The sequence below is a fragment of the Triturus cristatus genome, chromosome 3_2 (genome assembly GCF_964204655.1).
Source record: "Triturus cristatus chromosome 3_2, aTriCri1.1, whole genome shotgun sequence".
Lineage (NCBI taxonomy): Eukaryota > Metazoa > Chordata > Amphibia > Caudata > Salamandridae > Triturus > Triturus cristatus.
The window spans coordinates 1,234,041,899-1,234,186,077 of record NC_140584.1 but is presented as its reverse complement, the minus strand read 5'-3'; positions in this window follow the sequence as shown (position 1 = coordinate 1,234,186,077).

The following is a 144,179-nucleotide window of genomic DNA, read 5'->3' as shown; positions in this document are numbered from 1 at the left end:
GGGGGTTGCAGGGTGGGTCCTGGGGGGGTGGTGGACCTGTGGGGGTGGCGGTGGGTGTTTAGGCCCTGTTGGGTGTCCGAGCTGTATGATCAGTGGCTCCATGGCATCTGTTGTTCTTCAGGTGTGGCTGTGGGCTGGGCTCACTTTTGTGGTGTAGGTTGTCGTCCGACTTTACACCACATAAGAGCAGGTGTTAACTTCATGGCGCTAACACGCCTTTTTGCCTGTTTTGTGATCTTATCGCCGATCTTGCTAGTTTTTGAGAATGTTGCGGAGTGGTGTGTTTGCTGCTTTTTGCACGGGAATGCCTACTCTGCATCTCATTAGCATTAGTTACCGGTGTCATCTGTGGCGATGTTTTTTGCGGTTGCTATCGCAGGTAAAATGGTGATATGGGCTGTTAGCACCAGCTTCTGAATGGGGTGATACATTTATCACCACTTTGGCTGCGATAAAGTGCCGTTAACTCGGCGATATGTCCTTGAGAATATACCCCTTTGATTCTTACCAACTTGTTCACTCGTGTGAAATCCAACATTCGCACTGTGTCTCTGTACCTGAGCATTTATATTATTTGGAATAGGTGCTTGAGGCACTTGTACCTGTTGTACCTGTGGTGTAACTAATTGTTGCTGTTGCTGTTGCTGCAATTGTTGTTGATTCACAACCACCTCATTTTGCATCTTTGGGTTGAAGTTTTGAATCATCCCATTATTTTCTAGCAACATCTTACACTCGTTCTTCCAGTGTCTCAACTGACCGCATCCATGACACGGAAATTTATTTTTCATCTCTTCTTTGTTACTTTTACCTCTACCTTTTCCTTGTAAATGCACTTGAACAACTTCCTTGGGTACAACATTCATAGCTACCTGACTATTTTGGAAATACTGATTCTGTCTTTTCACTTGGAAACCTGCTTCTGAACCATCAACACAATTCCCATTTTTCTGATTTGCTGCTTTCACCTGTGCCCACATCACTTTTTCTTTCAACTTCTTATGTCTAGATTAGATATTGTCACTACAATACTTTGCATATCTCAGAATCTCATCTATTGTCTTATTTTCCCAGCCAATCAAATATTGCTGAATCAAATTACTAATCTCTGGTTTCAATCCAAACACAAACTTATAGACAAAATGTCCCATGTCCTTATCAGTAATACTTTCAAAAGCACTATACTGTTTGAACACTTGTAAAAGCATCTCATAATAAGCATGTACTGATTCTTTTGAATCCTTTGTCATTCTATCAATCTTAACCCAATCAGTTTCTTTTGGGAACATTTTACCTTTCAGATAAGTAATCACTTGATTATATTTCTTCATCAGATCTTCTGAAGGTGCTCCAGTTTTAATATCTCTGGGATATTCATCTTTCGGCCAATCAACTGCAATCTTACATTCAGCCCATAAATCACCTGGAACCACAATATCAAATAGACCATCCAAATCCTTTAACAAAACTTTTGATACTTTTCAATCTCTGTACTTGTTTGTACCACTCATCCGGTTTCTCTCTCAATCTGGGAAAATTGTTTATAAAAGACAATATATCTAGTCTTGTCCAAGGGATATGAACATATCTACCACTCATCGGATATATCATTTCAGCGGGCTCTGTCTCATTCAATGGAAGAAAAGAAGACGCAACCACACTTATTTGCAAAAGCATCTTCTTTTTTCCTCGTCCATCTACCTTGCCATCACTCTACCTCGCCCCATCTTTTCAGAGTATTTATCAACTCCTTTATTTGCAAATGCTTTCAAGAAAAAATTCAAAATTTTTAAGTTCTTGTCACTGAAATCCAATCTATATGTCTTTTATAAAGCTTTTGATTTCTCAATATCAATTCCATATTCTTGTGCAGCTTCTGCTAATTTCTCATGCAAATATTTTGCTCTCCATGTAAAATTCTTGCACAAAAATAACAACTCTTCATCTTGATAAGATTTCAATCTCTCAGGACTATCGGACCAATAATCATTTTATCCAGATCAACTCTCAATTTACTTAAATCTATTCTTGGTTTAGTTTATTAGATGACATTGCCCTTATCTGTTCATCGAATTCCTCTGGAAAAGGTCCCACTGAACCAGTACCCCCTGACATTGGAGTTGTTTCTCTCACATCCGGCAATATTTTCCTAGGATCTATCTGAACACTCCTTTTAGGCATATCAGTCACATTTTCATTTACTGGAAGATCAATCAATGATGTACTTGTCCCACTCAACTCTGATACACTAACATTCTTAACACCATTTACCGGAACTGTCAACGCATGTACTCTAGATATTCTCTGTCCCTCACTATACAATGAAACTATAGGACCGATTGTAACTGGAACAGACAACACTTCTGCATTCAAACTCATCTAAATTATTTTCTAAGTCAATTCTTCTTTTGCTCTATTAAGCATTTCAATCTCTTTTTCCTGTGAAATTCAAGTTACTTGTGTAACCTGTGAATATTGGGGAACTTCAATCTCAATTAAAGGTGCACTTGGAGTAACCCTTTCCGGATTTTCCTGATACGGTGGAGGTCTTTTCAAGAACATCTCTTCTAATAACTCATCATCAATCTCATTCGGATCCATATCTTATTCTGAAGTCTCTCCATTATTTGTTTTTTTCCTTACACTTTTCACCAGCCTTATTATCAGCAATCATTACTGGATATAATCCATTTAGGATCACATCTCTCCTCCATCTCTTCATTTGAGCATCCCACTTAGCCTCTGAAATCCATCTCATCGTATTCCTATATTTTACTCCATTCCTGTCTCTCTCTCCTGTAACCTTCATGCTCCGACTCTTCCAGCGCCTCATACTGCGTAGGTCTAGTATTGGGTCTCAAGGAATTAATTTGCCTTCTCAGATTCTCTAAAATCTTTACATTGAAAGTACCATGTTCTGGGAAAGCTAACACTCCATCATCCTCAATATAACTCACCCAATTCTAAAACCATGTACACGTATGATACCCAGGCTCTAACATCATAAACGAAGCAGGCGATCTTGGTGGAGGCACAGAAATTCTCTCTCTAATAACAATCGGCTTCTCCTTTTTAAAGAAATCCTGATTCACTTTTAACAACTTGATTTCTCAACACACACTTTTCTCCGAAATAAGGAAAAATCCTTCCGTAATTCCATTCACTCCATTGGTTCGCGCTTGTCCAATACCAGTGCGACTAACAACAACCAACCAATCACAACACAATACATACCCGCCACCCTGACCAATATCAGTGCGGCATTTTGTGACGTCAGTATGACTCGTTCTACTGACCCTCCCTTCACAATAATAATACGGCAATGTAAAACAAAATATTTCTAACTAAATTCTTATTAGAGATGACACAAAACAGCGCCTTTGTCGGCTCCACTAGTAAAAGAAAGTTCCATTACTCAAGGATTTCTTTTGTTTCTAGCAGAATAACAACTAATGCTACTCGCAAGAGGACTTTTTATCTAAAAGAGGTCTTGGTACTCCCCTGGGGATAAGGCCAGATTTTCGGAAGCGGACTTTCCGCTATTTAATACGTTCTCCTTACAACTGAAAAAAGTCCCTAAAATAAAATCAACAGCCTTTCCCCGCTTGATTTTACAACAGCAGACAAAGAACTTCCAGGGTAGTATTTCTCTACACTATAAGAGAGATAATCTCAAGAACGTGCGACAATCATCGCCAAAATAGGTTAACACAATTTTTCATATCGCCGTCCATCGTGGGAAAATAATGCCGTGTTAACGTTGTATTCTCAACACGGTGTTAACATGCGATAGTTTCCCCGATAACGCGTCAAATGTCAACGATAAAATTACCGGGATGGTGATAAAAATCTAAAGCAAAACATGAAAAAAGTGGTGATGGGCCCGACCGCGAAAAAAAAATCTGTGATAAGCTGCACCAGGCCTGCAATTCACACACATGATGAGGGAAAAATCACTATAAAAGCAGAAAAAAAAAACACAAACAAAACCTAAACAGCTGCGAAACATAATGGAGGTAGCCGGAGCAAGTACAGAGGACAACCAGAACCCCACAAGCCCCACGGAGGACCAGCCTGGGACCTATGATCAATCAAGTATGAAAGTATGGATGAATGTAGCGGCAGTGATTCCCTCATGTCCATGTTGCTAATGTGTGGGACTTGAGTCCCAGGGTGCAACTCTCTGCGTCATGGTGGTACATATTTGGCCCCAAAAGATGCCCTGTTGTCTTTCCTTGGTCACAAATGACAGCCTTCATGTCATGAATTTGGACACATGTGATACGCTGATGAGTGGGATTACCTACTATCTTTGACACCCTGAAATGGCATTTTGAATACGTGACACCCTAAACAGCCTCTCTGTACAGAGGTGACACACTCACCATCTAATTGCCATTTGTGGGAATGGTAGCACTAAATGTTGCAATTACACTTGTCAGAGTGATGTGCTTATGCAGAGGGGTGACATGCACACAGGGAATGTGTGTTGGAATAAATTTATGTGCACATGCTGTGCATATGGTAATTTTGTCCTGTCCCATGATTGCTGAGGACAGACACAATGTGACGTGCTCATGTGAAGAAATTGTCAACGATTGTGTTCCTTCGGGCTATTCCTGTTGCAGCTGCACTGGGGTTTGGTCCACCTGCCTCATCTTCAATATCATTGTCCGGTGCATCTGGCACTTGGATCCATGGGGCATTGGTGCGCACACATATGCTGTGCAACACACAACGTGCAATGATCATCTTGCACATTATTTCCGGGCTGTAAAGAAGTCTTCCACCTGTGATATCTAGGCACCTGAAACGTGACTTGAAAACGCCAAATGTGTGCTCCATGATATCTGTCCAGCACATCACCACCACACTTGGCATTGTGTATATTCTTATTCATGGGTCACTTGCCTCCTTCGCAGAGACTTGGTTCCCACTTCTCCCCACATTCTGCAATTGTGTGGCAAAGGTGCCATGATGTGGATGGTTTGTCTACATGGCTGGCCACCATTAACACAGTTACTTGTGTTGTCGTGTCTGGTAGTTGGCATGTTGCTTGGCATATTATGTGTGATTTTGTAAAGTGTGCATTCCCACAGTTTTGAGTTGCATGACTGTGGAGTTGAGGTGGGTGATATGTCCATGTGTTATTTACCAACGAGCAGTGCATTTCTATAGGTGCCAGCCTGGAAGCACTGGTTGGAATCATGCACACTGCCTGGATAGTTGGTGAAGAGTCCCCAGTGGTCCACTATTGCCTGCACATTGATGGAATGCTTGTGCTTTCTGTTGCGAAATTGTGTGCAGTTTTGGCAGGCGGCACAAGTAGAACATTTGGGCAGTAATTTGCCCCCAACACGTGCAGGAAGCCAGCTATAGAGTAGAAGCCTTGCTTGGTCTCCAGCTGTTCCTGCGCAGTGTGGGGGAAGTGAAGGTGCTGGGGTACCAAGCTAATGATAGCATCCAAGACAGGTGTGAGGAACCTTGATAGGGCTGGCTGTGAGACTCTGGCAGTGGTTGGTTGGAAGGTACCAGAAGCCAACAGGTGCAGCACAGCCAGCAGCTTTGTCTGCAGTGGTGTGTTGTCATGGTTAAGTTTCCTTCCTCAGTGCCTGACGTGAAGATACAATGACCCACCTCTCGATACCTTCAACTCTGATTAAGATTTAACAGAGGATTGAAGTGATCAAGCGGGGGAAGGGAAAGTAGGATGGGAACAGCAGGGAAGGAGATCTGTAAAGCAAAGGGTTAATAGACAACAAAACAATTGTAACTGTAAATGATAAGTTTCACAACTATCCAAGTTCTATTTCACAATCAGCTCTTAAGCAGTACATTAGGTCAATAAGTTTCTGCACTTCGTAAACTGCGCAATGCTAGAGCTGCAATCACTCTTTATCTAAAGAATGACTTGTTCACATCAAATGCTAATGTTGAATAGAGAATTTCTGAAGTTTCACCTTTTTATTTGGCAAACTATGAACTTATGCACGTACAACAAAAGATTTAAGTAATCACACCAAATGCTTGTCCCAAATTTCTGAGTGTTAAATGACTAGAACGATTTTTAGACGTTTGCTCAGTAAATATGCAAATGAGTTTGAGATTATGAGACGTGATCGTAATACAAAGTTTTATGAAGATTAATATCTTCTCACCTGCAGAGCATGACCTACTCTGCTAATTTTGTGAGGAGTTATCAGGTCCAGAAAGGGGAGCTCTGCGGGAGTCGGCGCGGACATGCAAGGAACAGCGGGAAGCCAGCGAGTGCTGCGGGAGCCGACACTAATCTCAACAAGGCTCCGGGTAGAGGCGCAGGAAACCCGACGGAACAGGGTCCCAAGCCTCGAAGGGAACGACATAAGACCACCAACCTGCACAAATAAGCTCCAGGACCAAAGACTACTGGAACTCAAGCAGAAAGCGCCTCACCCGATGATTCCAGCAAAATAGTGAGCACGGGCGGAAGGGCGTGGCCGCTGACGTTAACGTTGCCACGCTCTTCGTGCAGTTCACTCAAAGGATTCTGGGAAATGTGGTTAACAGGGGAAGACTCTCCTGGAAAGCAATGCAGAGCTCTAAGAATGGCTTTTAAGAAAACAGCAGTAGTTCAATAACCATCAGCGCTCACAGCAGAGTAAAGGCAGCAGTCCAAATTATATATAAAGCTTGCACATGATGTCAGTTTGAATCAAAACATTACCACATATGATGCATAACACACAGGTAAAAACACCTCACCTCAAAAGAGCGCAGAATAGCCACCAACGACTCAAAGAAGCAGACTCATGTGCTTTTCCACAAAAGACTTTGGTGCACAATGGCATACATACATGAGTAGTGAGTGGGGCGGGCCCTAGACCGCGTGCCGCCCTAATCCTGACAGTACTTCCCCCTCCCCAGCGCGGTCTAGGGCCCGGCTTCTGACGATTTTGGAGATGGAAGCATTGTACCAAACGTGGAGCATGAACGTTTCTAGTAGGTTCCCATGAGTCATTTTCGGGTCCATACCTTTTCCAGGATATCAAATACCACAGTTCAGAACCTCTGAATTTGGAATCCAAAATGTCCCATACCTCATATTCCCAGTGCCTGTGGACCAGAAGAGGTGCTGGACATTTTGAAGTTGTATTTCCTGCAGGTTTTAAAAGAGAAGTGTGAAACACCAGGTGAATTCGCAAAGAACCAGGCAAAAGTAATTTGAAAGTAACTGGATTGACTTGACGTACAACTTTGTATGGCCCAATAAACTTTGGATGAAACATGCTTCTTTGTTTTAAGACGAAGTTTTTTGTGGACAGCCACACTTTGTCCCCTGGGCTATAGAGTGGACCAGGTCTATGATGTTTATCATACTGTTATTTGTATTTTTTTTTGGCTTGAATAAGATGTTTGTGAATCTGATGATGAATAAATTACATACAACAAACTGTATCCTGTACTGCCGTTGTATCTGAACTTCTCTTAGGTAAGGCCAATGGAATAGTGTTGGGAACATATCCGTACAATCCTTCAAAAGGGGACGTACCAATGGGCGAATGAGGTGATGAGTTGTAAGCTACCTCTGCCATCCACAAAAAGTCCAACCAAGAGTTTTTTGCTTCAGAGGCATAACACCGTAAATATTGTTTTAAAGTCTGATTGAGACGCTCGGTCTGACCGTCAGTTTGTGGGTGATAACTTGTTGACATGTTTGATGTAATTTGTAAACTGCAACATCATTGTTGCCAAAACTTAGAAGAAAATTGAGACTCACGATCTGACAAAAGAACAGAAGGCAATCCGTGTAATCGTACAAATTGTTGCAAAAATATCTGTGTCAATTGACTGGATGTTGGTAAGGTCTTACATGCGATAAAATGAGTATATTTTGTTAAACTGTCTATGACCACTAAAATAACCGAATGTTGGTGTACTGAAGGTAACTCTTTGATAAAATCTATGGAGACATGTTCCCACGGTGTGGAAGGCGTAGGAAGAACTTGTAACAATCCTCTTGGTTTGCTATGATCAGTTTTATTTCGTGCGCAAACTTCACATTCTTGCACCATTCTTGTAATGTCTTTATTCATGGTGGGCCACCAAAAGGTTTTCTGTATCTTCTCCACCGTTTTTTTAGATCCTGGCTGACCTGCCAACGGGCGAGAGTGGAGCCAATCAAACACTGTTTCTTGTAACTCTTTAGTGGGTAGGTATTCTTGTTTTCCATGGAAAGGTATCCTTTCTCTGACAGATTGACTGTTGCTTTGTTTGATCCACTGTGACCAAGAAGAAGGGAGAAAACTCACATGAATATTGTCCAAAAACTGTTCTGCTGTTAATACACTTACCACCTTGGTAGGGGTGATGATAGATTGAAGTGAACCTTCTAGTCTATTTAAAGAAGAATCTTTTCTAGATAAAGCATCAGCTTTTTTATTGTCAAGTCCAGGTCGATAGGTTACGATAAAATCGTATTCCGCAAAAAATATCATCCAACGTAATTGACATGGTGTCAAAACCCTAGCTGAGCTCATAAACTGTAAATTCCTGTGATCTGTATATACATAACAGTGAAATGTGCACCCAATAGATAATGCCGCCATTCTTTGAAAGCATCATGAATGGCAAGCAATTCTTTTTCAGCTATCGTGTAATTCTGTTCCGCCGGATTAAATTTCCTTGAAATATATGCCACGGGATGTAATTGGCCTGTGTTTGGATTTCTTTGGGACAAAATAGCGCCTATGGCTACATCTGCTTCTATGATAAATTGTTCTTGAACATCTGGGTGCATCAAGATTGGAGCTGCGGTGAATGCTTCCTTAAGAGCTCGAACAGCTGAATCAGCTGTAGTCCAGTCAAACTTCACCTTTTTTCTCAACAACCGTGTGATAGGAGCTACTACCGATGAAAAGTGATCAATAAAGCGACAATAGAAATTTGCAAAACCTAAAAAGCATTGCACATCTCTGACGGTTTTAGGAATTGGCCAATCTGCAACAGCTCGTATTTTTCTATCGGTCAGTTTCATCCCAGATGGTGTGAGAATTACTCCTAAGAATTCAACTTGAGTAACATGAAAGTCACACTTTGATAGCTTACAGTATAAATGATGCTTTTGAAGAGTGGTCAAAACCTTCTTAACATGACTTTCATGAATGTCAACGGTGTCAGAACAAATCAAAATGTCGTCAATATATACTATGACAAACAGGTCCAAAAATTCTCGTAAGACATCATTTAAGAAAAATTGGAACGCAGTAGGGGCGTTACAAAGCCCAAAAGGCATGACCAAGTACTCAAAGAGTCCATATCGTGTTTTAAAGGCGGTTTTCCACTCATCTCCTTGTCGAATACGCACTAAATGGTATGCACCCCGAAGATCTAATTTGGTATAAATCACAGCTGTTTTCACCTGATCCAGAAGGATGGGTATCAACGGAAGAGGATATTTATTTTTAACCGTGATTTTGTTCAAGGCCCTATTGGCAATACACGTTCTTAATTCTCCATTGGCCTTCGGAATAAAAAATAGAGGAGACGCTGCTGGAGATCGAGATGGAAGTATAAAACCATTCTTTAAGTATTGATCGAGATATTGTCGCAAATGTTGATTCTCATTTTCGGATAGAGCGTAAATGCGGCAATTTAGTATGCAGGAACCAGGTACAAAATCTATCTGACAATCATATGTCCGATGTGGTGGAAGAATGGCAGCTTTGGCTTCACTGAATACGTCTTGAAATAGTTCATAAGGGGTTAGAAGAATGGTTTATTTTTCTTCTGCTGTAGCGATTTGTCCTTGTGCTTGTTGTTTAGACGACAAACAGTGAGAGTGCCAATGACTGGAAAGGAAAATGAGTTCTCTTTTTTGCCAATCGATCATAGAATTATGTAAACATAGCCAAGGCATCCCTAAAATGAAGCCACCAACGACCCAAAGAAGCAGACTCATGTGCTTTTCCACAAAAGACTTTGGTGCACAATGGCATACATACATGAGTAGTGAGTGGGGCGGGCCCTAGACCGCGTGCCGCCCTAATCCTGACAGGTGTTGGTTATCCACTGTGTTGGTACCGTCAGCCTGTGGGTAATGTGGGTTAGGATGCGGAAGATGTTTGTCCGTTTGAGCCTGTAGCGTGCAGACATCCTCTGGCGTTAAGTTTGTGAGGCTGGTGCGTTTTCGGGAGGTCCGCTGTCTTGTTCTGCGCTACCTCTGTGGTAGTGAAGAAGGGGTCCGGAGGCGTGCCTGGAGGAGGTGGCGGTGGGTGTTGTGGCCCTCTTGGGTCTCCGAGCTGCATGATCAGTAGCTCCATGACATGTGTTGGTCTTCAGATGTGGCTCTGGGCTGGGCTCCATTTCATACTGCAGGTTGTCGTCCTGCTTAACACCAATTAAAGGCAGGTGTTAAATCCCTGCTGCTAACGCGCCTTAGCACCTGTTTTTGGATCGCATTGCCGATCTGGCTGGTCGTTGAGAATATCACAAAGTGGTATTTTTGTGTGTTTTTGCACAGGAACTCCTACTCTGCATAACATTAGCGTTAGTTGTCGCTCTCATTCGTGGAAATGTTTTTTGCGGCAGCTATCGCTGGAAAACTGGCGATATCAGCAGTTTGCGCCAGCCTGAGAATTGGGCGTTAAATCTATCACCACTTTTGTGGCGCTAAAGTGCCAATAAATTGGTGATAAGTCCTTGAGAATATGCCCCTATGACTTTCAGAGTGGTATTTCTCCACACTATGACTATGCCACAACGGGTTAAATTAGCATCCCGGGATCTTAGGCAACTTTGTACCCGTACTTCCAGACTACATAAAAACAAAACACTAACTCTTCATATTTGTAAGCAAAATCATTAAATCGATTATTAATTTGCCAAAACAACCAATTAAACCATTTCTGCTACCAACAATGATCCTGCGCCCAGTAACTTATAATTTTCCAAAGACAGGGCTCAATTTCCATTACCCAACAAGCTCCCTTGCGCTGGGTTTTTCAGTGTGATTCTAATGAATTTACCAATTTACCAATCTCCATTATAATGACCAAAACTGGCGATGTAATCTTTGTTAAGTTGATTAGAAATAGGCAAATTAATACTCTAAAAATAAAGACGCTCCTAATAAACACAAACTCATTTGTAAATCTTATAATGTTTATCTAAATAATAATGTGAAATAATGCTCACCAAATACAGATATTTCAGCACAAATCATGGATCGTCATAAAACAATCAGAAGAGAAAATGACAAATTCATGATCTAAGACAATGCATAAGGAGTGGATAAGAGAAGAGACAAAAGACTCAAAAGCAAAATACATTTGCAAATGATTATGCAAATTTAAGATATCAGGCTAGACTAACCCAAGTAGGAAACACTATCCCCTGGCCATGAGAACACAGGGGCGCCCTCCAGAAGATTTAAAGAGGCAAAGACTAAATCAGGATACACAGGAGGAAACTGCAAACCGACGACATACGCAAACCGACGACGATCTCACTCCAACAGTAAGAAAGAATGTCTGTGCAGACCCCTCCCACTAGGCACCTCAATTAGACCCTAAAACCCAAAAGACCAACCCACAAAAGTATCTGACAGGTTTTTCACACATTTGATTGGTTAGGGAAGGGGGTGTTCTGTCTCACCACTCATTACATGTCCATCAACTTTAAAGACTTGATTGTTTTATTCATTCAGATGACATCAGTATCCATCCCAGGAAATACAAACCCACGCTACTGTCATCTCTTTCCTCTTCTCCGGCCTCTTTAATAGACTTTGTATATTGTTCCGCTGCGCTCCTCTCTGCAGAGGAAGCATCCTTCCATGTTTGCCGCTTTGCTCTGTCATAAAAGTTCTTGGCAAGCATTCAGAATTCAAAGGACAAGGTTAAGTTCCATTCTCCTCTTGCGCTCTTTCTCCCTTATTTCTACCTTTTATTTTACAGAGAACTTTTGCTTTAACCCATTATTTGTCATGCAGAATAGAAAGCCACTCTTCTACAAGAAACAAACACAACATCTATTATTCATTTGTAAATGATTTTCTTTATGCACAAACCCAATGCTGCGTTTTATCCCTGTGCAACCCACGATAATATTAATATTCCCTGCTTGTCATTAATACCGTGCACTAAAGCAGCATTAGTAGTTTTACTTTACATTAGCCAAAAAGCATGTTGCGGCCTACTTCAGTAATTTAGTACGCTCTTGCGCAGTAACATTTTTACTCATGTTAGTCCTTTTTGGTTAATTTTTCACTGCACAGGGTTAGTAAATGTTACTGAGGGTTCAAATCAGAGCAGGTTTTATTTACACAAAAACCCTGCCCCTTCAGGGTGGAAAAGAGGAGTAAACCTCTTCCTGACCTCCTATCCTCCATGGAATATAATTGGTCAGTGGAGGGTGTTAACCTTTCCCAAGTCTGACTCCAGATGAGCGGAGAGACTGTCACCAATTATTATCCCAGTTCGCCTCTCTTTTTTGCCTCACCTCTGGGCTTACGCATTTGTATACCCATGACATTGATACTTGGGACAGTGTGCCTGTGAGGAATACAATTTACAGGCTGTTAGACAAGGTGAGAGCTAGCATAAAGGAGGAAGTTTCCAAAATGCTGGCATTAAGGTTCATAGAGCCCTCCAAGAGTTCCTGGTCCAGCCCAGTAGTGCTGGTACCCAAGGCCGTCACACCAAGTGCTGCCCCAGAATTTAGGTGCTCTGTACACTACAAGGGATGCAGTTCTATCACAAAGAATGATGCTCAACCCCCTAGCTGATGAGCTCATTGGCAGGCTGGGTGCTGCTAAGTGCCTCAGCACCTTTGATGTCACATCAGGGTACTGGCAGATTGTTCGGACTGAAGCAGCAAAAGAGATTCTTGACCACAGAGGGCCACTTCCACTTCAGGGTGATTGCTTTTGGACTAAAGAATGCCGCTGAAACCTACCAGAGGCTGGGAAACAGGGTCCTGGCTGGGAAGGAGGAATGTTGTGCCATCTGCCTATCTTCAGCTCCAGCTGTGAGGAAAACCTATACCACCTCTAGGAGGTGCGTCAGGTCCTTCAGGAGGCAAGCTTGACTATCAAGTCTGGTAAGTTCCAGATAGGCCAATGAACTGTGGTATATCTGAGACCCTTGGTAGGTGCAGCCCGTCTGGGCCAACACTGAAACCACCCTGGCCTTGGAACCGCCTAAAACTCAGACCAAAGTGAGGGCTTTCCTGGGCCTTGCTGGCTACTATAGGAGGTTTATTAGGGGCTATGGCAGCATTGTTGCGCCCTTAGCTGAACTGACTTCTAAGAAGCAGACCAAAAAGGTGATCTAGAAGGAGGCCTGTCAGAAAGCGTTTGGCAACCACAAGGGGTGCAAGACCCCTGAGTTTTCTCAGGAATCCAATATGCAGACAGATGCTTCAGAGCATGACGAAAGGGTTGTTCTAGTACAATTACATGAGGAGTGCCTAGACCAACCAGCAGCCTTCATCAGTAGGAGGTGCATCCCTGGGAACAGAAGTCGAGGGTTTTTAAGAAGGAAGCATTTGCTGTGGTCTGGGCACTGAAGAAGTTGAAAGCATACCTGTTTGGGACATACTTACAGGTGTATGCAGACCGCAGGACCCTCAGAAGGATAATGCAGTCGAGGGTGGTCCATCTCCCTAGAGGGTATAGACTTTTTGGTGCAACTCCTCACTGGGTAAGACCACGATAATGCTATTGGTCTACCCAGATTCTTCCGCCTTAGTGATGAGAATTCCTAGAAGATTGGGTAGTTCTCCCCACTTTCAGCTGGGGGACATGTGTTAGACCTGTCAGCATTAGGGTATTCTTTCCTCAAATGTTTTGTTGAATCTGTTTTTGCTGGCCTTTGGGCTCTACACACTTTGTCACTGATAACCAGTGCTAATGTGTTTGTGATCTATCCTTTACATGGAATTGGCTAACATTCATTTGACACATTACATGTAGCTGCAAACCCTTACTAAAATGGTACAACATATACCCAACTACTAGTAGGCCTGCAGCACGTATTGCTCCACCCACTCAAGTAGCCCCTTTAAGCTAGTCATTGCAACCTTTTTATGCAATTTTGAACTGTCATTTCAACTTGACAATATAAACCTTTTGGCAGGCTCAAATCTTCCCTTTTAATATGTATAAGTTACCCATAGATTAGGCCCTAAACAGACCACCTGGAAAGATGAAGGATATTTTTTTAAAAGGTGTGTAGGAGAGTAGGATCTGCTTCACATGGTTACCCCCCCTTTCTGCTGGTGTTTCACTGTTTTCCGACTTTAGTTTGGCTAGGACCCTGCTATTCAGGGCCCCAGCCTAGCTGCTTCCTCTCTAAATTGATTGCAAGTACTTTAGGTGCACCATAGATTGGATCCTGAGGTACCCTTGTGAGTCCCTAGTATATGGTATACTATGTACCAATGGCATAGGTACCCCAGAGGCCTACCAGGGGCTGAAGCATGTATTATGCCACCCCTGGAAAGCCACCCAAAATGACACCACAGGTCTGCTCCTGCAGCCTGGGTAAGGTGGTGCATGAACCCCTTACTGAGGTATAGTTCACTATACCTCACCTATCACTGCACATAGAAACCTATCAGTGACCCCTAGGGCAGGCCTTATCAATCCCGAAGGCAGGATGCTTGGTTATATGTGAGAGGGTGCCCAGGCATGAGCTGAGCCTCTCTGCAGTCTTCGGAATCTCTTCTCTGGGGTTGTCAGTGGTGCAGCCTGAGCATATACTTTTAAGTGCATTATATCTTAAACGGTTAATGCTAACTTTGGACTGGCTGCACGGAAACATGTCATGTTTGGTGTCAAACACCTTGGAATCATACCCCCACATCAGTTCTTGATGTGAGGATATGATCCCACCCTTCTAGGGGGAGAGACATGGCAGTACTGGTATACCCGGTAGAAACTTAACAGAGCCTTAGCATCACAAAATGGATGCTGCAGCCACAGACACAAGTCTGGCCTCCTGCTGCTGACCGAAACTCCGGCAGGAGAGGCCTGGACAATAGGTTTCCTGTCACAGGGAGGTGTAAACACCTCCCAGACAGGCTGATGTGTATTTGGGCTGGGTGGGAGCACTCTCAGAGTGCTTTGAAGCCCTGCACTGGGGGCACATTTGGTGTCCCTGTGCATAGTCCAGCGCAAACTGATTCTGAGGCTTCAAGCCCCTGCTCTAGCGTGAAATTGGACAAAGGAAATGGGTGTTGCCACCCCTCTCTCCAAACCCTCCAATAGTTGGGCCCCTAGAGTTGTCCAACCTCTTCCTTAGGGATAATTAAGGAACCTCTGTAACCAGCACTTTAGATATCCCTGGGCGAAACTCTGAAGCTGAATCCTAGAACTTCGACGCTCTACTAAAGACTAGAGGACTGAACAAATCTCCCTTGGAGTCAAGGAGTGACTCCCCTGCTTGGCAGGCACCAACGTAGCATTTTGTCGGTCTGCATTTCCGAAGCTCCCCACCAGACTCTGAAGTACTTGCAGCCCAGGAAGAGAATTTCCAGACATTTCAGAGGCTGACCCAAGTCCCCAGCAAAGCTGAGAACCGCAGCCCTCGTGAGTAGCGTGGAACCAGAACACCTGGTCACCGTGCACTTTTGCAAGTGCATTGACTTCTCAACATCTCTTGAAGTCGTGCTTGGGGTTACTTGTAGCCCCCACCTCGAGCAGAGTATCCACCGAAGATTGTCGGCCTAGTCACCCCGATTGACCCGTGGGCCGCCATTTTGGGTTTCCTTTCAAGGCTCCTTTGTGATCCCTGGCCCATTGTTACTTGTAGCCCAAGCCCCGAACACCATCTGCACAGAAGATTGTGGGCCTACACTCCACGAGTTTTCCGTGAGCCCACTTCTTGCATTTTCACTCGAGGCTCCTTCGTGATTCCTGGTCCGTCGACTTATGGGTCCCTGTGAATCACCTCTGATTTTCTTTGGGCCTCCCTGGGTCCTCCAGACGTGCCATGACTACCCACTGTGTGGTGAGTCCTTCAGACCTTGCTGGTCTGCACCGAAGCATCTTTCTCCTTTCTGCATGGGTTGCTGTTGCCAAGACTTGTTGTGTCCAATCCGGGCACCAACACTGCAGCACTCGACATCCTTCGTGGGACAGCTCGAATCCAGCTCCTGGTTGTCCTTGACGCCTCCTGGTCATCGTGACTGAAGAGTCAAGCTTCACCTTCTTCACCTGAAACATCCAACATCGGTGGGCATTTGCTTCTTGTGCCCCTGGTCACTGGCAAGTGACCCAGACTCTGTCCCCTCTGCTTTCAGGTTCTTCACATCTTCGATCCAGGCTTGGATCTCTTCGGACACTTCGCATCTTCCTGGCAGCAGCACTTCTTCGCCAGCTCCCATTGAAATCAATGACAGAACCGAACACCATTTGACACCGATGCACCCGGCTTCCCTGGGTGAGGTAACACGAGTACTCCGGTGCTCCCATGGATGTTGACCCTAAAAATTCCTAAGTTCCAAAGGGTGGGGTCCTGACTCCTTTCTAAGTGTCCCTAATCTTTAAAAATCTAACCTTGACTTTCCCCATAGAAGTTAACGGGAGCTCGCGGCTGTGTTCTCACACTGCACATGGCCCCCGTGGGTCCTCTGTGTCATTACCTTGGGTGGTTCCTTGGGGTCCCAGTGATTCTACAGGCTCTAGGCCTTGTGTCTAGTTAAGTCATGGTTCTTATACCACTATTTTAGTATATGGTTTAGCTCGCCCTTAGGGCCTGACGTGTATTTGTGGTATTTTACTGTGATTATTGAAGTGTAACTTATGTGTTTAGACCTCTAGCCTCATAACGAGGCTAGTAGGGTGTGTTTAGAAATAAATACATATATAAGAGATTATAGACTTGTAAAACAAGCTGCTTTACATTCCTTCAAGACTTAGCCTGAAGGCTGCTCTCCATAGCTACTACTAGGATAGCTTTCAATAAAAGTTGTCTTTAACCTATCATCAATAAGGTTTTTTTTGGACTGGTACAAGGTGCCCAGTATAACTAGTGGACAGCATATACCAGGCCAACTTCTCACAAGTTGGACATGTACTTTTAAGTTGTACGCGTCTTGGTAGTTTAAAACTCTTTAATAAATTATACATTTTGACTGAGAACAGGAAGGTTTGTTGAGTTTGATCTCTACAGAGCTATAATTTAACACGCCTCTTAATGGTAATGATGAATTTTGAGTCACAATTTTGAAAGATGCCACTTTAAGAAAGTTGCTATTTTCTTGCCCTACCTATTTAGTGTCTGCTGCCTGTTTCCTAGGTCACATGATTAGTTGTAGTTGGCAAGCAGCCTTTTTGTATTCTCCCCAGACATAATCTCAAAGGAGGACTATATGAGGGCTTGATGGGCCATCTCTTGCAGGGTGCAGGGCATAGCTTTCACATTCCACATTTGCTTATCAAAGGGACTTCATCAGCACATTCACAAAGAATTTCACACTAGCCTATTGTGACACCAGATAATCAAGGTTAAGGGCAGGGAGGAAGAGAATTCTAGACACATCTGTAGGGGGGAAACTTTAGAAGCTTCACCCACTTTAAAGGCTGGCACAGGCATAAATATTGGACACTGCATAAGTACTTTACACATTACCTGTAAGTTGAGCCTGACTTGTTTCATGCCAAACTACCAGACGATTAAGCATAGTGTTAGACCTGGCATCTAACATGTCTGACCTCTTGTTTTTGACTGCTTACTGACTTTATTTTTGCTGGTTTAGGACTCTGAGCACTTTACCATTTCTGACCAGTGCTTAAGAAGCAGGGGCTCTTTATCCAAAACTTGGTAACATTGGGTTATCCACAATTGGTATATTTAATTTTCTTGTAAGTCTCAGGTACAGTGCACTATATGTGCCCGGGGCCTGTAAATTAACTGCTACTAGTGGGCATGCAGCACTGATTGTGCCACCCTCTTAAGGAGCCCTTCAAACATGTCTCAGGCCTGCCACTGTTTTAAACTACCATGTCGACCTAGCAAGTTAATCTGCTTGCCAAGACTGAACGTTCCTTTTTTATTATATATAGGTCACCCCTATGGTAGGCTCTGGACAGCCCATGGACAAGGTGCAGTGTATTTAAAAAGAGGCAAATGTACTTTTATGTTTTACATATCCTGGTAGTGAAATACACAAATTAGTTTTTCACTACTGCAAGGTCTATCACTCCCATAGGACAACTTTGGTTAGTAATATCTTATAAGTACAGTTTCCAAATGGGAAAAGATAGAAAACAAACTTTAGTGTCTTTGGAATCACAATCTAAACATACATCTTATGTTGAAGTTTTTTAAATTGTAGTTGTGAAAATGCCACTTTTAGAAAAGGACATTTTCTTACTTGAAAGATTTGATGCTTTCTGTCTGAACTCTGGAAAGCATGTCTGGGTTGGGTGGCAGCTGGTTTTCTGCATTCCCTCTAGACAGCCACACACAAACAAAGGAAGGTTAGGTGTGACTGGCTAGTCATCTGCATGATGATGGGTCTGCCTTGAAAGGACTGTGTACTGTCCCAACACAAATGTGTGCATACCCTCCTGGGGTAAGTCAGGAGCCAGGGCAGGATCCAATGCACTACAAAGACCTTTCTTTGAAGTCTTCCTACTTCATAGGCTAAAATGGATATACATACTGGGCCTCTGACCTCACCAACTCAGAACACTCCTGGAACTAAGGACACTCAGCCAGAAAAAAGAACTACTGTGCTGTAGGAGGGGCTGCCACTTTGCTTACTGCTTTGTGTTGGCCAGCTACCGGCTGCTTCTTGCCTGAAAGTAAGAAGGACTGAACCTGTGCTCTATACCCTAAGAATTGAAGTTTCTCCAAGGGCTTGTTGGCTTGCCTCCTGTAACTGAAGTCTCAGGGAAATCAAAGACTTCACATTTCATCAGCATCCCAGCACGTGGGCTTTACTTGCTGTAAGTCTTGCTCTGCTAAGTGGTGCCTATCCAGTCGAGGGCCCTTGGAAGTAAGCTTAAACTGCTGTGTCTTCCAAGAACCAATACTTTGACATCCATGCACCAATTGAGAACTGATTCATCTCCTGCTGTGATAAAGGAATCTATGAAGTCTGGAATGGGTGCATCGTACTCGGCACCGCTACAGCGCCTCCAGGAGCAAAGCTTCGAGCATCAAGGCATCGCTGCCAGCAAGTGGAGAAGGTTTTCGCATCGTATCCTTCATGGAATAACCTGGCACATCACCTTCGCAGTCCTGAATCGACGCATCACCACTACTGTGTGGAGAAATCCAGTACAATCTCAACTGCATGGGGAACATTGATGTATCCACCCCAGCATTTTGTTTCACGACAAGGATGAAGGCCCTGTGTGGGGCCTGTAGTCCGGGCCACGGTTCAATTGCATGTGGCCTGAACTCTTGACTTTGTGCATGTCCAGCATGACCTAAAGTAACCCCAATGAGCTACTTGTTTTTAAGTAGGCCTGGGCGAAAATTTAGTTCCGTTCGTGGAATTTGCGATAATTTGACATTTTCGCGTTCCGCGGAGAGCGCGAAAATGTCAAAATTTCCGGTTTCCGCAGCTTGGCGATAATTTGTTTCTTGCTCGCGCTGTCAAATAATACATTCTCGCGCGCGCGCGATCGCCTTACCTGAATCCCTGCGTTCGCCGATAGGTTTTCTTGATCCAGTCGCGTTCTCCATGAGATGTTGTATTGTTTTTAGCCATTTGCGCTGTCTCGCGACAGTTCGCGCCCGCAGTGACGTCATGCGTCGCGCGATCACGTCTTTCTTCTCGCGATCATGCACCGCGAGAGAACTCAAAACAAGATGGCCGCGCCCGCAAGCAACCACATGGGTAAGTTGGCGAGCCGCAACCATGCAGAAAATCTCGCGAACATGCGGGAAAAAAACTTCTGCATCTTCGCGATATTTCCGCTTGTTTGCGATAATTTTAAACATTTTCGCGATAATTTGCGAAAGTTAATTTCGCAAATCCCGCCCACCCCTACTTTTAAGCACAGTTTATGACTTATTCTTTAGAATTCATATCTCAACTTGTACTTATTGGATTTTTGTCATTTTCGTCTTGTTTTGTTCAGCTCAAGAAAGTCCTGAACACCTCCATCACCAAACCTCCATTGCTGAGGACTGGAAAAACTGAAGTGAGGCCTTGCCTGAAAAAAACGTCTGCTGACCCATCAAAACCGAAGCACTACCGGCCCTTCTGCCTGCTCCCCTTTTCAGTGAAGGTTCTAGAGAAGTCAATCAACTAGCAACTCACCAAACACCTGGATCACAACAAGATCCTGGACCACTCTCAGTCCGGATTCCAAGCCAACCACAGCACTGAGACAGCCCTGACTGAAACAATTCAGGGCACGCATGGACCATGGCGAAAAGGCAGGCCTCATCCTCCTGGACTTATCAGCCTCCTTCATTACCGTCTCCCATCACATTTTGATCAACAGACTCCACCATTTTGGAATCCAGGGAGACGTCCTCCAGTGACTTGCCTCATACCTCACGGAAGAAACCAGAGAATCTGTCTCCCACCGTTCCCCTCGGAACCCAAGAAGAGCATCTGCAGAATCCCTCAAGGATAGTCCCTCAGCCCCACCCTCTTTAGCACATACATGTCCACTCTGACCAACATCATCAGATCACACAGACCCAACATAGTTTCCTACACTGACAACACCCAGCTCATCTTCTCGCTGTCAGAAGACTCCTCCATCACCAGAGTTAACTTCCACAGATGTATGATGAACGTCACCAACTTGATGAAGTATAACTGCCTGCAACTGAACATGGACAAAAAAGAAGCCCTCATCTTTGGAAACAACACCTTGCCATGGAACTACACATGGTGACCTGCGGACCTCGGCACCCCCCCTGACCCCGATAGACCATGCCCGCAACCCCGGCATCATCTTGAACAACAAGCTATCTATGACACAACAGGCAAACACAGTCTCATCGGTCTGCTTCCACACCCTTATCATGCTCTGCAAGATCTTCAGGTGGCTCCCTGTCGACACCAGAAGGAGCGTAATGCAGGCCCTCATCACCAGCATGCTGGACTACGGGAACACACCCTATGTATGAATGACTGCATGCACCTGAAGAGACTACAGACAATACAAAACTCAGCAACAAGACTCATTCTTGACCTCCCCAGACAGACCCACATCACACCTTAAAAAGCTACACTGGCTCCTGATGCAGAAGAGATACCAGTTCAAGATGTTGACTCACTCATACAAAGCCCTGCGCAAAGAAGGACATACATCAACAAACACATGACCTTCTATTGACCGACCAGACACCCACGATCCACATCCCTCTTCCTCGCAGACACCTACCGGCTCCAGCAAGTCAAGTCATTTCTGATGGGCAAAGCTTGGAATGACTTTTTCCTTTACCTCAGGACCTCCTCATCGCTCCAGCAATTTAGGAAAGGACTCAAGGCCAAGTTGTTTGAACAATCAGCTCGCCACACAGCAGCTAGCAACGTCAGCGCCTCACAGGTGATGTGCCATGCTTTATATAAAAAAATTGATGATGATGATGAGAATATAACAATCTATTTTTCTAAACCAGTGTGGAGTCTTTGAGTGTGATTTCACTGTGTTAGAGAGAGTGTGTGTGTGTGTGTTTGTGTGTAGAAATACTTTACAGATCACCTCTTTAGATCAGCCTTATTGCTTTGTGCCAATATACTAGAGGATGAACACAGGTAATCTTTTAGTGTGGACCTCACCGTACCCTGACTAGGATCATGGTTCTGACTTGGACAAGGTGCATACCTCTGCCAACCAGAAACCCAATTTCTAAAACATAGGTTAATTTTGTGACTTGGGTGGTTCTCTGTGACAAGGATTATGGTGGCTATTGAAAAAGGGCGCACACAACCCCTCCAACAACCCAAAGTCTCACAATTTGAACTTGGGCCAACTTTATCATAGTGTTGCGTCGCCCTTGCATCACGTAATGGGGGCACAAGTACAAAGCAACACTAAAGTCAGATTTATCAAGCCACGCAAGAGCACCCTTTGTGGCTCTGCATGACTTGATAAATCTGGAGTAACGCAAGAGCACCTTACATGGCCCTGCATGGCTTGATAAATCTGGAGTAATGCAAGAGCACCCTGCGTGGCCCTGCATGACTTGAGAAATCTGGAATAATGCAAGAACACGCTGCATGGCTTGATAAATCTGGAGTAATGCATGTGCACCCTGCATGGACCTGCATGGCTTGATTAATCTGGATGAACGCAAGAGCACCCTGCGTGGCCCTGCATGGCTTGATAAATCTGGAGTAACGCAAGAGCACCTTGCATGGCCCTGCATGGCTTGATAAATCTGGAGTAATGCAAGAGCACCTTGCATGTCCCTGCATGGCTTGATAAATCTGGAGTAATGCAAGAGTACCCTGCATGGCCCTGCATGGTTTGATAAATCTGGAGTAATGCAAGAGTACCCTGCATGGCCCTGAATGGCTTGATACATCTGGAGTAATGCAAGAGTACCCTGCATGGCTTGATAAATCTGGAGTAATGCAAGAGCACCCTGCATGGCCCTGCAGGGCTTGATAAATCTGGAGTAATGCAAGAGCACCCTGCGTGGCCCTGCATGACTTGAGAAATCTGGAATAATGCAAGAGCACGCTGCATGGCTTGATAAATCTGGAGTAATGCATGTGCACCCTGCATGGACCTGCATGGCTTGATTAATCTGGATGAACGCAAGAGCACCCTGCGTGGCCCTGCATGGCTTGATAAATCTGGAGTAACGCAAGAGCACCTTGCATGGCCCTGCATGGCTTGATAAATCTGGAGTAATGCAAGAGCACCTTGCATGTCCCTGCATGGCTTGATAAATCTGGAGTAATGCAAGAGTACCCTGCATGGCCCTGCATGGTTTGATAAATCTGGAGTAATGCAAGAGTACCCTGCATGGCCCTGAATGGCTTGATACATCTGGAGTAATGCAAGAGTACCCTGCATGGCCCTGAATGGCTTGATAAATCTGGAGTAATGCAAGAGTATCCTGCATGGCCCTGCAGGGCTTGATAAATCTGGAGTAATGCAAGAGTATCCTGCATGGCCCTGCATGGCTTGATAAATCTGGAGTAGCACAAGAGCTTTGTGCCAATATACTAGAGGATGAGCACAGGTAATCTTTTAGTGTGGACCTCACCGTACCCTGACTAGGATCATGGTTCTGACTTGGACAAGGTGCATACCTCTGCCAACCAGAAACCCAATTTCTAAAACATAGGTTAATTTTGTGACTTGGGTGGTTCTCTGTGACAAGGATTATGGTGGCTATTTAAGAAGGGCGCACACAACCCCTCAACCAACAACCCAAAGTCTCACAATTTGAACTCGGGCCAAATTTATCATAGTGTTGCGTCGCCCTTGCATCACGTAATGGGGGCACAAGTACAAAGCAACACTAAAGTCAGATTTATCAAGCCACGCAAGGGCACCCTTTGTGGCTCTGCATGACTTGATAAATCTGGAGTAACGCAAGAGCACCTTGCATGGCCCTGCATGGCTTGATAAATCTGGAGTAATGCAAGAGCACCCTGCGTGGCCCTGCATGACTTGAGAAATCTGGAGTAATGCAAGAGCACCCTGCATGGCTTGATAAATCTGGAGTAATGCATGTGCACCCTGCATGGACCTGCATGGCTTGATTCATCTGGATGAACGCAAGAGCACCCTGCGTGGCCCTGCATGGCTTGATAAATCTGGGGTAACGCAAGAGCACCCTTTGTGGCTCTGCATGACTTGATAAATCTGGAGTAACGCAAGAGCACCCTGCGTGGCTTGATAAATCTGGAGTAACGCAAGAGCACCTTACATGGCCCTGCATGGCTTGATAAATCTGGAGTAATGCAAGAGCACCTTGCATGTCCCTGCATGGCTTGATAAATCTGGAGTAATGCAAGAGTACCCTGCATGGCCCTGCATGGTTTGATAAATCTGGAGTAATGCAAGAGTACCCTGCATGGCTTGATAAATCTGGAGTAATGCAATAGCACCCTGCATGGCCCTGCATGGCTTGATAAATCTGGAGTAATGCAAGAGCACCGTTCATGGCCCTGCATGGCTTGATAAATCTGGAGTAATGCAAGAGCAACCTGCATGGCCCTGCATGGTTTGATAAATCTGGAGTAACACAAGAGCAACTTGCATGTCCCTGCATGGCTTGATAAATCTGGAGTAATGCAAGACTACATCAGTTTTCATTAATTCTTCACATGCATTAATTATTTAATAAAATCTCCATAACACGTGAGTCATCACTTGTATATTAAAAGAATACACCAATGTAAGTTTGTGAAATTGAACCTATGTTAATCTAATGCACATTTTCCTCTTGTCTACACTCTTCTGCATGCTTTTATGATGCAGTAACTAATATGGCCTCAAAGGTGTTGAACCCAGAGGCTAAGAAGCCCAGAGTCGGACAGAATGATTCTGAGTTGAAAAGGAAGGCACAACTATTGGAATAGTGTGAGGATTCCAGAGGTTTACTCACAAATTTGAAGTATCGCGTGATTAAGAGCTTGGTATTTGGTCTAGTACTACTTGAATTTAGAATCTGAATTTTGAATTTGAATTCATAAAATGCAAAAAACCAGAGGGAGGGAGATAGTCTTAGCAAAGAGAATGCATAAAAACATCAGAAGGTCGCCAGGACAATGAAGTTATACAAATAACCGGGTTTGCACCTGCCTACAAAAATAGAGTATGATTCCAGACTCCCAGGGATGATTGGTGGCCCGTCCAACTAGGCTCTGCTCCCACTCCCAAACGCTCAGTAAAGAACTTGGGCATAAAAGTAGACCGGACGTTGTCCATGAAGGACCATATTGCGGCCACGACCAGCTCATGCTACGATAGCCTTCGACTTCTGCGGAAAATACTCCCATATATGCCTACCCGTCATCGTAGGACATTAGTGCAGGCTATGGTAACTAGCCGCTTGGACTACGGCAACGCTCTGCTGGCAGAAGTAGGGGAGACCCATCTGGCCAAACTGCAAGTGGTTCAGAATACAGCAGCGAGAATGATCCTGAACCGCCCGACAGGCTCCGCTTCGATTCCGCTGCTCAGAGAACTACACTGGCTATCTCTGAGAAAGAGATCCTTTTTCAAAATCTGTTGCCTAACCTATAGCGCCTTGAGCAACAGCGGTCCTCTCTACCTACAAAAAAAACTTCTCAAATACTGTCCCTCTAGGAGACTCAGATCTAGCTCGCTGGGTCTCCTTCAGGTTCCTCGATTTCGTCTCACCCGGACGGGCGGCAGAGCCTTTTCATATCTTGCTCCAAGATACTGGAACCAGCTCCCCCAGGCTCTGCGATCAATCACTAGCTACGGCATCTTTAGAAAAAAGCTGAAAGCCTTTTTGTTTTAAATCCACTCTCTTCAATGCTCCCCTCGCAGGACCCTATTCTTCTAGGCAGCGCCGAGAAGCCACAGGGTGAGTTGAGCGCTTTATAAACTAACTAACATAACAACATAACATAACGTAGCTGTATTATAGAAGCGCCCTGGAGGTGCAATGGGTGTTTGCACCTGCGTTGCGCGCCCAGGGGCACTTTGGTATTACAGAAGGGGCCGCAGACGCCTGTGCTTCCCCTTCTGCAAAACTGAAATAACGAGCACACATTCAAATGCCTCTGCACCCGTGCCTTATTACAGATGCAGGCACAGATGCAAAGAAGCTCTTAGGGGGCACATTGTCAGTGCGCCCTCTGATGGCAGTCATCTGGAGGGGTCCCCCCAGACATCCCATTGCAGGCGGGTGCAGTCACTCACTGTGTCCATCTGCAAGGGGATCTCTAATCCCCTTTAAAAGGGCAGGCTGGTGCCGCCTGCACTGTGAAAACACAGAGCTGCTTCAAAGTAGCTGCTCCGCTTTTCACATGCATGCACTGTTACCAGGGCAGCTCAAGTTAGTGGCTGCCCTGGGGCAGTGCCTTCACCCTAATACAATGCTTGGCGCAATCAAGGAACTTGTGCTGTATGTATAATACGACCTCTAATATTTCCACAAATATTGATGTTGATGGCGAGGCTTATGCACAAGGCACAGGAGTTTAAAAGTCACCTGCTTCCAGACTGGCTGCCAATGAAGAGTCCTCAAGCCCTCCCTGACTGAGATTTGTTAGGGAGATCCAAGATCAACCGACTGGCGTCTGCGTTTTGGATGACCTGAAGCTTATTTAACGAATACTGATTGGCATTTGAATAAAGTGCATTATAGTAATTAAGGTGAGATGTAATATTCACAACGACTACTGACTCCCTTAACCACCCAGGATGAAAGGAAAGAATTTTCTTCAAGGTTTTAATGATCCAAAAACAAGAACTCACTGTTCTATTGTCCTGGGTGTCAAATGCCAAAGTATTGTCAAAGATCATCCCCAGATTTCTTGCGGCGCTCACCGGAACAGATAGAGTGTTGCAGGTTTCTGGTCACCAATTGTCGGTACAGATCAAATTTTCTTCTGCAAAAACTACACTCTCAGGGGCAGATTTATGTTTGACTTGCGCCTCATTTACGCCGCCGTTGCGTCACTTTTTCGTGATGCAGCAGCGGCGCAAATCCTGCGCCATGGTGCGGGGTATTTACAACGTGACGCATCTGGGAGATGCGTCACGTTGTAAAGCCCTGCGCCACATGTAGGCGTTCCAGGGCAGGTGGGGGCGTTCCGGCGCAGGAACGCCTCCTAAAAGTGGCTGAGTGAAATCTACAAGATTTCACTCAGTCACTTTTGAGCCCATGCTGCGTCAAAACCCTGTGCCCTCTTGAAGTAGGCGTAAGGATTGACGAAGCATTGTGCAGATAGGGCCCCCCAGAGCATTGCTGGAGCTGCGTCGCGCTTGCGACGCAACTCCAGCAATTCGCCACTTTTACGGCACAGATGCGTGACGCATCTGTGCCGTTTTTGCCCCATGGTGCGCCGCATTATAAATGCGGCGCATCCATGATGGCGGAGCTGGGGCGCAAAATAACTGGCGCATCCCTGCTGATATGCAGGGATTCTTCAGTTATTATAAATATGCCCCTTAGGGCCACATGCATCAACGAGAAACCTGGTCGCAAACGGGCAGATTAGCAGAATCTGCCCCTTTGCGACCGGTATTTTTGCATTTGGGATGCATCATCCCAAATGCAAAAATCGCAATTTAAGGAATCTCTAAATAGCGATTCCTTAAATTGCTATTGCATTTAAGGAATCCCAAATTGAGATTCCTTAAATGCAATGCATTAAAGTTAAAAAATTAGCGATTTCGCTAATAGGGGGAGCAAATTACCATGAAGTTGAACTGCATGGTAATTTGCAAAAACTTTGAAAAATGCACTTTTGTGCATTTTTCAAAGTTTCATGTTGCGCACACACATGCCCTTGGAGCATGTGTGTGTGCAACATATGTGCACAGATCAATTTCAAACCTACTGGTACTCGCAATTTGCTCATGCAATCTCCAATTCATTCCTATGGGCCTGGAGGCCCATAGGAATGATTGGGACGGCATTCCTTAATTGCGACTCGCAATTTGCGACTCGCAATTAAGGAATTTGTAGGAATCGCTATTTTTATAGCGATTCCTACATGCATAGGCTTTTGCAATTCCTTAATTGCGATTCCTTAAAAATTGCAATTAAGGAATCGCAAAAGTCTTTGTTGATGCATGTGCCAGTTAGTCTTCTCCCCGTTCATCTTAAGCCAGTTCTCCTCATCCAAATACTGACTTTAGCCATACTTGGCCTACACCTGTCCACCACTCCTTCCCAGTCGTTGGAGATAGGGCCGATGATTTGGGTGTTATCCACATGGGACAACACCTGGTAACCGAAGGAGCTTTGCCTGAGGGGCGACATATAGCTTAAACAGGGTGAAGGGAATAATCATGGGGGACTCCACAGGGAAGTTGGAAAGGCTCAGCAGCTGACTGGGAGAGTCCTGTTCACTAAAAAGGACTCCAGCAGGCTTAAGGCACCATCCCTCAGCCCAGCCTGTTGCAGCCTTTGCACAAACAGCGATAGAGAGATGGTGTCAAGGGTTGCGGACAGATGGATCATAACCAAACTACTACTACTGATGAAATCAGAAGGGCATGTTATTTCTTAACTAAATCGAAGTTTCTTCTTGCACAAAACGTGAAAGACACTGTGGCTTGCAGGTTGCAAGGTGATTTCTGAAGCAGGTACTTGACCCAAAGAGCTCTTTTCTAAATAAAGTCTCAATGTCCAGCAGAAAGAAGTGATCCATGGGCTGAGTGCTTAGGTGTTAGCAATGACAACAGACTTGCAAGACCTGTAAACTGGCACATTATTTATTTTAAGCCTTGAATTGGCAGAAACAAATGTCTGTTAGTTTTGTAGACGTGTTGTACCACTTTTCAGCATGAACCAAAACACATGATAAATTCAAATACAAAATCTTGCATGTTTCTAAATGGAAATGACTGCCTTGAAATAGATGAATCAGTTGTGAACATGATTTACAGCAGCTCTTCCTCTAAGGAAGGGAATTCAAGAAATGATCAAAGACACATCTACAGGCCTGCTCCTCCACTGTTTAACTCCGCTCTATGGCTGAAGGCATATCGTTACAAACCACAGGAAAGACCTTCTCAGTGAAGGTATCTGTGTAGGTGAAGAGGTGCTCCTGGGTCTCAGCATTGAAGAATGACACCAGCCCCCCCCTCGTAGTCCAGGTAAACTCCAATGTGCCTTATTAAAGGTAGCAGTCTCGAAAGGTTAGCAGGCATGGGTTGAATATTAGGAAGATGTGTGTAGCGCACCAAAACCCAGAAGCCACTCTCAGGCTGAACTGTCTGTGCATAGGTATTCCTAGTAACAGACTGCCTGGCCACCCCTACATACCACATTATAACAGAAAAAGATTTGAATCTGAGTGCGGGCACCATCAGCTCCCAGTAATGCTTCCCAGAGGTAAAGCGTACAGTTCCAAGCACACAAGAAGGTTGCCAAAATCTCTGTGCATTCTTTGCAACATTTTGTTTGACAGGAAGCCCTGTGACTCACTTTCCATCTGCAGAGATGTTGAGTGCAGGATCAGCTGTGTTCGGATTCAGGAAGATGGATTCTGTGGAGAAAAAGACAAGGTCACTCTGTTGAGCTGTCAGGACCTCCTTTTTTATCTGTCTTCACCCTTCTAAGCCCAGCAGCTTCCTTCTGTCGTCCATGCTTCCATCTGTCCATCACCCCTTCCATTGTCCATCTCTGCATCCTCCTGTCTGTCCAGCTCTCAGGTCCTTCTTATCTATCTCCACCCTTGTGTTCCCAGCAGCTTCCTTCTGTCGTCCATCCTTTCATCTGTCCATCATACCTTCCATCCTTCCATCTCTCCATAAACCCCCATTGCCCATCTGGGGAGCCTCCTGTCTGTCTAGGTCTCAGGACTTTCTTTCTGATCTATCTCTACCCTTCTAAGCCCAGCCACTTCCTTCGGTCAACCCTTTTTCCTTGTATCCACCCACTCCCCCATTGTCCATCTGTGCATCCTCCTGTCTGTCCACCTCTCTTCAATCCTTGAGACAGTATAAATAACTCAAGGAATTAGAAACCTCTGAATCAAGAAATACTACCTTTAAGATGACAAAGAAACCTGGAAATGCCCTCAGACATGTTCTATAAATAATATCTCCAGTTCACTGGGATCACGTTTGCTGAAGTGCTTTTATTTTTGTTCAGAAGCAAACTCCCCCTCCAATGTAATCACAAGATCTCTAGGCAGGTCTAGTTCAGACCTGCGGTAGCTCCTTATTATCTACACTGGACAAAGATTGAGAGGAGGAGAAAAAACTGCAGAAGCAGCGTTGAGACTATGTCTGAACTTAACAGAAACCCACATAAGACATATGTACTCATAAACACAGATGCACTCTCCTGCTATGTCATGGTGCTAGTGCCTGACCAGAGAGAATAACAAGGGTGTGAGACGTTGGCCTGGTATATGCTGTCCACTAATTAAAGTGGGCACCTTGCACCAGTCCAAACGACCCTTATGATGTATGAGGTCAAAGATAACCTTTAGAAAGCTATCCTAGTGGTAGCTATGGAGAGCAGCCTTCAGGCTTAATCTTGAAGGAATGTAAAGCAGCTTGTTTTACCAGAATATCACCTCCTGTATTGACTAAATGAAAGGAGAACCACACAGTAGTTATATAAAAATATGTATTTATTAATATAACACTCTCTACTATCCTCAACATGAGGATAGAACACAAAGCACACAATACGAGAACAATAGAACAGTTGTAAGTAGCACAATACACAGTGGGCTCCAGGGGGAGACCAAACCATATACTAAAATAGTGGTATAACAATTGAGACTTGAGTCAAGACACTAGAATCACTGGAACCCCAAGGAACCACCCAAGGTGAGTGGATAGAGACCCCACCGAGGACGGATGCAGTGTGCTAAGATGACCGTGGACTCCGTATAATTCTATGGGGATGTCGTGGTTACAGTTTTAAAGTTTAATGACCCTTCTAGGAGGACTTCGAGCAAACCCTTTGGAACTGAAGAGATTGGAGAGCCACCCGACCTGTGGATACCATAGTACCCGAGTTACCTATACCAGAGGAGCCGGGTGCATAGGTCTGGAGTGGTGTCGGAAACCGCTGTCGTTCTCAATGGAGGGCTGTGAAGAAGTACTGCTGCCGTGAAGGTGAAAAGGGTCCAGAGGAATCCAAGCCTGGATTCTAGAAAGAAGGAACCTGAATGCAGAGGGGACAGAGTCTGGGTCACTTCAGAGTGACCAGGGGCTCGGTAGACGAATGCCCACCGATTGTGGTGCTTCAGGTGTGAAGAAGGGATGCTTGACTCTGCGGCCACGAGGACCAGGAAATGTCGAGGACAACCAGGAGCTGGAGGTGAGCTGTCCCACAAAGGACATCGAGTGTTGAAGGGTCGGTGTCCAGCTGGAGCACCAACAAGCCTTGGCAAAATCAACCCATGCAGGAAGGTCAAGCCGGTTACAATGTGGACCAGCAAGGTCCAGGAGACTCACCAAGTAATGGGGAGTCAGGGCACATCTGGAGCAACTAGGAAAACCCCACATAAATCAAGGTGGCCCTCATAGGGATCCACAGGCCAAAGGACCAGGAGTCGTGAGGGGACCATGAGCAAGAGTGCAAAGCACCAGCCCGCGGAGCACTTGGTTCAAGAAGGCTGGAGTTCTTTGGTACAAATACTGCACTCGGTCAGGACTACACGGAGTCCAATGCACAAGCTCGGAAATTACCAACAAGCATATGCAACTGCAAATGGACATGGTGCACAGGGGTTCGGGTTATGCAGTGCCTACAAAGGATACTGGCCTCAAACTTGCTGAGAAGGCAGGTCGACCTCAAGGACCTTGGAAAACCTACCTCCTGTGTCACTGAAATCTCTGGAGTCCGCAGGAGCTCAAGAGCAGCAGACCAGTCAGTTGCATTAAGGTGCCTGCAGTTGCTGGGGAGTGACTCCTTCACTCCAAGAGAGATTCTTCAGTTGTCCTTAGTGCACCATAGGTTCTGCACAGAGCCTGTATGGAGCAACGACACAGACAAAGCTTTGGATTGAGAGGGAGATGAAGTTGGGCCCAGTCGAAATCCAGCGAAGTCCACAGTGTCCAGATGGTCGAAGGTCAGTGGTTTCTTCTTGTAGAATCTTGTCCACGTAAATTCTAAAGTCTTACAGCCAGGTAAGCCCTTTTGTACCCACGAGAGAGGGTTGGACAGATTCGGGGACCCTCCTAGGGGAGGGTCAGGGCAGAGGGGAGGTTACTCCCACGTCTTTGTCCAGTTTTGTGCCAGAGCAGGAGTCAATGCCTCCCTGAACTGGTTTGAGCTGGACTATGCACAGGGACACCAAATAAGCCCCAGTGCAGACTTTCAGGCTCTCTCAAAGGGCACCCACCCAGCCCCAATACACTAAATCCTGTCTGGAAGGTGGTCACTCCTCCCTGTGACAGGATGCCTATTGTGCTGCCTTCCTCTGCTCGAGCTTGGCTCTGTAGTAGGAGGGCAGAAATGTGTCTCTGGTTGGCAGCATCCATTTTGTGCTGTCCGGGTCGAGAAGGCTGGCACCGGATAGACCAGTGACCCCACAAAGATTGCTTCTGATGGGTGGAATCATACCTCCCACACCAGTTACCGGTGTGGAGGTATGATTCCAAGGTATTTGATACCAAACATGATATGTTTCTATGCAGCCGTTTTCGAGATACCATTTACCGCGAGGTTATAATGCACTACTACCTATATGTTCGGCTGATTCACAGACAACCTGGGAGAATGGTCTCCGAATGCTGCAGAGGGGCTCTGCTCATGCAGGGGCACCCTCTCACTAAAATCTCAGCACCCTGCCTTCAGGATTGATAAGGCCTGCTATAGGGGTGACTTATAAGTTTCAAGTGTAGTGACCTATAGATATAGTGAACCTATATCTAACGTAAGTGGTGCAAGCACCATCTTACACAGGTTGCAGTAGAAGACCTGTAGTTCCATTTTGGATGGCCTCTCATGGGTTTCATAATACATGCTTCAGCTCTTGGGAGGCCTCTGGGGTACCCATGCCCTGGGTACATGGGTACCATATACTAGGGACTTATAAGGATACCCCAGTATTCAATCTGGAGTGTACCAAAGTACATGTTTAACAATTTAAAGGAGAAATCAGATACACTGGGGTTCTGATTAGCAGGATCCGAGTCAGACTAGTCAAAAAAGTGGGGGTAACCATAGGAAGCAGATCCTACTTTTCCTACAAAGGGACATTGTTGCTTGACCTTGTCTAGGATGTTCAGACTAAATACCATGAAAAGAACAGAACGTAAATACATAAGCAGTTTCTGTGTGAAAGTACAGTGTGCCACAAAGCAAGTGTTTTTACATAGTAACGTGCAAATAAAAATGCGGCCTACGACAAGTACATTTAGGCTAACATAGGGAATACTACAATGAGCCACGCAGGAAACACATGACACCTCTGTCCCAGCTGGGCCTTTGTTTCTGACTCCAGGGAGCATTCACCCTATCGGGCAGGATCTCAGATTCCTGACTGGATGATGGCAACTGCAGGCTGCCATCCAGAGCACAGGAAAGGCTGGGGCGAATAGGTGGGCAACCTCTAAAGTAGCCACCTGGGTGCATGCTACATCAGTCCTGACAGTAAAATCATGTCAAGTGAGGCAAACATTTTTATACCAAACATGACCATATTTGACTGTACCATAATGGAGCTGGCGACCTCGAGTGGGCTCGGGAGAATATAGCATGTTACATTGCATGCTATTACATCGTGTTCCTTTACAACGCAGTCGTTACAACGACCGCGTTGTTAGAACACAATACCTTTACAACGCACGTCATTAGATCGACTTGCTGTAGGGGGCGCGCTGGATTTAGGAATAGTATAATTTACTAATCCAACTCCAGCCTGCGCAACAGTAGGGAAGGTGGTGGAATAGTAAATTATGCTATTCCTTAGGTTAGCGTGCTCCCTACAGCAAGTCGATCTAATGACTTGCGTTATAATTCTAACAATGTGGGCGTTGTAACAACCGAGTTGTAAAGGAACTGCGATATAATAACTGTGTTGTAAATGCTGTCTCCCGGCTCGGGCACCTGACTGCTGATCACTTATAGTAGTCTTTAGTGGAAAGAACTACTACAGGGATATAATAACTTGCATTTATATGTCCACACCTTTAATATACTGCACCCTGCCGCCTGGGCTTTTGAGGCCTACCCTAGGGGTGACTGACATACATTAAAGACAGTGCTTTGACCTTGCCACTCATGTTGAGAGCAAATTTGAGTTGGAGCAGTTTTCACTGTTACTGAAGTCTACAATTACAGGCTTACTGTTATCTGTAATGTGGGTCACTCAGGGTGGCACAAATAGTGCTTCAGGCCCTGGTGACCCCTTTAACACCTATGCCCTGGGTATCCTTGATAGCACTTTTCTAGGGACTTATAAGGGGATTAATTTCCTTGCCAGTAGTGAGTACCAACTTGCTACATCGTGTTTTAGGGAGAAGGCCCTTGCACTGGGGCTTGGGCAACAGGCTCCAGCGCACTTTCAGAGTCATAACTATCAGCATTGAAACAAAAAGTATGGGAGTTACGACACAAAAGGAAACTTTCCTACATAACCTCCCCAGACGAAAGTTAATGAGTAGCTAACCTATACCCTGGTAGCTCTCATCGTCTAAGTAGAAAAATCTGGAAAGTCCATCTTCATTGGCATAGTCAATCCCTGGTCTGTGTTGCACTTTAAAGTCCATATCGTGTAGGGAAATGGGCCACCTCAACAATTTTGAGTTCTCTCTTCTCATCTGCAAGAGGCATGTGGGTAGTTTGAACCTTGAAGTAAGTCCCAAACAGGTAGGGTCTCAGCTTCTCCAGGGACAAAACAGCAGCAAAGGCTTCCCTCTCAATGGCGCTCTAAAGCTACTCTTTAGGAAGGAGCTAACTACTTATATTGGCAACTGGTTGATCCTGGCCCTCATCATTTGTCTGTGACTACACTGCCCCAATCCCATGCTCAGAAGTTTCTGTTTGGACAATGAACTCCTTTCTATGTTTGGGTGCCTTCAGGACAGGCGCTGACCACATAGCCTCTTTCAGAGTCTCAAAGGCCTTTTGGCATTCTGATGCACTTCCTAGGCTGCTTTTTGGAGGTAGGTGGAGTGAATGGTACCATACCCCTCCACAAACCTCCTGTAGTATCCAGTCAAGCCAAGGAAATCCCTGACTTGGGTCTTTGTCTTGAAAGCCTCCCACTCCAGAATGGTATGAATCTTGGATTGGAGACGTTGCATTTGGCCTCTACCTACAATATGGCCAAAGTAGACAACTGAATTCTGCCTCATCTGGAACTTACTGGCCTTGATAGTTAGGCCTGTCTGCTGCCAGGCCTGTAAAATGTCCCTCAAGGGGACCAGGTGATCCTCCTATATGGAACTAAATACTGTAATATCCAGATATGTTGCACTAAAGTTGTCTAGTCTTGAGAGAACTCTGTTCACCAGCCTTTGGAAAGTGGCAGGTGTATTTTTCAAACTAAACGGCATCACTTTAAACAGAAAGTGGCCCTCAGGGATCAAAAATGCTGAGCTTGCTTTTGCACCTCGGATAAGTCCAATCTACAAATACCCTGATTTTATTTCAAAAGTACTTAGAAAGTTGGTTGCATCCAGTTGGTCAATGAGCTCATCAGTTCCCTGGGATGGGTTGTGCCTCAGTTTGAGTCACTCCATTCAACCCCCTGTAATCCATCTCTGGTTTTCCACCCTTTGAGTGATGTTTGTGGAACAGAGCTACTGGGCTAGCCCAGGGTATGTAAGAAGGTTCTATCATCCCTAGCTCTGCGATCTTGCTTAGTTCAGCTCCGATGCAACTCTTGACATGGTCAGACAGTCTGTATGTCTAATTTTTGACAGAGAGGCAGGCATCAGTCTCCATATCATATACACACCATGTTGGCTGACCAGGGGTCAAGGAGAAGAGCTCTGGAAACTGATTTATTTCTTGCTTTTAGTCAATCTACGGTTGGTTAGTAAGGGAATCTGACAAGACAACACCTCCCACTGTTCCATCTTGATTTTCCCCTCCTGACCACCTTTAATTACCATCAGCTCGGTCATGTCAACTCTGTCTTGGTGTGGTTTTAGGCGATTGACATGGAGTACCCTGTGAGGTGTCCTAGGGGTGCCTAAGTATACCAAGTAGGTGACTTCCCCTTTCTTCTCCAAAACAGAGTAGGGCCTAGTACACTTATCCTGGAGGGCCGTGGGAGCCACAGGCTTTAACACCCACATCAACTTACCTGCTTCATACTCAACCAGTGCTGATGTTTGGTTATACTTGAGCTTTAAAAGCCCCTGGCAGGCTTTCAGATGTTTGCGTGCCCTCTTCATGTATTCAGCCATAAGTGAATGCAGGCCAAGTATATATGCCACTATGTCTTTGCTTGGGCTCTTTGAGATACTTCTCCCTGCTTTCCCTTACTAGACTCAATGGACCCCTTACAGGACGGCCAAACATAAAGTTGGCCATCCTGGCCAGCTGGAGGAAAATCCTTCTCCTACCTCGCTGCAAAGACGTTAAACTCACTGCCTCTAAATCTCAGACGATCACAGTCGCTGGCTCAATTCAGGAAGGACCTCAAGACCTGGCTCTTCAACTGAGCCGCAGACCCCCTCTCCCCTACATTGCCTTGTGACCCAAATGGGTGAGTAGACATGCTCCATAAGAAGCCTGATTGATTGATTGATATATTGATTAAAGTTCAAAGGGGCTAAAGCCAACTCACTTCTACCTAGACCTTCATTTGGAGAGGCATAAATCAATTTCCTGTTTGGTACATTCAATAACAAATTTCGTGAGCATTCCTAAGCACAGTGTAAAATGCTCATAGTATTGAATACATTGTTCAAAGATTATGGTCATAAGATGGGTCGAAACGCCGACACCCCTTCTTTATGTCACTACTTGAAAGCCTTTCTTCCTCACTCCCTTACACTTGAGCACCCTCCTCTTTTCAACAATTAAGTACAGTTAATTAAGTTTCTCAATTGTACACCGATTGCATAAAAAGAAAATGCATGGTGAATTGGACTATGTTTTGTTGCACTTCTTTGGATTAATCTTTGAATAATGTATTCAATACTATGAGCAATTTACACTGTACTTAGGAATGCTCACGAAATTTGTTACTGGATGTACCAAACAGGAAATTGATTTGTGCCTCTCCAAATGAAGGTCTAGGCCCATTATTTTTTGTATCATACTGTACCCAGGCACATGACCAGTGTTTTGGGTTACCCCATGTTTCTAATAATTCCCTTCTGTGGCATCTCTAAGTAGCCAGACAAGAGACAGGGTAGCACGACATCCTATCTCTTTCTGAGTTTTTCAGGGAGTCCCATTATGTTTTTCATGCTTTTGTAGAACTCTTCAACTAAACCATTTGTCTGGGGGTGACAGAGGTGTTGAACTTACACATCACACTACATTCATTCCACATAGCCTTTGGGTATGCAGACATAAAGGTTCTTCCAGTATCTGAAACCACCTCTTTAGGAAACCACATTGTGGTAAAAATATTAAGTAAGGCCTTTACTGATGCTGAAGTAGTGGCAGTCCTGAAGTAAATTGCCATTGGCTACCTAGTGGCATGGCCCAGTACCACTAGAAAGAATTTGTTCCCAGATGCAGTTGGAGAGTCAAGGGGGCCAGCAATGTCAAATCTTACCCTCTGAAAAGGAACCCCAACCACTAAAAGTGGAATTGAGGGAGCCTTTGGTAGTCCCCCTGTCTTGCCTTTTGCTTGACAGGTGACCTAGGAGCGATAAAGCACCTTCACTTTTTCAGAGATCTAGGGCCAATACAAATAGGCAACCAACCTGTTCCAGGTTTAGGTTTGTCCGAGATGTCTATCTACGGGGATGTCATGTGCTAAGGTCAGAATGAAGTCTCTGTGCACTTGGGGGACCAACATTCTCCTGGCTTCCCCTGTTTTTGGGTCCCTGACATCAGTGTAGAGAAGCTCATATTCCCAGTAGACCCTGTGGGTGCAACTGACATCTCCTTCTTTTTGCCTTGTAGCTTGTTGCCTAAGGCCTTCAAGAGTATGGCTCGACTTTTGCCTTTGGCATAGTTCCTCCCTGGAAGGTCCCTCTGCTCTAAGAAGCTCTCTCAGGTCAGGCCAGGCTCCTTCAGCTGCAGTTCCCACCTCAGGCACCAGGGAATCTCCCGCAGGAGAACTATCCCCCTAGTCCTGTGACCTCTTTGAAGCTGCCTTAGAAAAATCCTTGCATTTCTTTTACTATGTGTCCCTAGGGCCAATGTTGCATAATCCAAAGTCCCATGACATCCGTGACGTACTGCCTGTGGTCTGATAGTAACACAAACATACTCAGGGAGACTCAGCATTTCTGCATGAACCCTTCTTCCCACTTCTGCCCAAGCAGACGTTTCCAGATCATTTCCCAGCAGACACTCCACTGGGATGGCTGAGGGCACAACCACCTTCTTTGAGGCAGTCACCCCTCTCCACGCTAAGCTTACCAAAGTCATTGGATGGAACTTAGTCTCATTGTCAGCACTGATCACCTGGTGAATAACACCAGGCATAATTTGGTCTGGGGAAAACTGTCTTGCTGCCGCCATAGTGACACAGGCACCTGTATCCCTCACAGCCTCTACCTCAGTCCCATTGTTCTTTGGCTTTGTCTATACTTCTCCAGGCTTGGAGGTAAGACAGCCAGGGCTTCAACATCCACTCCACCTAGGAAAACTAAAGTAGCCTCAGTGTATCCTCTTGCCTCTCCAGAGTACACTCACATCCCCACTCCAATGCTAGCCAATCCCATTGATTGTCCACCCTAAGGAGGCTTTTGGAGCATGCTGGATCTCCTCTCCTAATACCTAGCTGGTGAAAGTCAAAGCATGTCCCAGATGCCTTGGTAGTATCCAAATTCTTAACTTGGTAACCTCTAACATTAGACTGGGAAGTGTTTGCGGGACCCCTCCTCAGAAGACCTTTGGGGGCCTTTAGAAAACTCCTTTTCATCCTTGTTGTTGCTCACCTCCTTCCCCTGCTGGTAAGTCTAAGCACCTTTCTTGTGGTTACTCGCATCATGGGCCTTCTCTTCAGTCTTGAACTCTTGTTCTGACCCACTTGTTCTGACCCTCTTGTCAGCTGCCTTCCCCACCTCTCTGGGAGAAGGCAGTCTCACAGAAACAGACAGAGAACTATACTCAGATAGGTTTGTTGCATGGAAAGAGTGAGGGGACCGACCTCCAGATCTATTCCACCACCTGATAAAAAAGCAGCCATCTTGGAATGACTGATACATTAGACTATCTCTCCTGATCATTGATTTCATCCCTAAACACCGTAACCCACTATTTCAGTGATGTTATTTCTTTTTAACAATAGCAACCGCTATGATTTATAACTAAAGGATCTCAAGCCATTATTTAGAAAGAGACAGAGGAAGCCAGTTTAACCCTTCCCCTACAAATAGCAAGGACCACCCACCTCTAGGGAACCCACTATCCTCCCAGCCCCCTCCCTATCAAACCAAACCCACACTTTGGGTCCCATGGACCTGCACACCTACTTCATCAAATACTCCCCTTGCCTCTCGAAAAAGGCGGCCAAAGGCTTAAAATATAGTCTATTAAAATCCCACCCAGAAACCCCAATCTCTGACCCCTACTTCTCAAACAAAACAGGGAATATAACGAACAACATTCTCCTCTACACCAAAAGAAGAGCACCGTGGCGGAAAGCCTTTCTCGCCCTATACACGATTGCATCCACTAAGAAAACTGCACACGGCCTTACATTAGCCATCATTCCCTCCCCGTTCTACAAAGCGACTGCTACAATTACCATCTATCACAATGGGATCATCATGATGCAGGCATCAGACCATAACCTGAATATACTGGACAACATATTCTTGATCATTAAAGTGAAGGTTGCGAGACCTACCTCACCAACAAACCACTCTCCCAGCGCTCTAACTGACTCCTCACCGGAATCTCCTTCTAGACACTCTCCCTCGATATCCCATAGTGCTAATACACCCACCTCAGACCTAACCGACACCCCATTAAATGACTTACATCTCTACAACCCCGACTCCTCCCCAGCACACCATAATTTCTACTATACCCACCTCGCCTCACACTCGCATCACCTCGCCCGCAGCCTTCCCATACGCCCCCTCGCCGTCCACTACCATTCCATATGCCCCCTCGCTCACCACTACCATTCCCCATCTCTACCACCACACCTTCGTCCACCCTTTATATAGCACACCCCTCCTCACCTCCCTCTCCATCCCTCAGACGTGCTCTATTGAAAACCTGATTGATTGATTGATTAAAGTTCAAAGGGGCTACAGCCAACTCCCTTCTGTGGCATCTCTCTGTAGCCAGACAAGAGACAGGGTAACAGGACATCCTATCTCTTTCTGAGTTTTTCAGGGAGTCCCATTATGTTTTTCATGGTTTTGTTGAACTCTTAAACTAAGCCATTTGTCTGGGGGTGACGGGGTGTTGAACTTACACATCACACTACATTCATTCCACATAGCCTTTGGGTATGCAGACATAAAGGTTCTTCCAGTATCTGAAACCACCTCTTTAGGAAACCACATTGTGGTAAAAATATCAAGTAAGGCCTTTGCTGATGCTGAAGTAGTGGCAGTCCTGAAGTAAATTGCCTTTGGCTACCTAGTGGCATGGCCCAGTACCACTAGAAAGAATTTGATTTGTTCACAGATGCAGTTGGACAGTCAAGGGGGCCAGCAATGTCAAATCCTACCCTCTGAAAGGGAGCCGGAACCACTAAAAGTGGAATTGAGGGAGCCTTTGGTAGTCCCCCTGTCTTGCCTTTGGCTTGACAGGTGACCTAGGAGCGATAAAGCGCCTTCACTTTTTCAGACATCTAGGGCCAATACAAATAGGCAACCAACCTGTTCCAGGTTTAGGTTTGTCCGAGATGTCCATCTACGGGGATGTCATGTGCTAAGGTCAGAATGAAGTCTCTGTGCACTTGGGGGACCAACATTCTCCTGGCTTCCCCTGTTTTTGGGTCCCTGACATCAGTGTAGAGAAGCTCATATTTCCAGTAGACCCTGTGGGTGCAACTGACATCTCCTTTTTGCCTTGTAGCTTGTTGCCTAAGGCCTTCAAGAGTATGGCTCGACTTTTGCCTTTGGCATAGGTCCTCCCTGGAAGGTCCCCCTGCACTAAGAAGCTCTCTCAGGTCAGGCCAGGCTCCTTCAGCTGCAGTTCCCACCTCAGGCACCAGGGAATCTCCCGCAGGAGAACTATCCCCCTAGTCCTGTGACCTCTTTGAAGCTGCCTTAGAAAAATCCTTGCATTTCTTTTACTCTGTGTCCCTAGGGCCAATGTTGCATAATCCAAAGTCCCATGACATCCGTGACGTACTGCCTGTGGTCTGATAGTAACACAAACATACTCAGGGAGACTCAGCATTTCTGCATGAACCCTTCTTCCCACTTCTGCCCAAGCAGACGTTTCCAGATCATTTCCCAGCAGACACTCCACTGGGATGGCTGAGGGCACAACCACCTTCTTTGAGGCAGTAACCCCTCTCCACGCTAAGCTTACCAAAGTCATTGGATGGAACTTAGTCTCATTGTCAGCACTGATCACCTGGTGAATAACACCAGGCATCATTTGGTCTGGGGAAAACTGTCTTGCTGCCGCCATAGTGACACAGGCACCTGTATCCCTCACAGCTTCTACCTCAGTCCCATTGTTCTTTGGCTTTGTCTATACTTCTCCAGGCTTGGAGGTAAGACAGCCAGGGCTTCAACATCCACTCCACCTAGGAAAACTAAAGTAGCCTCAGTGTATCCTCTTGCCTCTCCAGAGTACACTCACATCCCCACTCCAATGCTAGCCAATCCCATTGATTGTCCACCCTAAGGAGGCTTTTTGGGGCATGCTGGATCTCCTCTCCTAATCCCTAGCTGGTGACAGTCAAAGCATGTCCCAGATGCCTTGGTAGTATCCAAATTCTTAACTTGGTAACCTCTAACATTAGACTGGGAAGTGTTTGGGGGACCCCTCCTCAGAAGACCTTTGGGGGCCTTTAGAAAACTCCTTCTTTTCATCCTTGTTGTTGCTCACCTCCTTCCCCTGCTGGTCAGTCTAAGCACCTTTCTTGTGGTCACTCCCATCATGGACCTTCTCGTCACTCTTGAACTCTTGTTCTGACCCACTTTTCACCTGCCTTCCCCACCTCTCTGGGAGAAGGCAGTCTCATACAAACAGACAGAGAACTATACTCAGATAAATTTGCTGCATGGAAAGAGTGAGGGTACCGACCTCCAAATCTATTCCACCACCGGATAAATGAGCAGCCATCTTGGAATGACTGATACATTAGGCTATCTCTCCAGATCATTCGTTTCATCCTAACCCACTATTTCAGTGATGTTATTTCTTTTTAACAATAGCAACCGCTGTGATTTATAACTAAAGGGTCCCAGGCCATTATTTAGAAAGAGACAGAGGAAGCCAGTTTAACCCTTCCCCTACAAATAGCAAGGACCACCCACCTCTAGGGAACCCACTATCCTCCCAGCCCCCTCCCTATCAAACCAAACCCACACTTTGGGTCCCATGGACCTGCACACCTACTTCATCAAATACTCCCCTTGCCTCTCGAAAAAGGCGGCCAAAGGCTTAAAATATAGTCTATTAAAATCCCACCCAGAAACCCCAATCTCTGACCCCTACTTCTCAAACAAAACAGGGAATATAACGAACAACATTCTCCTCTACACCAAAAGAAGAGCACCGTGGCGGAAAGCCTTTCTCGCCCTATACACGATTGCATCCACTAAGAAAACTGCACACGGCCTTACATTAGCCATCATTCCCTCCCCGTTCTACAAAGCGACTGCTACAATTACCATCTATCACAATGGGATCATCATGATGCAGGCATCAGACCATAACCTCAATATACTGGACAACATCTTCTTGATCATTAAAGTGAAGGTTGCGAGACCTACCTCACCAACAAACCACTCTCCCAGCGCTCTAACTGACTCCTCACCGGAATCTCCTTCTAGACACTCTCCCTCGATATCCCATAGTGCTAATACACCCACCTCAGACCTAACCGACACCCCATTAAATGACTTACATCTCTACAACCCCGACTCCTCCCCAGCACACCATAATTTCTACTATACCCACCTCGCCTCACACTCGCATCACCTCGCCCGCAGCCTTCCCATACGCCCCCTCGCCGTCCACTACCATTCCATATGCCCCCTCGCTCACCACTACCATTCCCCATCTCTACCACCACACCTTCGTCCACCCTTTATATAGCACACCCCTCCTCACCTCCCTCTCCATCCCTCAGACGTGCTCTATTGAAAACCTGATTGATTGATTGATTAAAGTTCAAAGGGGCTACAGCCAACTGCCTTCTGTGGCATCTCTCTGTAGCCAGACAAGAGACAGGGTAACAGGACATCCTATCTCTTTCTGAGTTTTTCAGGGAGTCCCATTATGTTTTTCATGGTTTTGTTGAACTCTTAAACTAAGCCATTTGTCTGGGGGTGACGGGGTGTTGAACTTACACATCACACTACATTCATTCCACATAGCCTTTGGGTATGCAGACATAAAGGTTCTTCCAGTATCTGAAACCACCTCTTTAGGAAACCACATTGTGGTAAAAATATCAAGTAAGGCCTTTGCTGATGCTGAAGTAGTGGCAGTCCTGAAGTAAATTGCCTTTGGCTACCTAGTGGCATGGCCCAGTACCACTAGAAAGAATTTGATTTGTTCACAGATGCAGTTGGACAGTCAAGGGGGCCAGCAATGTCAAATCCTACCCTCTGAAAGGGAGCCGGAACCACTAAAAGTGGAATTGAGGGAGCCTTTGGTAGTCCCCCTGTCTTGCCTTTGGCTTGACAGGTGACCTAGGAGCGATAAAGCGCCTTCACTTTTTCAGACATCTAGGGACAATACAAATAGGCAACCAACCTGTTCCAGGTTTAGGTTTGTCCGAGATGTCCATCTACGGGGATGTCATGTGCTAAGGTCAGAATGAAGTCTCTGTGCACTTGGGGGACCAACATTCTCCTGGCTTCCCCTGTTTTTGGGTCCCTGACATCAGTGTAGAGAAGCTCATATTTCCAGTAGACCCTGTGGGTGCAACTGACATCTCCTTTTTGCCTTGTAGCTTGTTGCCTAAGGCCTTCAAGAGTATGGCTCGACTTTTGCCTTTGGCATAGGTCCTCCCTGGAAGGTCCCCCTGCACTAAGAAGCTCTCTCAGGTCAGGCCAGGCTCCTTCAGCTGCAGTTCCCACCTCAGGCACCAGGGAATCTCCCGCAGGAGAACTATCCCCCTAGTCCTGTGACCTCTTTGAAGCTGCCTTAGAAAAATCCTTGCATTTCTTTTACTCTGTGTCCCTAGGGCCAATGTTGCATAATCCAAAGTCCCATGACATCCGTGACGTACTGCCTGTGGTCTGATAGTAACACAAACATACTCAGGGAGACTCAGCATTTCTGCATGAACCCTTCTTCCCACTTCTGCCCAAGCAGACGTTTCCAGATCATTTCCCAGCAGACACTCCACTGGGATGGCTGAGGGCACAACCACCTTCTTTGAGGCAGTAACCCCTCTCCACGCTAAGCTTACCAAAGTCATTGGATGGAACTTAGTCTCATTGTCAGCACTGATCACCTGGTGAATAACACCAGGCATCATTTGGTCTGGGGAAAACTGTCTTGCTGCCGCCATAGTGACACAGGCACCTGTATCCCTCACAGCTTCTACCTCAGTCCCATTGTTCTTTGGCTTTGTCTATACTTCTCCAGGCTTGGAGGTAAGACAGCCAGGGCTTCAACATCCACTCCACCTAGGAAAACTAAAGTAGCCTCAGTGTATCCTCTTGCCTCTCCAGAGTACACTCACATCCCCACTCCAATGCTAGCCAATCCCATTGATTGTCCACCCTAAGGAGGCTTTTTGGGGCATGCTGGATCTCCTCTCCTAATCCCTAGCTGGTGACAGTCAAAGCATGTCCCAGATGCCTTGGTAGTATCCAAATTCTTAACTTGGTAACCTCTAACATTAGACTGGGAAGTGTTTGGGGGACCCCTCCTCAGAAGACCTTTGGGGGCCTTTAGAAAACTCCTTCTTTTCATCCTTGTTGTTGCTCACCTCCTTCCCCTGCTGGTCAGACTAAGCACCTTTCTTGTGGTCACTCCCATCATGGACCTTCTCGTCACTCTTGAACTCTTGTTCTGACCCACTTTTCACCTGCCTTCCCCACCTCTCTGGGAGAAGGCAGTCTCATACAAACAGACAGAGAACTATACTCAGATAAATTTGCTGCATGGAAAGAGTGAGGGTACCGACCTCCAAATCTATTCCACCACCGGATAAATGAGCAGCCATCTTGGAATGACTGATACATTAGGCTATCTCTCCAGATCATTCGTTTCATCCTAACCCACTATTTCAGTGATGTTATTTCTTTTTAACAATAGCAACCGCTGTGATTTATAACTAAAGGGTCCCAGGCCATTATTTAGAAAGAGACAGAGGAAGCCAGCTTAACCCTTGCCCTATAAATAGCAAGGACCACCCACCTCTAGGGGACCCACTACCCTCCCACCCACCTCCCTAACAAACCAAACACACACTATGGATCCCATGGGCCTGCACACCCACTCCATCAAATTCCCCCCTTGCCTCTCTAAAAAGGTGGCCAAAGGCTTTAAACATAGTCTATTAAAATCCCACACAGAAACCCCAATCTCTGACCCCTACTTCTCAAACAAAACAGGGCACATAACGAACAACATTCTCCTCTACACCAAAAGAAGAGCACCGTGGCGGAAAGTCTTTCTCGCCCTATACACGATGGCATCCACTAAGAAAACTGCACACGGCCTTACATTAGCCATCATTCCCTCTCCGTTCTACAAATCGACTGCTACAATTACCATCTATCACAATGGGATCATCATGATGCAGGCATCAGACCATAACCTGAATATACTGGACAACATCTTCTTGATCATTAAAGCGAAGGTTGCGAGACCTACCTCACCAACAAACCACTCTCCCAGCGCTCTGACTGACTCCCCACCGGACTCTCCATCTAGAGACTCTCCCTCGATATCCCATAGTGCTAATACACCCACCTCAGACCTAACCAACACCCCATTAAATGACTTAAATGTCTACAACCCCGACTCCTCCCCCAGCACCATCTTCATTTCTACTATACCCACCTCACCTTACACTCGCATCACCTCGCCCGCAGCCTTCCCATACGCCCCCTCGCCCCCCACTAACATTCCATATACCCCCTCGCTCACCACAACCATTCCCCATCTCTATAACCACACCTTCGCCCACCCTTTATATAGCACACCCCTCCTCACCTCCCTCTCCATCCCCAGTAACTCCACTGCAGGTTCTGCTCAATCTTTCCTTACACACCTACTCCTGATCAGTCTGCAGTCCCACATTCTCCAGCTCCCTGCACTAGGAATCCCACTGTCCCAGCTCACCTTAATAACCCCTCCCGTCCCTTCCTTACTCCCCCCTTGTCATTAACTACCACTCTGAAATAATTGCTTACAGCAAATCAGATCCTCCTAAAATACATACTAATACCCCTTCAGTTCCCCTCTCCACCCCTCCCTTCTCCATGGACTATCACAATGAAAAACCACCATACGTCGAACCATCCCAGAACACGCTCCAGGAACCCACACAAGCAATAACCCCTCCTCACCTAACCACAGCCCAAGCTACCAATACAATAGCTCCTATATCCGACCACAGACTCGATGAGATTCTACTATCTCCACAACAAATCAAAGAGGACATCCAACCCCTTCATGACTTGATACTGCAACAACCCAAGCCACAAGCAAAACTCACTCATCGGCCATGCATTAGCACCCCGCTCAGTCGCTCCCCAGATGTAAAACAGTACCTTACCCCAATGCTTCATCTCGCCCGATCAGGAAGAAATTCCCCCATCACCCAAAGATCTTTCTTCCCTACTTCATTCCTACAAGCTCCCTTCCCTTCCCCACCCCCTGAACCTGAACACACAGATAACATGCAGAAACTGTCTTCAATCCAACCCATCCACTCCAATGCCTCTAGAGTTACAAGACACACTACCAGAGGTATTGTTGAAAATAACCTCAAGAGAGTACCCATCTTTCACAACCACAACACTACTACCAGTAAGGCCCAGCTAAAATGTAAACTACTAAATTGTAAATCGGCAGCACGTCATGCCGCTGATATAGCTGACCTCATTATAACCAATGAACCTGACCTTATAATTTTAACAGAAACTTGGCAAAACGAATCATCCACGCCCATCTTAGACATACTAGTTCACCCAAACTATTACATTACAAGACTTGATAGACTTGATAGGCTAGGGGGTGGTATTGCCTGCATCCATAGAAACAACCTCTCTGCGAACCGCTCCAACTCTTCGGCGCTCTCTTCCTGTGAATACCTGTGCCTAGACATCAAAAGCAATAACAAGCCAATGTGCTCACTATATTCATTCTACCATCCTCCCGGAAACAACCCTATCTTTATCAAACACATAATGGATATCCTAGCCACAAATGTCATACAACAGAATACTCAGATCTTCCTGGGAAACTTCAACCTCAATTGGAACAATCCTGACGACCCAGAGGTCAATAGCTTCAAAGCTTTCCTGTCCGACCTTACCTTGTCCCAAATCTGTGACAGCCCTACCCACGAAAAAGGCTCAACCCTCGATCTGGTTATCTCCAAAGCAGACTACCCAGCTGGAATCGATCCTCCCCTGCGACTGGTCTGACCATCACATAATCACCTTCCATGTCAAGGAAGGAGTTAAACCACTCTTTGTTCAACCTACGAGAACGAAAATCTGGAAGAGGAACCTAGAAAACGTCAATCCTGCCTCACTCCCAACCGCTGGTCTCATCCTTACATCCCCCTCGGATGGATTAAAGGATGTACATGTTCTGACCAATCACTGCTTTCACTCTACATTGCTGCTACATGTTCCTTCATAGAGAGTGCCTGGTCAAGTTTAAACCCCAGGTTTTTCACTGCTTGTTTAGGAGACGGTGCAGAGCCCAGTTCTCTCGGCCACCACTCCTCGGACCAAAAAAGAGGAGCCTTCCCAATCAGCAGGCTTTCCGTTTTACTTGGGTTTAGTTGGAGATAATTCTCAGTCATCCAATTGGAGATGGTAGTCATTCCGGCTGCGAAGCGTAGATGTTCTGAAGTTGCTTTTGGGTTAATTTTGAAGATAAGATGGGTGTCGTCCGCGTATGAGATTATCTCAAACCCGCAAGATTCTGCAATTTTAGCTAAAGGGAACATATATAGATTAAACAAGGTGGGGCTGAGACATGAGCTCTGAGGAACGCCTTTGTCCAAACAGCATTTGTCTGAGCGATATGGTCCCAGCATAGTTGTTTGGATTTTTTCAGATAGGAAGTTTTCTAGCCATTTCAGGGCTTGATCTTGAATGCCGCAGGAGCGCAATCTCTCCGACAGCTTAAAGTGGGCAATAGTGTCAAATGCTGCGGAGAGATCCAAGAACCAGAATAGCTGATCCACCGGCGTCCATTCTTGCCTCAGTGAGTCGGTTACTACCAGGATTGCAGTTTCAGTACTGAATCCTGGCCGAAATCCAGATTGCGAAGGATCTAAAAAATGGTTGGATTCCAGGTAGTGACTCAGCTGTTTATTTATGGCTGATTCCAGTAATTTGCCCAACAGGGGCAGAAGCGATATAGGGCGATAGTTACCGAGTACGTGGGGGTCCGCCGTTGGTTTTTTCAGGATGGGGCGGACAAACGCTTCTTTCCAAATGGAAGGAATTATGCCCGAACTAATGGAACTGTTGAAGATTCCTTGAATTTCCGGAGCGCAACATGAGGCTATGAGGGCCATAGTTCTCGGGGGGCACATGTCACTAGGGGAACCAGATTTAGCCGAGGAGAGCAGAGTATTGACTTCTGTTATAGAGAGGAGTTCAAATTGTTTGAGATTACCGAGGATCTTCTGGTTAGTTACCGGGGGACTTGTGATTGGGGTTGTGAGCTGGGCTGATGGGGAGGGGAAACTGGCATGTATCAAATTGATTTTATCCTGAAAATGGGTTGCAAGGAAATTGAAGAGTTCCTGTGACTCCATTTGAGGCAATCTGCAGGCTTGTAGAGAGACAAAGTCTTTGACGATGTTGAATAAAGCTTTCGAAGAGTTGGTGGCTTGATCGATTTGTTTTTCAATAAAAGATTTCCTTGCTATTTTTATGTTTCGATGATATTTGGATAATAATGATTGTTTATAGGAGCGTCTGTCCATAAGGGTTTTACTGGTTCTCCAACATCTCTCCAGGACTTTACACCTGGATTTCTCCGCGCTAAGCTCCCCTGAGAACCTGGGGGCTGATTGTCGTTGTTTGGAGGGGCGGAATTTTTTCGTGGGTATTAGGGAATCAAAAACCGAGGTTAGTCTGGTGGTAAAATTCTTCAGCCGTCCCGAGACATTTAACTCTGTCAGTGTAGCTGCCTGTGGCAGTGAAGTGTAGGCAGCCTCAAAGGCTTCTAAGGATAGGTTGTTCCAAGGTCTGCGTAATTGAAATGAACGTGCTTCGGATCTCGGTAATGCATTGGTATATTGCCGCCAAGTGGAGAAGGGGACCATGAAGTGATCAGACCAGGTTAAGGGGAGGGGGGGGGAAACATGAATAAATACCCAATATTGGTGAAGATTAGGTCTAGAGCGTGGCCTGCCCTATGAGTGGGGGCCGTTGAAAGTAGGGAGAGCCCAATTTGGTTTAGGCTATTTAGGAGGTTGCTCATCTCTGGGTTCCCTAAATCTTCGCCGTGAAAATTGAGGTCCCCAAGCAAAATAAAGTTGCTGGATGCTAGAGCTTGCAGGGCGATCAGCTCAACATGTTCATTTGCGAAGTGGGTCCTGTGCCCAGGGGGTCGATAAATCAGGGCCCCGTTCCAGCTGTCAGATGGGGATCTGGTGAGCTTAAAAAAGCCTAGTTCACAGCTGGCCATGCAATGTGTGGCAGTCCATTGGACGTTTAGGTGGTCTTTGAAGGCTATTGGATACATTTATAGCCATCAGGGATTGCCAGGTTAATCTGGGGGTGATTCGAGGAATTTAGCCAGGTTTCTGTAAAAAAACACAACTCGGGGGAATAAGAGCTGATCATATCCCAGATTTCGATGGGGTGCTTGGCTAGGGATCTGACATTGCAAAGGATAAATTTTGGGCTAAGTTTGCCTACATCCGCCTGAACATTCCCCTTTGGCCCATCTAGGGTGTTTAGCTTGCAGTGGAAGGAACAAGTCTTGCATGCCACAGGTCCATCGAGATTAAGAGGAAAAGTATTAGGACAGTTAGCCATGGTAATGAGCTGTGAGGCATTTCCCGCTCTGAAATCCAGTAACGCCTTGTGGGGGTGGGTTATCCGTGTCGGGGGAAGGGAGGGACATCTGTTTTGGGCAGTATTTATGGGCTTGGGGCTTGTAAGGGCGCGGACGGGCGCAGATGGGCTTGACTTGTGCGCGCCTTTGGCGCGCCCACGGCGCGGCTGCTCCGCACATCCGCTGCGCGTGCGCTCAGGCGTCAGCATTTATGCCTATGGAGTCTTAGCAACTAGCCCGCCGCCCGCTTGTACCACTAAGATGGCGGCCGTCCCAAGCAGGAGGTCGGGTCTCTGCCCCTGGAGAACAATAGCATGGCACCCAGGAGGCAACACAGCCAAGCGAATGCGTGAGTGCAAAATAGCAATATTTAAAATGTTAAAGGAATTGACTCAGCAAACAATTAAAATGCAGTGAAAGATACAGCTCTGGCGCGCGTTTCCCGGCTTCCGCCTCAGGAAATGCTAGGTAATGCACGTGCGCTCAGGCGTCAGCATTTATGCCTCTGGAGTCTTAGCAACTAGCCCGCAACCCGCTTTTACCACCAAGATGGCGGCCGTCCCAAGCAGGAGGTCGGGTCTCTGCCCCTGGCAAACAAGAGCGTGGCACCCGGGAGGCAACACAGCCAAGCGAATGCGTGAGTGCAAAATAGCAATATTTAAAATGTTAAAGGAATTGGCTCAGCAAACAATTAAAATGCAGCGAAAGATACAGCTCTGGCGCGCGTTTCCCGGCTTCCGCCTCAGGAAATGCTAGGTAATGCGCGTGCGATCAGGCGTCAGCATTTATGCCTATGGAGTCTTGGCAACTAGCCCGCCGCCCGCTTGTACCACCAAGATGGCGGCCGTCCCAAGCAGGAGGTCGGGTCTCTGCCCCTGGCGAACAAGAGCGTGGCACCCGGGAGGCAACACAGCCAAGCGAATGCGTGAGTGCAAAATAGCAATATTTAAAATGTTAAAGGAATTGGCTCAGCAAACAATTAAAATGCAGCGAAAGTTACAGCTCTGGCGCGCGTTCCCCGGCTTCCGCCTCAGGAAATGCTAAGTAATGCGCGTGCGATCAGGCGTCAGCATTTATGCCTATGGAGTCTTAGCAACTAGCCCGCCGCCCGCTTGTACCACCAAGATGGCGGCCGTCCCAAGCAGGAGGTCGGGTCTCTACCCCTGGCGAACAAGAGCGTGGCACCCGGGAGGCAACACAGCCAAGCGAATGCGTGAGTGCAAAATAGCAATATTTAAAATGTTAAAGGAATTGGCTCAGCAAAAAATTAAAATGCAGCGAAAGTTACAGCTCTGGCGCGCGTTTCCCGGCTTCCGCCTCAGGAAATGCTAGGTAATGCACGTGCGCTCAGGCGTCAGCATTTATGCCTATGGAGTCTTAGCAACTAGCCCGCAACCCGCTTTTACCACCAAGATGGCGGCCGTCCCAAGCAGGAGGTCGGGTCTCTGCCCCTGGCAAACAAGAGCGTGGCACCCGGGAGGCAACACAGCCAAGCGAATGCGTGAGTGCAAAATAGCAATATTTAAAATGTTAAAGGAATTGGCTCAGCAAACAATTAAAATGCAGCGAAAGTTACAGCTCTGGCGCGCGTTCCCCGGCTTCCGCCTCAGGAAATGCTAAGTAATGCGCGTGCGATCAGGCGTCAGCATTTATGCCTATGGAGTCTTAGCAACTAGCCCGCCGCCCGCTTGTACCACCAAGATGGCGGCCGTCCCAAGCAGGAGGTCGGGTCTCTACCCCTGGCGAACAAGAGCGTGGCACCCGGGAGGCAACACAGCCAAGCGAATGCGTGAGTGCAAAATAGCAATATTTAAAATGTTAAAGGAATTGGCTCAGCAAAAAATTAAAATGCAGCGAAAGTTACAGCTCTGGCGTGCGTTTCCCGGCTTCTGCCTCAGGAAATGCTAGGTAGGTTAATTGAAGACAGAAGATCATTGAGAGCAATTGAAAGACAATGGAGAGCCGTTCCATCCGCTGTCCACCTCAAATTACTTAGAAGCACAAGAAATTCCTATTACAAAAAGATTAGACGATCAAAAGCTGACTTTATATGTAAACAATTAGACCAAGCCAAGAATCGAACCAAAAGACTATTCAAAATTATCAAAACTCAATCTAAGGGTGTCTCCCACTCCCCCCAAGCTAATCCTGAAACACTCTTCAATTGTGAAAAACTTCCCTCTCTTTTCACAACAAAGACAGAAAACCTCAAAACAGACCTACTTAAGGATCTATTATCCCATACTGATCCACACAGGAACTCCTCACTGACCACACCAGGGACCCCGATTAACTGCTCTGCAAAGCTTGACCTCAAGAACAACGCCTCCTGGACTGCCTTCAACCTCTACAGAAAAGAAACTATTCTAAAAACGCTTACAGCGCTGAATTCCTCCAATCACTTCACAGACCCTCTCCCAGCATCCCACTTAAAAACCTTCACTCCACTGCTAGTGCCCTTATGGACTAGGATTATAAATACCTCTCTTCTGCAAGGAACCATCCCTAACATCCTCAAAGCTGGTCGGGTATCCCCCATCTTAAAGAAACCATCGGTGGACCCGTCAGACCTGAATATCTATCGCCCAATTTCCAGCTTCTCGACCCTGGCAAAACTACTAGAAAAATGTGTCCACATGCAGCTTAGTAACCACATAAACCAATTCAACCTGCTCGATCAATTCCGATCAGGCTTTCGATCAGGGCACAGTACCGAATCAGCCATGACACACGTAATAGATGTCGTATTACAAATATTGGAAAAAAACAAAGCCTGTCTGCTAATCCTGCTTGATCTATCCTCAGCCTTCGATACAGTCTAACATGACAACTTACTAGACCTCCTGAAACATAGAATGGGACTATCTGGAACGGTGTTTAACTGGTCACCTCCTTCCACCAAAATAGAACACAAAGATTCAAGATCAACCAATCTCTATCCAAACCCACCCCAGTCACTTTGAGAGTACCCCAGGGGTCCTCCCTCTCCCTGACACTCTTCAATCTGTTTATTGAACCATTCACTGAGCTTCTCAACTCCTCAAATATCCAATATCACATGTACGTCCACGACACACAACTCTACATTAAGGTCCACTCACTTGAAGACATCAAATCCCTGAATTCAATGCTCCAAAATCCACAGACTTGGCTGTCAAAGAACCAACCAAACAACCATCATTCTCTTGTCCAAATCCACCTGAACCTTTTGATACACTCTTGTAAATATTTGCTAGTCTCCAGTTTTACCATGGCTGTATTTGTATAATTCATTGTACTTTTATGTATATGTTGATATATTTGCCCTGTAAATGTCTCTGATACCCGCAATGGTCTTGTTCATGCTGAACTGTCAAAATAAAATAAATAAAGAACTTTGGATCCACCAAACGCTGATGCAATTCCGCTGTGGTACAATTAGACAAAGTGTGCTTGTTAGACCCGGCATCCTTGGCATGGTTTCCCCTAACGGTTTGTCTTCAGGCCTCCTGTGTTGCTGGCCCTAGGACTCTGTGAACCTTACCACTGCTAGCCAGTGCTAAATTGCTTGTGCTTTTTCCCTAAAACATGGTAACATTGGCATATACACAGTTGGCATATTTAATTTACCTATAGGTCCCTAGTCAAAGGCACTATATGTGCCCATGGCCTGCAAATTAAATGCTATATGTTGCCCTGCAGCACTGATTGTACCACCCACTCAAGCAGCCCTTAAACGTGTCTAAGGCCTGCCACTGCAGAACCGGTGTGTGCAGTTTAAACTGCCATGCAAACCTTGCAGGATAACCCCCTCGCCAGGTCCAAACCTTCCTTTTTATTACATATAAGTCACCCATAGGATAGACCTTGGACAGCCGTGTATTTAAAAAGCTGGACAGATACTTTTAAGTTTTACAAGTTCTGGTAGTGAAAAACACTTACATTTGTACATTTGGCCTATCTCTCCCACAGGTTAAAATTAGGATTGCCTTATTACATTTTATAAGTGCAAATTCCAATCGGGAAGTGATAAGACCCCAAAGTTTTTTTCTTTGCAGTTTTACACAGCGCAAACTCAACGTGAAAGTATTGGAGCGCTTTACATGAGCACCAGTTAATGTTTCATAAGGACATATTCATTTTTGGTAGGCTCGGGGACATTAAGTGATTTGCTAAGACTCACGGGATGTTGAGCTGACACTGACAACTTATGGTGAACTCGCATTTTAAATTTCAATTCTAAAAATGACACATTTTTAGTTTAGCCTTCGGTGCAGCACACATATGAAGAGGAAGCAACAAGGAGAAACCAAGATACTTACCCTTGTAGCGCCCCAGCTGGAGAAGTGCAGGTGTTCGATGCATCGCCAGGTTTACCAGTAATGGTAAATCTGAGAATGCACCAAGATTAATGGGTCGATGTGTGGGAACAGCCACGCTCCACCAATGGAAACCTTCCCAGGTCAGAGAAACACAACACAGATTTGTGCTCCATTGCATTACTCTAGATTTATCGAGCCAGGCAAGGCCACCCAAGGTGAGGAATCTATGGAGAATCGTGCCAATGATGGGACAGTCGAACAATGTTTGTGAACACCGATAACCTATTCTTTGAAGAATTGATATACAGACCTTGATTTATCATTATTTCACACAACGCAATCGAGCAAGACACCTTACTGAGCTGCGCTGCATGAAAGGGAGAGGGCACCATGGTGTACGGGTGCCTGCTTTGCAGGTAGGATTGTTTTTGGGCAGGAAGGGACACCTTCATGCACAGAAATCCTCAGGGTTGTTTTCCTCTTTCTATGTGCTGCAGAGGAAACAATGAGGGAAAAATATAAAGATAAATCTGGAAATGCTTCAGAATGCATAGGTGGATTGGTGGCAGCACCCACGCTCCACCCATGGAATGCCTTCTCAGGGCAGAGTAACTCTGGGCTCTGACTTGTCCTATGTTGTGTTATCAGTATGGCCATTAGTACAATCAGAATTGCGCTAAGCTATATATGAAAAAATAAACATTACTCAATATATATCCTATGACAAAACGTGAGTAAATGTTTGCATATATAGTTGAAAATGCATTTACCTTTGTACATCTGTGGTTGAAGTTTCCTCCTCTCTATAAAGAGAAAAAAATGAAGATAAAATCATTAATCCTTGTTTTAAACAGAAACTGATGTCCGACCAATAAATGTGTACAAATGCAGACTATATCAGAAAAAACCTCAAAGTGTGGTAAGTTGTAGAGGAGAAAGGATACAGCCTGTGCTGAGACGTTCCCTGGATCTCATCAACAAACGAGTACATTTGAGTTTCAAAAGGTGCTTGTTTTAGAGTCTCAGGTCCTGATTGATAAATGTTTTCATGCAGAAACAACAAACCAAGATATCTTGCTGGACTGTATGTAAGGGAGAGGCAGGAAGGCACTATATCTATCACCGTGGTGCAAGGGTGCCTGTGTTACAGGCAGGATTGTTTTTGTGTAATGTTTTTGTGTGTAGAGAGAGATTTTTCCTGTTTTTCAGGAGAGGAAACGATGAGGAGATTGTTATGGATCCGGTCGTAGCACATACGTGTCTAATAACACGGCAGAACAGTAATGCATATGGTGCATGTAACATAAATTACTGGTTATAATTGAATGCCTCTTTCAGTACTTTATGAACAATGAATATTATCAGGGATTTTCTGGATTTGTTTTGGAGATATGATTTCGGTTATGCTAACTTAGTGTTGTAAATAGGGCGTGGCTTAATCCATCTCACAGTTTTGGAGATATAACTCTGCATGCTGCAAGCATGACTGCACATACACTTAGCAATGAATCAATCAAAATATGCTTTATTCAAATTCACACATGAATCATAAAACGAATTAAAAACCAGTATAAAAGTTTCATGACGGCCCACAGTAATCGAGACATTACAGCACATATATAGATGTCAGGGAGCACAAAGGCCAGCTACAGTCACAAGGGTTTGACATATATCTTCCTTGTCTCAGAGAAATGTTTATGAAATAAGGCGGTGTGCATAGCTCTGCAGAGAGGTTTCATCACAGGTGCATTTGCCCAGGTCAGGTGACCAGTTGTTGACAGTGTGGAAGCTGATCAAATGATGGACGATATCCAGACGAAATCGAATCAGCACCAACCTGTGGCGCGCAGGCTAAATAGAATTGCATGTTAAAGCTGGTCCGAATCATCTGGTTCCTCAGGACAGAAGGTTTCAATTTTTCGGATGCTAATCTCTTTTCTTCTAACAGTGATAAACAATTCATGCTGAGTACTGTTCTTTGAACGAGAGTCAAGCTCTTGGGAGGGTCCAAGTACTCAGGATGGCCAATGTCTGCTTAGAAGCTGTACAGAACTTTGAGCCAGGGGATTTTAAGGGCTGACGTTGATCTTAGGCAGTCGGTTATAATCGATCGGTTAAGTGTGGTATGTTCTGATGACCACATTTTGTGCCATAATAGCTGTATCCTAATCAGGTCTTCAATGTAAGAGGCTCCTAATTATGTGTGACAGACAAAAGTTGCACTGCTTTTCAGGACTGCAAGAACATTCCTCAGAAAATAATTTTCTTCTAGTTGAAGACTATCAATCTGCCCGTGCCCCCATAGTTCAGAGCAGAACATAGCTGTGAGTCTGAGGGCTCTTGTAGTTTTAGTTTTAACATACTGGAGTTGCCTAGTTTTTATAGCCCGTTGCCACTTTCCAGTGTGAATAAATACTATCCCCAGATAGGAGAAAGTAGTTGTGTGTTGAATTTTTACACCTTCAATAAAAATGTTACGACATTAGGAGGCCGTGCGCCCAATTTTCATGGCAAAGGTCTTGGTGATATTAATTTTCAGGCCTTGGTTCTGCATACAAATAGCGAATTCATCGACTAGACGCTGAAGACCGAGGGGAGGACGAGCCATTGAAATGGCATTGTCAGCATAAAAGAGTGCGGGGATTGGACGATGCCCTACTTGGGGTAAATCAGTACACTTACTTGCCAAGGTATCGCCTGTGCTGTTAAGATAAAGCTTAAACAGTAATCCCACTCAGGCTGAGCCTTTGCCACTCTTGCTTGTCTTCAGTGCTAATACTACTTCATCCAAAGTGAAGTCTGGAGAGATCCTGTGGTTGGGCTGACGTAGTGGCTGACAAGTTTGTAAAGGGTCCAGGAACCGGGGGAGTCGCAATATCATTACCGGGGAATATAAATCGGTAAAGTGGGCTATCCAAGCAGCCTAAGAAATGGCTATCTCAGCTCGGGGGCAGCCCGTAGGGTCACAAGAAGGAGAATTATTAATACGCCAGAACATTATGTTATTATTGGACCAGCTGGCCTCAAGAAGGCAGTTCCAAGTATCCTCCTTTCGAATTTTCTTCCGTTGCTTAATGGCCAATTTGTATGCAGATCTGCATTCCTGAACCTCCAGGGCCTGACGCGGCTTTCTAGCTAGGGCGAGTTTTAAAAGTCTGTGCATTTTAGAACATGCCGAATCAAACCAGCCAGGATGGGATGCCCTAGTTTTGCTCTGGTTAACGTGAAGCCCTTCACTGATGCCCTTTTTTACCTGCTCAAAAGCTTGCATGAGCTCATGTGCCTCCGGGTTCTCATCAAGGCGCAGTTCAAAGGCCTCCCTTTTTTCCCAAATTAATTTAGCTAAGAAATTAGATGGATCCACTAGTGACCATCTTAAGGCGTACTCATTACGTCGGGAGACATACATTTTTTTAAAAGCAGTGGCTCTGTGTGCGTCCCCATCTGGGTCAAAAGATTGATATTCAGTGCGACACTTTTGGGAAAATGATCGCTGACTGCGATGCCATGTATGGAAACCCTTGAACCAGCTTGGAATGGCACTGGGAGAAAAGTAGAAAACCTATCACACTGCTCTTGCCTCTGCCGTTATAGGTATAGCTCATCGGGACCGGAATGCTACTAAGCTCATTACAAAAAGACAAGTTATACTTGAAGAGCAAGTCATTTAGGGAATCCCCGCAAGCTAAATGGGAAAAGTGAGTAATGTCGCTATTTAAGGGAGAACTCATGCCGCAGACCTGAGGTTCTGTAGCGATCCGAACCCGTGTATTCGGTATCGTAGTACTGACACGATTTTGGTACCAATGAACCGTAAATGATCCATTATATGCATGACAGTGTTTTCGCTGCGCAACTAGCATGAATTCACTGAGAAATAGGGCATTCTGTTGTTAAGTCATGGCATCCATTTTAGTTACGGCATCCATTTTGTTTCTTGCCCTCACATAGTCAATGAACGGGCGATGACCCCGGCAGAATCACCTTGTTAAGGATACGTAAGCTCGAGCCCCGAGAAAGGCTGACGCTGCATGACTAAGCAGAATCAAGCTGCCTCCCTTGCCTGAGGCCAGTCCTGCTATACTGGTTCTCGTGTCCGTTGTCCTGACTGAAAGGCCGAAGACGGTAGCCATGCCCGTTTATGATCCATAAACACCTCTTATCCTACTATTCAATCCTTTACACCTGGCTCTGCTCCTCTCCTTCTGGGCTTTTACAATGGGGAGGTTATGATTTTTATGATGGGGAGGATCGGGCAAAGAATGGAAAACTGACAAGGGGACCTGATCGAATACCGAAAACCTACGATTAGTTATTGTTTGATGTCTATTTACTGTTTGTTTGGGATACCGGGTTGGGCATGAGAAATATTCATGTAATGTTGCCTAAAGACATTTTTCTTGTATTTAAGGAACAACCCACTTAATTCAATTTGAACAGTCTCCTAGATTCTGCCTCTGTGTGGTTCCTATGACTTCTGTGTCCCTGCAGTGAATAAATCTTGGTCTCTGACGCCACCATCGAGAAACCCGCGTCTCTGTTTATTTGTGCACCGAGACAGGAAGGAACTCAGGGGTCTTCGGGTGTTGTTTCCCTGACACCTCTGGACTTTTAAAAGTACAGAACCTCAAATTGGCGCCCACGTGGGGCGACGTCATCCGGTACCGGTCCAAAGCCTGAAAAGTTCGAGAAGTTTCGTGTGAAGATTCCGGAGGGAGGTACCCCGCTTCATCGGTCCCTGCATGTCGTAAAAGTGGCCCGACGATCTCTTCCACGAGGGTTCCCGTTCCCAGACGGCTACAGAGGACCGCTGCCTTGACTGTCGCCCTGTCTTGGACACGAGGTGCAGACCTTAGTACGGCGAGATGTAGACGGGTTCTCCTTGGTGACGTCTTCCACATTTCAGTTAAGTATTAAGTGGGTTGCGCTCAGTTTGGTCGTTCTTTGTTGCTCTGGTTTAATTCGTAGATTATCATTGGTTGCTCTTGTTTAGATAATCTTTGTTCTGGTATTGGTTCATTTTGGTAGGCCTAAGTTCCCTGCGCATTTTGGTTGGAATTTGTCTTTGTTTATCATGACTAACAGTAGTAATTGTTTCCTGTCCTCGTTACGTTGCAACGGGGATTCCCGGTTGGAGGATTCGTGTTCGGTTCCTCCGATTGGAACTCCTACATATGAGCTCTATTGTAAACACGGTGTAGGTCCTATTGCGTATAATGAAGTATGGGTCCGTTATACCAGAAAAGATGGTGTCCTTAGTTGGCCACCGCATGGTAGCTTCGAAAGCGAAATTCTAGTCAATCTAGAAATGAAGTTGTTTAAAAGAAAAGCCCGGCCGGCAATGTTTGATTCTTTTCGCGTATGGCGTAAAGAAGCCAAACAGAGAGAAATTAGGAATACGAAGAAAGAACAGAAAGAGAAAGGGTTGACTTTAATGGAATCTGCTAGGCAGCTGCATGTCAACGAGACTGAGAAAGCAATGGAGATGGCGAATAGAAAACATAATTTGGCAATTGATAAATGTTACCCTGTATTGCCATCTTGTCCTACTAAGCCGATAGAGGACCATGAAAAGGATCCTCTGTTGTCTTACCTGTTGAATTCACCTCCACCGTATGCACAGGGTATTACAGTACCACAGTTACTACCTGTTGTACAGCCAGCTGCTGGTCAGCCTGGAATAGTTGCTCCACTTCCTTTGATTCCAGCTCCTGTCCTTCCCGTAGTTAATGTTCCTTCGGCACCCCCTCTTCCTGAGTCGCCTGTTCCGCCTTTGCCTGTCGTTTCGCAAACTGCTTTACCTACTACTCCCACCCTTACTATTTCATCTGCTCCAGCTGCCCTGTCCCCGAACCCTGTGGACATTCTGACTCCGCTTTCCGTTCGTCGGAAAATAACCGACTCTGTAACTAATATCTTAACTCCTCTCTACAGGTCTTTAATTGGGACCCCCGTTTCTGACTCTATACAGAGACGTAGCCAGCTTCCTGGTCCCCAGGAACGAGAAATGTTAGATTCGATAGCTCTTAGGTGGATGTCGAAAGCTGCGAAGTATAATGCACGAAGAGTGTTAGATACCTTTATGCAATGGAATGAACCAACTCAACGTTACGTTTTTGACGTGATGTGTTCTCTTGTGCGTGAGGAATGGGAAGATGATAACTTAGATTCTGTCCCCTCTGATCTGATAAATGTTCAGCAGAAATTTGCCGCAGGAATGGTGATAGGTTCAGAAGTAAGGGAAGCGATAGAACTGATTTTAGCTTATAGGGATGATTTCCCTCTTCGAGCGCCAAGAGACCCTGATGGTTCACCGATTACTAGGAAAAGACGAGGTCAATATCCGATGAGGGAAGTTCCACCGATATGGCGTGATGCAGTTCAAGCTGATGCGGCTCAGGGTATTTTAGCTGCTCCGGCACAATTCCAGAGAGTGTGGATACACATCCCTTGGAAGCGGGCCGAAGTATTAGCAGTAAAACAAGCGCTGCCGGACCCGCGTAAAAACCCTGCTGGTTATTATAAAGAGTTAACACAGACAGTTCAAGCGTGTGTCATGAATTTGGCAGACATTGAAATGCTATTTGGCAATGTAGTGCCACAGCCTATATGGGCCAAGATTCGGCAAGAGAACCACCCGGTCGCCCTAGGAGGTGATTGGCCAGCTATTGTAGCAGCAGATGCGCAACAAGTTGGCGATGCTAAACCTGAACCTCTGATTGCTGCCTTACCTGGCAGAATAATTAATCTGATGAAAACGCTGATGCCAGCGTTACGAGTTAATTGGGATAAACTATCGGCATGCAAGCAAAAGAAGGACGAAAGCGTCTCTGACTTTTTCACTAGATTTGAAGAGACCTTCGTAGACCACAGTGGGCAAGATATGAGTACTGAGGGAGGCCAGAGGTTGTTTGTCGACAAGTTCATGTTTAATTTACTACCTGAGCTTAGTAACAAGTTAAAGGATTCTGAAAGTGCATGGGCAGTGTCGACGACAGCACAGATACTTGCAACTGCTCAGTATTACGAGAATAGAGAGAAAGAAGAGAAGGAAAAGTCAGAAAAGAAGACAAAAGATTTGAAGACTAAAGTACTATTGCAACAGGCGTATCCGCCTCGCTCGAATCAGTCAGATTCACAGCAGCGACCCCAGTTTCAGCAACAGCCACAATTCCAGCAAGGGACGTCCCAAAGATTTAATTATGGTTTTTCCCGACAACAGTTAGCATGGAATCAGTGTGCCTATTGTAAAAAGGAGGGTCATTATAAGAATGAGTGTCCGGTACTGCACGCACAGACTAGTGGTGTCCCAGCTCAGAGAGGTAATGTTGGGTTTATGCAAGCTCCTAGAGGTAGAGGACGTGGTACAATGACACCACAGGCCGATCGCCCATCAAATTATTTCGATCAGCGAAATGTACAACCTGCGCAACTAGGTAGATCTCCACAGTATCATGTTGAAGATTACTATGATCTAGGGGTGGGAGGAATTTGCGTAATTGCGTTACGCAAATCTCCGCGAAACGGTAAAAAATCTCCGCGAACACGCAGAAATTCCGCGAACACGCGGAATTGCTTGTTCGCGATGCTTTTTTCCTGTTCACAATTGCTGTTTGCGTGCTCGGGGAGAAATATCTCGCGAACATGCATTTTGAGAACGCGAACAAGCAAAAATTTCGCGAAATCGCAGGAAAGCAGACTTTAGAGCAATTTCGCGTTCTCCGCGGAACGCGAAATTACGCAAATTCCGCGAGCGGAACGGAATTTACCACCCAGGCCTACTATGATCATAATGAAGAGAATCAGAGAAGCGAGTACTAGGACAGCCACAGGCAAAGAGAGGGAGTAGTATCAGTTCCAGTTGATCAGAATGGACCTTATGTCGCAGTAGTTACATCAGGCGTGGTCGAACCGTTTCTGTTGGATACTGGTGCGGCAAAAAGTTCAATTATGCAAGCGAAACTCCCTGGCGCACCTTTGTCTGGCTTAACGAACACTTCAGTAGGTTTCTCAGGCGCCCCTGTTCACAATCCTGTTTCTAGTCTTTTATCTGTTGGGCCATGCGAACTAGAAGCACCCCTTATCCTAACAACCGGTTGTAATGAGAATCTGCTTGGTTTAGATCTGTTGAAACGCCTGCATGCGACACTGTACTGTTCTCCTTCAGGAGTACAGCTCACATTAGGCAAAAGAGTCATCTCTCCAATGTATATGTCGATGGATACGCTCCCACCGGAGCTGCGTTCTCTCCCTGATACTCTTTGGGTGACTGGTCCTAACGATGTAGGCCTCTTGGAAATTCCCCCTTATGTGGTAAGTCTGAAAGCGAATGTTAGATTCCCATGAATCCCACAGTATCGGATTTCGAATGAAGGTGAACGTGCACTCTTGCTGATTGGGAAAGACTTAATACAGAAAGATGTGATAGAGGAAACTAGAGGAAATGTCTGCAATAGTCCTGTTCTGCCGATTTTAAAACGCACTGACCCGTCTAAACCTCCAATCTACAGATGTGTGATTGACCTCAGAGAAGTTAACAAAATAGTGATTCCGCAGTTTCCTGTGGTACCAGATATCACTGCATTATTGACGTTGATTCCTGCCTCAGCCTCATGGTTTACAGTGATCGACTTGAAGAATGCCTTTTTCAGCATTCCGATAGCCGAGGAAAGTAGAGACATTTTTGGTTTCTCCTTAGGAGGTCGCAGTTTCAGATTCAAACGCGCTCCACAAGGATATTGTGAGAGCCCCTCAATTTACAGCCAAGCATTAAAGAGTCAATTAGATGCTCTTGTACTTCCTCCTGGTGTTGCTCTGATCCAATATGTAGATGATCTTTTACTGGCTGCTGATGACAAGGAAACTTGCAAAATAGCTACAATTTCTTTATTGCGTCATTTGTCAGACTTACATCACAAGGTTTCACCTTCTAAACTGCAATATTGTTGCCAAGAAGAGACCTACTTAGGTCATCTTTTGTCAAAGGAGGGAAGAAGGTTGACCCCAGAGAGAATCAAAGCAATTTCGCAGATGACTATACCAAGCACACAGAGAGAAGTACGTGCGTTTTTGGGTATTACGTCATACTGCAGGCAATGGATCCCAAATTTTTCTCTCATGGCGAAACCATTGGTGGCCCTGACTGGAAAAGGTGTTCCGAGCCCTTTGCCATGGTCTGATGAATGTCAACAGAGCTTCTCCGACTTACGTGATGCGCTGTGTTCAGCTCCTGTGTTGGGTACTCCTAACTACAGTAAGCCGTTTACGTTATATGTCCATGAAAGAGAAGGTTGTGCGTTGAGTGTATTAACGCAACAATTTGGTGACAAACAGCGGCCTTGTGCATATTTCTCATCCACATTAGACCTGGTAGCCAGAGCATTGCCAAGTTGTTTGAGAGCCACAGCAGCAGCTGCAGTGTCTATTCGACAGTCTGCTGGACTAGTCATGAACAACATGTTAGTAGTCATGGTTCCACATGCTGTGGATACACTCATGAATCGAACAAAAACTCAGCACCTCACCAGTGCTAGACTATCAGGCTACGAGCTGACGCTTTTGGCAAGTCACATTCAGATCAAGCGATGCAACATATTGAATCCAGCAACGCTGTTGCCGACTACTCAGGAGTCGAGTGATTCAGAGCCCCATGATTGTTGTTTCAGATCTGAGGAAGAGACAAAAGGTAGAATCGATTTAAAAGATACTCCGTTATCAGACCCAGACGGCACGTTATATGTCGATGGGTCCTGTTTCAAACTCCAGAATGGTGGTATAACGGCCGCGTATGCAGTTACGACTTTGAGTACGATTGTTGAGACCGCAAGAATTCTGCTCAAGCTGCAGAATTAATTGCATTAACAAGAGCGTGTGTTTTAGCTGAGGGAAAGAGAGTGAATGTGTTTACTGATAGCCAATACTCCTTCGGCGTAGCACATAGTTTTGGACGTCTGTGGAAAGAAAGAGGTTTTCTCACGTCCCATGGGACTAAGATCCAACATGGACAGTTAGTCAGCGATCTATTGGAATCTCTGACCCTACCGAATGAAGTTGCGATTGTGAAGTGCAGTGCACATCGAAAGATTACGGATGATGTTGGCCGTGGGAATGCGTTCGCTGATGAGGTCGCCAAAGAAACGGCCAAGAACATGACGAGCCGAATGTACGTTGCAACGTCTGCAAGATGGATTGCTGAATCAGGGATGTGTGAGAATACGATTGAAAGTGTAAAGGCAATCCAGAATGAAGCAACTGAAAATGAGAAGAATGAATGGAAGGAGAAAACGGGTAAAATGGATTCAAGGGGATGTTGGGTAAATTTGTCTGAACAGCAGCGTTGGATGTTACCTGATGCGTATGTGCTCGCAGTAGTCACGATGGCGCATGGTGCGGCGCACATCAGTTCGAAAGGGATCTGTAAAATGTTAGCTCCAGTATGGAAGAATGATGGAATTACTAAGTGTGCGGAAAGAGTGGTGAAAAACTGCATGATATGCCTGATGCATAATCCTGGCAAGGGAACCCCAACCCCAACTGGTCATTTTGCTCCCCCTTCTTGTCCCTTTGAAGTGATTCAGTTGGATTTTATCCACATGGACAGGTGTAACAATCTTAAATATGTCCTAGTGGTAGTCTGTGCCTTTTCAAGATGGATTGAGGCATATCCATTAAAGGATAACACTGCTATGTCCACTGCCAAAATCCTCCTCAAAGAATACTTCCCCAGGTATGGTATGCCACGGATTGTTTGGTCGGACAATGGAAGCGAGTTTGTAGGGAAAGTCATGAAGAGTGTGTGTACGGGTCTGGGTATCACCCAGAAATTCCACAGTGTGAATCACCCACAGTCAGCGGGTTTGGTTGAAGGGTACAATGGTACCCTGAAGCTGGAACTTGCTAAAATTCAAGCTTCTACTGGTCTATCTTGGCCAGATGCACTGCCTTTAGCTCTACTGTCCACTAGAGCGACTGTACACTCTCGAGTAGGGCTTAGCCCATATGAGATTGTGTTTGGTCGTCCTGCTAATGTTTGGGGAGTCCCTAAGCCAAAGGAATTCAAACAGATCGAATAACCAATGTTGATTGATTATCTTTATGACTTGACTGCTAAACTAAGCCTTATTCATCAACAGGTATTCGAATCCTTGCCTAAACTGCCAGAGAGTCCAGGCCACACGCTGAAACCAGGAGACCAAGTGGTGGTGCGGAATTTTGAACGAACCCGGAACCTCCAGCCAAGATTTGTGGGCCCGTTCCAGGTGCTCCTAACAACGAGAACTGCTGTACGCCTAGCTGGAAGGAAGAATTGGGTGCACGCTAGCCATACGAAGCGTGTCCCTCTCCCACTCCCTTATGACAACTGGGTTAGACAGGGATTTGGTGTATCCGAGACAGAACCTGTTCCTAGGCTCATCCCTTTCAGTGATGCAGAGTACATAACGGACCCACGAACTGAAACGCAGAACTTTGACACCTCAGCAGGAACTGCTCCTTTGAACCCTGGACAGAGTGTTGCACAAAGTGAACATTTGTCACCTGTGGAGTCGAACATTTCTGCACCTGTAGACCAGCTATTCCAAGATCAGACAAGACCCGGGAAGTACAGATATAATCTACGTTCTCATGCTATGAACTAATGACATTGCATAATTACCTTTCTGTTTAAAAACTGTTTTGATCTTATTGCATTCCATTCAGTCAGGAAGTTTGCTCTAAATTTTTATCTTTTTGTTTTTTTTTATTGTTTCTCTCACCTTGCCGTCTGGGTTACCGTAGGTTCGTAACGTGTGCCTTGTTTTAATTTGCAGGGAACCAGACACAAGGTCGGTTCCTTCTGTTTACTTTGGGAACTCCCAGGGTAGACAGAGGCAATTTTTTAACAGGTACAAACCATCCGTTGCGAACGGTTGTAGAAGATGGAGCTTCCTGAACTGCGACGGGTTAACGTCATAAATGTGCACAAGACAAAACTATATGACATATTATATAGCAAATGTTTTCTAATGCAATGTGCTCTGACACTTCTGATTGTTTTAATAACTTTGGTAGGCGGAATTATTTTCGGTATTCAGTTGATCTTTACACCTGTTACATCTACGGTATCTCCCCATGTTTCTGTTTCTCCGACTGTTGTTTCTCTTCATTCTTTCCATCCTTTTCCTGCCCACGAGCAAGCTCGACGCTCTGAGTTTATAAATAACACTTTCATTCAACTCTTGCACCAACATCAACTAGTGGTTAACACAACGAACTGCTGGGTGTGTGGCTTGATACCACATACCATGGACAAGGGCATCCCTTATCTGGTTCTGCCCTTTAGTTATAATGGATCATTCTGGGCATTTCAGACCATGTTCGCTTATGCCCTAGAGACCTATCCTCCACGACCTCCGCGTTCCACTAGGTATAACTCCGCTAATAGAGCCTTGGTAAAAGGAATCACTGACATGGTTAGAGACGTCAATAACACTCCGTTCATTCCCAAGGATGAATTGCGAGTTTACATGGGTTGGAATGTTACGGAATATGGCATTACTTTGGGTGAGAACAAACGTAAAAGCTCGACTCCGATCTGGGTCGTACCCCACCAAGGTCAGGTCTGTTTGCAAGGAAATGGGAGGAATCCGAAAGCTCGACTAGGGAAGAGTGACTGTATCGAAACATACGTTTTCCCGTCACAGCCTTCCCCTGCATTTTTAGCTGCTAAGGGCACCTATTTTGTTTGCAAAGACAGAGCATACACATGGCTGCCCGCTGACTTCTCAGGCTCATGTTATATCGCTCAACTGTTACCTTCGACATATACTGCTGCACCGGACTATCACAAAACTAGAGTTGTGAGAGGTGTTTTCAGTAAGGAAGATACTACTGGCCAAGAAGCAGGAGACTTCTTCAAGGGTTTCCTTCCGTTCTGGGGGCCTATGGCCAACAGTAGAAACTTACGTCAACTAACACGGGTAGTTGAATCCACTATCACCGAAACTGCGGGTGCCCTTAGCAACCTGACAGCTGAGCTTCAAGCGGATCGCCTCATGACGCCACCATCGAGAAACCAGCGTCTCTGTTTATTTGTGCATCGAGACAGGAAGGAACTCAGGGGTCTTCGGGTGTTGTTTCCCTGACACCTCTGGACTTTTAAAAGTCCAGAACCTCAGACCTTGTTGGATGATGCGGGCAGGTGCGTATATTAAAATCACCACCTGGCTGCGAAGACTGACCTCTAAATCATGATCCAGACAAGCAAGAGCTTAGTGATGTCCTAACTACAGGCCTTGTTAACAAAGTTACAATAGCAATGGAGGAATATGCAGACATTTGTAAGATAATTTGATAAAAACACTGGTAGCAATTACAGTTGTGTTCAAGGGAGACAACAAATTTGAAACGTAGATGCACAAACCCCCTTTCGGACGTCCACTGTTGAATTGAATCAGTGGACAATGGTATGTTTTAAAGCCATTTAAGTGTATTGGGTCCACTAACCATGTTTCCTGTAAACATTTGGTAATAAAGTCAAACCACTCACTCATAGTACTTTTATTGCCGTATTGGCTAACAATAGAGAGTGATCTCTTTGTTGTAGGACCTTCAGTGATGCAAAATTAAATTAGGTGGCCTAGCAGGATGGGGCATGTGGAACGTACGAGCATCGTCAATGTCCGAACTGGGGGCCCATACGCGTTCTAGAGCTGTAACAGGTCCACACAATTTGCCATTGTTTGAGTGGTTGGAATCTCTCAGTCAATCCACTCCACTAAGAGTGGAAAGGCAATCATACCAATTGGAAATGTCAATCAAAGGAAATTGTGGGGCTGGAAATTGGGCCTGATGTTGTGAGCAGGTGGCTGTTCGGAACGGGGCAGGCGGCTGGTAGAAAAAGCCAAGAGGTAAAACGGCAATCTGCTTTGTCGTGAGGGATGGTAAACTAGCTCTCTCGAGTATTAGCTTCACTAGATTAGGGGATGTAAACGAAAGCACCACACAAACTCCCTCTGACGTTTTACTACCTTAACCCACCCATTTAACTCTCCTGATCATTTTTAAGTCAGCAAAGAGTACCCTACCAAGGCCTACCCTTGCGTTCATCCAATTTAAGATTTTATGCCGAAGGGACTCCGAGGTTTCGGATGTTGAGCCAGAGACTTTGGGAACATTGGCTAAAATGACCACTTAGGGTGTAGCTGCAGGCGGAAGGTCTAGATGGTCCATTTTGGATGCAGGGAAAACACAGGGTGTCTCCAAATTGACATGATTAGGAAGTGTGAAACCTTGAGAATTGATGAGTGATGTAGCAGGGAGACTGCTAAGATCCTATTGGGGTGGCAGAGAGCATGGGACAGAATTAGAACTAGTCCCTAAAGGTTAGTTTATAGCTCCTACCCTCACTGAGGAGATGGAAGGGGGTACTGATAGCCTTGTGTAGTGGGTAAGGAGGCGTTGTTCTTGTCACCAATCCTTGCTAAAACTATAGGAGGAGGGTGATAGCAGTCTTGAATAGCTTGCGCCGATTCTGGCAGAGGAAGATGATGTATCGGGCTGAGGGATCTCTGGGATTAGGGTGGACAAACTGAGAGTGACTGAATTGTACCCAGCATATCTAAACGAGATAGCACAGTCCTCTCAAACCCTTTTAGAGAGAGTTGAGTGCAGTCGTAAGTGTGCTAGAAAGGGTCTGTACCAGTGCGATTAGGGCAACGTGATCTGGATGCTGGTGGTTGACTAGTGTTTGAGCGGTCTTGGTGGCCAGAATTTCCTTTGTGGACTGTATTTTTTTTTAACGTTTACCTCCCCCACCCGCACCCCTAGGTAGAGAAGTCTGACAGGCAGTGGTTGAGGGGTTTTACAGTGTTTTCTTGGCGGTTGGGTGTCTGATGTAACAGTAAGTGGGGATTTAGGGTTACGCTTATCAACTTCCACAGCCTTCAGCTGGCTGTTTATGGGTGGGCTGCCAGGAATATCAGTGGAAGTTGCAAAAGGGGCAGTTGGAATCATACCAAGACTACCAGAGCTACCTTAGCATCTTTTAACCTGGGATATTAAAGTATGCACAAAACAACAGGAGGGGTAATGCCTGTCTCCAATCACGCTCAACATTGAAAGGCAGGGGGAACAGCTGTGTGACCAGAGCCTTCAGATGCCTGTTAACAGAAAGCCAGAGCTCAAAGCACTGAAAAGATAATAAAATGCAAGCAGCTATGATACTGAGCAGCAAACGAAGAAACCAAGAAAAAAGAGTCCCCTCAGAGAACATATATATAACCAAAGCAGAATGATACTGTACTCCCAGGGAGGAATGAAAGAGAATAAGGAGGGACAAAGAGGGAGGACTGACCACTAGCAAGCAAGGATTTTTAAAGGACAATAAAACAAACAGATGAAAAGCAGGGGGATGACTTTAAGCCCACAAGAGAAGTTACAACAGATCTCGAATGCTCAGTCTAAAAAACCATGGGTGGACGTAACTTGCGTAGTTCTGTTTAGCCTACTCATAATCAATTACCTTGGAATTCTGCGAGATTATGCCGAACTCCGCAGGAGGAGCCATTCTGCACTTAGCGCTATTTCTCAGCACAACATGTACCCCCTTGTGTCCATCTTGGATGTGAGGGGGGATTTCTGCATTAAGAAATAGTGCTAAATGCAACCGAACAGCCACCTGCTAAATGTGCTCTTAGAGTCGGATTTTCCTCCAATGTACTCCATATTTTTAGAACTATTTTATTAACCCAAAATGTGCCCCTCATTCAAATGGATGCGAAGAAGCATTTTGTGCTATGAAATTTACTCTATGGAGCAGAGTGTAAGTAGCAAGCGCCAGCTAATACTCAATAAATGTGCTCTCACGGCAGAATTTTATCGTCCAAATTATTTGAGCTGGTGTACAGAAATTTCTCTGGCGTAATTAATGTTCCTCCCTGGGCCTATGAAATCGCTAGAAATGGATGTACGTAGATACAAACAGTAGTCTATAAAGGCTAGCAGCTTCCCCAGCCATTATGTAAACCTTATTTTAAATAAAATAAATCAAAACAATGAAATGAAAAAACACCTAAACCTATTAACCCAGTTAAATAAAATACCTTCCCAACTCTCTCCTTTCTGCTCACTGCTGTCTGTTTGTTCTGTCTTTTATCCTCCTGTTCACCAGCGCCATTCACAAGCAATCCCGAACGCACAGAGCTGAACATTCATGACCCCCAAACCTCCTTTCCAAGACTTGGGGGTTTCTCCAGAAGGAGACAATGTCTGCTTGTTGATTGACTCTTGACGCCCTGCTGCCTCCTCTCATGCATGACCCAGGAGAGGTGCTGACATTTTTACTATACTTTAATTCCTTACCATGATGCTACAGTGTACAAGAGAGACACAGGCACTGTGATTGGCTGGCTCTATCAATGAGTCATCCTGCATCACACTCATAGGGTACCCATATTGTTGTGAATCACCAAGTGATAGACCTGGAGATGAGGTAACACCATATACCCACTGCACCCAAATAGCGCTGTCCAATTCTTCAGCAATCACAACATTACTACATTCTTATCGTTCATTATATTAGTTTTCATAACTGAATATTTCCCTTTGTGCTCCTTTCTCTCACCTGAACATTGCACTCCAGCATCACGTCTGATGTGACAGGCATTATGTCCCCACGCATCATGAGGACAGTCGAAGAAGGACGCCTCTGCTCCTGTGCATCGAATCCGACTCAGCCACACTTGGTGCCATCCTGCTCCAAACACTTCATTGCCACTTAGTGCATATAAAGCTGATCCGCATCCAAGATGTCTACAGACCACCTCAGCGTCCTTCTTATCCCAGTGAATATCGCAGACCGTACCCCATCGCTTCCCATGCCTGACCTCCACTCTCCCATTGCAGGCATCACCAGCATTGACCAAGCGGATCTCATCGGCACCACCTGTGGCCAGTGGGAGACAAGGGAACAGATATTAAGTACAGTGACCACCTCCAGAAGGGAGACATTCAAAGGTGAGTAAAGAGATACAATATCTCATCAGCACCACCAGTGACCAGTGGAAGAGAAGGGAACAGATATTGAGTACATTGACCACCTCCAGAAGGGAGACATTCAAAGGTGAGTAAAGAGATACAATATCTCATCAGCACCACCAGTGACCAGTGGAAGAGAAGGGAACAGATATTGAGTACATTGACCACCTCCAGAAGGGAGACATTCAAAGGTGAGTAAAGAGATACAATATCAACAGTCAGCAGGTTTCACTGCTTCTCCTCCCTGAGATCACAGATGGACAAACAGATCTGAGAAGCTGAGCATTGTCTCTGTAAATCCTGAATGTATATACCTAATAAGATCTGAAAAAGGTCTGTAAAGGAATAATGACATTTAGAGATACTTGTATACTACTACAAGCTCACCATTAAATACATAAGTAAATTAAATGTGCACAAATAAGCTGCTGATAATACGTTTCAACATTAGTTACTTGTCTTACACAATCATGTGCATCTGCAAAAAAAAAAAAAATCAGTTCCCTGGGAGCTTTTTGAAACAATATTAGTCTATCTTAAGATAATATTATTAGACTATAGAAGTCAGCAGTCTATAATTCACACACTGGTGGCTCGGTTTAGAGTCTTGCAGGTGGAGTAAAGGCAGTCAGGGTGGTATGCGCTGGAGTAAAGGCAGCCAGGGTGGTATGCGCTGGAGTAAAGGCAGTCAGGGTGGTATGCGCTGGAGTAAAGGCAGTCAGGGTGGTATGCGCTGGAGTAAAGGCAGTCAGGGTGGTATGCGCTGGAGTAAAGGCAGTCAGGGTGGTATGCGCTGGAGTAAAGGCAGCCAGGGTGGTATGCGCTGGAGTAAAGGCAGTCAGGGTGGTATGCGCTGGAGTAAAGGCAGCCAGGGTGGTATGCGCTGGAGTAAAGGCAGCCAGGGTGGTATGCGCTGGAGTAAAGGCAGCCAGGGTGGTATGCGCTGGAGTAAAGGCAGCCAGGGTGGTATGCGCTGGAGTAAAGGCAGCCAGGGTGGTATGCGCTGGAGTAAAGGCAGCCAGGGTGGTATGCGCTGGAGTAAAGGCAGCCAGGGTGGTATGCGCTGGAGTAAAGGCAGCCAGGGTGGTATGCGCTGGAGTAAAGGCAGCCAGGGTGGTATGCGCTGGAGTAAAGGCAGCCAGGGTGGTATGCGCTGGAGTAAAGGCAGCCAGGGTGGTATGCGCTGGAGTAAAGGCAGCCAGGGTGGTATGCGCTGGAGTAAAGGCAGCCAGGGTGGTATGCGCTGGAGTAAAGGCAGCCAGGGTGGTATGCGCTGGAGTAAAGGCAGTCAGGGTGGTATGCGCTGGAGTAAAGGCAGTCAGGGTGGTATGCGCTGGAGTAAAGGCAGCCAGGGTGGTATGCGCTGGAGTAAAGGCAGTCAGGGTGGTATGCGCTGGAGTAAAGGCAGTCAGGGAGGTATGCGCTGGAGTAAAGGCAGCCAGGGTGGTATGCGCTGGAGTAAAGGCAGCCAGGGTGGTATGCGCTGGAGTAAAGGCAGCCAGGGTGGTATGCGCTGGAGTAAAGGCAGCCAGGGTGGTATGCGCTGGAGTAAAGGCAGCCAGGGTGGTATGCGCTGGAGTAAAGGCAGCCAGGGTGGTATGCGCTGGAGTAAAGGCAGCCAGGGTGGTATGCGCTGGAGTAAAGGCAGCCAGGGTGGTATGCGCTGGAGTAAAGGCAGCCAGGGTGGTATGCGCTGGAGTAAAGGCAGCCAGGGTGGTATGCGCTGGAGTAAAGGCAGTCAGGGTGGTATGCGCTGGAGTAAAGGCAGTCAGGGTGGTATGCGCTGGAGTAAAGGCAGTCAGGGTGGTATGCGCTGGAGTAAATCCCCAGTGGGGCACAGTGCTCCATGTAATATGGTGGGCGGGCGGTGGTGAAGGCAGGAGGAAGAGCTAGGGCATCCCGCAGCAGCATAGGGAAAGTTAACCTATGGGATGGTGGCCTTCCAGTTGAAGGAGGGGGTGCCAGGGCCGGCACACAAGGTGCGGTACACCTGGTGCCAGCCTGGCCACTGGAACATGTACATAGCATAACAGGCACAACATGCGTTAGGAAACAACATCAACGGAGTGGCTGAGGGCACTACCCACAGCAGGACACTAGAGGAGGGGGTTACTGCGGTGCCACAGCGAGACACAAGTCTAACATTGCAGCGTCCCTGCCTAGATCGCACATAGCGTACATAGTTCACAAGAATATAAGTTAAACATTTAACTATTCAAAAAGGCATGCCAATGAGAATACTCAGGCATCCAGAAGGCGCTGGTCCCATCTGCCCTGTTGCAGTACCCCCGCCATGCCCGACACAGCTCGATTGCCCCCGGTGTGGTCACTTCGCAGTGGTCCTGTGTGAGAACAGCCAGGGCCTGTCATGCTGGGAGCTCGCTGCTCTGTTGGGAGGAGGCGGGGAAGGATGTGGTGCTGGATGAGGGACCTCCGGAGCTGTAGGTGAGGCAGTGTCCATGTCCTGCGTGGAGAGTCCGTTCAGGAAGATCGGAGGATTTTATTTCACTTTCATGCACGATTTTGTGCCGAAGTTAGCCCTTTAAATCAGGTTTACAAATTTGCCCTCCTCTATTGGAAATATGTCCTGGGCACTCCCTGTGGAGGACTGGGGCTGGCCAGACTCGTGTGGCGTGGGGCGTGGCTGGTTGAGGACTTCGGTGAAGAGAAGTTGTCGCACAGGTTTTCCTGTGGCCTTGCCGGGAAACATCACCATCTCTCGCCCCAATCCTGCAAGGGGAAGGGGAGCACCACCCCTCATGGCCTGTGACACCACATCCACCAAGGTACGACAGCTGCCCCTGCCTGGTTGTGCCTGGGATCGGATGGTGGTATATTGCGTCAGCGATGGTACTCGGGCTGATGGAGGGGGGACCCTCAGCTAACCTGAAATGTGGGATCCTCAGCTATACTATTGGGGTAGTCGTTGAGCCACAGAGTTGCACCTCTCCGGGTGGGGGCCCATGGGCCGGGAAGTGTGTGGATGGAGATATGTCTTGAGGCTTGTGCAGGCCATCCAGTTTGCTCGTGTGACAACTCCAGCCAAGGCAAGTGACTGAGGGATGATATGGCTCCGGTCCCCCTTCAATATCCTCCACCATCCGTCACAGAATGGTGGGGTGGCCTGGTCTAGGTTGTCAGCCCAGAGCTAGGCTACAGGCTGGGTAATAGGTGCCACAACCGAAGGGCCTCAGTTCCAGTGGTTCAGTTGTCCACTGTTGCTGGTCAACCTGTGTGCTGAGGTGGTCTTTCGAGGGGATCTGGGGTTTGTGGGGAGGCTTAGAAGGCCTGTAGGCAGAGGTGGGGCCATGTGGGGTGCAGACATGGTTCCTGGGTAGTCCTGGGTACATCCAGGGTGGGCCGCCATTGCTCCACAGTGTGTAGGCCATCCCAGATATACGACCAGGGAGACCAGACCCGTGCCCCCTGCTGTGTGGAAGCCAGGCAATGTGTGCACAATGGTGGCTTCAGGCTGGATGGTGACCCCCAAGGTAGCACTGATGCCGTAAAGGATCCAGAAGCACCTTCCCAGGTCCCCCGCAGTCTGTCACTTCAGAGGTGCCCTGCTTGCCAGTGTGGTGGAGCTGCGGGTCCGCTCACCATGCTCAACCCTCAACAGTGTCCCAGTCAGCCCAGTTACCAGAGCGTGGCAGGGTGTCTGCCTGTGAGGCGGCCCCCATCAGAGGTAGTAGGGGCAGCCACGTTGTAGTGCCAAGGGTCGAGGTTACCCCCCAAGTGAAAAACAAGTGTAGACCTGCACCACCACGGAGGTGCTGGCAGCCATTGTGAGGAGATCTCCATGATGTAGTTCATCCCAAGGCCGCACACAGCAGTTAAGGCTGAAAGGCCGGTCAAAGGACCTCGAACAGCCTGAGCCCCAGGGTGGGGCCGAGTACTAGCCGGGAAAGTAGCCCCCGTCAGAGGTGGCACAGGCTGGGCATGGCGCAGCACTGTGGGCTGTGGCTTCCACTATGCCACTAGGCCTGAAGGGATGTCACTTATGCAGGTCGGGTCGAAAAGAGACCAGCACCGCAGTATAGCTGCAGGTGGTGTCTGGGAAGCAGGATGGTGTAGCCACTCACGGCAGGCGTGACGGGGAGGCTGCTCACTTAGCTCCTGCCATGCTGTGGGTACCGCTGCCGCTGTCCAGGGCACATCTCCGTGCAGAGCTCCGAGATCAGGGAGCCATCTTCGCTTGTGGCCAGACCATACCTGGGGGAAATTCTTGATCAATCCCACAGATATGTGCAGCGTCATCACAATGGTCAGGGGAGATTGCCCCCAATAAAGCACACATGGTTCAAGGGGGTACGCATGGCAGCAGACAACATTCCTCACCATATATGGTACGCTGGAAATCTTTATGGTTTCTTGTAGTATTGTATAAAAGATGCACGCAAACCGAATGTAAATTAAGACAGTCCTCAAACTTTGTGCCTGTAACTCTTCTCCTGGCTGAATTGTTTAAATAAACAAACTGTTCCTATTTTGCCAAACACCTCTTGTCTTCTGTTTACACTAAGGAATTTTAACCCCAGGAATTTTAACCCCAGGAATTTTAACCCCAGGAACAACTTGACAAACTGGAGGACTTGTAGAATCATTTGAGGCAAGAGATCCTGATGCTTTAGGGCCTCAGTGACGAGGTCCCAGCAATTGAACAGATTACGTTGTTACGTTGTGGGGCAGGGTCTGGCTGCAAGCAACATGGCCGGCATCTGCTGAGAATCTTGTGAAACCCCAAAGACAAACAACATGAACCAGAACTATCTGGTGACTGGAAATCACTGAAAAGGGCAGCGTGGTCAGTGCAAAGCACAGACAATCCAAGAGCACTAAACCAGCAACTCTCTGGCTCTTCACGACCTTTGCACCCACAATATGTGGAAACCTCAGCCACTGGAGTACTAGGTTCAATCGCAGCTTAACGTATACAGGGGGCAGCCTTAGTCACTCCGGCGACCAGAGTTAGCTCCAGAATGTCTGTCAAACCTACTTTGCCTCAAATGGCGGCGTTTCTTCTACTTTGGGGTGCAGCATCTGGTTGCTAACTGGATACCACATAGCCTGCACAGGCCCGAGGGTCATTGATAACCCAACCCCCGGTTCAGTGACATTGGCCCTGCAAGCAGCATCTAAGAACAGTAGGTGTGGACCATCCCCTCCCGACAGATGGGAAACAAGAGAAATGAGCCATTCGACTGGTTATGTGTGAAGTGCATTGGGGGTTTACACAAATAAACTTGAGTACCTTGGCCTTGACTGACCCCATTGTACTGGGGGATCTGGACACTGCCCAATCTGCTCCTGGCCTTTGCTGGTTTGGACTTTTTCCCACATAAGACCAAGTGAGTTCTTGTTAGGGGATCTCTGGACTTCATTACAGAGGATGCTGTGCACCTCCTCTCTGCAACCAGTTTACCTGAACTCACTGGCATGGGTGAAGCATCATCACAATGGTCTGGGGAGATTGCCCCCAATAAATCACACATGTCCCGAGGGGGCACGTGTGCTTCGAAAAACACTATAGAGTCAGATGCCACATGGTTTTGGAAATCACAGCCAATCAGGGCCTAGCACACGTGGTGATCACACACTGCATTCAGCCTTCCTTAACTCACTGAAATGGCGTTCTTACCTCCCTTGGTATTTCAAAGAGTCCACTGGATCTGCTCCTGTTCAGCTCAGAATGAACGGCCTATCGTAGCCTGTGTACTGCGCGACAACTCATCTTGGCAGCAAAACTGAACAATGGCCCATTTGTGCATAATGACTCATGACTCAAAGATCTACCCTGAAAAATAGGTATACGCTATGGTCTTCTCAAGCTTCTACAATTTTACTCACTGTGAATGAGACCCACAGAAAATTTACAGACTGTGACAAACTCAAGTACTGTTTTGATCAGCTGGGGGTTAGGGGCATGGACGCAACATGCTCTAAAGGCCGGTTCAGAGGGTTTAAGTGGCCCTTGACATGGAGCAACAAAAATTGAAATCCATCCTGAGAATGTCAGACATTCTCCCATCACTGCTGCGAGGGGCATCTGTCCAGGTGCCCCTTTAAGGCTTGAGAGGGCCAAACGACAGTTCAGTGTGAGAGGGCGGTGACCAGTGGGCCAGAAGTGGAGGACCTATGCTGTGGGTAAGATCCACCATGCCCACTCGATGCAAGATGATGAGCAAGGGGTTAGGCCTGGGCCCTCAGTTTGAGGGACATTGGGATTCCAGACCACTCAGCTGTCAATTTATCAGGCCACCAGTTGCCCCATGCCTACAAAACTATGAAAATCTCCTTTCCACTTAAGAGGCTGCCTGTACTCATCACTGAGACATATGTAGGGGGGGTCATTAGAAATAATGGGTAGCAAAGACAGGATAGGTACCCACCTATTCACAGCAGGTTAAGGGGGGGCTCCACATGCAGCTTGTTGAGAGGGCATTGATATTAGTCGAAGTGTTTGCCTTAGCATGGGTTGTAGTTTACCTCACCCTGTTCTCTGTATTTTCTTGATAGGTTCTTGATCATTTTGCTTTTACTTTTCAAGGTCATCCCTGTAGTGTTTCGATTGTGACATTACTTTACTCCACCTGGTTGTGACTTACTACTTATTAGACTTACTTACCATGCTGTCATGACATTTCGACATAACTCTGACTTGGATGCGACACAGCTCCCATCTCACTGCCCAAAACGACTGATCTCAACACTCTCCTGCACCCTACTCAGGCCTGACTTCAAAGCCTATGGGCCATTTCCTCTCCCCCTTCATCAACCCCCTTTCTCCACTTGGAAGTTAGATCCCTCAAACTAGAGATGCTAGATCCCTTGCACTGATTGCAGATAGATCGCAATCATCCCAAGAGAATGCATCTGCTATTGCTCAATGTAAGCGGACTCACACACTTCATCAAACGAGAAAAAGTCCTTGCATACTTGGACTACGGCAACACACTCTACACAAGAATCTCAACCCATTTACTACAAAGACTCAAGACCACTCAGAATGCCACTGCCAGGCGCATCCTCGACCTCCCTCTCCTCACCGACATCTTGCCTAACATCAGGAAACTCCAGTCTCCATCCAGAAATACTGTCTATTCAGACTGCTCACCCACACGTTCAAGGCTCCTCACCACACTGTATCTGTTTGCCTCAACCACTGACTACACTTCTACCAACCTATCAGACAGCTGAGCTCATTGACACTCTCCATCACAGATCCCATGCATCCGCACTACCAGAGCCAGAGGTCACTTCTTTTCCTACATTGCCGCCAAGACCTGGAACATATCAGTACCTCTTCTTTACTACTCGACTTCTGTGAGACCAAGACCTGTCTCTACAACTAATTACCATGGATCCCCTACCGTTGGCACAGGGTACCCTGCTCGTCCTATTTACCTGCTCAAGTGCCTGGATACTCTCATGGGTGATAAGTGCACTCTACAAATCCACATGACGTAATAAGATAACATGGCTACTAAGTCACCTGACATTGCCCTTTTGCAAGTAACCCTCCTCTCCCGACTCGAATTGGACAAATGGAAACAGGATTTGGTGGGGAGAGTCATTAGTTAAAGTGGTGGTTTAGATCTATCCTGAGGAATGCAGAGTTTGCTAAAACATCCTAAAAAATATGGGTTGCTATCCTACTTAGGATGTCGCTCTAGTGTACGATCCCAAAAACTTGGTTGGACGATGAGGGACTTATTTTTGCAAGGATCATTACCATGGGCTCAAAGATCATGATGGGGGCCGTCCAAAGAGCCAACTTCCTTTCTTCTGTCAAGACTCTTTGTTGAATTTGGACACAGCTGGTTTGTGGTGGGAGAGGACTGGAGCTTGTCCCTGAACCTGTACATTGATAGGATGGGGGGTTACGATGATTGGACAAACGTGAAAGACCATGCACTATTGACTGGCATAATATCAGACTTTCAGATCAATGTCGCCTCGACCACTACCAGGATAGGGAAAATACCTACCTCTCTGGGGTCCACAGCACCTGGTGGCACTGCAGGAATGTGGAATACTGGAAGGGGGAATAGCTCATCACGTCCTGATGATATCTGTCCTGGACCTAGGACATGTAGCCCCTGTGGTGAAACACTGGCATCTCAGCACGTTCTATTACAAACAGCACCTGGACAAGCAGAGGCTGGCTGACTATCTGCATTGATACCTGACTGAGAGAGAGGAATCCTTACCGTCTGCCAATATCCTCTGGGCTGAGGAAAAGGCTGTGCTATGAGGCAAGGCGATTCCAGCATTCATAAATAGGAACCCTCTCTCTGACAAGCAGTGATGCTTAGCAAAAAAGGTGCGAGCCCTGACCACAAATATTCCAATCCCCCTTTTCCATTGGTCCTACAACATCAAGAAATAGTTAAACTGGCTCTAAACTCGCTTTTTACATCCAGAGCGGAGTAAGCCCTACAGCATCTAAAGATACGACACTATGAACAGGTCAAGAAGGTGGCACAGATTTGTCAGCGTGAGGCTCACCTAACCATACGTGTCATTCATAATGCAGATGGTCACTTAGTCGTACACAATGGGCTAGAATTGTCAAGAGATTGCATTACCCTTGTGTCATGCAGGATGTCGCAAGAACAATGCAATCCCTAAGTCAGATTTATCAAGCAACGAAACAACACCTTACGTGGCCCTGCATGGCCTGATAGATTTAGAGTAAAGCAAGGGAAGGTGTCCAATGGGTGGAGCAAAGGGATTCCCAGGCACTGTACCGATGGATTTGAACACATTCCCAGATTACCCAACACTGTTAAGCAGAGGAGCCACAACAAGGTGAAATATCTTTATTTCTCCTTGTTTCCTCTTTCTCAGTGGTGCCGCATTCTCTAGCACACTTAGAAAGAGGAAAATGCCTGCTCTGCATTACTCTTGCAACATGAAGTTCCCGTCTTATTTCACCAATTGCTGTGTGGTGGAATTTTTTCGAGCCAAAGGGGAGCTCTCGCACACTGACTGGTGCCATTCTGCTGCTGTTTCAGCACAGAGGACGCTTCCAGCTGCTTCATGCAGTGTGACGTGGGTTTTCTTTGGTCAAACTCCACAGAATCTCTCAGAGGTTTTATGCAACTCAGTGGAATTTCACGGAGTGAAATAACACAAGTTCCGCTCAGGCTAAAACCTGCAAAGATACCTGCAGACACAGGGGCAGGAGGCCTCAGACTGCCCAACATGTTCATGTACTACTTAGCACACCATCTCTATCGATAGAACAGCCTGAATGAGTCCACATAGAAAGATCACTCACTTGGGTGCCAGCTGGAGTAGACATCCTTATATGGAGCAACTACCCACCTCCGATGAGGGCGATGTGGACCATTTGGAGGGATTCACACAGATTGCTAGGTCTCCATGGGCCGTTCCACCCTGAGGCCCCATTGTGGTCTAATGACTGCATCCTGAGGTGGATCAGCAGTTCATTGTCACATAAATGTAGAGAACTGGGTGGCACACACTTAATACATTCATTCTGATGCTACTTTGGTAGCTTTGCAGCTATGGCCCAGGAAGGCATTATCATTCCCATCCATTTCTTTACATCAAGGAGAGTGCAGGAGGGAAAGCACCCAGGCTGGATGGTGACATGGAACTTTGGGCCCCACTTTTGACAAACATTTATAACAGCTTGAACAGGTCACTGATCCCCCACCCCTGGGCTTCCTCACTCATAGTCCCAATCTTCAAAAAGGGCAAAAGAGCGGAGCCTAAATGCTACCAACCGATTTCCCTGTTAGATATACAAGCCAACATTTTAGACAGAGTCCTGTACAATAGAGTAGTAGATTGGATCATCGAAAGACAACACGTTAATTAAATGGCATTGTGGCTTCTGCAGTGGTATAGAGACGATTGATCAACGCCTCAACTTAAACCTGATCATTGGAAAATATACGGTGGCCAAGCAGTCTGCACTATGTCTAACCTTTATGGATATGACAATGGCCTTTGATTGTGTTAATCAGGCTAAACTGTGCTAAACTCTCATTAATCTGCAAATGTATCCATCCCTAATCCACTTGTTGGTCTCCTTGCACTGGGACACTAAGGCCGGAGTCAAGTTTGGGAACAAAGGAAAAGTCACTAATGAATTTAGTTTTGGTTAGGGGGTCTCCAGAAATACATTTTAGGCCCACTTCTTTTAATTTTGTAAATAAATGATCTTAGCAAGTACACCCCAGATGTGCTCATGGTGAATGGTGTTCCCCTACCAGCATTATTGTATGCGGATGACGCAGTGTTAATTGCTCGCACCCTCATAAGCCTTGCGTCATCTAGTGCACTACTTTGTCAATTTTTTGGCCAATCTGGACTTATCAACTCATTTTACTAAGTCTTTTATAATTGCTTGTGGCCCAAAGCGCATGCGACCCTTAACTATCACGGTGGGTGAGTACGTGCTATTGAGCAGCAGTTTCTTCTTTCAGCTGGGGGTCACTTTCAGCTCATCTGGGACATGGTCTGTGCATATTGCACAATGTAGGACCAAGTTGTCTAGGGCTGTTGGCTCACTTCTAAGTCTCCCATCAACTAAGGGAGAGAGTGTTCTCACAGCCCTCTTGCAAATATATTCAGCATAATGTGTTTCCTACAGCAATTTATGGGGCATGCTGACTCCGCTACCCTCCAAAATGAGGAAAATCGATTTTGTCGGAGAGCACTGTCAGCCTCCGTGACAACCACCAGCTTCATTTACCACAATGAACTAGGCTTCGACTTTCTGAGCAACTTTATTCATAGCCGTCTAGTCCTCTTGTGGCTTTCTACCTGGAGATGAGGAGAAGCAAAATTCAGTAGAGAGATAGTTTTAGAATGCTTAGCTCGCCACAGGGGTTTTTCGATCCCCTGGCTAGCGTGCTTCAAAAAATCTCGGGCATCTGTTGGAAAGCAAGTGCAAGTCTTGCTGCTAGAATGAGGCAAAGAAGAGAGGAAGAGGGCCGAAAGACAAAAAGCAAGTGTTAAGCAATATTTATATCTTAATCCCTACCAACTACCTGCAGAACACTAATAAGAGGTGAAATAGTCTTTTGTTGTTCAGCTTCCTTGCTGGTATTATGAAATATTAACTTTGTTTTCCGGCTGGACACCAACCCCAGCTTGGCTCACAAGAATGCCCATGTACTAACTTGCATAAACAAACTATAGTATATTCCTCTTCTTCTATGAATACTATAAATGTATAACAAAAAACTACTCATACCATTTTTGAAGTTTAGGAATCTACGGCTTTTTATGCAAGCATATCATTTTTATTGGCACTAATAGGTGACATGTGGTTACGTGATCCTGAAGCCACAGTCTGCTCCAGGAGGTTAATGATTTTAGATTCATTTCAGGGCATCGATGAATCAGTACTTTTCTCTGTTTTAATTGTGTTTTTATTCATCCCAGCCTGTTTTTATCCTGATTTTTGGTCATAAATATCCCAAACCTGATGGTTTTATGTATTTTATCTGTATGTGTAGGAAGGTGGAAACTGACTAATAGTTGCCCCCAACTTTTTGCCTGGTATTTGAGTGGTTTTTGACTAGTCTGGCTGGGATCCTGCTATCCAGGCCCCCAGCCTATCTGCTTTCTCCCTAAAAACTAATGTGTGTACCCTAGGTACAAACCAATTGGATGCTGAGGATACCCTGGCAGTCCCTTGTAGATGGTACCCTAGGTACCCAGGGCATGGGTCCCTCGGTAGGCCTACCAGGGCTGCAGCACTAATTGTGCCACCCTGGGACAGCCATACAAACTGACACCACCAGACCACTACTGTAGTCTGGGTAAGGTGGTGCTAGCACCCCTTACAGGGATATAGGTACCCTATATCCCACCCCATTACAACACATGTACTCTCATAGGTCACCCCTATGGCAGGCCTTGGTAATCCTACAAGGCAGGGTGCTGAGGTATGTGTGAGGGGGGACCCCTACCTGAGTAGGGCCCCTCTGCAACCTTCGTAAAATCATTGCTGGGTTGTTTGTAGTGTAGCCATACCCTATACTCTTAACCACATTATAAGTATATTGCGATAGCGCGATAACTTGAGAATGGCTACACAGAACCATATCGTGATTGATGTCAAACATGTAGGAATCATACCCCCAGTCCAGCCATGGGCATGAGGGCATGATTGCCCCCTGCCAGAGGGGCGATATGGGAAAAGCATCAGAATTTAGACACCAATTTAAAAGTGCACAAGTATCACAAAATGGATGCTACCAGCAACCCACACGACTCTGGCTGCCTGTTGCTGAGGAAAATCCCAGCTTCGGCAGCTGGACAATAGGGCTCCTGTGGCAGGAAGGTGCCAGCACCTCCCCAGACAGGATATGTAGATTGGAACTGGGTGGGTGCACCTTAGGATGCCTTTCAGAGTTGCACGTAGGCAGCTACAGCGCCTGCATTCTGCATACACGCTTGTGTTAGACCTGGCACCTTGGCGTGAGTTTCCCTTCCACTTTTTGATGGTGTGCCTCGATTGTTTTTCTGGTGTTGTCCGCTCAGGGCGCTGCGCCACGGCTAATCCGTGCCGCAGCGCAAGTGCTCCCTAAGATAAAGTGTTCATAATTGATATACATGATTGGTTTGTTGGATCCACTGTCAGTCCCCAATAAAGTGCACCCGGAGTGCCGGGGCTTGTGAATGCCAATGCCGCTAGTGGGCTGCAGCGCTGGTTGCGCCACCCACAACAGCGGCCATGTAAAATGTGTCCTGGGTCTGCCACTGCAGACCCCGCGTGCAGTCCCGTACTGTCACGCTGGCTGGGCAAGTGCACACACTTGCCAGCCTCCAGAACCTTCCCTTAGCCTCATGTTAGTCAACCCTATGGTAGGCCCGCGGGCAGGGTGCGTTGTAGGTGTAAGGTAGGACAGGCCCTGGTTGTGAGGCCTGTCCTAATAGTGACTCACAGCCATATTCGTGGCTCACTATTGCAAGGCTACCTGTTCCCCTTAGGCCAGATGAGCTGCTGGAATTATTACACCTATAATCCCAGCAGGCTCAGGGAACATGGTAGAGAGATATGTTTAGTATGCCTGAACTCGGGATGATAAAATACTTCTTGTAGTCAAGTTTATTTTACTATCCTGGGTTTGTAAATACGACTTTTAGAAAGTTAGTATTTACTCGCTTAACCATTTCAGCCCGCCTCTGCTGTGTGTGTATCTGACTGTCTGGGCTATGTGAGTGACAGGGCTGGGGGGATGACAGGTAGCGAATGGCAGGAGGACACCTTGGTGGGAGGTGGGAGTGCCCCTTGGACTCTGAATAGGGCAGTGCTCCACGACCACAATGCTGGCTCCGCCCACTGGGGAGCGACTGATGACTCAGCCTGCACCTGGCCCAGGACGGGCGAAGCGCTGTCCACAAGGTGCTCTCGAAAGTACTTGTCTCCTGAATGCCGGTGCCACCTCCTGTGGAGCGGCTGATGTGCCTGCCCCTCACACTGAAAGCAGAAGTCAGAGTACCCCCCAACAAAGTGCTCAGGACTGAGAACGACTATGCGAAGGCCCCCCTGGCCTGAAAGAACAAAAGAAATGCGGTATAAAAGTAGGAGCCCCGCTCCTTGCAAATCAGAATCCTGTTTACCACAAAGAACCTCTGCCCGACTAGAAGGAGAAGAAGACGCTGGAAGGACTGGCCTGCTGCTTGCCTTGCTGAGAAAGGAGAGGAAAAGACTTGCTGAAAAGACTTTGCTACTTTGTGCTTGAACATTCTCCAAGGGCTTGATCTGAGCTTGCCCCCTGAACTGAACCCCAGGACTAGTGGGTTCTCTGTGCTTTTGCTCGTCCTCCAAATCGAGCCGTGTGTGCATCCCGCTGGAAAGAGACTGCACCCCTCATCGCCCCCTCCTAGGGCCGTGACACTCAGGAGCTTGCCTGCCTTTACCCCGTGAGAGCCCCGCTCCGTCCGGAGCCGCTCTCTGTCCCCGGGCTAGGTTGCCGGCACCCCTGCCACTGGAGTGCGCTGAACGCGCTGTCACCCCTCCCGCCGGAATCCGTCCGACGACTGTGATCTACGCCGGGTCACCCAGCTGCACTGACCGTGCCCTGTGACCCCGCTTCGCTATCTCCGGACATCTCAGGCCGCACCGCCCCCGCTGTGGAGATCCCCCTGCACCGCCGTGCTAAGGGTCGCTGGCCGCGCCTGCCTGCTGCCCACACCCGCTGATTGAGGATCCAAGAACACTTCCCCAAAGCCGAGAGTCGCACCGATCTGCGCCGACTCTCTCCTCGCAACAGTGTTACAAGAGTTCCAGTATCGGGCTCGGGGCCCGCACCGCCTTACTTCCCCGTTAACTCCTCTGAAATAAGTCAAGACTGGAATCTCCCAAGTGACATTGAGAAACGACTAAAGAAGTATCCGCTTAAAGAACTGGTTGCCTGCTTTATAATCTGGTGGCATAGAAACAACGTTACTGGTCTTGTGATAAACCTGCATATTGAGATAACTATTTTTATATAAAGAACCGTATTTTCACATACCTAAGCCTGGTGTCCGTTTCTGGGGGGATTAATGTATTTACTGTGTGTGTAATTATAATTGCTTAACCAACAACGCCTGAAGAATCGCCTTGGCTGCTCACGCCACGCACCTAGAGGGTGAGCAAGGGTCATTCCAAAAGGGGTTATCCTTTGCCCTGACGTGGAGGAGAGGGTCACTGCTTGACACAAGGACATCCTTGCGCCAATCAGAGATCCCCGTCTCTAACATTGTTGGCAGCGGGTGGGATTTCGGATTTGCATTTGTAGTTTGCATACAGTGAATTATTAATCACCAGATAGTGAGAGCAGACCAAGTAACGCAGCCACAGGTTTTCATTTGTTTAACTTTGTTGAGACATCTGCCATTACTACAGCCATGCCTGGCTCACTTCCTGCTGGAAGAGCACTCTCTGTGATTTCTGGAATAGATGAGGTGGATTGGGAGAAACTGGAGGGCTACACGATGGAGCAATTGAAAGGCCACAGTGTGAAACTCCGAGTACCCCATACTGGCTTCAAGAGGAAGGCCCAGTACCTCAAGGCGTTGAGAGCCTGGAAAGAGTCAAGAGACCCACAGAATGCGGGGGACATCGTTCCGCCCGACCACCTTGTGGAGCCCACCAGAGGCCTGTCCCCGGAAGAACTGGCCGACAGGGCAGCAGACAGAGCGCATGCAATGGAGATGGCAAGGTTGGCAGGACAAATGGAAATGGAGAAGCAGAAGTTGGCCTTGGAGGCACAACAACGCCAAATGGATCATGATCTGAAAGTGAAGGAGTTGGAGCTGAAGGCGAAACGTTTGGAAACAGCTCCTTCTGGTGGCAGCACTCCGCTGGTGCAGGTAGAGTCCAAGGTGTACATCCCCAAAGATGTAGTTAAGGAGTATTTTAGGAAGGATGACATAGGTCAGTGGTTTAGGGCCTACGAGGTAGCCATGTCTTCACACCGGGTCCCTGAGAAAGACTGGGGAGCGGGGTTGTGGGGAAGGTTCCTTGCTGAAGGGCGTGACACACTTTTAGATTTGCCCCTAGATCTCCAGGCCTCCTATCCCCATATGAAAGAAGCATTAATGACCAGGTATGGGTTAACTCCTGAGCTGTATAGACAGAAGTTCAGGGAGACTAAGAAAATCCCTGAGAGTACGTATGTGGAGTATGTAACCTTTTTCTGCAGAGCACTGGATGGTTGGGTGAAGGGTAGCAAGGTGAATGATTATCAAGGGCTGCTTGATTTAATTGCATGGGAGCACTTGTCCAGTCAATGTTTTCCTGAGCTACGCCAGCACCTGATTGATAGCAAGCTGTCCAACCCGAGGAAGCTTGCTGAGGAAGCGGACCGCTGGCTCAGCACCAGGGTCCACAAGGGTCCAGTGGGAGACTCCGCCAAAGGTGGGCAGGGTCCCCAGCAGAAGAGTGGGGGGGACAGGGGTAAACAGAAAGGGTTCCAAAAAGGCCCCCAAAGTAATCCCCAAGGGAACCAGCAGAAGGGTTCTCAGCCTCCCCCGCCCCCGCAGCAGAACGGGGCCCCGACAGGTAGGCCTGTTCCAAAGGGGCCCTTCAATTGTTTTAGATGTGGTGAACCGGGTCACATTGCCTCTGATCCTAAGTGTCGCCTGTTTGGTAAGACAGCACCCACTGGTGCTCCACCCCGGCAAGTAGCTAGTGTTAATTTTGGGGAGGAGGTAGCAGTTCAGCAGGGTGGGGGTCCTGCGCATATGACCCTAGTCTCGCTAGGAGACAGTGAGATGGTCCCCGAACCCTACTTGCCCTCTAACACTAAGAAATATGGGCAAGTAGTCACCATCAATGGAAAGAAGGTTGACGCTCTTAGAGATACAGGAGCCAGCGTGACCTCGGTGAGGCAACACCTGGTGTCTCAAGAGCAGGTTGTACCCCATGCCTACTGTAGGGTTGTCAATGCTGACAACGTAGAGAGTCGTTGTCCAATGGCTCAAGTTCCCTTTGAGTGGGGGGGGGTCTCTGGTACTCTACAAGTCGCTGTGAGAACTGACATGCCTGTAGACTGTCTGCTAGGGAACGACCTTGAGAGCTCCCCTTGGGAAAAGGTGGAGAAGACCACGCATCTGAGGATGGTAGGTCTACCCGACTGGGCGTGCGTGACCACCCGGTCAATGACAGCCAGTAGGGGTGTCGAAAGGGTCCTGGAGCCTGAGGAAGAGGTCCAGGAACCGGTCTTAGGGAGAAGGCGCAGGAGGCGCGGGAAACCGGCCCCCAAAGTTCCCACGTCCCAGGAGGAAGCAGACCCTGAGGGGGATGCTCTGGAGCCTACCGGGGAGCAGATTGCCGAACTGGGGGACCTGCCTGAGCTGACCCATTGGCAGCAAGAAGGAGGCCCCTCCAGGGAGGAATTCTGCAAGGAGCAGCGGGAATGCCCTTCTCTCGTGGGTATGCGGCGACAGGCTGCAGACCAGGCCAAAGGTGTTCAAGCCAAGACACACTACGTGTACTGGGAGAGTGACCTCCTGTATTGAGAGCCTAAGGCTGCTGAACCTGGGTCAGCCCGTGTGCTGGTGGTACCCCAGAAGTTCAGAACCTTCCTACTGGGGCTGGCTCACGATGTGCCTTTATCAGGACATTTGGGGATGGACAAGACCTATGACAGGCTTGTCACCCACTTTTACTGGCCCCAAATGCACAAGAATTCAGATTCCTACTGCAGAACCTGTCAGACTTGCCAGGCAAGTGGTAAGAGCGGAGGGAAGCACAAGGCTCCTCTGCAACCTTTCCCTGTGGTCGGTACGCCATTCCAACGAGTGGGTATTGATATTGTTGGGCCTCTGGACCCCAAGACAGCCCTGGGCAACAGGTTCATCCTGGTCTTGGTGGACCATGCCACCCGGTACCCTGAGGCCATCCCTCTGAGGACAGTGACGGCCCCCGTGGTGGGACGGGCACTGATGGGAATTTTCTCCAGAGTGGGATTCCCTCTAGAGGTGGTGAGCGACAGGGGGACCAATTTCATATCCACATATATGAAATCCCTGTGGAAGGAGTGTGGGGTAACTTACAAGTTCACCACTCCTTACCATCCCCAAGGAAATGGGTTGGTTGAGAGATTCAACCGAACCCTCAAAGGCATGATCATGGGCCTGGACGGTCCAATGAGGCGTAAGTGGGACGTCCTCTTGCCATGCCTCCTCTTCGCTTACCGAGAGGTGCCACAGAAGTCCTTAGGGTTCAGCCCCTTTGAGCTTCTGTACGGTCACCCGGTAAGAGGACCTCTGAGTTTGGTAAAGGAAGGCTGGGAGCAATCTCCCAGGAAACCTCCCCAGAATGTATATAGTTACATGCTGGCCTTCCGAAACCAGACTAGGCGTTTCAGGCAACTTGCTGAGGCAAATCTTGAAGCCAGCCAGGAAGAGATGAAGCGGTGGTACGACCAGAATGCCACTCTGGTAGAGCTTCAGCCTGGACAAAAGGTGTGGGTCTTGGCCCCAGTGGAGCCTTGTGCACTTCAGGATAAGTGGACAGGTCCATTTGAGGTTGTGGAGCGCAAAAGTCCAATCACCTACCTGGTGAACATGCAGTCTCCCAGGAACCCTTTGAGGGTCCTACATGTTAACCGCCTTAAGCCCCACTTAGAGAGGACCGAAGTGGGCATGTTGCTGGCCACTGATGACGGAATGGAAGAGGAGACTGAGCCTCTTCCTGACCTCTTAGTGGCCTCTGAGAAAGATGGGTCAGTGGATGGAGTTAACCTCTCACCCTCCCTGACGCCCGAACAACAGGAAGATTGCCGCCAGTTGCTGGGGCAGTTTCCTGACCTGTTCTCCCTGGTTCCTGGTGTCACCGATTAGTGCATCCATGAGGTGGACACAGGAGACAGCTTACCTGTGAAGCACAAGGCTTACAGGGTAACTGACAGGGTCAGAGCTTGCATCAAGGAGGAGGTCTCCAAGATGCTGGCTTTAGGGGTGATTGAATCCTCCAGCAGTCCTTGGTCCAGCCCCGTGGTCTTGGTCCCCAAAGCTGCTGCGTCGGGAGCCACACCTGAACTCCGGTTCTGTGTGGACTACAGAGGACTCAATTCAGTGACTAAGACTGACGCGCACCCCATCCCCAGAGCTGATGAGCTCATTGATCGGCTAGGGGGCTGCCCGGTTCCTCAGCACGTTTGATTTAACGTCTGGGTACTGGCAGATCGCCTTGACCGATGGGGCCAAAGAGAGGTCAGCATTCTCTACACCAGATGGGCACTTCCAGTTCCGAGTCATGCCATTTGGGATGAAGAATGCCACTGCCACCTTTCAGAGGTTGGTCAACCAGGTGTTGGTTGGACTGGACACGTTCAGTGCCGCCTACCTGGATGACATCGCAGTGTTCAGTGCCACCTGGCCCGACCACCTGCGCCACCTCTGGGAAGTGTTGATGGCTCTGCGCCGAGCAGGCCTCACGATCAAGGCGAGCAAGTGCCAGATCGGGCAGGGTTCCGTGGTGTACTTAGGACACCAAGTGGGGAGTGGCAAGGTGGCACCCTTGCAACCCAAGATTGAGACCATCCTGGCTTGGGAGCCCCCCAAGACACAGACCGCAGTGAGGGCCTTCCTGGGGCTCACTGGGTACTACAGGAGGTTTGTCAAGGGCTATGGAAAAATCGTTGCCCCCTTGACAGAGCTGACTTCTAAGAAGCAGCCCAGGAAAGTGATCTGGACTGACACCTGTCAGAAAGCTTTCGACACCCTGAAGACTGCCATGTGCACGGCGCCCGTGCTCTTGGCCCCTGATTTCTCAAAGGAATTCCTAGTCCAGACAGACGCTTCAGAGCATGGTGTAGGGGCTGTTCTCTCACAGATGACTGAGGAGGGCTGGGACCAACCCGTAGCCTTCATCAGTAGGAGGTTACTTCCACGGGAAAGTAGGTGGAGTGCAATTGAGCGAGAAGCATTTGTGGTCTGGGCGCTGAAGAAGCTAAGACCCTACTTGTTTGGGTCTCACTTCCGAGTTCAGACAGACCACAGGCCCCTCAGATGGTTGATGCAAATGAGGGGTGAGAACCCGAAACTGTTGAGGTGGTCCATCTCCCTACAGGGTATGGACTTTACGGTGGAACACCGTCCTGGCACAGATCACGCCAACGCTGACGGTCTGTCCAGGTATTTCCGCCTTAGTGACGAGGAACCCCCTGGGCAAGGGTAGTTCTCCCCACCTTTCAGCTGGAGGGGACACGTGTTAGACCTGGCACCTTGGCGTGAGTTTCCCTTCCACTTTTTGATGGTGTGCCTCGATTGTTTTTCTGGTGTTGTCCGCTCAGGGCGCTGCGCCACGGCTAATCCGTGCCGCAGCGCAAGTGCTACCTAAGATAAAGTGTTCATAATTGATATACATGATTGGTTTGTTGGATCCACTGTCAGTCCCCAGTAAAGTGCACCCGGAGTGCCGGGGCTTGTGAATGCCAATGCCGCTAGTAGGCTGCAGCGCTGGTTGCACCACCCACAACAGCGGCCATGTAAAATGTGTCCTGGGTCTGCCACTGCAGACCCCGCGTGCAGTCCCGTACTGTCACGCTGGCTGGGCAAGTGCACACACTTGCCAGCCTCCAGAACCTTCCCTTAGCCTCATGTTAGTCACCCCTATGGTAGGCCCGCGGGCAGGGTGCGTTGTAGGTTTAAGGTAGGACAAGCCCTGGTTGTGAGGCCTGTCCTAATAGTGACTCACAGCCATATTCGTGGCTCACTATTGCAAGGCTACCTGTTCCCTTTAGGCCAGATGAGCTGCTGGAATTATTACACCCTATAATCCCAGCAGGCTCAGGGAACATGGTAGAGAGATATGTTTAGTATGCCTGAACTCGGGATGATAAAATACTTCTTGTAGTCAAGTTTATTTTACCATCCTGGGTTTGTAAATACGACTTTTAGAAAGTTAGTATTTACTCGCTTAACCATTTCAGCCCGCCTCTGCTGTGTGTGTATCTGACTGTCTGGGCTATGTGAGTGACAGGGCTGGAGGGATGACAGGTAGTGAATGGCAGGAGGACACCTTGGTGGGAGGTGGGAGTGCTCCTTGGACTCCGAATAGGGCAGTGCTCCACGACCACAATGCTGGCTCCGCCCCCTGGGGAGCGACTGATGACTCAGCCTGCACCTGGCCCAGGACGGGCGAAGCGCTGTCCACAAGGTGCTCCCGAAAGTACTTGTCTCCTGAATGCCGGCGCCATCTCCTGTGGAGCGGCTGATGTGCCTGCCCCTCACACTGAAAGCAGAAGTCAGAGTACCCCCCAACAAAGTGCTCAGGACTGAGAACGACTATGCGAAGGCCCCCCTGGCCTGAAAGAACAAAAGAAATGCAGTATAAAAGTAGGAGCCCCGCTCCTTGCAAATCAGAATCCTGTTTACCACAAAGAACCTCTGCCCGACTAGAAGGAGAAGAAGACGCTGGAAGGACTGGCCTGCTGCTTGCCTTGCTGAGAAAGGAGAGGAAAAGACTTGCTGAAAAGACTTTGCTACTTTGTGCTTGAACATTCTCCAAGGGCTTGATCTGAGCTTGCCCCCTGAACTGAACCCCAGGACTAGTGGGTTCTCTGTGCTTTTGCTCGTCCTCCAAATCGAGCCGTGTGTGCATCCCGCTGGAAAGAGACTGCGTCCCTCATCGCCCCCTCCTAGGGCCGTGACACTCAGGAGCTTGCCTGCCTTTACCCCGTGAGAGCCCCGCTCCGTCCGGAGCCGCTCTCTGTCCCCGGGCTAGGTTGCCGGCACCCCTGTCACCGCCTGCCACTGGAGTGCGCTGAACGCGCTGTCACCCCTCCCGCCGGAATCCGTCCGACGACTGTGATCTACGCCGGGTCACCCAGCTGCACTGACCATGCCCTGTGACCCCGCTTCGCTATCTCCGGACATCTCAGGCCGCGCCGCCCCCGCTGTGGAGACCCCCCCTGCACCGCCGTGCTAAGGGTCGCTAGCCGCGCCTGCCTGCTGCCCACACCCGCTGATTGAGGATCCAAGAACACTTCCCCAAAGCCGAGAGTCGCACCGATCTGCGCCGACTCTCTCCTCGCAACAGTGTTACAAGAGTTCCAGTATCGGGCTCGGGGCCCGCACCGCCTTACTTCCCCGTTAACTCCTCTGAAATAAGTCAAGACTGGAATCTCCCAAGTGACATTGAGAAACGACTAAAGAAGTATCCGCTTAAAGAACTGGTTGCCTGCTTTATAATCTGGTGGCATAGAAACAACGTTACTGGTCTTGTGATAAACCTGCATATTGAGATAACTATTTTTATATAAAGAACCGTATTTTCACATACCTAAGCCTGGTGTCCGTTTCTGGGGGGATTAATGTATTTACTGTGTGTGTAATTATAATTGCTTAACCAACAACGCCTGAAGATTCGCCTTGGCTGCTCACACCACGCACCTGGAGGGTGAGCAAGGGTCATTCCAAAAGGGGTTATCCTTTGCCCTGACGTGGAGGAGAGGGTCACTGCTTGACACAAGGACATCCTAATCTTGGGGATAAAGGTGAATAACGTGGCCCCAGAGCCTCAGATTAATCTTGGACTTCACAGATTTGACCTTCGACGAGCTGCTGCCCAGCTGACTGAAGAAATCTCCCTTGGGGTAAAGGAGTTACCCCCCTGCTTGGCAGGCACCTGAAACACTGCAAGTGACCCAGTTGGAACTTTGCTGCTCCTGTGGACTTCGTCGACTTCCAGCGCCCTTGAGGTGGGTTTCATGAGCATCCCAGAGGCCAGTGAGCGTGCTCAACAAGTTTGAGCACCGTGGACAGCGTGGGTGCCGAGATCTCCAATATCCCAGGACACCGGCCACCTCTTGCATAGCACATGACCCTGACCAGTGGGGAAGTTGTGCTTTGGCCCGTTCACGAGCCAACCACTCTACAGCAATTGTGCCAAAGACCAGCACCCTAGCCCCCTCCGGTGGCCCGTGGGTGCCCTTTTACGAACTCCAAATTGCCGCCTCCCGCGATCCCTTGTCTCTCAACTTGCGGGCCCTAGCGGAGGTCAATCTCAACAATCAAGAGTTCCCCTGGTTGCTCAAGGACTGCTCTACAGTCTCCCCAAAGGAGACCTCTCACAGACCTCGTGGGTCTGCACCATTAGCTGATTTGTTCAACTTGCGCGGGTTGCGGTTGCCAAGACTTAGTGGATCCAATCCAGACACTAACACCGCAGCGACCCTCATCCGATGTGGGACAGTCGTCCTCCAGAAGCTGGCCTTCCTTGAAGCCTCCTGGAGCCCGTGGCTGCAGATCCAAGCTACACTTCTTTCCACTTGAAGTACCCGACATTGAAGGGCTCTTTCCTTTGAGCTCCCTGGTCACTTTGCCGTGACCCAGACTCTGTCCCCTCTGCTTTCAGGTTCTTCTCTACAAACTCTACATCTTCAATCTTCACGGCATCATCGACGCTTTTGGCTAGCAGCAGTTTTGAACATTTTCCCATTGAAAATCAGCCCGCGACCCGACATCGAAAACGACCTATGCACCCGGCTTCCCTGGGGAAGGTAACAGTGGTACCTCGGTACTCTCATGGTAGTGGGCTCCTCAAAAGCTTAACTCTAAGGTTTTAACTTTGAACTCCTGCTAGAAGTGTCTTTAATCTGTTTATTTCAAACCGCGACATTCTCCATAGGATATAATAGAGATCCCGATAGCAGCTATTTGCACTGCACGCGCCTCCCGTGGGTCCCCTTCCTCATAACCTGGGGTGGATTCCAAAGGGGCCAGCAATCCTAAATGCCCTAGGCATTGTCTGTAGAATTGTCGTTGTTCTTATACCACTTTTTTAGTATATGGTTTGGTCCCCCCCTGGGGCCCAATGTTAACAGTGCTATTTATTGTATCTATCAATGCTTGTTTGAATTGTAACTTTGCCTTAGCCTCATAAAGAGACTGTGGGATTCTGTCTAGAATAAATACATATATTTTATATATATACCTGTGTGGACTACTCTTTCATTTGGTTATTCAAGAGGTTATCTGTGGTAAAACAATAAGCTTAACACTCCTTCAAGACTAAGCCTGAAGGCTGCTCTCCACAGCTACCACTAGGATAGCTTTCTTTAAAGGTTGTCTTTAAAACCTATCACCATAAGACTCGAATTGGACTGGTGCAAGGTGGCCACTATAACTAGTGACCAGCATATGCCAGGCCAACTTCTCACAGTATGTTTTAATAACTTCTATATATTTTACTGCTATATGGTATGTCTTGTACGCCTTTATGGCTTTCCAAAGCCGAATGAGAATTCTGATTTGATTCTGATGTGTGACTTAGAGGATTGTTTTTGAGTAGGAAGGTGTCCCTTCCTGCATAAAACAATCCTGCCTGCAATGCAGGCACCCTTGCACCATTGAGCAATTGCGCCTACAGTGGTGATTAGCAGTCACTAGCGCTCCAGCGCAGAGCACCCATGCACCATTGAGCAATGGCGCCTGCAGTGGTGCTTGGCAGTCACTAGCGCTCCAGCTCAGAGCACCCATGCACCATTGAGCAATGGCGTCTGCAGTGGTGCTTGGCAGTCACTAGCACTCCAGCGCAGAGCACCCTTGCACCATTGAACAATGGCGCCTGCAGTGGTGCTTGGCAGTCACTAGCGCTCCAGCGCAGAGCACCCTTGCACCATTGAGCAATGGCGTCTGCAGTGGTGCTTGGCAGTCACTAGCGCTCCAGCGCAGAGCACCCTTGCACCATTGAGCAATGGCGTCTGCAGTGGTGCTTGGCAGTCACTAGCACTCCAGCGCAGAGCACCCTTGCACCATTGAACAATGGCGCCTGCAGTGGTGCTTGGCAGTCACTAGTGCTCCAGCGCAGAGCACCCTTGCACCATTGAGCAATGGCGCCTGCAGTGGTGCTTGGCAATCACTAGCGCTCCAGCGCAGAGCACCCTTGCACCATCGAGAAATGGCACCTGCAGTGGTGCTTGGCAGTCAGTAGCGCCCCAGCGCAGAGCACCCTTGCAGGCTTGCACCATTGAGCAATGGCACCTGCAGTGGTGCTTGGCAATCAATAGCGCTCCAGCGCAGAGCACCTTTGCACCATTGAGCAATGGCACCTGCAGTGGTGCTTGGCAGTCAGCAGCGCTCCAGCGCAGAGCACCCTTGCACCATTGAGCAATGGTGCCTGCAGTGCTGCTTGGCAGTCACTAGCGCTCCAGCGCAGAGCACCCTTGCACCATTGAGCAATGGCGCCCGCAGTGGTGCTTGGCAGTCAGTAGCGCTCCAGCGCAACGCACCCTTGCACCATTGAGCAATGGCACCTGCAGCGGTGCTTGGCAGTCACTAGCGCTCCAGCGCAGAGCACTCTTGCACCATTGAACAATGGCACCTGCAGCGGTGCATGGCAGTCACTAGCGCTCCAGCGCAGAGCACCCGTGCACCATTGATCAATGGCACCTGCATTGGTGCTTGGCAGTCACTAGCGCTCCAGCGCAGAGCACCCTTGCACCATTGAGCAATGGCGTCTGCAGTGGTGCTTGGCAGTCACTAGCGCTCCAGCGCAGAGCACCCTTGCACCATTTAGCAATGGCACCTGCAGTGGTGCTTGGCAGTCAGTAGCGCTCCAGCGCAAAGCACCCTTGCGCCATTGAGCAATGGTGCCTACAGTGGTGATTAGCAGTCACTAGCGCTCCAGCGCAGAGCACCCATGCACCATTGAGCAATGGCGTCTGCAGTGGTGCTTGGCAGTCACTAGCACTCCAGCGCAGAGCACCCTTGCACCATTGAACAATGGCACCTGCAGTGGTGCTTGGTAGTCACTAGCGCTCCAGCGCAGAGCACCCTTGCACCATTGAGCAATGGCGTCTGCAGTGGTGCTTGGCAGTCACTAGCGCTCCAGCGCAGAGCACCCTTGCACCATTGAGCAATGGCGTCTGCAGTGGTGCTTGGCAGTCACTAGCACTCCAGCGCAGAGCACCCTTGCACCATTGAACAATGGCGCCTGCAGTGGTACTTGGCAGTCACTAGTGCTCCAGCGCAGAGCACCCTTGCACCATTGAGCAATGGCGCCTGCAGTGGTGCTTGGCAATCACTAGCGCTCCAGCGCAGAGCACCCTTGCACCATCGAGAAATGGCACCTGCAGTGGTGCTTGGCAGTCAGTAGCGCCCCAGCGCAGAGCACCCTTGCACCATTGAGCAATGGCACCTGCAGTGGTGCTTGGCAATCAATAGCGCTCCAGCGCAGAGCACCTTTGCACCATTGAGCAATGGCACCTGCAGTGGTGCTTGGCAGTCAGCAGCGCTCCAGCGCAGAGCACCCTTGCACCATTGAGCAATGGTGCCTGCAGTGCTGCTTGGCAGTCACTAGCGCTCCAGCGCAGAGCACCCTTGCACCATTGAGCAATGGCGCCCGCAGTGGTGCTTGGCAGTCAGTAGCGCTCCAGCGCAACGCACCCTTGCACCATTGAGCAATGGCGCCTGCAGCGGTGCTTGGCAGTCACTAGCGCTCCAGCGCAGAGCAATCTTGCACCATTGAACAATGGCACCTGCAGCGGTGCATGGCAGTCACTAGCGCTCCAGCGCAGAGCACCCGTGCACCATTGATCAATGGCACCTGCATTGGTGCTTGGCAGTCACTAGCGCTCCAGCGCAGAGCACCCTTGCACCATTGAGCAATGGCGTCTGCAGTGGTGCTTGGCAGTCACTAGCGCTCCAGCGCAGAGCACCCTTGCACCATTTAGCAATGGCACCTGCAGTGGTGCTTGGCAGTCAGTAGCGCTCCAGCGCAAAGCACCCTTGCACCATTGAGCAATGGCGCCTGCATTGGTGCTTGGCAGTCACTAGTGCTCCAGCGCAGAGCACCCATGCACCATTGAGCAATGGCACCTGCATTGGTGCTTGGCAGTCACTAGCGCTCCAGCGCAGAGCACCCTTGCACCATTGAGCAATGGCGCCTGCAGTGGTTCTTTGCAGTCACTAGCGCTCCAGCGCAGAGCACCCTTGCACCATTGAGCAATGGCGCCTGCAGCCGTGCTTGGCAGTCACTAGCGCTCCAGCACAGAGCACCCTTGCACCATTGAGCAATGGCGCCTGCAGCGGTGCTTGGCAGTCACTAGCGCTCCAGCGCAGAGCACCCTTGCACCATTGAACAATGGCACCTGCATTGGTGCTTGGCAGTCACTAGCGCTCCAGCGCAGAGCACCGTTGCACCATTGAACAATGGTGCCTGCAGTAGTGCTTGGCAGTCACTGTTAGAAATGGCATTTCTGGTTGGCTAGGGCTTGCGCCAAAGCCAGGCAGAAACCACCACTCTAGTCAGGGCAAGGAAGGTACACGCAAAAGATAACCCCTGCTCACCCCCTTGGTAGCTTGGCACGAGCAGTCAGGCTTATCTCTGAGGCGATGTGTAAAGCGTTTGCGCGCGCACCCAGCAACAACACCCAAGGCCCACCACAAAGGAAACTCCACACAAGGTATTCTATAAAAATAGCCTTTGTATTATACACAACACATTAGATAAAAACACACACTCTACAATGTGCCAACAGGCACGGGCAGAATTTACAAGGGATTATATATACAGGGGACAGGGCCACATGGACCACTGTCAGGAATTAGCACTCTTAGAACAGAGCACTTAGAACATAGGAAATAAAATTACTGTTGCACAAAATTACACCTAGCACACAACCAGTCACTACTGGTATCAGGTAAGTACCACCTACGCAACCCTAACCACCTTAGGAAAATATTGCGCAGGGAATCAGGACCTCACTGGCCCTACCTGTACTAGGGAGAAAACAACCACCTAAGTATCACAATACCTGTAGGGGTCTAAGCACATAAACACATGATGCATAACATTCAGAGGTGTAAAGCAAAGCACATGACGCATAAACACATTCAGAGGTGCAGAAAAGGTACAATGGCGCCAAAACTCACATTAGCCACTACTGTGGCAGTCCCTGGACCAACTGGCCTTGAAGGGGCAAGGACGCCCGGCGTCCAACAAAGTCAGGGGCAGGACTGCGCAGGAGGCACAGTCCCAAACTCAGGGGGTCACAACCTAAACGTAGCAGTTGCCCACTAAGTGCTGGGCAACTGTGAACAGGGAGCGTGGGCACCACTGTGCCTTTTAAATCAATCTGTCGCCCTTGGAGCCTCTCTGGGCTCTAAACAAATGAAATGCCCCCTAGAGCCTGTCAGGGGTCTAAACAACTTTGTGGGGCAAGGGGGGAGCGGCCCGCTGCCACCGGGGGCCGCTCTATCATGGAAGAACTGGTGCCCCGTTCGTTGGAGTCCCGCTCGGGGGACTCGTTAACAAATAATGCCCCCGCAAGCGTGGGGGCCTCGTGGGCTCTCGAAACAATGGGCCCCTCCGTTGGAGCCTCTCGAGGGCTCAAGGACTCTGCCCCCTTTGTTGGAGCCTCACTCGGCTCTGAAAACACTGCCCCCGTGGTCGGGGCGCCTAGTGCTCGAAACAACAATGCCCCCAATGTCGTGGGGGCGGCCCACTGCCTTCCGGGGCCGCCCGGCACTTGTAGTGCCTCGGTGCGAGCAGGCACACAGAGATGCCGTCTACCGGCGGAGACCCTCACACCGGCGCGGAGTCCCCCAGCCCTTGGTACTTACCGGGCGCTCTCCGGGGACTCTCGCGTCGTCTCCGGGCTCGGTGCTTCTCCCAGGGCGCAGGGTAGGCTCCTGCTCGCTCCGGGACTTCTTGTTTTCGGCAGGCTCTCCTTCGCCGACGGAGACGGGGTAGGCTCCCGCCCTCCGTCCGGACTCCTGCTTCTCTTCCGGGTCGCCGTCGCAGGACGTGGGGTGGGCTCCCGTCGCTTCCTGATTCAAGGGCACGCCCACGTCGTCCCCACGGCTGCCTGACTTCCTGGTCGCCGGGTCGCGGCAGTGATTTTGCAAATGAGAGGGGTAGGCTCCCTCGAAATACGTAATATGCGGCGGGGTGGACACCCGCCAACGAACGCCAATGTCCCTGGCTGGGTGGGCACCTGCCAGGGGACGTGAATGTCAGCGAACACGGGGCCAACGCCGGGTGGGCACCGGCTTGTTGAAATAAAGCGCTCCTTGCGCTAGAGGCCAACCCGAGATCTCCTAGCGCTGCTGGGCAGGGAGAAGCGCTTCCAGGCACTTAGAGGAAAATAGAGCGCTCCCAGCGCTTTAAGGCACACAACAGCAAAAGTCCAGGCAAGTTCTCCCCTGCATGCAGCAGGGCAGGGGTGGGGGGCAAGGATGGACCCAGAGCCAGCTCACTGGGCCTCCAGGCAGGGAGGTAGTCAAAGTGGCGGTCCTCTGGTCCAGCAGCAGCCGCAGCCCCCCTCAGGCAGGATCCTGGCAAAGAACAATTTCTGTGGGGACACAGCCCCATTTTTATACAGTCAAACCCTTTGTTCTGGGTTCAGGGTGAAGGGGAAATCCAGTCGCAGCTGGTTGGGGAGCACCCTTGATGTGCTCAGCCCCTCACTCTATTCACTGGCAGGGCTAGGGTCGTCAGTCTCACCACAGGGGGCGGGGCCATCATTGTGTGGGGAAAACCCTGTCCTATTCAGGACCCAGGTGTACTCCTCCCACCCATCTAGCTGCTGATCTCCCCATTCACCACTGGGTGACTCATCCTGACTCTGGGGAATCCCTAGCCCGTCACATGACACAACCAGCCAATCACGCGACAGACACACTGCACACAGAAGTGCCCACTTCTAGAAGTGGCACTTCCACACTAGGTACATGCACGCCGCACACATCATCGCGCAGCATTCACTCCCACGAGTCCGCACATACCAAACTCGGGCCTGCACACCCCACGCATCAGGAACTACTAGGGACACATACACTCCCAATGCATTCCTATGGGAGGGCAGGCCTATCTCACCACATGCACTCAGAGCACGCACGCACTTTACCCTGGGACACAGGGAAAGTGCGCAGAGACCAAACAATTACCACACCAAGTCATCAGTAAAAAGCGAAAAAAGTTCAGGGGTGAACCTGCCAGAAGGGCCAAGTCCAACACAACCCCCTTCCAGCCAAAACGCAGGGCAGACCAATCACCACCGTGATGGACTTCCCTGCTTGGGGCGATAGAACACGGACGCGGGCCCGCAACTGCAGGGACACCCTCCGGTTCTACGCCACGGGGAACCCATGGAATTCTTTCTAACACCACTGTCTGGACCAACTGGGCTACCCCACTGGTACTCCCAAGCTGTCCGCGGCCAAGACCAGGCCCTAGGCCACCCAGGTGCCACTGGTCTTTGCCTAACCACAGAGTGGGGGGTAGTAACCCCTGGCACATAGCGGCCATTCTCCACTCTTCCTCTCTGAAAGACAGGACTAGACTGCCACTGGTTCTCCAGCCTAGGGTCTACACCCTCAGGCGGACCAGGAGTCTCAGGGAAGGCTCTCCTCCCCTTACCTCTTCTCCTAGGGTTCCTCCTCCTCTGGCGAGGGGTACACCTAGAACGCCATTCCAACCCAGGGTTTAACCCCTCAGGTTGTACCGGGGCCAGAGGTGGGCTCTCCCACCCTCTGCACCCCCTTCCAGAACCCTGCTCCCTACCAACTGGGGCGGTACCTCTGGAAGAAGAACTGGTCGGGACGCTGATTACAGACGTCCCACCCTTCAGGTCAGGCTGATCCTGAACCTGGCCTCCCAACCTCCGGCCTAGAACCTTTGGTGGAATAATTGCCTGGCACTCCAGGACTTCTGGGGATTTCCACTCCATTCCCCTGAGGCTATCAAAGGACACATATGCCGAGCGACTGTCTGTCTGGCGCTGATCTCCCGTCCCCTGTCCACCTGACAGTGCGCGGAGATCCCCCAGAACAGAAGTGGTGCCACCCTGGTCACTACACGGGATCCTAGCCCAACTGGGTAGTCCCTGACCCACAGGCTCTTCCACTGGGAAACTCATCCCCCAATCACTCCTCACACTGGACTCCTGTACCCTCCCTACCGGAGCGGTACTGCCAGACTCTAGAACCACAGGAGCCCTGGTTACAGGTGCTCCAGGTCCTCTACTCACCAGGAGATCTCCCTCAAATGGGCTAACAGGACAGCCTAGGTCCCCAACTTGGTGTTCCCTCATGGAACCATCCAAGTCCTGAGGCAGGGTTTCGTACGTCCGGGGACCCTCGGTCACCCTCTCACTCCTGCTCCACTGAGCCAGGCAGTGAGCCCCTACACCCTCCTCGCTATCCTGGGACCTAGCTGGGCTACACTGAGCCTCTTCCACCACGCTGGGCTGGAAGATACCTGACCCACTACTTTTGGAGTCACTCCCTAATGACTCTAGAGAACCTCTAGCCCTTTCCCAGCGCTCTGCTTCCTCCGCAAGCTCAAGGGGCTCAGACAATCCACACCCCAACAGGTGTTGGCGCAACCCTGGCACACAACAACTGAGCAGGTGTTCTTTGAGAACCAGATTACACAGTATGTCAAAATCACTTGCTGTGGAAATCCAATCAAACATTGCATCCTCACATCCATCCACAAACTCCTCCCAAGTCTGGTGAGACAGTTTCCTACTGCCCCTGAATTTCAACCTTAACTCCTCCTCCTGGGAAACAGGTACTAGAGTGGGGGAACTGGGACTTCCTACACTGGAATCTATCTGGCTGCTACCACTGGACTCAACCCTCCCTGGGGAGTCCAGAAAATTAAAACTGCGCGCAGGGGATAGTCTACCCTCCAGAGCTACTTTGCCTCTGGTGGAGGCCCTCTCAGCCTCCTCTACCCTCTCCCGCGCCAAGACCCACTCAGTCTCTCGCTGTTGCTTCCTGGCCTCCAGCTGCGCCATAGCCTGAGCATGCTCTAACCTGAGCTTCTCTAACGCCAGCTGGTGCTCCCTTTCTTTCCTCCTATCTTCCCACTCCTCTGGGGACAGGGAAAGGGATGAGGCGCTGCCTCCTACGCTGGACCCAGCAAGGGACGCCCTACCTATGGGGTCCTCACTCTCTACTGGCGTCCAGGTATTGTCATCCTCTACCTCCTCTTCTGAATCTTCAGGGCTCCCCACAGACCCACCACCCTCCAGGTGTGAGGCCCGGGCCCTTTCCATACTGTGCTCAAGATCCCATGGACCCTTTTGCCATAGAACCAGGTGGTCCTGAAGTTCGTACCGAGTGTCGGACTCTCTCCCTGTACAGGACCTTTCTAACTCCTGCCTCTGGCACCAAGCTAGCTCATAGGGATCACAAGCATGCTCCATCCTGGTGGACGTTATGGTAAAAAGATTCTACAGGGAACCTAGGGGTCTGAGCCTAACAGGAGCACACGATTCACAAAAACATTCAGCAAGCTCTCTAACCCAGAGAACTCACACTCACTTGCCTAGTGCCACACACCCTTCATCCACACACAACCCTCCCCTCGCACTGGTAAGGCAGTTTCTACCACCCCTGATTTCTCAACCTGACCACCACGTGAGACAGGTACCAACTCTGGGCGCAGGGCGGGGGACATATGTACTGGACACTATTACGCTGCCACCACTGGATCCCACCCTCTGGTGAATCCAGAAAACACAATGCACTTAGGGGGATGATCTACCCTCCTGAGCTAGGGACACCTAACTCACAGTGCACAAAACCACATTTCCAAAGAAATGACAATTAAAAACAATTTTAAAACAATAATCCCTATACCATGTGATTTATCTAAATGCAGAGTTTTGTAGTGCGGCCAGTTGCCGCTGCGGTACAGCGCAAACGCAAGTCCAAATCCCACCGCTGATCACCAATGTTAGAAATGGGGGGAACAACCTTTACAACGCAACTGTTACAACGCACTACACTTACAACGCATTTTTTACAACGCATAATCCATTACAACGCACTACACTTACAACGCATGACACTACAACGCATTTTTAAAAACTACCTTTACAACGCATTCCATTACAACGCCTACCATTACAACGCATAATATTACACTACACTTTCCAACACTTACCCTACTGTTGCACCCCCTGGAGTTAGAATAGTAATTTTTACCCCTATACTATCCAACACTTACCCTACTGTTGCACCCCCTGGAGTTAGAATAGTAATTTTTACCCCTATACTATCCAACACTTACCCTACTGTTGCACCCCCCTGGAGTTAGAATAGTAATTTTTACCCCTATACTATCCAACACTTACCCTACTGTTGCACCCCCTGGAGTTAGAATAGTAATTTTTACCCCTATACTATCCAACACTTACCCTACTGTTGCACCCCCTGGAGTTAGAATAGTAATTTTTACCCCTATACTATCCAACACTTACCCTACTGTTGCACCCCCTGGAGTTAGAATAGTAATTTTTACCCCTATACTATCCAACACTTACCCTACTGTTGCAACCCCTGGAGTTAGAATAGTAATTTTTACCCCTATACTATCCAACACTTACCCTACTGTTGCACCCCCTGGAGTTAGAATAGTAATTTTTACCCCTATACTATCCAACACTTACCCTACTGTTGCACCCCCTGGAGTTAGAATAGTAATTTGTACCCCTATACTATCCAACACTTACCCTACTGTTGCACCCTCTGGAGTTAGAATAGTAATTTTTACCCCTATACTATCTAATACTTACCTTAAATGCAATGTAATATTATGCGTTGTAATGGTATGCGTTGTAAAGGTATTTTTTAAAAATGCGTTGTAGTGTCATGCGTTGTAAGTGTAGTGCGTTGTAATGGATTATGCGTTGTAAAAAATGCGTTGTAAGTGCATGCGTTGTAAAAGTGTGAGTTGTAACGTCATACATCCTAGAAATGGCATTTCTGGTTGGCTAGGGCTTGCGCCAAAGCCAGGCAGAAACCACCACTCTAGTCAGGGCAAGGAAGGTACACGCAAAAGATAACCCCTGCTCACCCCCTTGGTAGCTTGGCACGAGCAGTCAGGCTTATCTCTGAGGCGATGTGTAAAGCGTTTGAGCGCGCACCCAGCAACAACACCCAAGGCCCACCACAAAGGAAACTCCACACAAGGTATTCTATAAAAATAGCCTTTGTATTATACACAACACATTAGATAAAAACACACACTCTACAATGTGCCAACAGGCACGGGCAGAATTTACAAGGGATTATATATACAGGGGACAGGGCCACATGGACCACTGTCAGGAATTAGCACTCTTAGAACATAGCACTTAGAACATAGGAAATAAAATTACTGTTGCACAAAATTACACCTAGCACACAACCAGTCACTACTGGTATCAGGTAAGTACCACCTACGCAACCCTAACCACCTTAGGAAAATATTGCGCAGGGAATCAGGACCTCACTGGCCCTACCTGTACTAGGGAGAAAACAACCACCTAAGTATCACAATACCTGTAGGGGTCTAAGCACATAAACACATGATGCATAACATTCAGAGGTGTAAAGCAAAGCACATGACGTATAAACACATTCAGAGGTGCAGAAAAGGTACAATGGCGCCAAAACTCACATTAGCCACTACTGTGGCAGTCCCTGGACCAACTGGCCTTGAAGGGGCAAGGACGCCCGGCGTCCAACAAAGTCAGGGGCAGGACTGCGCAGGAGGCACAGTCCCAAACTCAGGGGGTCACAACCTAAACGTAGCAGTTGCCCACTAAGTGCTGGGCAACTGTGAACAGGGAGCGTGGGCACCACTGTGCCTTTTAAATCAATCTGTCGCCCTTGGAGCCTCTCTGGGCTCTAAACAAATGAAATGCCCCCTAGAGCCTGTCAGGGCTCTAAACAACTTTGTGGGGCAAGGGGGGAGCGGCCCGCTGCCACCGGGGGCCGCTCTATCATGGAAGAACTGGTGCCCCGTTCGTTGGAGTCCCGCTCGGGGGACTCGTTAACAAATAATGCCCCCGCAAGCGTGGGGGCCTCGTGGGCTCTCGAAACAATGGGCCCCTCCGTTGGAGCCTCTCGAGGGCTCAAGGACTCTGCCCCCTTTGTTGGAGCCTCACTCGGCTCTGAAAACACTGCCCCCGTGGTCGGGGCGCCTAGTGCTCGAAACAACAATGCCCCCAATGTCGTGGGGGCGGCCCACTGCCTTCCGGGGCCGCCCGGCACTTGTAGTGCCTCGGTGCGAGCAGGCACTCAGAGATGCCGTCTACCGGCGGAGACCCTCACACCGGCGCGGAGTCCCCCAGCCCTTGGTACTTACCGGGCGCTCTCCGGGGACTCCCGCGTCGTCTCCGGTCTCGGTGCTTCTCCCAGGGCGCAGGGTAGGCTCCTGCTCGCTCCGGGACTTCTTGTTTTCGGCAGGCTCTCCTTCGCCGACGGAGACGGGGTAGGCTCCCGCCCTCCGTCCGGACTCCTGCTTCTCTTCCGGGTCGCCGTCGCAGGAGCGTGGGGTGGGCTCCCGTCGCTTCCTGATTCAAGGGCACGCCCACGTCGTCCCCACGGCTGCCTGACTTCCTGGTCGCCGGGTCGCGGCAGTGATTTTGCAAATGAGAGGGGTAGGCTCCCTCGAAATACGTAATATGCGGCGGGGTGGACACCCGCCAACGAACGCCAATGTCCCTGGCAGGGTGGGCACCTGCCAGGGGACGTGAATGTCAGCGAACACGGGGCCAACGCCGGGTGGGCACCGGCTTGTTGAAATAAAGCGCTCCTTGCGCTAGAGGCCAACCCGAGATCTCCTAGCGCTGCTGGGCAGGGAGAAGCGCTTCCAGGCACTTATAGGAAAATAGAGCGCTCCCAGCGCTTTAAGGCACACAACAGCAAAAGTCCAGGCAAGTTCTCCCCTGCATGCAGCAGGGCAGGGGTGGGGGGCAAGGATGGACCCAGAGCCAGCTCCCTGGGCCTCCAGGCAGGGAGGTAGTCCAAGTGGCGGTCCTCTGGTCCAGCAGCAGCCGCAGCCCCCCTCAGGCAGGATCCTGGCAAAGAACAATTTCTGTGGGGACACAGTTCCATTTTTATACAGTCAAACCCTTTGTTCTGGGTTCAGGGTGAGGGGGAAAACCAGTCGCAGCTGGTTGGGGAGCACCCTTGATGTGCTCAGCCCCTCACTCTATTCACTGGCAGGGCTAGGGTCGTCAGTCGCACCACAGGGGGCGGGGCCATCATTGTGTGGGGAAAACCCTGTCCTATTCAGGACCCAGGTGTACTCCTCCCACCCATCTAGCTGCTGATCTCCCCATTCACCACTGGGTGACTCATCCTGACTCTGGGGAATCCCTAGCCCGTCACATGACACAACCAGCCAATCACGCGACAGACACACTGCAAACAGAAGTGCCCACTTCTAGAAGTGGCACTTCCACACTAGGTACATGCACGCCGCACACATCATCGCGCAGCATTCACTCCCACGAGTCCGCACATACCAAACTCGGGCCTGCACACCCCACGCATCAGGAACTACTAGGGACACATACACTCCCCATGCATTCCTATGGGAGGGCAGGCCTATCTCACCACATGCACTCAGAGCACGCACGCACTTTACCCTGGGACACAGGGAAAGTGCGCAGAGACCAAACAATTACCACACCAAGTCATCAGTAAAAAGCGAAAAAAGTTCAAGGGTGAACCTGCCAGAAGGGCCAAGTCCAACAGTCACTAGCGCTCCAGCGCAGAGCACCCTTGCACCTTTGAGCAATGGCGCCTGCAGCGGTGCTTGGCAGTCACTAGCGCTCCAGCGCAGAGCACCCTTGCACCATTGAACAATGGTGCCTGCATTGGTGCTTGGCAGTCACTAGCACTCCAGCGCAGAGCACACTTGCACCATTGAGCAATGGCACCTGCAGTGGTGCTTGGCAATCACTAGCGCTCCAGCGCAGAGCACCGTTGCACCATTGAACAATGGTGCCTGCAGCGGTGCTTGGCAGTCACTAGTGCTCCAGCGCAGAGCACCCTTGCACCATTGAGCAATGGTGCCTGCAGTGGTGCTTGGCAATCACTAGCGCTCCAGCGCAGAGCACCCTTGCACCATCGAGCAATGGCACCTGCAGTGGTGCTTGGCTGTCAGTAGCGCCCCAGCGCAGAGCACCCTTGCACCCTTGACCAATGGCACCTGCAGTGGTGCTTGGCAATCACTAGTGCTCCAGCGCAGAGCACCGTTGCACCATTGAACAATGGCGCCTGCAGTGGTGCTTGGCAGTCACTAGTGCTCCAGCGCAGAGCACCCTTGCACCATTGAGCAATGGCGCCTGCAGCGGTGCTTGGCAGTCACTAGCGCTCCAGAGCACCCTTGCACCATTGAGCAATGGCGCCTGCAGCGGTGCTTGGCAGTCACTAGCGCTCCAGCGCAGAGCATCCTTGCACCATTGAGCAATGGCGCCTGCAGCGGTGCTTGGCAGTCACTAGCGCTACAGCTCAGAGCATCCTTGCACCATTGAGCAATGGCACCTGCAGCGGTGCTTGGCAGTCACTAGCACTCCAGCGCAGAGCACCCTTGCACCATTGAACAATGGCGCCTGCAGTGGTGCTTGGCAGTCACCAGTGCCCCAGCGCAGAGCATCCTTGCACCATTGAGCAATGGCGCCTGCAGTGATGCTTGGCAGTCACTAGTGCTCCAGTGCAGAGCACCCTTGCACCATTGAGCAATGGCGCCTGCATTGGTGCTTGGCAGTCACTAGTGCTCCAGCGCAGAGCACCCTTGCACTATTGAGCAATGGCGCCTGCATTGGTGCTTGGCAGTCACTAGTGCTCCAGCGCAGAGCACCATTGCACCATTGAGCAATTGCGCCTGCAGCGGTGCTTGGCAGTCACTAGCGCTCCAGCGCAGAGCACCATTGCACCATTGAGCAATTGCGCCTGCAGCGGTGCTTGGCAGTCACTAGCGCTACAGCTCAGAGCATCCTTGCACCATTGAGCAATGGCACCTGCAGCGGTGCTTGGCAGTCACTAGCGCTCCAGCGCAGAGCACCATTGAGCAATGGCAACTGCAGTGGTGCTTGGCAGTCACTAGCGCTCCAGCACAGAGTACCCTTGCACCATTGAGCAATGGCGCCTGCAGTGGTGCTTGGCAGTCAGTAGCGCCCCAGCGCAGAGCACCCTTGCACCATTGAGCAATGGCTCCTGCAGTGGTGCTTGGCAATCACTAGTGCTCCAGCGCAGAGCACCGTTGCACCATTGAACAATGGCGCCTGCAGTGGTGCTTGGCAGTCACTAGTGCTCCAGCGCAGAGCACCCTTGCACCATTGAGCAATGGCGCCTGCATTGGTGCTTGGCAGTCACTAGTGCTCCAGTGCAGAGCACCCTTGCACCATTGAGCAATGGCGCCTGCATTGGTGCTTGGCAGTCACTAGTGCTCCAGCGCAGAGCACCCTTGCACTATTGAGCTATGGCGCCTGCATTGGTGCTTGGCAGTCACTAGTGCTCCAGCGCAGAGCACCATTGCACCATTGAGCAATTGCGCCTGCAGCGGTGCTTGGCAGTCACTAGCGCTCCAGCGCAGAGCACCATTGCACCATTGAGCAATTGCGCCTGCAGCGGTGCTTGGCAGTCACTAGCGCTACAGCTCAGAGCATCCTTGCACCATTGAGCAATGGCACCTGCAGCGGTGCTTGGCAGTCACTAGCGCTCCAGCGCAGAGCACCATTGAGCAATGGCAACTGCAGTGGTGCTTGGCAGTCACTAGCGCTCCAGCACAGAGTACCCTTGCACCATTGAGCAATGGCGCCTGCAGCGGTGCTTGGCAGTCACTAGCGCTCCAGCGCAGAGCACCCTTGCACCATTGAGCAATGGCGCCTGCAGTGGTGCTTGGCAGTTACTAGCGCTCCAGCGCAGAGCACCCTTGCACCATTGAGCAATGGCGCCTGCATTGGTTCTTTGCAGTCACTAGTGCTCCAGGGCAGAGCACCCTTGCACTATTGAGCAATGGCGCCTGTATTGGTGCTTGGCAGTCACTAGTGCTCCAGCGCAGAGCACCCATGCACCATTGAGCAATGGCGCCTGCAGCGGTGCTTGGCAGTCACTAGCGCTCCAGCGCAGAGCACCATTGCACCATTGAGCAATTGCGCCTGCAGCGGTGCTTGGCAGTCACTAGCGCTCCAGCACAGAGCACCCTTGCACCATTGAGCAATGGCGCCTGCAGTGGTGCTTGGCAGTCACTAGCGCTCCAGCGCAGAGCACCCTTGCACCATTGAGCAATGGCGCCTGCAGTGGTGCTTGGCAGTCACTAGTGCTCCAGTGCAGAGCACCCATGCACCATTGAGCAATGGTGCCTGCAGTGGTGCTTGGAAGTCACTAGCGCTCCAGCGCAGAGCACCCTTGCACCATTGAGCAATGGCGCCTGCAGTGGTGCTTGGCAGTCACTAGCGCTCCTGTGCAGAGCACCCTTGCACCATTGAGCAATGGCGCCTGCAGCGGTGCTTGGCAGTCACTAGCGCTCCAGCGCAGAGCACCCTTGCACCATTGAGCAATGGCGCCTGCAGCGGTGCTTGGCAGTCACTTGCGCTCCAGCGCAGAGCACCCTTGCACCATTGAGCAATGGCACCTGCAGAGGAGCTTGGCAGTCACTAGCGCTCCAGCGCAGAGCACCATTGAGCAATGGCAACTGCAGTGGTGCTTGGCAGTCACTAGCGCTCCAGCACAGAGCACCCTTGCACCATTGAGCAATGGCGCCTGCAGCGGTGCTTGGCAGTCACTAGCGCTCCAGCGCAGAGCACCCTTGCACCATTGAGCAATGGTGCCTGCATTGGTTCTTTGCAGTCACTAGTGCTCCAGCGCAGGGCACCCTTGCACTATTGAGCAATGGCGCCTGCATTGGTGCTTGGCAGTCACTAGTGCTCCAGTGCAGAGCACCCATGCACCATTGAGCAATGGCGCCTGCAGCGGTGCTTGGCAGTCACTAGCGCTCCAGCGCAGAGCACCATTGCACCATTGAGCAATTGCGCCTGCAGCGGTGCTTGGCAGTCACTAGCGCTCCAGCGCAGAGCACCCTTGCACCATTGAGCAATGGTGCCTGCAGCGGTGCTTGGCAGTCACTAGCGCTCCAGCGCAGAGCACCCTTGCACCATTGAGCAATGGCGCCTGCAGTGGTGCTTGGCAGTCACTAGCGCTCCAGCGCAGAGCACCCTTGCACCATTGAGCAATGGCGCCTGCAGTGGTTCTTTGCAGTCACTAGCGCTCCAGCGCAGAGCACCCTTGCACCATTGAGCAATGGCGCCTGCAGCGGTGCTTGGCAGTCACTAGCGCTCCAGCGCAGAGCACCCTTGCACCATTGAGCAATGGCGCCTGCAGCGGTGCTTGGCAGTCACTAGCGCTCCAGCACAGAGCACCCTTGCACCATTGAGCAATGGCGCCTGCAGCGGTGCTTGGCAGTCACTAGCGCTCCAGCGCAGAGCACCCTTGCACCATTGAAAAATGGCACCTGCATTGGTGCTTGGCAGTCACTAGCGCTCCAGCGCAGAGCACCGTTGCACCATTGAACAATGGTGCCTGCAGTAGTGCTTGGCAGTCACTAGCGCTCCAGCGCAGAGCACCCTTGCACCTTTGAGCAATGGCGCCTGCATTGGTGCTTGGCAGTCACTAGCGCTCCAGCGCAGAGCACACTTGCACCATTGAGCAATGGCACCTGCAGTGGTGCTTGGCAATCACTAGCGCTCCAGCGCAGAGCACCGTTGCACCATTGAACAATGGCGCCTGCAGTGGTGCTTGGCAGTCACTAGTGCTCCTGCGCAGAGCACCCTTGCACCATTGAACAATGGCGCATGCAGCGGTGCTTGGCAGTCACTAGTGCTCCAGCGCAGAGCACCCTTGCACCATTGAGCAATGGTGCCTGCAGTGGTGCTTGGCAATCACTAGCGCTCCAGCGCAGAGCACCCTTGCTCCATCGAGCAATGGCACCTGCAGTGGTGCTTGGCAGTCAGTAGCGCCCCAGCGCAGAGCACCCTTGCACCATTGAGCAATGGCACCTGCAGTGGTGCTTGGCAATCACTAGTGCTCCAGCGCAGAGCACCGTTGCACCATTGAACAATGGCGCCTGCAGTGGTGCTTGGCAGTCACTAGTGCTCCAGCGCAGAGCACCCTTGCACCATTGAGCAATGGCGCCTGCAGCGGTGCTTGGCAGTCACTAGCGCTCCAGCGCAGAGCACCCTTGCACCATTGAGCAATGGCGCCTGCAGCGGTGCTTGGCAGTCACTAGCGCTACAGCTCAGAGCATCCTTGCACCATTGAGCAATGGCGCCTGCAGCGGTGCTTGGCAGTCACCAGTGCCCCAGCGCAGAGCACCCTTGCACCATTGAGCAATGGCGCCTGCAGTGATGCTTGGCAGTCACTAGTGCTCCAGTGCAGAGCACCCTTGCACCATTGAGCAATGGCGCCTGCATTGGTGCTTGGCAGTCACTAGTGCTCCAGCACAGAGCACCCTTGCACTATTGAGCAATGGCGCCTGCATTGGTGCTTGGCAGTCACTAGTGCTCCAGCGCAGAGCACCATTGCACCATTGAGCAATTGCGCCTGCAGCGGTGCTTGGCAGTCACTAGCGCTCCAGCGCAGAGCACCATTGAGCAATTGCGCCTGCAGCGGTGCTTGGCAGTCACTAGCGCTCCAGCGCAGAGCACCATTGCACCATTGAGCAATTGCGCCTGCAGCGGTGCTTGGCAGTCACTAGCGCTCCAGCGCAGAGCACCCTCGCACCATTGAGCAATGGCACCTGCAGCTGTGCTTGGCAGTCACTAGCGCTCCAGCGCAGAGCACCATTGAGCAATGGCAACTGCAGTGGTGCTTGGCAGTCACTAGCGTTCCAGCACAGAGCACCCTTGCACCATTGAGCAATGGCGCCTGCAGCGGTGCTTGGCAGTCACTAGCGTTCCAGCACAGAGCACCCTTGCACCATTGAGCAATGGCGCCTGCAGCGGTGCTTGGCAGTCACTAGCGCTCCAGCGCAGAGCACCCTTGCACCATTGAGCAATGGCGCCTGCAGCGGTGCTTGGCAGTTACTAGCGCTCCAGCGCAGAGCACCCTTGCACCATTGAGCAATGGCGCCTGCAGTGGTGCTTGGCAGTTACTAGCGCTCCAGCGCAGAGCACCCTTGCACCATTGAGCAATGGCGCCTGCAGTGGTGCTTGGCAGTTACTAGCGCTCCAGCGCAGAGCACCCTTGCACCATTGAGCAATGGCGCCTGCAGTGGTGCTTGGCAGTCACTAGCGCTCCAGCGCAGAGCACCCTTGCACCATTGAGCAATGGCGCCTGCAGTGGTGCTTGGCAGTCACTAGTGCTCCAGTGCAGAGCACCCATGCACCATTGAGCAATGGTGCCTGCAGTGCTGCTTGGAAGTCACTAGCGCTCCAGCGCAGAGCACCCTTGCACCATTGAGCAATGGCGCCTGCAGTGGTGCTTGGCAGTCACTAGCGCTCCTGTGCAGAGCACCCTTGCACCATTGAGCAATGGCGCCTGCAGCGGTGCTTGGCAGTCACTAGCGCTCCAGCGCAGAGCACCCTTGCACCATTGAGCAATGGCGCCTGCAGTGGTGCTTGGCAGTTACTAGCGCTCCTGTGCAGAGCACCCTTGCACTATTGAGCAATGGCGCCTGCAGCGGTGCTTGGCAGTCACTAGCGCTCCAGCACAGAGCACCCTTGCACCATTGAGCAATGGCGCCTGCAGCGGTGCTTGGCAGTCACTTGCGCTCCAGCGCAGAGCACCCTTGCGCCATTGAGCAATGGCACCTGCAGCGGTGCTTGGCAGTCACTAGCGCTCCAGCGCAGAGCACCCTTGCACCATTGAGCAATGGCGCCTGCAGCGGTGCTTGGCAGTCACTAGCGCTCCAGCGCAGAGCACCATTGAGCAATGGCAACTGCAGTGGTGCTTGGCAGTCACTAGTGCTCCAGCGCAGAGCACCCTTGCGCCATTGAGCAATGGCGTCTGCAGCGGTGCTTGGCAGTCACTAGCGCTCCAGCGCAGAGCACTCATGCGCCATTGAGCAATGGCGCCTGCAGCGGTGCTTGGCAGTCACTAGCGCTCCAGCGCAGAGCACCCTTGCACCATTGAGCAATGGCGCCTGCAGTGGTGCTTGGCAGTTACTAGCGCTCCAGCGCAGAGCACCCTTGCACCATTGAGCAATGGCGCCTGCATTGGTTCTTTGCAGTCACTAGTGCTCCAGCGCAGAGCACCCTTGCACTATTGAACAATGGCGCATGCAGCGGTGCTTGGCAGTCACTGGCGCTCCAGCGCAGAGCACCCTTGCGCCATTGAGCAATGGCGTCTGCAGCGGTGCTTGGCAGTCACTGTGAGAAGTTGGCCTGATGTATGATGTCACTAGTTATAGTGTACACCTTATATCAGTCCAAATACCCTTATGGTGATTGGTTGTAAAGTCAACCTTATAGACCAGCTATCCTAGTGGTAGCATGGACAAGAGCAGTCTTAGGCTAAACTCTGAATGGCATGTGAAGCCAGCTGTGATACCATATATAATCCCTTGAATACCAAATGAAAGGACACCACAACAGATATATGTATAAAATAAAGTGTATTTATTCTAAACAAACCCTCAGCACTCTTTATGAGTTTAGAGGTAAGTACAACACAGTCTTATTAATGCATACAGTAAGTCACACAGGTAAGTAATACAGTTAGGCCCTAGGGGCCACGCAAACCATATACTAAATAAGTGGTATAAGAACCACTGTCACGGAAATAGAATAGGCCTAGGCCTAGGGAATCGCTGGGGCTACACTACACTAGCGTTAGTTAGGGAGTGGGAGGCCCACGGGGTTCGTGTGCAGAGTGGAAACACTCACGCGTAATGCGTAACAGTCAATAGCAATGTTACAGTTTAGAAATAGATAGATTTAGGACACTTCCGGAGTAGCTAGGAAGTTGAGACTTGAAAACTAGACACTAGGATAGTCACTATCCTGATGAGCACCGGAGTACCCAAGTTACCTAGCCCACAGGCTGCGGGTGCATAGGGGTGAAGATGCGTCGTTTTCGTCGTCGACTCCTATGGATGCCTGAAGAAAGATGCTGACAGGCAGTCAGGGGAGAGTGTCCGGTGGATCCCAAGCCTGGGATCAAGAAGAGAAGAAACCTGCAAGCAGAGGGGACAGAGTCAAGGTCACTAGCCAGTGACCACGTGGAACCAGGAAGGAACCAGGCGATGTCGTGAAGAGTTGCAGGGGAAGGTGAAGCTTGTCGCTGGAGCCAGGAGGACCAGGAAGCGTCGAGGACGACCAGGACCAGGAGGCGAGCTGTCCCACGAAGGCTCTTGCTGTCGGCGGCGTCGAAGTTGGACTAGGACTCACCAAGCCTTGGCAAGCGGAACCCACGAAGAACAAGGGACTTGCTTCTGGTGCAGACCAGGAAGGTCTGGGGTGCTTCTTCTTTGCAGAGAAGCGGGAGCCAGTCTGGAGGAGCCAAACCAGCGCAGAAGATTTTAGGGAGCGTCGTCACAAAGGCCACTAGCCAGCGGGCAAGCAACCGGACAGACGCGGCAAGCAGGAAAATGCTGAAGGGCCCCACGCAGGACTCGTGGAGTGTGGGGGGCTGGTCTTCGGTGCAGATGGTGCTTGGGGTTGGGGCTTCTCAATCCCCGGTGCACAACTTCGAGGGTACCTCAGAAGCTGCGCTGTAAGTTACTAGCCACTTTTCCCAGGTAGCCGGTCCCACGTCGCTCGTCGCCTCCACGGATCTCAGCTCTGCTGCAGATGTGGATGAGGGTCGGAGAAGTCTGGAAATCAAGGCTCTGGTCGGGCTCTGCAGTCGGTTCCTCGTCGAACGTTTCACAAAGCAAAGGGTAGTCACTTGATGGTGCCTGTTTGCACAGGGTAGCCACTCCTTGGCTACAAGGGAGATTCTTCAGTCTTCTTCTTTCGTCGAATGTCGAAGGTCCAGAGTTTCTGTTCAGTTTTGCAGGTTCAGGATAATCTAAAGTCTTGAGGCCCAACTCCCACTCTTATACTAATCTGGGGGGCTGGGATACCTGCTAGGTCACGCCTTATGGGTGGGACCTGGGAGGGGGTGGTTACACCCACTTCCCTTTGTCCAGTTTCGCGCCAGAGCTGGGGCTGGAGTGCCCCAGCGCCGGTTTGAACTGGACTATGCAAGGAACACCTTGTGTGCCCCAGGCATGTCTCATTCCTTTCAGCCCACCCTGCCCCAATACACTAAAGGCTGTCTGGGGAGGTGCTAGCACCTCCCCAAGCAGGAAACCTATTGTCCAGGCCTCCCTGGCTGGGATCACTCCCAGCTGCAGGAGGTCAGACTGGTGTCGTGGCAGCAGCATCCATTTTGTGATGCTGAGGCTTTGGTCAGAGGTTACACAGCAAAGTATGATTTTAACATGTCTCTCCCTCTAGAAGGGAGGAATAATATCCTCATCACCAGAAATGGTATGGGGGTATTATTCCAAAGTGTTAGACACCTTACACGACATGTTTTGATACAGCCCAACCATAGTTACCATAACCGTTTAAGATTATAAGGCACTTTAAGAGTATATGGTAGGCTATATCATAGAACAGCTATAAGGACATGGTTCCGAAAGCTGCAGACAGGCTCAGCTCATGCTAGAGCACCATCTCACATGTTACCAAGCACTCTGCCTCCAGGATTGTTAAGGCCTGCCATAGGAGTGACTGATAGGTACACATGTGTCTATATATAAGGTAGGTATAGGAATACTACACCTAAGCAAGGGGTGATTACACGACCTTGCCCCAGCTGAGTGATCAGCCAGTTGTGTCTGATTGGAAGGCCAGACCAGGGGTGGCATAATACATGCTGCAGCCCCTGGGAGGCCTAGGGTACACCTATGCCCTGGGTACCTAGGGTACACTGTACAGGGTCCAATAAGGTGATCCTTACCAATTGGGAATGTACCTAGGGTACATGGAATCCATTTTAAAGAGAGAGCAGACAGCCTGAGACCCTGAATGGCAGGATCTCAGGCCAACTAAGTCGAAAAACCAGCTAGACACTAGGCAAAAAGTTGGGGGTAACCATAGTCAGATATCCACCTTCCTACAGTCACTAGCGCTCCAGCGCAGAGCACTCATGCGCCATTGAGCAATGGCGCCTGCAGAGGTGCTTGGCAGTCAGTAGCGCTCCAGCGCAGAGCACCCTTGCACCATTGAGCAATGGCACCTGCAGCGGTGCTTGGCAGTCACTAGCGCTCCAGCGCAGAGCACTCATGCGCCATTGAGCAATGGCGCCTGCAGCGGTGCTTGGCAGTCACTAGCGCTCCAGCGCAGAGCACCATTGCACCATTGAGCAATTGCGCCTGCAGTGGTGCTTGGCAGTCACTAGCGCTCCAGCGCAGAGCACCCTTGCACCATTGAGCAATGGCACCTGCAGCGGTGCTTGGCAGTCACTAGCGCTCCAGCGCAGAGCACTCATGCGCCATTGAGCAATGGCGCCTGCAGTGGTGCTTGGCAGTCACTAGCGCTCCTGTGCAGAGCACCCTTTCACCATTGAGCAATGGCGCCTGCAGCGGTGCTTGGCAGTCACTAGCGCTCCAGCGCAGAGCACCCTTGCACCATTGAGCAATGGCAACTGCAGTGGTGCTTGGCAGTCACTAGCGCTCCAGCGCAGAGCACCCTTGCACCATTGAGCACCCTTGCACCATTGAGCAATTGCGCCTGCAGCGGTGCTTGGCAGTCACTAGCGCTCCAGCGCAGAGCACCCTTGCACCATTGAGCAATTGCGCCTGCAGCGGTGCTTGGCAGTCACTAGCGCTCCAGCGCAGAGCACCCTTGCACCATTGAGCAATGGCGCCTGCATTGGTTCTTGGCAGTCACTAGTGCTCCAGCGCAGAGCACCCTTGCACCATTGAGCAATGGCGCCTGCATTGGTTCTTGGCAGTCACTAGTGCTCCAGCGCAGAGCACCATTGCACCATTGAGCAATTGCGCCTGCAGCGGTGCTTGGCAGTCACTAGTGCTCCAGCGCAGAGCACCCTTGCACCATTGAGCAATGGCGCCTGCAGCGGTGCTTGGCAGTCACTAGCGCTCCAGCGCAGAGCACCCTTGCACCATTGAGCAATTGCGCCTGCAGCGGTGCTTGGCAGTCACTAGCGCTCCAGCGCAGAGCACCCTTGCACCATTGAGCAATGGCGCCTGCATTGGTTCTTGGCAGTCACTAGTGCTCCAGCGCAGAGCACCCTTGCACCATTGAGCAATGGCGCCTGCATTGGTTCTTGGCAGTCACTAGTGCTCCAGCTAGTGCTAACTTGCAGTGTAAGCTGTGCTATTTTACTGTTATTTTTGCATGTCTTGCATGCTTTTATGGCTGTCCAAAGCCGAATAAAGAGAATTCTGATTCTGATTCTGACTTCATCCTGATAGGGCACTGCCCGATTGGATGGCAGGCTTGGATCCGGGGCAGTATAAGAACAGTGGGTGACTAATGTGAAGATGAGGTGCTCAAACCCTTTCAGACTCTAGGGGCATATTTAGGAGCCCCTTGAACTGTTGGAGCGTCACTTTTTGTGATGCTCCAGCGGCACAAACTACAAAATCAAATGTATCTGTTCATGTAAAGCTACTTTGCATTGCTTTGATTGGCCTCATAGATATGGGGTGAGGCAAGGGAGCGCAAATTGAAATAAATTACCTGAGCTAGGGATGAGTTCCATGGGCAAGACTCGTGGATTTTGTTGCTTCCCCAGATTTACAAAACCATCACAACTAAACAATAAAGTATTTCTCCTCGCTTTTCCTCTTTCCATGTGCACATAAAAAAGAGGAAAAAGCCTCCCAGGATTGTTTTTGTGCAGGCAGGTGCCGCAGAAAACAATCCTGCCAACAACACAGGCATCTTTTCACCAATGGTGCAAGGGTGCCTACGTTAGTGCTAGGCAGCTGAAACGGCACCAACACTGAGGGAAAGGATAGGAACGTACCATATTGGATAAACCAAAACTAAAGATACCATGGAGCTAGATATGGCTAACCTGAACAAACTCACAGTGGCTGAACTTAGGGTTCAGTGTAGGTCAGGGTCTACCTAATAATAGTAAGAACAGGAAAGGAGACCTGATTAGGTCCCTTAAGGCCTCAACACAGACAGCTCCAGAGAGTGAATGGGAGGGGGATAGTGACCCCTCCAACCACCTTCTGAAGGTGAATGACAACAGCTCATCAATTTCTTCTAGCACTAGGTTCTTACTTCTAGCAAATGAAGCATTGCTATCCCTTGCAGAGAGACAGTTTGGGGCTCATTTAGCATCCACAGCTTTAGAGAAGAAGCTGGAATTAGAAAATAAGAAGTGGGCAAGGGAGAAAGAGAGAGTAAATGGTGGCTGCACCAAGAAGAAGGTGCTGAGATATCCATGGGTGGTCACTTTGATCCCAGGCTTCCCAAGGGAATAGTTCCAATGTATGTAGAGGGAGATGACATAGCCAAAAGGCTGACTGTGTTTGAAAGGGCCCCTCTAAGTATTGGGAATCACTCATGCGGGAATTGATTCCAGTAGCTGGGAGGGATGGGCTCCTGAACTACATGGGAATGAGGCAGAATCTTAACCACACATGAGGTAATGCCTAGTCAAGAAATTTGGTCTGACCCCAGAGCAGTACAGGGTGAAGTTTAGTGACACATACAAAGTTATCAAACAGTCCTGGGTGGACTTTCTTTTGCATGCATTTGACAGCAAGATAAAGAGAAAGAGAAAAAAATCAACAAATGAAAAACAACAAGCTATGCAGTACAGTACGCCATTAATCACAATAGTATTGATTATTGTTAGAAATGGGGGTCTCTAGTTGGCCATGGCTAGCCACTGTCCAAGTAGGGACCCTTCTTCCTAAGTCAGAGAAAGCAGACTACACCCTTTGATAACCCCTGCTCAACCCTGTGGTAACGTAGCACGAGCAGCTAGGCCTATCTCAGAGGCAGTGTGTGAAGCATTTATGACCATACACAGTAATACAATTAGGAACACTACAAAGAGAGACCACACAAGGAGTTATTAAAAATAAGTATCTTTATATATAGAATTCACACAAGACCAGTAACAGTAAAAAACCACAATACTAGAAAATAGGGTTACTCTTGAAATGTTGCAAAAATAGTTCAAAGTGTGCAAAGAGGAGTTCAGTTCAAAGCAGTGGTCTCTGCGACCCTTTTACTTACAAAGTACCTGGATTCTGTAGCAAAACAACCAAAATGTCGCAAAGGAGCTGTTGCGATAATTTTCCTCACACAAGATCAGCGATGTGTTGAACCCTTGCCGCAAGGGAGAATAATGTGCTGATCTGCAGATGCGTGCGGGACAAAGCGACAAACTTCTTCACGCTAAGTCAGGAATGCGTTGAATCCTTGCCGCAAGGGAGGATGATGTGCTGATCTGCAGATGCGTGCGGGACAAAGCGACAAACTTCTTCACGCTAAGTCAGGAATGCGTTGAATCCTTGCCGCAAGGGAGGATGATGCGCCGAACCTGTTGCGTGTGCGACCTTGAGGCGATGAGAAGAAATGGCGCTCCGCGAGGGAGCGACAATCCTGGTGCGATGCGATAAAAATGGAGGACGCCGGGCGTCCGCGCTGTGATGTCTTGAAGCGATGAACTCGATGCGAGGATCTTTGGTTAGCGAGCACTTGGAGGCCCGCAAACGTGCGATGCGATAATCTTTTGGTTAGCGAGCATTTGGCAGCCCGCAAATATGCGATGATCTCCAGGTTAGCAAGTCTTTGGCAGCCCGTAAACGTGAGATGCGAAGATCTCTGGCAGCGAACCCTCAGCGGCAGCAGCACGATAATTTTCCATGCGCTTTCAGCTGCGGCGGCTCACAAACGGGTGTTAGCGACTATTTCAGCACTCTCTTCTCTGTAGTAGAACTAGAGGCCCTGGAACTCACAGGAGCCTCACCTGCAGATAGAAATCCTCGCTGGGAGGAAACAGGAGGCTGGTGGTGAAGTCTGATGTACCTCAGAATTCAATAGGAGGCTAGATCTCTCCTAGCCCTTGGGTGATTGCTGTAGCAAGATAAATAAAAGTTCTCTCAAAGTCCTTTTCCCTCTTCTTCCAAGTCCAATGGCAACCACTGCAGGCCAATCCAAGTAACAGCACACAAGCACAAAGACAGTCACCTCCTGCAGATTCTTCCAGTTACACGGACAGAGGTTCTTCTTGTTGTCCAGGAGCAATACGAATTGTAGGGGTTTCAGCACAGATATTTATACCCCAAAGTCTTTGTTCTCAGAAGCTACAAGTCACTGAACCCTGCCAGAACCAGTTCTGCCCAGTCCTGGAGCACTTTGTTTACCAGGCTGCATCCTTCCTTTCAGAAGGAGGGGGTCTGCCTTCAGACGCACAGTGGGAGGTGGAGCCAGCATTCACCTTGCCAGGCACGGCCCTATTCAAGTGCAGGAGCTACCCCTCCCCATACTCCAATGCAGATCTCTCCATTCAACCCAGGTCTGACTCAGCCTGCCCTGTCCCTCCAAAACTAGACAGCCAATACTCATAACAGCAGAGCACACTGGAAGGCTTAGGAAAGAAAATACCTACTTTCTAAAAGTGGTATTTTCAAACACAGAATATAAAAATAAACATAACTAAAAGATGTATTTTAATATTCTGAGCTCAGGCATACTAAATTTGCTATTCTACCATGTTCTTTGGGTCAGTTAGGACTATAGAATGTAATAGTCAAACTGCCCATTCTGGCCTATGGAGAAAAGGTAGCCTTACAGTAGTGAAAATCATGCAGCTCAGAGCCCCAACATGGCCACAACACCCACCGCCATCACCCACAGGCCTGCCATCCCCCCAGGACCCCCCCGTCCCCCTGTACCACCACAGAGGCAGCGCAGACAAAGACAGCGGACCTTCAGGAAACGCACCAGCCTCACAGACCTAACACCAGAGAATGTCATTGCCCACTACAGGCTCAAAAGGACAACCATCCTCCGTATCCTGACCATCATTGTCCACAGGCTAATGGTACCAACACAGCGGACAACCAACATCCCTCCGCAGACAAAGCTGCTGGATGTGCTGCTCCTATTGGCCTCTGGGACCTTCCAACAAACAACCGCCAGAGTCAGAGGAGTCTCACAGCCAGCCCTATCCAAGTTCCTCACACCTGTCCTGGATGCCATCATCAGCATGGCACCCTAGTATCTATACTTCCCCCACACTGCGCAGGTACAGCTGCAGACCAAGCAAGGCTTCTATGCCATAGCTGGCTTCCCGCATGTGTTGGGGGCAATTGACTGCACACATGTCCTACTTGTGCCCCCTGCCGAAACTGCACACAAATACCGCAACAAAGAAGCACACACAATCCATCAATGTGCAGGTAGTAGTGGACCATCAGGGATGCTTCACCAATGTCGCTGCCAACAACCCAGGCAGTGTGCATGATTTCTTCATCTTCCGACAGTCCATCATCAACCAGCGCTTTCAGGCTGGCACCTATGTGAATGTATTGCTCATTGGTAAGTACCACATGAACACACCACACACATCAACACCACAATCATGCAACTCACAACTCTGGGAATGCACACGTTACTAACTCACATACAAAACGCCAAACAACATTTCCACCCACCATACACATAGCACAGTGTACAGCGGTAACCTGGGCTGGCCATGTACAGAAGCCATCTACGGCATGGCACCTCAGCCACACATTAGCAGTATGTGGGGAGAGGTTGGAACCAGGCATGTGCGAAGGAGGTAAGTGATCCATGAATGAGAATGTACACAATGCCAAGTGTGGCATGGATGTGGATAGACTTGAGTATGCTGACCACAGACATTTCCAGCCAGTGGTGAAGATCGCAAAAAAGTAGCTTGTTAGGTCACCACCTGTAAGCGTGAGCGGAGTGGGCTTGCCTGGTGTACCCAAGGCTAGCGTAGGAGTGTTGTTAATTAACATGTGGCTCAGGGCGTGGTTAAGTGTAGGTCTTGCCAAGGAATTGAGTAATGCACGTGTCTCTGTTGTAGTGTCTGCACCACCCGTCCCACAATGGACAATGTTGCTATGTAGCATGCCCCCAGAGTGTGGGATCGGTCGAAGAGGTAAATGAGGAGGTGCAAGCCCGCTCGGGGTCAGGGATCAGACAGGCCAACTGTTGTGTGTGGCGCTATTACCGCATCATAAGCCAAAGGTCTACCCTCAACTGCATGGTGAGTTCAGTCAGGCATGAACTCTACATCTGTGTCCACCCTGTCCTACCATAGGCCTACACACACGTGGCCACCCACCTTCAGCGCACAACATCACTGTGTCGTTGTCAGGCTTGTGGACATGCACAGACAGGCATGACAATGGTGTGCCGTAGGGGTGCAAGTGATGCAACCACGCTGCGCACACTAGTGAATGGGCTCGGTGGGATGGAGGAGCAGCAGTGAGGCTATGTAATACATGTTGATGACGCTCATTTGTAACAAGAGGGACATGTCAAACAGGAATCACTAAGTCACACATATCACCCACCAATGAACCAGTGTGCCTGCCAAAACATGATGCAGTGCGAAGTGTTGACTCATGTCTCTCTGCACTGTCACAGGTGATCAAGGATATGCACTCGGCGTTTGGATGATGACACCCCTCTGAGCCCCGAACACACAGGTCCAGAGGCAGTACAATTGGGCCCACAAACGCACCAGGGGCATCGTGGAACACACATTTGGTGTTTTAAAGTCACATTTCAGGTGCCTGGACATTACAGGTGGAAGGCTCCTGTACAGCCCAAACATTGTGTGCAAGATGATTGTTGCATGCTGTGTGTTGCACAACATATGTGTATGCAGCAAGGCCCCATGGATTCAAGTGCCAGATGCACCAGACGATGAGGATGAAGATGAGGCAGGTGGACCACACCCCACTGCAGCCGCAGCAGCAACAGCCTGTAGAAACACCATTATTGACAGTTTCTTCACGTGAGCACGTCACATTGCATGTCACTCCTCTGTACAAGCACATCACTCAGACAAGTGTGAGTGCGACATGTAGTGCTAAGATTTTTACAATTTGTTAATCGATGCTGGTTGTGTCACCTCTGTGCAGAGAGGCTGTTTAGAATGTCATGTATTCGAACTGCCAGTTCTGCCTGTGTCCCAAATCATTCAATATTAGCTGCCATTTGTGGCCTACAAGTGACAACAGGGCTTCTATTGGGGACATATATGTACCACCATGAGGCAGGGATGCACCCTGTGACTCATGCCACACAACATGGGCAACATGTAAGTATGGGGGAGTCACTGCCCCTACATTCGTCCATGCAGGAGGTGTTGATTATCCCTCTGCAATGTGAAGGGGAGATGCAGTTTCACAGTGTGTTCCATGTATGTTTCCGCATTGGCGCAGTTTACATGCAGACTGCATGTCAATGTACATTGTGACTTTTGGTGAGGAGATGCCTAATTGATACGGGACACTGGTCATTTATTCTACGTCATGGATGTGGGGTTGTGCTTGTACATTGTCATCTAACAATTTTTTTACTCTACTTTTTTGGTGCTTTTTCCCGCATGATGCTTGGGAATTGCATGCCTGTTGCTTGTTATCGCTGTTTTTTCTATCGCAATTGGCCTCATCGCTACTATTTTCTCGTTTGTGTTTCGTGTTTTTTCTCCATCGCGTTAATTTTAACACTGTCATTTTAGCCGGAATCGGGAACTATTACATGATACAGCCATGTTGAAAATAGTACGTTAACACAGTGTTATTTTCCCGCGATATAGTGAGATATGCAAAGTTGCGTTAAGCAATTTTTGCGATTATTAACACACGTTCTTGTGAATATACCCCAGAGTGTGCTACCCATCTCCACCGTGCCCAAAAAGCTTTAAGGCACTCCGCAGAGCTATATTGGGCCACTGTATATAATTGATCACTTATAACATTTCTGGACGTTCTAGTAAAAATACTGTCACCGGGGCCCATATATCCTTGGGTCTAGAAGAAGAAGGTAACACTTCCTCATAAATGTCCAATTGTTCTCTACAATACACTACCGTGCCACTGTGGGAGCCATTTTAGCGCCCCAGTTTTTTGTCACCAATCTCTTGGCTAGCAGTGTAGTGATGGCCACCAATTTGGATTTGCACAGCTTAATTCATTTGAAAAGTCCTGGCAGGCATAACTGCAGAGTGCACCCCACCTCTTCCATTATCATTTGTAATAGAATTTGTGTCACCTGAATCCAAAACATGTATAAAAGCTGGCAGCTCCAGGCAAGGTGCAGAAAATCAGCCATACCATCGCCACATCTCACACACCTGGAATCATCATGTAGCCCGTATCTATGGAGCCTTGCAGGTGTATAGTCTGTTTGTTGAGTAAACTTGAAGTGTATTATTCTAAGGATGCCGTTTGCTGTGAGTCACCCAGTGAGTGCACAACATGTCTCCCAGTCCTCCCAGGCCAAAGGTGCCTCAAGCACCCCATTCCACCTATCCAGGGCGGCAGATCTGGCTTCTGGATTTTTCCTGAGGGATGTGTTATATAATTCAGTTATCAGCCCCCTCCGCTCTCCCGTGGTCAGTAACATCTGTAGTGCTTTTAACATCAGCAGCTCACTCGGGAACCCAGGATAAAATGATCTTACAGCTGCACGGAGCCTAGCATACACAAAGCCTAGCATCGCTGTAAAGGGCTGCTCAGCCGTGATCGCATGTATTGTCACAAACTGCCCGTCAGTGTATAGGTCCCCCAGAGTAGTCACACCAGCAGTTCTCACAATTCCCAATGCCCTGGGCTCATGAGCAACCAATATACGAGGATATGCCATCAGGGGCATGGCTGGTGCATAAATATATTCCCTTTCCGCCTTGGTGCCCAGCCCTCTCCAACCTTCAAAGTGGAACACAAACCTTGGACTGCTCATGCCAATGCAGATGGATTTTCCAGCTTTTTCTACTTAGCTGATGAGGACTACCAGGGTGTAGGTTAGTTACCCATCATCTTTTGTTTTGGAGGGGTTGTGTGAGAAGGTTGTCCTTTTTGACCTGAACACCCCCATATTTTGCTTGGTATTGGTGGTAACTGACTTTGTCTGTGCCCTGGGCTCTGCTTACCAGACCCAGGGCCAGATCTGTGATTATAAAGTATATGGTAATTGGGTTTCATTGCAATTGGTACTGACAGACTAGCTGTAAGTTCATTGCATACAATAGGACATGTAGGTGTTGTGGCCCAGTAGACTTAATGCACTTAATTGATCACAACGGCGTTGCCTGCTGTCATGTTAGATGCAGCTCTGCTTTTCAGGCTGCCTTTATATTAAATTAAAATGCACATTTGACTTTGGATTTAAAGGTACTTCCAAAGTCTCCAACTACCTTATTTGTACATATAAGGCACCCCTAAGGTCTCCCCTAGGCACCCCAGGGGCAGGGTGGTGGATAAATATAAACAAGAGCATTATAAAAGATGTTTTATAAGCCCTGGTGAGTGAACAACCTCCAACTTTATTTCCCCCATTGTAGAAAACTTTCTGCATAGGCCAACATGACAATATTTTATTTAACTAGAAATATTGCAAGGAGTGAGCTAGAAATGTTCTTTAGGGACTTAAAATGATAGTTATGATAAATTCAACAACTTGCCACTGTTAGATTTATATAATAAATACTACAGAAAATAAGTTATAGATCTTTCTTTTCTGTAAACCAAAATCCAGCCTTCCAGCTGCCCTCTCTTGATGGACCAGCCTCTGCCAGGCTGAGCCAAGCTGTTTTAAGGAGGTGTAAAGTGGCCTGCTAGAGAGACAAAGGATTTCCCTTGGGACGAGTACTGAAACTGCAGAAGCAGAAGGCAGGATGAGGTTGGGATGGCCAAACTGGACTTCAACAAGAGAATGACACTTTGGGACAGCACAGGCTCACCCCAGCATCTTGCACCCCCAGGCGAACAGGAGCCCCCAAAATTAGATTAGTGAAGAGGCTGGAAGGTGATTGTTAGAGACTCTCCGCCATTTGGTTGGCTTAGCCACATCTGACTTTTCAGGAGAGACTTTCTCCATCTTGGATTTTGAAAGAATAGTCCTTTCTGGGACATAAATATGCCACACTCTGGAGGAAGTGGTCATACCTGAGGGTGGCATCCTGCATCCCATTGGTCAGGGGTGTGCCCCTGCTTGATGTCTAGCAACACATCATAAATATGGAAGAGTTGCCAAGCAACTCAGATCTACTGCCTAAAACAAGATGGAAAAGAAGGGCTGCCTTGCTTGTACCCAATGGACGGCCCTCTGAAGGACCGCGCCTGCTGCGCAATCTGGTACTACAGCCCTAAGGAACGGACTCCTTGTAAGCTACAGGTTAATAGAGCCCACCTGCATCATCTCCACCAAGAGGTCCACAACCTGAAGTGGGTCCAGATGCATTGTGCATATTGCAGTCTTAATCTTCCAAGGGTCATCTCAGAGTTTCTAGACCCTTGAATTTGAACACACAAGAGGAACTTCAGGAAGAAGCGCAGAGGGAACGTTGAACTGCATACATTTCACTTTCATCCCTTTGAAAGGACTTCAAGACTTTCCGACGTTGACTGGGGGCTCCTGCTGGACCAAGCAAATGAATCAGTAGTGAATGCGACCTGTTGGAGAGGCCTGCTCAATGTCAAGTGAAAATCCTCCAGAAAAGTTTCTATGTGCGAAGGTAACATTTTAACCGAGGCATCCCGCTTAGTGTGTCTGACCAGGGCTCCATTACGGTCAGCCTCAAACTTTGACTTTGTCCGGGTCATGCAGAACCAGATGTCCCAAGTTGGTGCTATAGGTTTTTAAGCACTAGAAAGTGTTTATTCTTTAAAAATGCATTTCTCTTGTTCCCTACATTGGATCTTTGTTGTTTTGGTGTCTATTTGTTCATAAACATATATAATCTATTGTTATAAATTGGTATTGTAGTTTTATTGTGTATTGTGTCTCACTTATTTCATGGATTGGTGTTTTTAAATGCTTTATACACCTGCCTTCTAAGTTATGCCTGACTGCTTGTTGCCTGCTACCAGGGGTCTAGCAAGGAAATAATGTATTGAGTCCTTGACTGACTCTTTTATTGTTATTTGTAGCCTTATTACTAGGTCCCTAATTCTCACTAGTATTCATCCTCTTTACAAAACACCTGCATTCTTGTTGGTTGGCATTTTGTATTTCAAATCTCCTTCCTTGGTGTACCTACCCTAATTTTCCTTCCCCCATCTGGCCATCTTGTTACTCTTTCCTCTTGTACTCAGAGTCAGAGCTGCCTCTGTTCCTGAGGATCTTGAGCCATGACACTAGTGGATGAATCACACAATGTGAGAGCAGAAAACTTTGGGTCAATCCTGACTTGGGCACTTGACCAATTTGTGTGATCTTAGACAATGGTTTTACATTATTTTCCCTCCATGTTATTTCTTACATTTGTAAAAACTTTGAATGGCATGGGGATAAGTGCTTTAGAAAAATATCTCTTATATTTAACTTAATGGACTATATGTAAAGTAGGAATATAGCCCACACATATGGCTTGGCTCTTAGTTCACTGGTGGTACTGTTATCGGAGTGGGGGATGGGGGCATGAAAATCAATTTCACTAAACGCCCCTGAATGCAGTGATGGAATCTGATGAATTAAGGTGAATGCTTGTCAAAGATATATACTTTTAAATTTTGAAGACACCTTATCACATTTTAAATGATGGTTCAGTGTGTGCCTGGGCTCTTAGAGCCAAGACAGACTCTTAACTCAGCTCTACTACAGTACTGTGTGTAACAGATAGTCAACTTGCCTCCCTCTCAGAATCTCACTCTTGGGAACACCTTCTTGTTTAACGAGATTCAGGACGGTTTCCACAAGTTTCAGAAGAATAATTATTCATGCTTCCAGATTGAAAGAGGAAGAATTCTGCACCCCAAGAACCTGTTTAAAGTTACCCCTATATTTTTCTTTAGCTTAAAATTAAACAAATAACACTCAAATCGTTCATTTTCCCAGTCTCATCTCTCTGTCCTAAGTAAGTCTATGTTTTTTCCTAACTGCCATTGTCTGCCCTCCACCCGTCAGACTGAACAAAGTGGCTACTGTGACTGTCTTCAGAAGCCACCCAGCAGCATTGGCATGACTTCTCCTCTGACCTCTGCTGGCATCGGGTAGCGTGGGCTGAATGGCATATTCTGCATTTATAAAAGTGAACATACGCACTGCTCGACCATTGAGTGTGGGCGCAATGAGGCCTTCTAGCGCCCAGAGTGTGAATTTTGCAGCTGAGGGGACTGGACGGACGGAGCATCACACGAAGAGCCACGCCTGTTCAGCAGGAGAGTGTTAAGGATGTAGGGGCAGATTTATGAGCCCCTTGCGCCACTTTTGCGTCACTTTTAACATGGGAAAAGTGACGCAAAAGTGGCGCAAGGGGCTCATAAATCTGCCCCGTAGTGCGTAGTTGGTGCCGTCGTAGGAGCACACTGTCAGAAATATATTACAAATCATGGTCATTGGCAGACAGCACATGTTCCCTTGAAATGACCACTATATTCGCACCGGAATACAATTTAACTGATATAACTATATAGGGCACAAGCAATAATGCGTGGGAATTGGGTTTCAGTGAACATTTACCATTGGGGAATAAACAAGTAAAGTGGCTGATTGGTTTTGACCGTATTAAAATCTTTATTTCAAGCACAGAACAGAATTTGGGGGAAAAGTGCTTCATTTGTGCCTTTCTGTTTCTTTTAAAAAAAAATATATGTGCATTTCCTTTATAGGCATTTAAATGCTGTTGTGTGTTAAAAAAAACTACAGTCAACGCCCTTTCCTTTCACACCAGCAAGATTTTCACATAGTTCACTTCCTCACACGTTGACGCTAGTGAACAAAAAGTAAATAGCAGTCTGTACGTTAAAAGAATAAGTGAGCATTTGACATTTGATCTCTGGTTTCCAACCCAAAGCACGTGTGAAAAGATAAAAACAAAGGGGCAGATTTATGTTGCCTGGCGCATCCCTGCAAATCAGCAAGGATGCGCCAGGAATGATGCGTCACACAAGTTTACCCTTGCGCCACACATGATGCGCCGCATTTACAATGCGGCGCATCATGGCGCAGGAATAAACAGATGCGTGACGCATCCGATGGCGTAAGGTTGGCGCAGTGCTTCAGTTGCGTCGCAAGCGCGACGCAACTCCAGCACTGTTCCAACCTACCCTATCCCTAACATGGTGCGTCAAGCCTTACGCCTGCTTCAAGCAGGCGCAGGGTTTTGGCGCATCAGCGTTGGGAAAGTGACTCAGTCAAATCTTATAGATTTGACTGAGTCACTTTTCAGGGGCGTTCCTGCGACGGAACGCCCCCCCCTCCGTCGACACGCCCACATGAAACCTGATGCAGGTTTTACGTGGCGCAGGGCTTTACATCGTGACGCATCTCCATAGATGCGTCACGATGTAAATATGGCGCAACGTGGCGCAGGGTTTACACCGCCGCTGCGTCACAAAAGTGACGCAACGGCGGCGTAAAAGTGGCGCATCTCCGATATAGATCTGCCCCAAAGGGCCCAATTCAGAAAGATAAACTGATATGAAGGTCTAACTTTACGACTTTCAGTATTCACAAAGAGCATTTGCGAGTAGTAAAGTTTGACTTTAGTCTCAGTTTAACTTATGTTTTGGTCTTGAGTTGAACTGAGACCAAAAGTCTTGCCTCAGTTTAACTTAATACCAAAACTTAAGTTAAACTGAGACAAAACTCTTACTTTACCTCTCGTAAATGCCCTTTGTGAATACCGAAAGTCGTAAAGTTACACTTTCATCTCAGTTTACCTTTGTGCATCAGGCACAAAATGTCCATCTTTAAGGCTGTGTTCACCTTCAGAAATCAAGCATGGGTATTTATGTACCCTCTTAGGACTCGAGGGGCTGATGTAGGTTGGCCCCTCCCAACTTTGGACTCCAGTGCATTGCACCTGCTCCTTTCTCAACGTGTGGAATGTAGGAGCGACACAACAAATGACAAACGAAGTCCCATCATGTGAAAGTGACTTCGCCTGAGCTTTCACGGGGGAGAGACTGAGGAGAACTGGCTTCGTGGCCGGCCCCTTCCATGGAGGATGTTCAGAGACTTATTCCACAGGAGGAGGCGGAGGCTTTGGTAGCGAGGGATCAGTCTGAAAGTGAGAATCCAGACATGGAACCGGACAGTGGTGATGTTGACGCAGAAGAAGAGGTGAGAGGGAGTTTTATGCAACAAACTGATTATCAGAGGCTGTTCAACCCATGAGGGGTGATCTCTCTTTAACTCAACCTGAATTAACTAAAAACAAAGATTATTTTTTCTTGCAATATCAAAGGTGAGAACCAGAATTCCTTAAACGGAAAGGGTATACAGTTCCTCTGTTTGTAAAGGAGAGTGTAGAGCACACTCTCCCTGGAATTAGACTAAGTGGGGGGTAATATTCAGTAAGCCTGAAGGGTATAGGACTGTGTGGGGTGGGGGAACCCACATTGGTGGAACTAAAACCCTCACACACCCAGCAAGCTAGGTGTCATGCTTCATCATCTGGGTTTTGCTCCTCGTCGGGTCGGCGCTGCAATTCCCGACGGGCACCCAGGGATGGGGCTCTTTGGCGGAGATCTTTTGTTCCTTGCCGAGGGTGAGTGCAAGTGAGGGCCAGGAAGGTGTAGATGTTTGTGAGTGTGGTTAAAAAGGGGTTGGTTAGTCTGGATAATTGATTTTATTCGGTCAGTAAACCACCCTGTTAAAAATGAAATGAGAGGCGGTAGTCTTGACTAAATGGGTCAGGGACTACTCTACTCTGCTCCGGTGGTCAACATGTTTCATGCCTACAAGGTCAGGGGGATCCAGCGGCAATTCATCAGGACCAGTGATTACAACTATCTACAGAATTGTGAGGGTGTGGTACTAATTATTTACAGTGATGTATAAAACTACCCTAAGTAAGTGTCGGAGAAACTAGACTCTTACATGCTGGACCGGCCTATAGAAAAGGGAAAAAGGAAACAAAACAGGCACCAGCGTACATTAAGACGCACACTTAGTCAATATTATACATTAAAAAGAAGAAAGGGAGCCAGAGACTCCTCCTAAGCATCTTCACTGGAAAAACAATTTACGTTACATACTGGTGATCATGCACAGGTGGATGCATGGTGCAGGAACGTGTCAGGTGATCAAATCTAAAATTTAAACTTAAAAACACTCAGAATCTTACGTTAAGTGCGGTAATGCTCACCTAACGTATTAGAAAGTGCCACTCCAGTCGGTACTTGGCGAGCCTCTTGGGGATGCGAGATTGCCTACTGTAAATAATGGTACGGAGTAAAAAGGCGAGAGGCTCATGCTAGAGGGAGATGCATACTCCCTATTCGCTATGTACATAAAAGGGTAGCAAGATAACCCTCAGGTCCCCTGACAAGCGAGAGGCTCATGCTAGAATAAGGTGCATACTGCCTAATCGCTGTGTCCAATCAGGACAAAAGGTGGCAAATTACCCCTTGGGGCCCGTGGCAGGAGAACCAACGACCGTGGAACGCCCCGTCCCCCCGTCCCAAGCGTCTCACGGGAGAGACAGGAAGGAGACTAGGGACCGGGTCGCTTCCACAGCCGCGGTACGCCGATCACCGAGACCGAGAGAGTCTCAGCTCAAGAAGTGGAGTCTTAAAGAACGGGAAGCAACTACTCACAGTTTTGTCGCCCAAGGGTGGTTTGTAGACCTACCCCGCTCCGCCGAAACCGGGAAGTGAAGTCTGCTTCCCGCTGCTCAGTTAAGAGTGAATCCTGTGAGGCTAGGTGGGTACTGATTGGTCAACGGACATCGCGGGGAAGAATAAACAGGTAGTCTAGTTTCCAGAGTAAACATGGGTGCCATCTTGGAGAGGGGTATGTCACTATGTAGTGGATAGTGTATGGGGCATGAGGGGGTCAAGTGGTCCTTTAAAGATAACAAGGTACTGACAAAATATAATCATCTAATTTATCCATCTCCACAGTATTGAATAGTCATGCTCGTATGTATGGTCGTATGGAAGAGACTCAGACACATATACGAGAACACGTCTTATAACAAAGTATTGTAGGAGGTGTGGCGGGTTAATTTTACCACTTGTCATCTGGATGCCAATAACGTCAGATTTGTGAGTCATGATAAGTGTATTAGGGACTGACATAATACTGCCAACGGCAGTCTCGTCATAGAGGATGATTATAGGCGCCATATTGGGATGGGAAGATGCGTGATGTGATATTCCTGACAAGTAGCAAGGCGCTGCAGGACGTCGTTCTCCGATGTAAAACTCACGACTAGTGTATTAATGTCATGGGAGAAACGCGCTTGGAAAAATATATATGTGAGGAGACTCCGACGAGGCGGTGTATGCCAGAGAAGTATGGTAAGGGTTGCTAGATATGCCCAGTTACTGTCACTAATTAGGAGATGGTGCCCCTCCCTTGCTTTGATATTACTCGCTGACGGGATTACAGTGAAGTATAGGTATCATAAGAGTCTAGGGATATGCCCTATCACTATTAGCATTGTGGGATGATGTTCCTCCCTTGCTTGGGTCAAACTTGCTAATGGGGACTAAAATGAAATGTAGGTATCATCTAGGTTTCAGTGAGTTAAAGAGACCCATGGTATGTCATCATTAAGACCCCGTGTATCTGAAGCCAGTTTGTGGATCAATGCCAAGGGACTTCTATGGGCAGTACTTTTGCCCCTAGCTTAGCCTGCCTTTATATGGCAGCCTTCGAGGAGGAAATCATTCAGAGCCCAAGCAACCCCTTTAATGAGAGTCTGATTTTGTGGAGGCGATTCATTGACGACATCCTTATCCTTTGGAAGGGTTCTAGGAGCAGATGTGAAGAGTTCTGCCAATGGATTAATATCCAGAATCCTTACCTGAGATTTACCAACCACATCTCCCCTTCACACATTGCCTTCCTGGACCTAGATATCAGACTGGAGTCAGGAGTCTTAACCACTAGTCTCTAAAAAAAAACAACGGACAGAAACAGCCTGTTGTTGTATAGCAGTCACCACCCCAAAGCACTGAGGGACAACCTTCCGTTTGGCCAGTATCTCCGATTAAGGAGAAATTGTAGTTCTGTGTTGGACTACAAGAAAGAGGCAGATACCCTGGCCAATAATTTACAAGAGAGAGGGTACCCCCCCGCAACTATTAATAACGCCATGAAACGGGCAAGGAATAACCCTAGAGAGGTTTTACTAGAGACTAGGACCCGTGAACAAACCGAAATCTTGACATGTGTGACTTCTTTTACCCCATCTTCCAACAACATAAAAAAAGTCATTAAGAAACACTGGGGGATTCTGGCGGCTGGGGATCTAACTCTACCACAACCAAGGTTTGCCTTTAAGAGAACGCAAAACCTTAAAGATATTCTGATCCATACTAGACCCAAAAAAACAGCGCAGAACACCCAGGCGACCCTTTGGGGCCTTCCACCAGTCACAGGACATTTCCCGTGTGGCAATTGCACATCTTGTTATCAGACGATGACCGTAAAGGAATTGGTCTTATCTGATAATTTGACCTGGAAATTGGGACGCCACACAAATTGCAATTCTAAGAATTGCATCTATCTATTACAATGCCCTTGCGCTTTGTATTACATAGGGATGACGACACGACCAATTAAGACACGCATCACAGAGCACAAAAGTAACATCAGATGCTCTAAGGAGACCACAAAATTGTATTGTCATTTCAAAAATCTCCACCACACAGCAGACTCCTTAAGATGGGTTGTTCTTGAATCACATCCAGGCATGCCACCACAATCTTTGTTCAGACTGGAACAAAGATGGGTCCACAAACTGGCTTCAGATACACGGGGTCTTAATGATGACATACCATGGGTCTCTTTAACTCACTGAAACCTAGATGATACCTACATTTCATTTTAGTCCCCATTAGCAAGTTTGACCCAAGCAAGGGAGGAACATCATCCCACAATGCTGATAGTGATAGGGCATATCCCTAGACTCTTATGATACCTATACTTCACTGTAATCCCGTCAGCGAGTAATATCAAAGCAAGGGAGGGGCACCATCTCCTAATTAGTGACAGTAACTGGGCATATCTAGCAACCCTTACCATACTTCTCTGGCATACACCGCCTCGTCGGAGTCTCCTCACATATATATTTTTCCAAGCGCGTTTCTCCCATGACATTATTACACTAGTCGTGAGTTTTACATCGGAGAACGACGTCCTGCAGCGCCTTGCTACTTGTCAGGAATATCACATCACGCATCTTCCCATCCCAATATGGCGCCTATAATCATCCTCTATGACGAGACTGCCGTTGGCAGTATTATGTCAGTCCCTAATACACTTATCATGACTCACAAATCTGACGTTATTGGCATCCAGATGACAAGTGGTAAAATTAACCCGCCACACCTCCTACAATACTTTGTTATAAGACGTGTTCTCGTATATGTGTCTGAGTCTCTTCCATACGACCATACATACGAGCATGACTATTCAATACTGTGGAGATGGATAAATTAGATGATTATATTTTGTCAGTACCTTGTTATCTTTAAAGGACCACTTGACCCCCTCATGCCCCATACACTATCCACTACATAGTGACATACCCCTCTCCAAGATGGCACCCATGTTTACTCTGGAAACTAGACTACCTGTTTATTCTTCCCCGCGATGTCCGTTGACCAATCAGTACCCACCTAGCCTCACAGGATTCACTCTTAACTGAGCAGCGGGAAGCAGACTTCACTTCCCGGTTTCGGCGGAGCGGGGTAGGTCTACAAACCACCCTTGGGCGACAAAACTGTGAGTAGTTGCTTCCCGTTCTTTAAGACTCCACTTCTTGAGCTGAGACTCTCTCGGTCTCGGTGATCGGCGTACCGCGGCTGTGGAAGCGACCCGGTCCCTAGTCTCCTTCCTGTCTCTCCCGTGAGACGCTTGGGACGGGGGGACGGGGCGTTCCACGGTCGTTGGTTCTCCTGCCACGGGCCCCAAGGGGTAATTTGCCACCTTTTGTCCTGATTGGACACAGCGATTAGGCAGTATGCACCTTATTCTAGCATGAGCCTCTCGCTTGTCACGGGACCTGAGGGTTATCTTGCTACCCTTTTATGTACATAGCGAATAGGGAGTATGCATCTCCCTCTAGCATGAGCCTCTCGCCTTTTTACTCTGTACCATTATTTACAGTAGGCAATCTCGCATCCCCAAGAGGCTCGCCAAGTACCGACTGGAGTGGCACTTTCTAATACGTTAGGTGAGCATTACCGCACTTAACGTAAGATTCTGAGTGTTTTTAAGTTTAAATTTTAGATTTGATCACCTGACACGTTCCTGCACCATGCATCCACCTGTGCATGATCACCAGTATGTAACGTAAATTGTTTTTCCAGTGAAGATGCTTAGGAGGAGTCTCTGGCTCCCTTTCTTCTTTTTAATGTATAATATTGACTAAGTGTGCGTCTTAATGTACGCTGGTGCCTGTTTTGTTTCCTTTTTCCCTTTTCTATAGGCCGGTCCAGCATGTAAGAGTCTAGTTTCTCCGACACTTACTTAGGGTAGTTTTATACATCACTGTAAATAATTAGTACCACACCCTCACAATTCTGTAGATAGTTGTAATCACTGGTCCTGATGAATTGCCGCTGGATCCCCCTGACCTTGTAGGCATGAAACATGTTGACCACCGGAGCAGAGTAGAGTAGTCCCTGACCCATTTAGTCAAGACTACCGCCTCTCATTTCATTTTTAACAGGGTGGTTTACTGACTGAATAAAATCAATTATCCAGACTAACCAACCCCTTTTTAACCACACTCACAAACATCTACACCTTCCTGGCCCTCACTTGCACTCACCCTCGGCAAGGAACAAAAGATCTCCGCCAAAGAGCCCCATCCCTGGGTGCCCGTCGGGAATTGCAGTGCCGACCCGACGAGGAGCAAAACCCAGATGATGAAGCATGACACCTAGCTTGCTGGGTGTGTGAGGGTTTTAGTTCCACCAATGTGGGTTCCCCCACCCCACACAGTCCTATACCCTTCAGGCTTACTGAATATTACCCCCCACTTAGTCTAATTCCAGGGAGAGTGTGCTCTACACTCTCCTTTACAAACAGAGGAACTGTATACCCTTTCCGTTTAACTATTTCAGGGCTTGTATACTGGACCTCATTAAATATAGCCCATTTTTCTTCCTTTTTTTGATTGCGATCCCTTGCGCGGTTGGAAAACCGTAGGATAAGACTGAGGTTACCTACAGTGTCAATCTACACTGGTAGGCCCACCCCACAACCAACTAACCCCCCACGTTGGGTTAGTGGCCATTGCTTCCCGTCTTCCACACAATGGAGGGAGAATTAGGGATTAGCTATGGCGAGGATGCAGTCTCAGACATCCTCAGAACACCATCACTCCTAGGAGTAGAAGGTGCAACAGCAAACGTGTCTCACTCAGATGACTGGTCTAATCTGGTATCCCTCAAAAAAGAATGGCTCAGAATAACAATGCATGGTGCTGTTATGACTGAGTACTTAAGGGCGAACATTGCCCCTAATGGACTGATCGTGAACATTCTTCCCCGTCTATTTCTGGAGGATCCCCCATTCAAGAAAGATTGGTCTTCAGTCTCTTGGAAATGTACTCGTGACCTCCTAGTTCTTATAATTAACACTGCAAAAAGACTCGCTGATGCCTTGTTACTACGGATACAAACTGCTGAGTCCAATATGAAATCTGCAGTACCTAACAGCACATACAAAACGAAGTTAGCTGAAATCAACTCAGAAATAACGGAGAATAGGGAGTATCTTCTTAAACAGAAGATTACTAAACTACAGAAGGACATCTCTAGGTTTGATAAAGAAAAAATCTTCCCCTACCTTAAACCAGACTTCACACCTAACAGGAACAATTATTCGAGCGATGAAGAATCTAGCAACAATAGCAGGAGGGGTTCCAACAACAGTAACTCAAGCTCTGGTAGCTGGGATTCCTCAAACCAGAGAAGAAAGAACAACCGTTCCTTCTATAATCAAGGGGCACCGATATTCCCTGGTCCACCACCACAAACTCAATTTTGGCAATACCCCACGTTTCCCCCGTGTCCTCCCCAATTCTACCCAGGAACCAATCCCCAACCTTTTTTAGGCAGAGGCTGGGGCAGAGGAAGAGGGCGAAGGCGAGGAACACAACATGTTCAGTGGCAAGATCAAGTTCAGCCACCAATGGAAACCCGGAGCCAACGCAGGGGCAGAAGGACCTAGTGATCAACCTCTCTGAAAGATCACTCGATAACATTGAATTACGAGTGATGCGCAAAGGATTAGGCTTTGTACCAACTCCTAAGGTTGATAAATTCAGGGAAGCTTGCGAATTGCACAGTTTCTTCAGAAAGATTCGCCTCAAAGCCTTTTTTCACAACAAATCTAATGACGATACTGAATATACAGACACTGGGCTGCACAATCCCTCAACCTTTACTCCCAACGCTGGCATGGTCCCCCCAGAAGTCCTAACCTTTGAAAAAGCAATACTAAAGGATTTAGCCATGACACGAGATAGGTCTAACACCTTCTATAATCTCTCAAAGGAGGAAATGAATGCAGCCAGGGCCCTGGCAGATGACCCCTCAATCACCATCAAACAAGCAGATAAGGGTGGGGCTACAGTCATCCAGTCCACCCTTGACTATGAGAGAGAATGTCGGAGACAACTAAGTGATCGGAAATACTACACCCCGATCACTTTAGACCCTACTCCTAGGCTGAAGGACACCATCAACAGCCTCACGCTGGAGGCTGAGACAAATGGATGGATCTCAAAGAAAGAGGCTGACTTCCTCAACACACTGAATCCCGTAACACCATATTTCTACACCTTGCCTAAAGTCCATAAGGGAACCTTTCCCACCCCAGGTAGGCCCATTGTGTCCGGAATTGGCTCGGTCCTGGAGCCTCTATCCAGATTTGTGGATCACTACCTGCAACCCCTGGTCCAAAGGATACCATCTTATATCAAAGATACTAGTGATATCTTAAGAACAATTGAAGGGTTGGCACCTAATGGGGATATCAGCCTCCTCGTCACTCTAGACGTGGAGGCACTCTACACTAATATCCCACAACAAGCCACCCTAACTGTGATCGAAGAGGTCCTACGTAAGGAAGAATGGACATCACCCACTCCGGTGTCTTTTATTATGGACCTAGCTTCCTTGGCATTAACTGAGAACTTTTTCGAATTCAGGAATGAACTGTTCCATCAATGCCAAGGGACTTCTATGGGCAGTACTTTTGCCCCTAGCTTAGCCTGCCTTTATATGGCAGCCTTCGAGGAGGAAATCATTCAGAGCCCAAGCAACCCCTTTAATGAGAGTCTGATTTTGTGGAGGCGATTCATTGACGACATCCTTATCCTTTGGAAGGGTTCTAGGAGCAGATGTGAAGAGTTCTGCCAATGGATTAATATCCAGAATCCTTACCTGAGATTTACCAACCACATCTCCCCTTCACACATTGCCTTCCTGGACCTAGATATCAGACTGGAGTCAGGAGTCTTAACCACTAGTCTCTATAAAAAACCAACGGACAGAAACAGCCTGTTGTTGTATAGCAGTCACCACCCCAAAGCACTGAGGGACAACCTTCCGTTTGGCCAGTTTCTCCGATTAAGGAGAAATTGTAGTTCTGTGTTGGACTACAAGAAAGAGGCAGATACCCTGGCCAATAATTTACAAGAGAGAGGGTACCCCCCCGCAACTATTAATAACGCCATGAAACGGGCAAGGAATAACCCTAGAGAGGTTTTACTAGAGACTAGGACCCGTGAACAAACCGAAATCTTGACATGTGTGACTTCTTTTACCCCATCTTCCAACAACATAAAAAAAGTCATTAAGAAACACTGGGGGATTCTGGCGGCTGGGGATCTAACTCTACCACAACCAAGGTTTGCCTTTAAGAGAACGCAAAACCTTAAAGATATTCTGATCCATACTAGACCCAAAAAAACAGCGCAGAACACCCAGGCGACCCTTTGGGGCCTTCCACCAGTCACAGGACATTTCCCGTGTGGCAATTGCACATCTTGTTATCAGACGATGACCGTAAAGGAATTGGTCTTATCTGATAATTTGACCTGGAAATTGGGACGCCACACAAATTGCAATTCTAAGAATTGCATCTATCTATTACAATGCCCTTGCGCTTTGTATTACATAGGGATGACGACACGACCAATTAAGACACGCATCACAGAGCACAAAAGTAACATCAGATGCTCTATGGAGACCACAAAATTGTATTGTCATTTCAAAAATCTCCACCACACAGCAGACTCCTTAAGATGGGTTGTTCTTGAATCACATCCAGGCATGCCACCACAATCTTTGTTCAGACTGGAACAAAGATGGTTCCACAAACTGGCTTCAGATACACGGGGTCTTAATGATGACATACCATGGGTCTCTTTAACTCACTGAAACCTAGATGATACCTACATTTCATTTTAGTCCCCATTAGCAAGTTTGACCCAAGCAAGGGAGGAACATCATCCCACAATGCTGATAGTGATAGGGCATATCCCTAGACTCTTATGATACCTATACTTCACTGTAATCCCGTCAGCGAGTAATATCAAAGCAAGGGAGGGGCACCATCTCCTAATTAGTGACAGTAACTGGGCATATCTAGCAACCCTTACCATACTTCTCTGGCATACACCGCCTCGTCGGAGTCTCCTCACATATATATTTTTCCAAGCGCGTTTCTCCCATGACATTAATACACTAGTCGTGAGTTTTACATCGGAGAACGACGTCCTGCAGCGCCTTGCTACTTGTCAGGAATATCACATCACGCATCTTCCCATCCCAATATGGCGCCTATAATCATCCTCTATGACGAGACTGCCGTTGGCAGTATTATGTCAGTCCCTAATACACTTATCATGACTCACAAATCTGACGTTATTGGCATCCAGATGACAAGTGGTAAAATTAACCCGCCACACCTCCTACAATACTTTGTTATAAGACGTGTTCTCGTATATGTGTCTGAGTCTCTTCCATACGACCATACATACGAGCATGACTATTCAATACTGTGGAGATGGATAAATTAGATGATTATATTTTGTCAGTACCTTGTTATCTTTAAAGGACCACTTGACCCCCTCATGCCCCATACACTATCCACTACATAGTGACATACCCCTCTCCAAGATGGCACCCATGTTTACTCTGGAAACTAGACTACCTGTTTATTCTTCCCCGCGATGTCCGGTGACCAATCAGTACCCACCTAGCCTCACAGGATTCACTCTTAACTGAGCAGCGGGAAGCAGACTTCACTTCCCGGTTTCGGCGGAGCGGGGTAGGTCTACAAACCACCCTTGGGCGACAAAACTGTGAGTAGTTGCTTCCCGTTCTTTAAGACTCCACTTCTTGAGCTGAGACTCTCTCGGTCTCGGTGATCGGCGTACCGCGGCTGTGGAAGCGACCCGGTCCCTAGTCTCCTTCCTGTCTCTCCCGTGAGACGCTTGGGACGGGGGGACGGGGCGTTCCACGGTCGTTGGTTCTCCTGCCACGGGCCCCAAGGGGTAATTTGCCACCTTTTGTCCTGATTGGACACAGCGATTAGGCAGTATGCACCTTATTCTAGCATGAGCCTCTCGCTTGTCACGGGACCTGAGGGTTATCTTGCTACCCTTTTATGTACATAGCGAATAGGGAGTATGCATCTCCCTCTAGCATGAGCCTCTCGCCTTTTTACTCTGTACCATTATTTACAGTAGGCAATCTCGCATCCCCAAGAGGCTCGCCAAGTACCGACTGGAGTGGCACTTTCTAATACGTTAGGTGAGCATTACCGCACTTAACGTAAGATTCTGAGTGTTTTTAAGTTTAAATTTTAGATTTGATCACCTGACACGTTCCTGCACCATGCATCCACCTGTGCATGATCACCAGTATGTAACGTAAATTGTTTTTCCAGTGAAGATGCTTAGGAGGAGTCTCTGGCTCCCTTTCTTCTTTTTAATGTATAATATTGACTAAGTGTGCGTCTTAATGTACGCTGGTGCCTGTTTTGTTTCCTTTTTCCCTTTTCTATAGGCCGGTCCAGCATGTAAGAGTCTAGTTTCTCCGACACTTACTTAGGGTAGTTTTATACATCACTGTAAATAATTAGTACCACACCCTCACAATTCTGTAGATAGTTGTAATCACTGGTCCTGATGAATTGCCGCTGGATCCCCCTGACCTTGTAGGCATGAAACATGTTGACCACCGGAGCAGAGTAGAGTAGTCCCTGACCCATTTAGTCAAGACTACCGCCTCTCATTTCATTTTTAACAGGGTGGTTTACTGACCGAATAAAATCAATTATCCAGACTAACCAACCCCTTTTTAACCACACTCACAAACATCTACACCTTCCTGGCCCTCACTTGCACTCACCCTCGCCAAGGAACAAAAGATCTCCGCCAAAGAGCCCCATCCCTGGGTGCCCGTCGGGAATTGCAGCGCCGACCCGACGAGGAGCAAAACCCAGATGATGAAGCATGACACCTAGCTTGCTGGGTGTGTGAGGGTTTTAGTTCCACCAATGTGGGTTCCCCCACCCCACACAGTCCTATACCCTCCAGGCTTACTGAATATTACCCCCCACTTAGTCTAATTCCAGGGAGAGTGTGCTCTACACTCTCCTTTACAAACAGAGGAACTGTATACCCTTTCCGTTTAACTATTTCAGGGCTTGTATACTGGACCTCATTAAATATAGCCCATTTTTCTTCCTTTTTTTGATTGCGGAACCAGAATTCCTTCCCTTGCATGACGCAATTCGAAACAAGTTGAGGCTAGTCCTCTGAGAGTCCTTTTTCTATCAAACCCTCCTCTCAACCTCCGAGCCTTCAAATCGAGTTTCTTCAATGCTGGAGGGTTCAAGGCTACAAAAATACGAGCAGATGTTTTTGTCAGAAATGTTCACTCCTCTGATTCTCTCAGATCTATCAGCAGAGGAAACCGGTTTGAGGCGGGAGCTGTTGAAAGGCCCTGATTGTTCCCGCCCCTGAAAGCAAGCAGACATGGCTGGATCAGGGGAGAAAGAGGGAGAGAGTGAGAGGAAAGACACTGCCCACGTGTGTGGCAGGGATCCTGTGCTGATCGGGTTCTCAAGTTCAGAATCTTTGGACTGTCTCAGATGTACAAATGTCCAATGCCGGCACCCCCCATGCAAACTACTTGAGTGAAGCGCCAAGAATTAAGAGGAAAGTGAACTAAGAAGGAACTCCCTGGCTCACGCGCTCTGCCCGCATTTTGTTGATTTCCCGAACATGGCGATGAATATCACATACAAAGGTGATTCGATTCCATATAAAATCAAACAAGTAAACAAATGAACAACTTTTCATCATACACATCCTGAAAACAGAAAAATAGAGCTCCTCTTGCAAAAAGTCAGTAATCCATCACCAGGTGCAACAACCAGAGCTCTAACGTCACAAGTTATAAGGACTCCGCAGGAGAATACTCAAACATGATTGGGGGAGAGCAGCACTAACAATGAGCTCAAACCTACAACTAAGAAGCCCTGCCAAAAACCATGACACATAAAAACACGTGTGATGAGTCTAACCTGTCTCAATGCTGTGGATAACAGCAGGAGCCTGCAAAGTGTCAGAGATTGAAACCGCGCCACCGACACATGGCGGCAAGTAACAGCTGACCAATGATGCCCATTCTAAAGTACGTGAATGAACGCAGATGGTGACCAGGCATCTCCCAACGAAGCATCCTCTGATGTCACTGCAGGACTGACGCATCTGCTGTTTGGCCAGAGCAGGAGCCTGCCTCTCGCTGCCCTCCTAAGACAAAGGCCTGCTCCAGCCAGCCAGTGCCATCTTTTGTGATGCCCTTGGGAGCAGAAACCGACTCTGGCCTCCACAGAGCTTTAAATTGGTTTTTAGATAATGCAACCAAGGTTTATAAGACACATTATCCAGATTCAAGTCGCCCGAATCAGTCGCCTCTGTCTTGAGCCAGACGGTCCACCACAGTAAACCTGCAATCCAGCCCATGCCGAGATCTGCACGAGGAATCTCTGGAGAGGTTCCTGCCCTGTGCCTAGGAGGCCCCCATAAATTTCTTTTCGCCATCCCGTATCTCACAAACCCAGCGTGGCCGTGGGGTGCATTTCGCTTTATAAACATCTAACATTAGCTGGCTTGGCTGGTGTCCTAGGTGACAAGAAATAATCATCTAGGGAAGGAATGGCCCTCTTTGGATGGTATTTTTTTTGTCAAAGGTTGCCAACTGAAACCTGAATCTAATAAAATCCCAAGGATGGTAAAATTATCCACCTTACCTAATGCTGGCTCCTACAGTGAAAAACTACAGGTTTTACTGTTCTTCGGACCCAGCACCATAAAATAAGATTTTTTTAAAATTGGTTACCAAATCCAAACTTTCTATAATATGATAAAAAGGACCGAACGCCTCTGAAGACTTCGGGCTCTATGTGCAATCAGGACTTGGGGAAGA